The following is a 126,632-nucleotide window of genomic DNA, read 5'->3' on the forward strand; positions in this document are numbered from 1 at the left end:
GGGTTACAGTAGCGCTGAACACTGCGGAAGTCCTCCACACTGCTGGCTGTGTGGCGCTGACACAAATTCCAGCTCACGCACGGGAGAGCGAGCGGTCGCTCCCGAGCAGCTGCTGCAGCCTCCCAGTCCCAACGATCCAGACAAATGCCACATGTGAGTGAATCGCGGGCTGACCAGCGGAGAAATGCTCGTCCCGTGTGAACAGCCCGGCTGCGTGCTTGGAAACGGCGCTGCGCTGCCTCGCAGCCTCGCTGCCTCCGGTGTAAACCCGGAAGTAACGAGTGTGGGGGGACGGGGGGTGGGGTGGGCCAAGACCATGTAGGGAGACTTCCAGTTCCTTGTTACGACACAATACCCAGGAAGCGCAATCGAGTCGCTCAAGCATGACGTTTCTGACTTAGAGGAACTATAACAAAACGCGCGAGTGCTTTTTCCCCAGAGTTTTTGGGTTGGTAGACATGCCAGATACCCACATTAACCTGTAGAAGCACTAACAAAGTGGAATTTGCATGCTATGTCCCCTTTAAGACCAAATTGCAAATGTTTTACGTGTGTCTTTAAATTAGGTTTAACTTTACATTTAGCTGCAGGAGACAACTGAATCACAGAGCAGGCCTACTTCAGCAAGGAATAAAGTAGGTTATATTTCCATCATCAAAATATATCATCGGCTACTCTTTAAAATGTTTGTCTTTCACAGGATTCGTCTGTCCATATATAAAAGGCATCTTCTCCTTGGTATTGAAGGTTGGAAACTTGATCTTGAATGCATAAAACTGAAGATTAAAAAACAGAATTTGGAGATACAGATGTTGGAGAGAGATGAAAGGGATTTCATCCAACAGAGGTGATACAAATTAGATGTTAATTAATTGAAATAGGTATTTTTGTAGAAGTCCCTCAATGGTCTCCCATTCACCGGTTCCTGCAGGGCTGGGTCAATGTCCTCCCATTGCTCCTCCGCTAGCATCATGGGCAGTTTCTCACACCTTAGTGTGGCAATGTTGTGCAAGACTGCACATGCAGCAATTATGTCACAGGCCCTGTCAGGATTTACCCTGAGGCCTTTTAGGCACTGGAATATCGACTTGAGTTGTCCAAAGGCCATTTCCATACATGCCCTAGTTTTGGTGTGGGTATGATTTGAAGGCCCTTTCCGCATCTGTTCCAGTATCTGTATATGGTGTCAGCAAATAAGACATTCAGGGATAGCCTCTATTGCCAATCAGTATTCAATTTAACTCCCCTGCAGAATAAGATAAGATAAGAAGTCCTTTATTAGTCCCGCAATGGGGAAATTTGCAAGTTACAGCAGCAGAAGACAGTGTAGACATTCACATAATGATTATGGGTCAGGTAGATTTAAAGGGGACATAGCATGCAAATTCCACTTTGTTAGTGCTTCTACAGGTTAATGTGGGTATCTGGCATGTCTACCAACCCAAAAACTCTGGGGAAAAAACACTCGCGCGTTTTGTTATAGTTCCTCTAAGTCAGAAACGTCATGCTTGAGCGACTCGATTGCGCTTCCTGGGTATTGTGTCGTAACAAGGAACTGGAAGTCTCCTACATGGTCTTGGCCCCCCCCGTCCCCCACACTCGTTACTTCCGGGTTTACACGGGGCAGCGAGGCTGCGAGGCAGCGCAGCGCCGTTCCCAAGCAGCGCGGCCGGGCTGTTCCACGGGACGAGCATTTCTCCGCTGGTCAGCCCGCGATTCACTCACATGTGGCATTTGTCTGGATCGTTGGGACTGGGAGGCTGCAGCAGCTGCTCGGGAGCGACCCCTCGCTCTCCGTGCGTGAGCTGGAATTTGTGTCAGCGCCACACAGCGCACAGCAGTGTGGAGGACTTCCGCAGTGTTCAGCGCTACTGTAACCCCGACCCCGACATTCAACGAGTACAACAACAAGCGGAGAAAGCAGAATCGCGGGCTGACCTTATATATACAGTCTATGGGGCTGACCAGCGCGGAGAAATGCTCGCGTGTGAACAGCCAGGCGGCTGCGCGCTGGAGAACGCGGCTGCGCTGCCTCGCAGCGGTCTCCCCACTGCCAGCTGTGTGGAAGACTTCGCAGTGTTCAGCTCTACTGTGCGCCGGGTACAGTAGTTACGCCGGTTACAGTAGTGCCGCGGGTACAGTAGTTACGCGGGGTACACCGGACGGAAGTGCCGCTGCGAGGCAGCGCAGCGCCGTTCTCAAGCGCGCAGCCGCCTGGCTGTTCACACGGGACGTGCATTTCTCCGCTGGTCAGCCCCATAGACTGTATATATAAGGTCAGCCCGCGATTCTGCTTTCTCCGCTTGTTGTTCCCGTTGAATGTCGGGTTCGGGGTAAATGATGGTCTTCATAGCCCCCCACCCTCCCACCCCTCTCTTTCTCTCTCTGTCTGTCTGCTTGCTTTTTGGTGGATGGGCAGAGGGGGACATTTAATTATGTGATTGGGAAAATTAAAACTCCAGGACAACAGAAGGGGAATACAAAGTATGGGATGCATATTTGATAATTTATATCATATAAAATATGTAATTTATATCGTTTAAAATCATGGGGGAGAGGGGGAGGGGAGCTGGCTCATTAGCATTTAAAGGAACAGGCACTCAAAACAGGTCACTCTGTGGAGGGCTGTTTTATACAGGGTAAAAAGGGTGCTGTTTGAAATGATCCTTGTGGTATTTTGACCAAAGTATGTTACAGACATTTCATTAAGACCCCAAGGAATCATATCAACTTGTGGTAAAATGGGCATGCTATGTCCCCTTTAAAGTTGCAGTGTGTAGAACTTAGTGACATAAAGTGGTGAAGTTGCATGTTGCAGATGAATACCCCTCACCTCATCCTCCCCTTCCAAACATGAAAGAGAACCTGTAGTAACCTTCAGTTTTCTTAAAAACTCAAAGGATGTTTAGTTTGTCCAGTCTGGGCTACTACAAGAAACATGGCGGCCTCCATAGAGAGGACCCCCCCTGTAAATATAAAGTATTTCAATATAAAGGGCCCATTCTAGGGTAAATAAAACAACAATTTGTATAGTTTAGATGAAACATACTCGCGAAAAAATCCCTAGGATTATTTTATATTAAATTTCTGTCAATAGATCCCTTTCACCTTAATCTTACACACTGGACCTTTAAGACCTCTGTACTGCCCTTGCAGCGAGTACTCTTGGGCAAAGCTAGATAGCCAAATGACATCCAAAATCCTCAAACAAGGCTTGACTTTTCTTGCATTTTACTGGGTTTGATTTTGTGTTGTAAAACTGAAACATTACAGAGAAAAGAACATAGGTAAGTATAAAAACATTACCATATCCGCATAGAAGGTAAGTATTATACACATACTGTCACTACATAAGTGTACAATTCCTAAAAAAATATAAACGGCTCTGTACTGTATAAAAACACAGCTTGACTACCAAAAACAGCTGAGTCAGTCAATTATCAAACAGAGCTAGTTACTGCGCTAACTGCTAAAAGAGCAATACTACTAACCAGCCCAATCGAAAAGTTTCTAACATGACATTGCTAACACATACTTACAGACAAATAGTTTCCAAGGCAGAAGCGTATCAGAAAATACCACAGCAACACCATGAATTCAGCACTGTATGTCTTGTCTGTCTGAGCTTAACTGGAGAAATACGGAGCTATCTGAGGAGACAGAGACGAAGGAACGGCGAAGATGCAGACAGCCTAGGATAGATCGGTATGAGAGATCACTCTGATGCTATTTCCAAGAACTAACAAGAGTACAGAGCACTCACTCTGATACTGTTTTCATGCACTAACAGAGAACAGAGCACACACTTTTAACTAACTTATTAGCTTAACTTTGACATAGTCAGTAGTCAGCACAACCTCAATTCCGATGTATTAACATTAAGATTGTCACAAAAGTGTCCCTGAAATGCTTTTCCAGAACCTCCCCCCCGCAATACTCAATCCTTCCCAAGACAAACTAAAGAAATATAGAAAATCCCCAAGGATGGTAACAACATTCTCTTACCTTGTGCAAACCTCTAGGACAGTGATGAAGCTCAAAATATCGGAGCATCGTGCACAAAACCCAGCCATTTTGCCACAATGTTCAAGATGAGGCATCTCTCATTGCAGATCATCAATCATTCAATCAAATTTTATTTGTATAGCCCATATTCACAAATCACAATTTGTCTCATAGGGCTTTAACAAGGTGTGACATCCTCTGCCCTTAACCCTCAACAAGAGTAAGGAAAAACTACTAGAAAACCTTTTAACAGGGTAAAGAGAAGGTAGAAACCTCAGAGAGAGCCACATGTGAGGGATCCCTCTCCCAGGACGGACAGAAGTGCAATAGATGTCAAGTGTAAAGGAGAACACCAGCAAGATAAGGGTATTTGCAGCATTGATTAGAATAAACACTTAAGCATAACTGAAGGTCAATGAATTGATGGATTATTGTCAGTAATGGTCGAGTATCTGAGGAGAAATATTGTATATCAAGCAGTCTTGTTGTAATCATAGTCCATGGTCAGCAGCCACCACGATCAGGATCCACCATCAAGATCGGATGCCACCAAAGTCCACAGTCATTGTCCACTGCCGCCATCAGGATCCACCATCAGCTGCCACCTTGATCGTGGTCCACCACCATTATCAGATGCCAACACGATACAGAATCCGCCATTATTATCACGATCAGCCAGCACGATACAGAATCCGCCATACAGGATCCACCATTACGAGTCACGATCTCTGATACGCGATCCACAGATCATAATCCACGATGTGGCCGCAGCCGCGCCCTGGACCTACGGACGATAAGGAAAAGGGACTCCGGGGAAGAAGTCAAGTCAGTAACATGTATTGATGAGATATTAATTTCTTTGATGTGATGAGGGAGAAGAGGAAGGAGAAGCTGAGAAGAGAAGCTCCGTGTGTCATGTGTCCCCCGACCTTCTAGACCTATAGCAGCATAACTAAGAGCAGGTCTAAGACAAGCCTGGACCAGCTCTAACTATAAGCTTTATCGTAAAGGAAGGTTTTAAGCCTACTCTTAAACGTACAGATGGTGTCTGCCTCCCGAACTGAAAGTGGGAGATGATTCCACAGGAGAGGAGCTTGATAGCTGAAAGCTCTGGCTCCTACTCTACTTTTAGAGACTTTAGGGACGACAAGTAAGCCTGAATTCTGGGAGCGCAGTGCTCTAGTGGGTTGATAAGGTACTATCAGCTCTTTGAGGTATATTGGTGCCATATTATTAAGGGCCTTGAAGGTGAGGAGGAGAATTTTAAATTCTATTCTAGATTTAACCGGAAGCCAGTGTAGTGAAGCTAATATAGGACAAATGTGGTCTCTTTTCTTGGTTCTTGTCAGGACACGTGCTGCAGCATTTTGGACAAGCTGCAGAGTCTTTAACGACTTACTGCTGGAGCCTGATAATAAGGAATTACAATAATCAAGTCTGGATGTAACAAAGGCTTGGACTAGTTTTTCTGCATCTTTTTGAGAAAGGACATGTCGGATTTTTGAGATATTAGGCAAATGGAAGAAGGCGGTCCTAGAAATTAGTTTTAAGTGAGAATTTATGTCCTTGAGACATGCTTGGAGTTTAGTTAATTGAATTGGAATCGATCTGAAAAATATGATTTAAACCAGTTTAGGGCGGTTCCTTTAATGCTAATTAACTGTTCTAGTCTCTGTAATAAAATGTGATGGTCTAAGATCTAACAGAACGAGGACGGACACAAATCCCTGATCTGAAGCTATTAGGTCATTAGTGACTCTTGCCAAGGCTGTCTCCGTGCTGTGATGAGCTCTAAACCCCGACTGAAAGTCTTCATATACATTACTTTCCTGGAGAAACTCACACAGCTGATTGGCTACAACTTTTTCAAGGATTTTAGACAGGAAGGGGAGGTTGGATATCGGTCTGTAGTTGGCTAAAACCTCCGGGTCTAGGGTGGGTTTTTTGAGAAGGGATTTGATTACAGCTATTTTAAAGGACTGTGGTACATATCCTGATGATAAATTAGGGGCAGAATTTCTTCAAGTAATTTTGTAGGGATGGGATCTAAGATACAAGTTGTTGGTTTAGAACATGAGATTATTTTGGTCAGCTGATCAAGGGTGATCAGAGAGAAGCTGTCTAAATAATTGGTAAGATTCTCAGCCGTTTCTGAGATTTCTGTTCTTGATAGGGTGTTAGTGCCAATTGAGGGCAGGAGATGTTTGATTTGATTTCTAATAGTTATTATCATTAAAGAAGGTCATAAAGATATTGCTATTTAGGGATCGAGGAATACTGGGTTCGGTGGAGGTGTGACTGTCAGCCTGGCTACAGTGCTGAAGAGAAACCTGGGGTTGTTTTTAAGTTTCTTTTATTTCTTCTTTCTTCTATTCATTTGGAATAGTAGGCAGCTCTTGCTTTGTGGAGGGCCTTCTTATATGCTTTAACACTATTTTTCCAGGCTAGGAGATATTCAACATGGTTACTGGAGCGCCACTTCCCTTCTAGTTTTCTTGACGCTTGTTTTAATTCATGTGTCTTGGAATTATACCACGGAGCTAATTTACTATGTTTCACACATTTCTTTTTTAGAGGCGCTATTGAGTCTAATGTTAATTGTAATGACTTTACAGAGCTATCGACAAGATGGTCAATCTCAGTGGAGCTAGGGTTTTTAAAGAAGTTGTTATATCGACAGATAATACGGGTTTAAATGTAATTGGAATTATTTCCTTAAATTTAGCTACAGCACTATCAGGTAGGCATCTAGAAAATGAGTTTTTTTATTAGTGGCATATATTCTGATAATGAAAATTCGAAGGTTATTAAATTATGGTCTGATAGAATTGGTTAAAAGTGTTTAGCACTGGAGCTCTGCTTCCTGGTTCCAACTGTGGGTTGTCATTTTATAGACTGAGTAATATTCCTAGATATGAGAGCTGCTCCCTCCGTGTGGGATGAACGCCGTCTCTCCTAACAAGACCAGGTTTCCTCCAAAAAGTTTGCCAATTGTCTACAAAGCCCTCACCGTTTACAGGACACCACCTCGACAGCCAGCGGTTAAAAGACAACATGCGGCTAAACATGTCATCACCTGTTGTGTTAGGGAGAGGGCCAGAGAAAATTACTGTGTCCGACATCGTTTTTGCAGAAGCACACACCGACTCCACATTAACTTTAGTGACCTCCGACATACGAAGCCGGGAGTCGTTACTGCCGACGTGAATTACGATCTTACTGTATTTACGTTTAGCTTTAGCAGGCAGCTTCAGTTTGGATTCGATGTCGCCGGCTCTGGCCCCTGGAATACAATTGACTATGGTCGCTGGTGTCGCTAACCTCACGTTTCTCAGAACCGAGTCACCAATGACCAGAGTTTGCTTCTCAACGGGTGCGTCGCTGAGTGGAGAAAATCTATTTGAAACGTGAGCTGGTTGGTCTTTAATCGTGGGCTTTTTAAAGATAGCTCTATGCCCCCTCCGGACAGTCACCCAGCCGCCCTGGGCTCCTGGCTGCTTGGGAGAAGTCGAGGGAGTGCTAGCTGGGGCTAAGCTAGGTGGCTCCGCGGCGGCTAGCGGGGGCTGGCTAACTACAGCTAACGGAGGTTCTAAGCTGCGGAGCCGAGCTTCTAAGTCGCTAAGCCTCGCCTCCATCGCTACCAATACACTACATTTGTTACATGTACCACTACTGTTAAAGGAGGCAGAGGAGTAAGTGAACATTAGACACTCGGAGCAGGAGAGAGCAGGGGAGCAAGAGGGAGAGAGAGATGCCATCGCTTCTATATTAGACTACGAGGGTGAGCTCAAACAGAAGAATCCGGTGACACGCAGATGGAAAGACACAGAATCGCTAAAGCACCAAAGAGTAGGGGTTGGTATGTGTGGATGTTTAACTATAGACCGGCAATTTAGCCGTATTAATATAGATAAATAGCTGTGTTAGCAGAGGAGCTAGTTCAGAGAGAACAGCCACCACCAGCGGCAGGAAATGACGCAATTCGCTTACCGTAGTACGTACGTCCGTCTGACAGCATAGAAAGTAAATATCAATGATGCGACTCACTTAATTTGATAGAGGGTACAGTTAAAAAAGCTCAGCATAACTAAGAAGCGTTGGTGCAGTCATTCTAAATGTCAAATCCAGGTCATGATTATGTGAATACTTGTTTCACATTCTAGAATAATTTGAACTTTAGGTCTGATATTGTGTAAGATTGTTTGGCAGCTAGCCTACCCTTTAGTGCTCTAATATATTTGTTAGGAAGTGAAATTATTTTTTTTCCTGCTCTGACTGTATGAACATTTGTCCACAATACATACCTGTACATTTATGCTGTGGCAAGATTTTCGGTTTAAATAGTCTGCCTCCACAAGTCCAGCTGGGGTCTCAATACGCACATGCTTGCAGTCTTTGGCACCAAGGACATTAGGGAAGTCTGAACGAGAGAATTAAGTTAATGTACAGACATGTTTTAGAATACTGTACATTTATGTGAACAGCACCTACCTGCAATGGAATAAAATGCCTCCTTGATCATTTATGTATGCAGATGGCCTGGGAAAACTATGAAGATATTTAAAAACCTCCTCAGTGCAAGGTAAACTCTCCTCATTTCCCTTCATACCGTTGCCTTTGAGAGATGTTTAGCATCTCCTACACCATACACAAATGTACCAAAAACGGAGAACTATGCAGACTGACTGCACCGTTGTTAAGGCTTGACTTCGGCAATCCTCCTCATGGGAGGTTCCAGTAGACTACATAAGTAGGCTATGCTGGGTCTACTGAATCTTTACCTCTCCCACAGGTACTCCTTAGCAAAGCCCAGCGGATTGGTCCAGTCTCTGAAAACCCTCAGGGCCGGTGGTGTAAATGCCCCTTGCAGGATCTGAGCACCTTCTTCCACAGGATCATCAACGAATAGACATGCCATGATGTGGATCACACTGATTCTTCTGGGGTTCTATCTGCTTTTCAGATGCACTGCTTATGTAGCGCACTGTGTTCATTGATCGTTTAACTTTTAAAGTATTTATTTTTAATTGTGCAGTATGTGGAACTAACTTAAAACCATGCTTGATCAGGTCCTGAAGAAGTTACTCTGCTCAGGGGGACATTTTAAACTATTGTCTTTTAAACAACATAGGCTGAAACTTTTGACAATTTGGAAGCAAAGAAACTAGGCCCTTTAAACTGTGATGGATAGTTTGGGTCATTATCTTATTCTTTTCTTAATAAAATAACTGACTGACCAGTTGGTTTGTTTGGAATCTTTCTGATTGTGTTTCTACTCCTCGAATTTTACAATCAAAAATGAAACCCAATTTAGCTGCAGGTTTTCTGTGATCTTGAATCTATGTTTAATGTAAAACTTCTTCTGTACATGGACCAAACATTTTTCACTGGTTTTCATTCCAGACTGAACATACATCAAAAATAATCAGTGTCAGAGAAAAGAAGAAAAAAACTGGTTTAATTTCATTTGTTTATCCTTAACCCTTTACACGCTTTTTCTCTGATACATGCCTCTTACAAAACAACCGACATATAGATTTACAAAAAAAGCATAGCACTGAGATAATCTTTAATAACTACAGTACTGGAACTGTACAGTTATGTTGACATCTTTTGGCAGCAGTGTTGCCTGCACTGGTGGACTTAATGTGGACACCTTGCTCAAACTCTGAGGCAACATGGCAACATGTAGAGCTGTCAGATTTTCATCAGGTGAACTTTAAAGATGGCTGTGTGCTCCAGTGTTTTCTTGAAAAGTGTGCCTTTGTCAGGGATGGAAGAGCATAAAGGTATTACAACGTAGCTCCATAGCATCTGGAAATAACATGTCAATAACAATAAAGATACAAGGATCAAGAATCAGAGCCATAATCAATGGTATAGCAATATTATTATATTATTATTATCGATAGTGTCAAAAACTACATTTATGTTTTGATCTTATTGAAAAAAAGAGCCGAATATTTATATTTATACACTGGCAGTTCTGTAGTCTTTTATTGTTCTGGTTTTCTGACTAAATATGTACCCTAAATACTTACAATGATTATTTTACAACCATTGGCCCAGCCCACTGATAATAATTTTTTTATTTTTATTTTGTCTAGAATAAAATGCTCGCTGTGATGAAAGAGGAATGGTTAAAGTGTAAAGCGAGATAGGGAGGGAGCAGAGGATGGATATGAGGTCAGCCTCCCAGTCCCAGACAGGGTGTCAGGGTTTCCCTGACTTCATGTAAGAAACAGAATGAATGGAAATCCTCTTCCGGTCGAGGGTCTCCAACCTCACACTGAAAGGGTGTACACAGTGTCGTCCACGCCGAGTTACAGGGAGCATTTATTACCCCATGTTCCTGGGACATCTCATTTTGTGTCATTGTTTTTTTTCTTCTCCCCTGTCAACCCCTACATAAGCAGCAGCTGTCCCAGCACCATCCTGAACTGCTGCGTATACCCAGCCAGCTCCCTCACCCTCTCAGTCATGTCTCTGGCTGCTCCAGGGGAAGGATACTGAAGTGCCGCTGTCTTCGTACTGATCACAATGTCTTTGAGTTTCTCGCAGAGGATGTTGCTACTCTGGGCCACTCGTGACCTAACCTCAGGAGAATTGGCCTGACGTGACAGTGTGTCACCGATGAACACCAACTTGTGTGCACTAAGGATGACAAACTTGCTGTGTGCCACAAAAATCTTGGGCGGCTGGTTGGAGTTGACAGCGGTGAAGAAGGCGTCAATGGCATTGGTCACCGTGGTTACATTCTGCTCACACTGCTCCTGGTAGAACAGGAGGAGCTGCTGGTCGCCGTGGCAGAGCTTGGAGGAAGAGAGGCCTCCAGGGCCATTCTGGGCTAGCTGGTCGGCCAGAGGGTGGTGGGGGGGCGGGACCCAACCCGTCATGTCATTGTTGATAGGCCGGCTGACTTCCTGCTCTAACCGTTCAAACTGTTTAATCTGGAGGAAGAGGAGGGGACAGTGAATAATAAAGAGTAATATTATTAGATCTATAATAATTAGCCAGTTGGTCAATTGTTCGAAAAAAATCAACAATTTTGATAATATGCAATGTCTAAATATTGAAGATAATTTTTGATTTTCTGATTCAGCTTCTGAAATGCCAAGACTAGATGCCTATCTCTGTTCTGTATGTTTCTAAACTGAATCACTGAGTCTGGGAACATTTGATGTGCATCCTCAACTAAATTGGACATTTTATAGTGATATTTGATTAATCAAAAACAATGGGCCTCATTCACCAACTGCTATTGAGAAGAAATTTCTTCTTAAAACCTACTTACGCAGTTTCACCGAGATTTTGACACTTACCAATGTTTTCTTATCTGGGATTTGTTTTTATGTAAGAACAGAATCTCTGCACACTCAAGAGCAAACTTGACTCGCCCATGCTTGTGCAAAATAATCTTCAATTATAAAGGTGTATGGTGGGATTTAAATTACCATATAATTTTATTTTTTATAATGTATTGCTTGTATGTGGCTTAAAGTTTAGAATACATTTTCAAGACTAAAACGCATCATGCATAATTTTTATTAATTTCTTTTTTGTCTAAAGATTTTAACCACATGGACATGTGAGCACTAAATTACAAAAAAAGTCTCCCATCTTTAGCTGTGACACACTGGCGTTTTCATATTAAATGTGTCACATGTTACATGGTTTTAAAGATACAGCTTTTACTTCAAATGTGCCGTTCAATTTTAACCCTTGAAAAACTGAGAAGACAAAAACATGACCCACAAGATGCAACCGCACCAGACAGCGCCCAGGTCGGTGTCCAGATCAGAAAGCGGCTCAGGTCCCATTTTTCTGTCTTTCAGAACCTAAGAGAAAACTAACCGACCGAGACATGAGCCCGTAAGGGATTCAGTTTTTTGTGTCCGAACCTGACCCAATCCTGAAGTTTGTTTTTCCCTGTCCCTTACACAGATGGTAAGTGCTTGTATTCCCAGATTACAGACATGAGCAGTGTATAAAAAATAAGCCCAGCCAGTGACTGACCTGAACCCAAACCGAATATCATTGACATTTTTTGTCAGAAACCCTGCTCTGTACCAGGTTGGGGTTGGTGCTCAACTGAGGGTTACCTTGCAGCACTGTGTTTCCAATGATACGCTGTTCCAGCTCAGATAACTCTGTCAAGCCTGCCCCCCTCCCTTTCCCTTTTCCCTTACCCCTCTCCCTTTAGTGTTTACAAATATTTTGACTTCAGAATTGAGATCAAACAACTTTTTACATAATCAACTGTGGGACTTTTCCCGATTCACCTTTAACTGAACGTGTAACTGCATCCCATATATTGTTATTTTGTATCCTCTGCTTAAACTGCTAAATATAACATCTTGTTTTACAGTTTCAGTTTAGTGTACTTCCTGTCTTTAGATTTTTGTTTAGGCATTCTTGACATCTTAAATTTTCTTTTCAGTTTCTGTGATTTCTGTTTGCGCACATGGCCCTGTGGTCTCATGCCCTTTCAAGATAAGATAATCTTGTTTTTTACAGTGCGAGAGTCAAGGGTCTCTCTTTGAAATTTCTTCTGCAACAGAGTGACTAGTTCTGGTCACTCTCCAACATCTCTTTGGAAACCTACAGCTGTTAACCATACTCTGTTTCCACACGTGCTGCCCGCAATGTAGCTTTTGTGGACAACTTTAATCTCTTTTGGAAACATTCAGCATTCTACTGTCTTGAACCCTCCTTCACCCTGACTACCCGTTGCATATCGACACCCACCCACCTCTCCCCACTTGCACACGGATCTTGCTCTCCCTTGTAGTTAAGACAACTTCCCCAAAAACAGTATCCAGAGTGCATAATTTACATTATCATGATATCAGAAACCTTGCTTAATGTTGAGGACTTTGGCTCGTTGACAGAAACCTCACTATGCAGTTTCTCATCTTTTTTAACAGGCCTAGATGATCTGGTAGAGGGGAGGACTTTCAGTTGTTTGTAATAACTTCAAGTGTTCTCTACTTGGGTGACTTTTCATCCTTTGGAACTTTGGATGACATTATTAGAGGGTATCTTAAAACACTGTGCATTTTGATCAACAGATTGAAATCTGTCAGGCTTTCTTGATCAGCTCTCTGAACTCCTTTCTATTGTAATGCCTGAACTATTGATTATTGATTGCTTGACATTTAAAGAGTTTTAGTTGCTTTTATCAGTTGATTATGATTATGTTTATTATGTTTTATAAACCCCTATTCGGTGAACTGTTATAGTTATGGTTGTGTCTTTGGAAGTTTCTTTCATCTTCACACAGGATCTCTGGAGCTCAGTCAGAATGATTATCAGGTTCTTGGTCTCCTCTGTTTCTGAGGTGCTTCTCTCTTGATTGCTCAGTTTGGCAGCCAACTATAGGAAGAATCCTGATTGTTACAGACTTCTTCCTTTGTTTCTAACCTTCCCCTGATCTGTGCTTTGACACAGTCCTGTCTCTGAGCCCAGCAGGCAGCTCATTCCACCTCAAGACTTAGTGTTTGTTCTGATTTGCAGCTGTATGACAGATGTGTCTTTCTACATTATATACATTCAATATGTGAATTTACCAAAGATGAACTCCATCTATAGTGTATAAACACCCTAAAGATGATCAAGAGAAATAGGAGACAACTGACCAAAACCTTATAAAGTATCTGAATACTACTGTCAATGTGATATTACAATTTTTCACTTTTAAGAAATGTAAATTCTTAAATGATGTTTCCCCCTGTACATATGGTTGAATAGCCCCTGGCTTCATTATTTCCCTTAAATGTTAAACCAACCAACCAATTCACTTTCAAATAAATAGTACTAACTATGTATGTCAAGACTGGTAGCTTTTTGTCTTTTTCAGGTATAGTTTTGGCCTCATAACAAATTCATAACATCATCATATTCACCTGTTATTTTATTGTGGACTTTGTTTGTCTCTGAGTGGCCAAGTAACAATTAAAGCAGCTTCTATGTTTACTCGCTCACACACATACCTGTTGCTGTTCCAGTTGTGTCTTGTTGTGGCGGATGATGTTGCCTTTCTCCAGCAGCTGTCTTTGGTTTTTCTCAAACTCTTCCTTTCCCTAACACATCAACACACAGACACACAGCAGTTACACCACTTGTGCTGGTTAATTTGAAACAAATCTTTGTGGATCAATAGGTGTGTCATGAATATATTGCCTCTGTCTCCCTCAAATGGTGTTAAGTGGAACTGCAAAATCAGTCACTGGTACTATCTCCTCACGAAGCACACGCATAGACTTTGTAAAAAACGTTGTTACTCTTCACAGGCATATGTACTCATTCATCATGATAGGTGTGTTAGGGAGAGTGAGTTTGTCCCTCACAGAGACAATTTGTAAAAAGCATGACTATATGAGTATATCTCTGTTATTCGGGCAGACATGAAGATGTTACAACATCATGCATAATGTTAAATTTGTCAACAAAACTATGACTTAACTCACTTTCATACTGCAATGGCAATGCTTGGACCACACTGCCTGTGTGAGTAGAGTGCATCAGGCGCGTGAGCCACACTGCTCTTCTATAGAATTGTACCGCACACGGTTCACAGCAAAAATTATCTTTCACCATACTTTTAATGTCTATCTGTCAAATATGTCACAAACATAAATAGTTTGCGATACTTTCTGCACCTGTTTCAAAGCACTCTTGCCTTGCTGTTGACCAAATACGTTTAACCCGCAGCTTTTAAAACAAAAACTATTTTTGATCAATAACTACAATTACAGCACTGCGGTTCTATGCCTATGCTAACCAGTGCAGGTTCCGTGTACATAGTAATACTAATAAGACCACCAAATTCTAATCAGGTCATCCATGAGTCAAAGTGAATTTAGCTGTATATGAAATTCCTTACCTTTGACCTTTGGCTACCAAAAATGAAATCAGTTAATCCTTGAGTCAGAGTGAATGTTTGTACCAAACGTGAAGACATTCCCTAAAGGCGTTCCTGAAATATCACATTCATGAGAATGGGACGGACGGACAACCCAAAAACATAATGCCTCTTGAAACGACAGACGAATGGACAAATTATATAACTACTGTGTTAATGCGTGTGTAGGTGTGAGTGCTTAAAAATTCTAATTACCAATAGAAAACTAAAATCTCATTAATGAGAATTAGGAAAGAAAGCTATATTTTTTATTCGGATGTGATCGCAACTTAATCAATATCAGTTATCAATATTCTCATAAATACTTTCTTTATTCCATACAAAGTTTAGCAACCTGTCTCATATAACCACCATCTGTAGATATGGGTTCACAGGCACAGTTTGTGTCAGACTTCCTCACATTTGCAGAGTATCATGTAACAGAGATGCTGACACACTGCTAAACTATGAGTTTCATGATGCAATAAATGGTTTTAATCCTGACGGAAATTACATGGTCAATGGTAATAGGTAGTAACAATAAACTTTTATCATAATGGAAACCACAGCAACACAGTTACAAATTCACTGTGTCAGTCATTGTCCTCATATGTTGCTGTGTGTGTGAATGTGTGTACCTGTAGATGCACATAGTCGTAATCCTCCATCCAGCCTTCTTCTGTGGTCTCATATGGCCTGTTCACACCTTCCTCTTCCTCTCCAGCTGTAAACTTTGGTGGTGAGGGGAGGGGTCTTGACTGTATGTTCATCTTCTCCCCTCCCTGATAGCTCCCATTACCTGATCCTGTCGTGTGACTGCTGATCTCCCCTGGGATTGGAGGAAGTGGCAGCTGCTGCTGCTGCCGGTTGGTCCGTTTGAAGAGAAGAGAAGCATTACCGTGGAGAAAGGAGGCAAGCTGCTTGGCATCATCTGGGATCCCCCGTGCTGTCATGATTATTCGATCTAAATCATCCCCTCCCGGTGGTGGTGCTGTGAGTGCCATGTGTGACCAGGAAATAGCGTCTAAGCTCTGACTGTGTTGAACCAAACTCTGGAAGACCTCCTCCATCTTCCCCACCTGACGGCCCAGTTTAGACTGCAGAGAGCGGTCTGTGGCCTGGGAGGCATTTGCCACAGCCCCCCTGGCAAATTCTAGGAAGTCTCGGACAGTGGCACGCACCCGGTCTGCGGCCTGATGAATGGCTGAAAGGTTCCCTTCCAGGAGAGCAGGGCTTCTCCAGTTACCTGTGATGAATGACATCATGAGGGAAACACTGGACTCAACGGCTTGCTGCAGGCGAGACAGACGCTCCATGGCCTGCTCCAGGTCCAAGATGAGGGGTTTCCCTGAAATGCAGCCAGGAGCAGGAAGTGAGGAGGAAGATGAGGTGTCATGGACAGAGACGATGTCTAAGGATGAAGCAGAGTGATTGCTCCGTGTACTTCCAGTACTCGAGGCAGACAGCCGCTTGAAGGACATGTTAAGCTCCTCACTGGTAGACTGGGCATCACGCACAACCTGGAAAACAGATACCAGGCAGGATGCACAGAAGCTTAGCGAGCAGTTTCTCCCAATTTCCTGCCTTTGAGCTAAGGTAGCAGTGTATATTTAATCAACAAAAGCTAGGATGTAAAATATGAAGACAAAACCTGAATAAAAACGATTACAAACTTCATAAACAAATAGAAACCAAACTACAATATGGAAGAACGGATAAATTAACATAACATTTTAAATCATTCAAAGTCCCCCTGCAAATTAAAAGCTTAAAAATCCAAGATGAACCCTGACAGTAGAGCATTGAGTAATTTCAGTAAATCTAAGGGAGTACAGTAACAGAGACTAAGGCTCAGAGGAGACTGTTGTAAAATCAAAAACAGGTTAACGGTACCTTTTTTGCTAACATCTCTCCTGAAATGTGGGCCTGCCCCTTTATCTCTACCTACCTGTGGTGGGACATCGTAGACATAGTGATCTCCCCTCTCTCCTCCTCTTTCCTCTCTTTCCCTGGGGAAGTCGTAGACATCCTGGGTGGGGTGACCTCCAGTCCGCAGGCTGGCTGGGATGTCATAGATCTCCTGGGGGGCCTGGCTCACCCCGCTCCTATCTCTGTGATAATGCTTTTCAGTCAGAATGGGGGGCGGGACATCATACACGTCCTCTGGAATGGGTGGCTCTTTGTCATTGTCATTCAGGTTTTTGTGCAGGTACTGGCTAGGAGGGACGGGGACTTGGGGTTTGAGTTTGGCAAAGTGGGGAGGAACATCGTAGGTTTCCTCTCTGATTGGCTGGGCATCAGGGACATCTTTACTGACAGATGGGGGGAAGTCATAGACCTAAAGAGAAAGTGGGAGAGAAATATTCTGCATTACATTAAGTTTTTGATTTACTTTACAGCACAGTCACTCACTTGTTTTTTAAGATGAATGGTTTTAGTTGCTAGGACTTCACAGACAGATCTACCCGCATCTCATCATGTCTGGAATAAATTCAGGCTATTGATCACTGACAACTGTGTATTTGCTTGTATTTAAATCTGATCAGTTGTAATCACAATATTTGAATAATTCTGTTATACAGTTTGTATTCATATAATGAAATATGGTACGCATGAGTTGATTCGAAAACATTATTTTCACTATCTATATTTATACATATATATAAAATTGTATTACATCAGAAGCCAATTTATGCTGCTGATAATATGCTTCTAGTAATATGCTGCCAAATGAGGTCGTAGATCACCTTAGTTTGCTGAGTCAGCAACACAACTGTATTTTTATAAATAGTTAGTATAATCCAATATGTGTTGTTACAAGGGCAAATTTTGGCATCTTTTAAAACTGAACACTTGTGATTTGTTAATATGGGCTATAAATAAAATTTGATTTGATTTGCTGTGTTTTTCTAGTCACAGTATCATCACAATTACTAAAAAAATGCATCAGAAAAATACATAAATTAATACTACTACTACTACTTAACCTACAACTGCTAATACCATTACTACTAATAATAAGAAGAATAATGATTTTGACATTGATTTATATGGTGCCTCTCAAGGTCCACACGGCTGCTTTACAGAGCTAACAGAGAAAATGTGTGAAAATTGTGCTTTATGACTCTCACTTGTCTGATGCTTACATTGATGTGAAATGAAAGGTTTGTACTGATTCCACTGACCTGAATACAAACATATATTTTGTGTTGAGAGCTGATTAGCAAATGTTGGCATGCTAATCAAGGTGGTGACAATAAACCTACTAATCTCACCACAGAGCTGCTAGCACTGCTGTAGACTGATCTAACCTGATTTTTGTGATGGTATTCTTAGATAATTTGTTCCTGTTGGAAGAGCAGCACCTTGCATGTGCTGTATGAGACAATTCAGCCAGTTCGTATTGAATGTAGGCTGTGTTAACCAAGCAGTGAAACATGGGAGTTGTTAGGTTGCGTTTTAAACAATGATCTTTCATGATGTGGTTTTCTAGGATAACTTGTACCTTATATGCATCTTCAAGAAAAAAAATTCTGCATTTTGACACTGTTCTTTCTTAGGTTAGAGGTAAATGCAGGACGTTTTCATTCTATCCCTGAAATTCTGACATGTTGCAGTTTTCCAGTATATACTGTACAGGATACCACATCATAATGGGTACATTATGCCATATTTAAACAAATAAAACTTAAATGCAAGCAATGGTAACAAGATTGCCATACTCCATATCTGTGACATACATACATTCAGAAAAACTTTCCAGTGCAAAGACTTACTGTCTGCTGTGTGTTCTTTTCTGTACTTGCTAGGGTGTCATATATTTCTTGACCACCAGAGGTCCCCTTAACCACCATGGGAGGAGTGTCATACACCTAACACAAAGGACAAGACAGACATTAATAACATGTTGTTATATACACAAATCATTGCAACAGGCAGCAATTCCATAAAGCCCTAGATTTAAGTGTTCAGCATTACACCTGACTACAGTTTAGATAACAGACAAGATGAGAGAGATAAATGACTCAGTGTAGCTGCCTGTGCCAGATGTGGTAATTATTTCAAACATCATCAGACATCATCGACCACCCAGCTGATGACCTCCAATGTGGCCATTTGGAACTGAAGTGATAGGGGGTTAGGGTTACACAAGCGTAATGAGAAATTAAAAACTCACAAGGGTTTTTGTAGAGGTATTAATGGAATGAGTGTATGGTGTGGAACAATCCTACCACTATTAACCCTTACATGCCTTCACAGTATGGTCTGGGTAAATTTTGAATTCCCTTATAATTGGTCTCTATAACAAATTTTGAACTACAGAATCCATTAAGAATGTATAAATAGCCTATCTGACATTAATAAATGGATTATTAATCCTTAATTAATGTTTCAGAGCGCAAGAAGAGTGTATTTTTTAGGTTTTAAAGCATCTACTATTACACAATATCATGTGCTGCTTTACAGTGTGAGGACCAACTGATATAATTGTTTTTCGAAATAAATGTCTCCCTTTCTGCCGGCTCCTCTCTCTGTGTCATCTTCATCAGAGGGGCTGAAATCAGAGTTTTCCTCCATGTTGACTTCCTGCTCTGACACATCCTCCTCCAAATCACTATCTGCTTCCTCACGTTGGAAGATTAGATCAAGGGCCCCTTACACAGTATGTCTATAGCTGCCATAATCTCAGTCACTGAAATGGCAGCTCACTTACCTTTATAATCTTATGACGCCACAACCCCTCTTTTGATCTATGTATTGATCTCAGTTAGCTCAGAATAAATGGATTCTAATTTGTTTATTTTTAGATTATTTTGTTAGATTGCTTATGCTTGCAGGTGCAGATCTTGTGTCTGTGTCAAGGCACCCTCTGACCTCTGTATAACATCTGTTCCTCATGCGCAACATATATAATCACTCCTATGCTGTTTTACTCTTTCACTGTTTCGAGATTCCCCCGTGACCCTTCAAAGACCAGCAGGTGCCTGTCTCTGTGGGAACCTGGGCAAATATGGTGGGAACACAGACAGTTTTCGTGACAGTGTCAAGGTCCCCCTTCAACTCTGTTACCACTCTTCCATAAAAAATACACACAGATGGCATTCAAGATTCCCCTAAACCACCATTTTCCTTGATTTGACCCACACTGGTGGCTCTAAATCCATTTCAATAGATACGGGTCAAATTTGATCTGGAACAGCCTCAGTGTACAAAAACTTGTAGCACCTGTACGAAAGAATGTATGTCACTTTAGGAAAAGTCATACAATTTCAGGCTAAAAGAATACCATTCAGGGTATTTTTACTGCTGTCAAATGTCAAAATGGGTCAAATTTGACCCGAACAGTATGTAAAGGTTCAGCAATCTTAGTTATTGTTAAACAAATTCAGTTTGACCATTTAGCAGATGCAGATGGAAAGAGTTTTACTTCTAACACATACTACAGTTTTTCCTTTTCCACACTCCAGTCAGAGCTTATATTCCAGTGAAAAAAAAATCAGCTGTCACTCTCTCCACAGACCTCAAGTGAGTGTGATGCACAATGTTCACAAATAGCTCAATGTGCCACAAAGCTGAGCTGTGATTTTATTGAGTGTGTGTGATTACTTGTTATGGTCAGAACCATCTACCATGCGCCATCTTCCACACAGCAGTCATTTTGATGAAGTGTCATGTGTTGTGGTGTGTTCATTCTTCACCTCTCAGATTGCTGACTTAAAAAAATGCATTGTCATCTTGTTTTCTTCATACTTCCATTCTGTGCGCCTACTTCTTTTACCCTTCCTCCTGCTGCAGCTCTAGCTCTCAAATTGCGATAGCCGTAATTGAGTGACCTTTCTCGGGCTTGTCAGCATCAAAACTTCCATCCAGGGTGAGGTTGAATATTATATCAGATATTCATTTTGTACAGATATAGTATTGAGTTGTGTACTTTAATGGAAAATAATTCAATGCTCTGATATGACCCACTGCTGATAAATCTGTATACAGAACACAATCACACATTTATACATTTTGACCAAAACATCAGACCTCCACATCAAATCAAGATCACCAACACTGCTGCAGCTCCTTTATTGCTACTAATTATAACCAATACCATGATTGCATATGTTACACTCAAACATATGCGTTCCAGCCTTAAAAGTCAAATTGTCATTGTCAAAATGCTATGGAACATAACACATAACATAGTTTTTATCCAAACAGAGTACACAAGGGAAATAAAAATAACAAATATAGGCACAATGTATAACTTACACACATATATTTGAAATTGTGTATAGTGGGAATTCTTGAGTGATATCGTATATGTTGCAGAATGACTCACTGCATCACTTTACTTTTTTTGCTTTTTTGTGGAGGTGTAAGACTTGGTAAATGGTTTGTATTTATATAGCACTTTTCTAGTCTTGATGACCACTCAAAGCACTTTACAGTACAGTTTTGCCATTCACCCATTCACACACATTCATACATACAGTGCATCTATGGGCAGCACTTTTTTCTATGAGGGGCCATTCAGGGTTTAGTATCTTGCCCAAGGACACTTCCGCATGCAGATGGGGACAGGATCGGGCCGCCGACCTTCTTGTTGAAGGACGACCGCTCTAGCCCTAGACATGATCCATGAAAGAGCCCATTGCATTTTGGAGCAGATACAGATACATGTGCAGATTGAGGAATTTTGTTTCCCTTTTTTTTTTTTACATGACAGGATAGGGCGTTAACCTTGGCAGAGGAATACACTCTGAGTGGCCTTCCAGTTACTAATGTTGCAATGCCACAAACCATTTAAATGTACGGAATGTATGTTAATATAAGTTGGCTATGGTGGGGAGTGATGTTTTTAATGTTTTACACTCAGTGTCGATAAAAACCTAATTTGGGGTTTAAAAGATAAGAATTAGAAAAATATGCTGGTTTACACAACAAAGTCAACATGAATCCATTATTACTGTGCAAGCCAATCAAACTAAATCATACTTGTGTAATGTCATAGAATAGATCTATCTAGCCGTATCTATTGTGTAGTTGGATGGACACACTCTCTCCTTGTCACACATACATACACACTGACCTGTGTGTTGGACTGCTGGCGGGTGGGTGGCACATCATATATGTCCTGCTGGATGGAAGGCGAATGTCTGGGTGGGACGTCATACTCGTCCTGGTCTGGTTTCACAGTGTCATATACATACACCTGTCCAACCCGAGTAGGAACTACCACCTGGACACAGGAACACAAGCAAGAGTCAAAACAAGAGTCACACAAGATATACACTGATCAGACACAACATACACACATTAAGTTTGTATTTATGTTGTGGTTTAATCATGTATTTTTGACTAAGTCAAGTCGAGAGGCCATGGAAAATTACTTTAATAACTAAATTAACTGTTTGGTGATATAACTGACAGTTCAGAATGTAGTACAGTATATACAACCATCAGTCACAACATTAAGACCAGTAAAGTCTTTAATATTGTGTCAGCTTTCAGTCACACTACAAACATCAGTCTAATGAAAAGATAATCAAGATAAAGGGCCTGATCTACTAAGATCCCAAATAAAGAGTGCTAAATTGCGGGTGCATTATAACAGATTGCACGTTTGGTTGGTGGGAGTTTTGCGGGTGATCTTCTAAAAATAATTGTGCAAATGATAACAGCAAACAACAACAAACATGGTAAAGGCAGTAGTATCTAATGAGTGTTTTGCGTGTGTTACTGGTTTCCGCCATGGAGCGTTAAGGAGAGCAGAGTGACTGCAAGCGCAAAGCGAAATTTAATGCCATGGAATTGGAATTGAATTTGCACGCAATCCTCAGTGTGTACCGTTAGTAGATCAGCTGGCATGTATTTTTGCGGGGGAAATCAAGTTTGCACACGTTTTTACACACACAAACATTTAGTAGATCAGGCCCAAAGTGCCTTGCTTATATCATAAAGTGCCTTCATCTAAAACAGTCAATGGGCCTTTGAAGGTCGTAATACACCACAAACAGTCCCTTTATCAGACTGAAGTAAAATTAATAAATAAATCGATAAATAAATAAAAGGTATCTTCATCTTTGAATGAGAATTAATTGATTCTCCACAGTAGATGAATAGAGAGCAAAGGTTGTCCAGGCTCATGAAAACACAGACACACACATAGAGGCAATAAAAACAAAGCAGAGATCCTTTCATAGTTGTCGTGGGAACAAGGCTGCCCCATTGTGTGCCTGTTTAAACTCTGTATTATATGGTTGGAGTGTAGAGTCAACTGGCAAGCCTATGAAACCACTACAGCTGTGCTATACAACATATACATAACAAAAGTACCCATCACAGCAGGATCTTTTAGTATCCTCCGATCATTCTAATTTTCTCTCCCTTATTTGTGACTGCTACAACATTTCCACGTAAATTAAATATTACCAGCAACAACTGCAGACAAAAGCCTCCACTTACCACTGGAATATTGTATCTAGTTGCAGATTAGTGTTCATTTTGTCAGCGATTTTTTATTAATCCTGAGATTAAAAGTCCATGTTAGTTTTAGTCATAGTTACAGCCATATACATTGCAAGGTCATATAATTATATTGGTCTGGTTACTTCAGGTCCCTGCTTGTTACTAAGGGTGACCAAGCTTTTCCGATCAGAGCCCTTACATCAGTGGTCACCAACCTTTCTGTGCCCAACATCACTTTTTAATTCCGAACGTAAACTGAGATCTACCTCCCTGATATCTTCCAAAAAACCCACTTAGGAGGGTCATATTTATTATTTTAGCAATTTCTGTTAAAGGATTAATGTACAAGCATAAATATACAAAAAGAAAGGCAGTTATGCAACTTCATCTATTCAATGCACAATATTCACATTAATATCAATTTATATTTACAGCATTTGTTCAATGCACAATATTTACCTTCTCAGTTCAACAATATGTTCTGCAATGGAGCTGCTGGTGCAGCAAATATGTTTTTACATAGGCTTTGCATTAATATGGACATAAACAGGACTATTTCCTTGTATAAAAGAAGTCCTGTGTACTCAAATAAATACCAGTATTATACAGTATGAAGCCATGCATTTTCTGCTACTGCAAATATTTCACAATAAAACCCCTTTTTTTAAACAAAAGAAGGTATTCGGTCAACAGAAACGCTGGAGTGCTTTTATTTTGAAACACATGCAGAAAGATTTGTAACCATTTATGTTTATGAAATAAATTGATAAGATAAACATTAAAACTCAGGTGATTGTGTTTATTCTGCTATTAACCAAAAGGTTTATCTGTCTGTCACAAACGAATTTCCAACACTTTCCGTACTGTGATTATTATAATGATGATGATTATTATTATTGGATTATTGGTGGCTCGTAGATTGTGATCATGGACATCACGATGGCTAATCAGATATCGTGATGGTGGGCTGTGGATTGTAATCGTGGTGGCAGCTGATCGTGTATAGTGGTGGTAGATCGTGATCATGGTGGCAGCTGATTGTGGCTCGTTATGGTGGATTGTGGATCCTGATCATGGATAGTGGTGATGGATCGTTATTGTGGATAGTGTTGGTGGATTGTGGATCATGATCGCGGTGGCGGCTGATATTGGAATATGATTACAAGACTGCTTGATATACAGTATACCTACTCAGATATTCTACCATAACTCTACTCACATACAGTATTCTGCCATAAATTTTCATTGCTGCTCCCTCATCTCTATCAAACATTTACACACCTTTCCATAATGCTAAAAACTGTTTCTTCTAATCACTGTTGTAAATAGTGTAATTTTGTTGATGAGTTCAGCTACACGCGGCATATATTGCACTTCTCCCTGTCCTGGGAGAGGGATCCTTCACATGTGGCACTCTGAGGTTTTTACGTTTTTTCCCCCCTCTTAATTGGGGCTGTTGTTTTGGTAGTTTTTCCATACTTTTGTTGAGGGTTAAGGACAGGGGATGTCACGCCTTTCTAAGCCCTTTGAGACAAATTGTGATTTGCGAATATGGGCTGTAAAAATACAATTTGATTGATTGATTGATTACAGAACCATTTTAGTTGAGTTTTAGTCCAGACCAAGAATGAACATCTTGGTCAAACTTCAGTTTAAACTTTTTTCAAACAAGATTTCATCCAACTGATGCATTATAAAATTAAATCATTATCAAATGAACTATTACTCTCGTAACATGAGTCAATCAGAGTGACCAGAAAAAAAGAAAAGTCTCCACAATAAAAAAAATGCTAAGTGCTTAAAATAAAACCAGGCAAGGAACAAAACTTTATATATAAATATGATTTTTTATCTAAATGTTTAAATCCAAACAGTTCATCTGAATCAGACCAAATACCACAGATCTTTCTGTCTGTATTTGTGAGTCAAATCCTTGATTCATTTCACTCATCTCCAAGCCTGATGAATAGAAGCTCTCTGTTAATATTTGCTCAGCTCCCAGCTGTCAGAGGTATGCTGTGTATGTGACAGAGACAGATGATAGAACCATCTATCTGACAACCTGTCTGTACTACTGTGTCTGCTGCTCACTCTCGTTCTGCTTTCAACTCTCCAACTTCATAGCACATCCCATGGCATATATTTTTTACGGAATTATATTGTTGTGGCTTCAAGAGGAATAATTTCACCACCAGTTTAACAAAATCCTTGAAAGCTGAGGATGTATTTTTTTTTTTATCTCTATCATGGTTTCTCTCTGATTCTCAGTCTGTCACACACACACACTCACTCACTCACTCACTCACTTACTCGCTCATGTAAACTCCCCTTTGCTCATAGTCAGAAAGCTTTCAACAATATTGACAACCCTTAGCTAAGTGCCAGATGGGTCCCACAGACCGCCACACACACAGTGCCCAGCCCTCTGTCCAGTTGATAATTTATATTATTGATCACCTCTCCGTGTGCACACTGGAGAATAAACACACATCATTCATTATTTGTATTATCACCACTGTTAACTGATAATGCTTTTTAATACAAGCACAAGTGCTTCATGTGTGCACTGTGTCTCTTTGTATATGACCAGTTAAAGAGCTGCTTTGACTTTGGTCACACTGTAGAACCAAACATGTTAACAGCACTGACTGTAAAGCTCCCACTCTATAACAGCATCGGTGATAATTTACTGTAGCTAGGGCTGGGCGATAAAACACAAGTGTTTGAGTACAAAAATAACTTTGGGAGTTTGAGGGGTAACAGTGTAGCTGATTAGTGACCTATCTTAAAACGTAATAATACAGAAAAAAACATAAAATTACTCCATACTGCTTGTGTGGTGTCATCAAAGTCTCCGCAAGCCCCGAAATTCATTTTCGACTTGAAATGAGGTAATTTGCACCATGTTTTAAGCTTAAAAGTGCAACAGAAGTGGCTAAGCCAGCGGAAGTTAGCATTTCCGACGGTCACTGAATGAACCTCGTCGGAAGATATCAGCAGACATTTAGGCTAAAAACACTATGTAAATAATGCCGTTTCGAGTCGAATATGAATGTCGGGGCTTCCAGACACTTTGATGACACCACAGGAGCAGTATGGAGACATGTTATGGTTTTTATGTTGTTTAATTACGTCTGAAGAAGGACTCACTATTGACTTCAATTGTATTGGATTCTGCTCAAAAAACGTTGACCCCCTGAGACTCCAGAAGTGTTTTGTGGACTCAAACACTTCATTCACCCCCCCATCGGCATAGGGGTGAGCAGATAAGCAGTGAATTTTCATTTTTAGATTAACTATCCCTTTAAAGTGCCTGGAACGATTCGGAGTCTTGATCCGAAATCATTGATTAATAACTATTTTACAATATAGGACTAGATGGTGAATATCCCATGTGGTTATCAGTTTGTGTGTGAAGAAGGGCAGAGACAAGCGGGGACACACACACGAACGCACGCACACACACACACAGTGAAACCCACTCCTGCAGACATGTTCTTCCCGCAGATTAACTTTAACTTCATTGTTGTAGAAGAAGTGACCTCCCGTTTATCCAGGAACATTGATATGAATTCAGCAGGTTTTTTGTAAAGATCAGTTCTAAGTGTGTGATGATTAGAAAACATCTGAGGAGCATAGTCAAGTGTTGACCAGCGAAAAGGAACTGATTTAAGATAAGACAAAACTTTATAGATCCACACACCAGAAAAATGCAGCTGTTACAGCAGCAGGCACCTCCGAATGAGGTAGACAAGAGCATAAATAAATATAATAAATATAAAAAAGCAATAGAATAAAAAATGTAAATTAAAATTAAATTTAAAAAAGTGTGTCCGTTATATACACCTTTTCACTTTAGTGGTTTGTATGAAATGTTATAAGTAAAGTGCAGTGGCACAGGATGATTGTACAAGCAAGTAAAATGTGTTTTGTGCATTAAAAAAAAAAATTATATCGCAAATAAACATAATAAGGAAACAAAATGTAAAAGTCCAAACACTGATATCGAGATTGCAGATGATGAGAACATGGATGAGGCTAAGGTCAATGACGGCTTTCACTGTACCCACCTTCACAGTCAGGTGTCATACTCCCTGAACCTAAAGGAGAGCGCCTGCCCTCACCACCTGAGGAGGAGGTAGGCGTATGCCTATAAACAGATAACAAAAAATTATAGCTACTAAAAGCAGCAATGGGTCGTAGCCGGGCATTTTGAGGAAGTATAGGAGGAAGATGAAAAAAAGAGCAGGAAGAGGAAAATGAGCTTTTCATGATACATTTTAGATTAATAGACTTAAGCAGAGTTATTGTGCTTCAACCAGGATTTGAGCTCCCAACCTTGGACAATGAAGTCAAGTCGTGATTTTGATGATCTTGATGAGCTACCTGCCAGGTGACCCAACTTCTCTCACGATGTCACTTGACAATATGACTTAAGGCAGTCTGCAGGGCTGCTGACTATTGCTACTGTAAAAAATAATAATAATAGTAATCTAGATACAATTTTGATCATTTCTGTACTTCATCTAGACAGTATAGAGATGCCTGTAATTGATTTTCACAAAGTTTGATTGATCCATGAGTGAGAAACTGGTGTTTAAAGATTATGCATTTCCATGGATTGCAATAGGTGACATGATGATAGAGTTCAAAACATTAAAAAAAATGCTGTTATTGAGATACATTTCTGAAATTGTTCACATTACATCTACACATACACACACAAACACTAGAATCAAAACTATTCTGGTAAAAGTTTAAAACCAGAAAGTCATTCTCCCCCACTTAGCACAGGACCTGTCCAACACCCCACACAGCCCTGAAATCATCCATGTTATTAGTCAGTCTAAAGAACGCATGCTCAACTCTCACAACCTCTCAAACCATTTTATTTTTGCGACTTTTCAAAATTGCCAATTTTGCAGTTGCAAAAATAAAGTTCATTAAGACCAGAGTTTGTCTTTTATTTTGTGTATATTTTGGTCCAAATACCAAGAAGGGAATAGAAAAAACCTCTCCCAAACCCCCCACCCACTCCTGCAGTAGCTTAAAAAGATCAGGACACCACTAAATGATCTAAAGTTTCTGGAAGGGAACAGAAAGGACAACCCTCCTCAGAGCTCAGGTCCAGGTGAGCTCTGTATCTGTTTGTAGCTATTGCTCCATTTATAATCCTCCATTGGATGTCAGCCATCCGTTTCTCAACAGGAGGCTTATACAAGACCCGTCAGCTGCCATTATGGGAAGAGTCCAAGCCAAAACCCTCAGTCCATCTCGACTCCCTGACTCCTGTAAGAGAGCGGTGGTTCAGTACCTTCACACAGCTAGAGTAGAGCTGCTTCCCTTCACAGGAGCTGAATGTTCCCAGTGCTGGAGTCTTTAGGGATAACAGTAGGTTGCTCTCCTCTCTCCACTCCCCCTCAGCAGGACTCACACTCAGGGAAGGGAAGATGTATTCTTGTTCTTCACTTCACTGGTCAGCCAGACCTCGGCTCTCAGCGAGGTCATACCTCTGTCTCCCTACATCAGTTTCCCAGGATGACTGGATGTGTTCTCTGCACTCCACTGACCTACCAAACATGCCTCTTTTCCCCCCAGTTAACCATGGCTGAAGCAGCCTTCTCATATAAGGGCAGAATGCCCTCTAACTCTTGAATGTCCCCCTGACCCTGGACAAGGACATTTACATCATCAGCATAAGCTGATACTACCCCAGGGGTCTGTGAGCCAGTTAAGGCAGACACAGGCCCCTCAGCAGGTTCCTGAACAGGAGAGGTTCTATGGGGCAGCCCTGCCTGATCCCTCTTTTAACTGATACAGGACTGCTGAGCCCTCCCCCCACCTTCACAACACAACATGCATCACTGTACAACAACTTCAACCAGGACAGAAAGTGCTCCCCGACACCAAAAGCCTGCAGTGTGGAAAACAGAAAAGAGTGACCAACACGATCAAACGCCTTCTCCTGATCAATGGAAATGATGCCAACATTGTTATTGTACAGTTTACATACATCAAAAACGTCTCTCATTAAAAACAAATTGTCCAGCATGGATCTGTCAGGGACTCAGTATGACTGATCAGCACCAATAAATAATTCAATAAAAACTTTCAGTCTATTAGCTAAAACCTTAGATAGTATTTTTTAGTCTGTACATAAAAGAGCCACAGGTCTTAGATCCCCCTTTTTAGGCAGCAGGGAGATTACAGCGTGTCTACAGTAGGCTGGAAGAGTCCCTTTTCCAAAAGACTCCCTAAACACATCGAGCAGGTCATGTCCCAAAATACTCCAGAAAAGTTTGAAGAAGTCTGCAGGTAATCTGGAGCCTTGCCATGTATGAGACTGCAGTGGTCAGCTCCTACAGAGAGATGTCAGAGCTCAGGGTGTTTCGTTCAGCTGTATTTAGTTGTGGAGGATCTCAGAGAAGCTCGGCGTCAGATTCCACGTCATAACCATCTGCCTTGAACAGGTCGGTGTAGGAAGCCACTGCATGCCTCCTCATCTCGGCCGGTTCAGAGGTCAGACGGAGACACACCATCTGCTTACTATGAGCCACGGACCTCTCCAGGTTAAGGAAAAGGTGGTTGGTGCTTCTATGTCTCTTAGCTTTGTAAAGCGGGCTTGGACCGGAGCTCTTTTAGCTTTCTCCTAGAGAAAGGAGTTCAGCTGTTGCCTTTAAAAGAGCATCTGTTCAGGGTTGGAAGACACACTCTGCAGCTCTCTGATCTCTGCCTCTAACTGCTCCATTGCTCTTCTAAGGTTTGAAGTGGAGTATGATGTGTAGTGCTGGCAGAACACCCTGATTTGGCCCTTCCCTACCTCCCACCACTGACTCAGTGAAGGAAAACACGCTTTCCTGGATCACCAGTTAGGCCAAAAGAAATTAAATGGGAAAAAGTTCAACATTAAAATGCCAGAAAGACCCAGGTTTTCTAGTGGGAGATAAAACCAACTCTACTAAAACTAAATGATGGTCTCTAAAACCAGCAGCAGTAACCCTGCCAACTGTTATTTTAACCCAGTTGTATTGTTTTGTTGAAGGATGCTTCATCCTCCACACATCCACAAAATATCTCTCCTTTAACATCTGAGACAGAAAAGATGATGACAGAGGATGGAGCTCCTGTCCTGTCCGGTCTAAAGTGACGTCAGTGCAACAGTTCCAGTTTAATATCAGGGAAGTAATCAGTCACTTCCACTGACCTGCCAAAAGAATCATTGAAGAAATCAAAATATAGCCTCAAAATTATATCACGATATTTCAAGGAAATTTGCGATAACAATATGTATGATGATATAGAAAAAAGATACTGAACAACATTTTATCTGTGATTGCAGCTTGCAGGCAGCAGCATTTATTAGTGCAAACAAAATGAAGATGATAATTTTCCATCCTTCTTTTCCTTCTTGCGACTTTAGCACCAGGGGTTTGGTTGACCTGTTAGCAGCCAAGTCCTGTGTGATGACCTTTTTAGGTCCCGAGCACCGTGCAAGGACCTATTGTTTTTGCTAGAATTCTTCTACTTCTTCTGACAAAAGAAATTACTTTTTGGGGGCCTTAACATACTTGAAAACCCACCAAATTTCGCAGGCGCATCAGGTATGGTGAAAATGTACGTATTTTAATGTGCTCAGGAACATATGACTCAATAGCGCTCCCTATAATTTTCAATGAGGGTCTTTTTATTCACTTATTTTCACCTACAGTAATGAAAATTGGCACACGTGTATCATGCCCAGACCCGCAAAAAATCGTCTTGACACTCTTTAACACACCCAACAGGAAGTGGGCCATTTTGGATTGAATATGAATTTTTGCTGTTTTCACACGTGCTACAAATTCGTACTTCTCCTAGAGATTTCATGCGATCGATTTCACATATGGTCTATATGTTAGAGACTTAAACAATAAGTGCTTATAACTTCCATGTATATTGTTCAATCCGCCTCAAACCACATATGTACAACAAAGGTCCTGCCCTGAACAGATTCATATGATAATATTTGATCATAGTCATAGCGCCCCATACCTGTAACAGTAAATATCATGTTTTACATTTTGGTGTCCTGCAGCTAGCCTGTTCACCTCAATCATGTGAAATTTGGTCAGAAGAGTCCGAAGGAGTTGATGAAGCCATAGAACCAAACTTGGGAGTTTTCGGGAGTTTTCAACAGTTTTCGTCCTGTGCATGGCGGCGAATCTCGATGTCTCTCGCCAAGAACCTTCAAGTAGCTGTTACTTCCATGTTTTCGCTCCATTCACTGTCAAACTTCATTTTTGTGATACTTTGACATATTACACCTACATTTTTCATTTGATCCACATCAAAATTGATCAGGGAAGCCTTGAGAAGCTGGTGATGCCATATTGTGACACTTAAGCCTTTGCATTGAACCGCAATGGCGTGCATTTCGATGGAACGCTAAAAAACAGGAAGTGGCTGTAACGTCACTGCACATGCTCCAATCTGCCAACAAATGGACATGTACAGTGAGAGTCACTATGTGAACACAAGGACAATATTTGGCGGCTGAGGCAGAATGGCTCAATAGCTCCACCTAGTGAAAACTGGAAGTAGTCCCCCTGGTTCATGTATCATTTGAATGACATGAATTTTTCCCAGCCGACTCCAGACATCGTAGCTGAATCGTGAGACGTGATCAGCGAGCATTCCCTGACGCCATCGATGGACACGGGGGCATGCTCTGACATCCTTCCCGTCGGGTCCTGAGCAAACGCCTCTTCGTGGACGATATGATATGGCACAGCCCTAATCAGAATAATATTCATCTTCAATGTCCATTTCACTCACCTGACTGCTGTCTAGCCCAGCCTGTACCAGCTCTATGTGCAGCCCAGTACCAGACTGCAGCCCCTGCTCCATGTCAGCAACCTTCACCTGTCCTGCTGTACCAACTTTAACCTGCTCTCTGCTCACATTTTCACCACCACTTTTCTTCTCCGCCCTTAATAGAGATTCAGTCTCCAATGCCTCTTGCTTCTATTTTTCCTCTTGCAACACTCGGCCGCACCTCGGCCGCGGGATCAGCCACAGTTGCCTCCCCCGCAGCGGCAGACAACGCAGCAGCGGTACTGGCTGGCCGCCCCCACGCAGGCGTGGCAGCTTTTCAGACTCCGCAGATCCTCCCAGAGAAGTTGCATGTGTCCGAGTGAGATGCTCCGCAGTTTCTACGGACTTTATCCGCCGACCTTCTGAATAATGTCCGTAGAAATCCAGGAGAAATCCAGGAGAAATCAATGTGAGAACACAGCAGGGGAGCCGTACACAAAATCACGTGAACTACAAAACAAAGTTAAAATGACACTTCCTGGCTCTGCCAGCTGACCCCGGCTGCTCCACCTCTCGCCTGAATAATGCGGAGTATTTGTTGCTGTTGTGGACACGTCTGTGCAGAAAACCTTCCGCTGTGTTAGGCATGTGTGAAAGCGAGATTAAGGGTAAACTCTGGACCAAATTCTCTAGGTTTTACCCAGAGACCATGTCTGAAAACGGCTGAAGTATCAGAAAACAGGGGTGGTAATGTAGTTGCTAACCAATGAGTAGGGTATTGTTTCTTTTCTGTCAAGAGTACAGTTTGTGTTGTTTCATCAGAACATATAAAGTCTGCCTGGGAGGCATATCTTGGTGTGGAGTTGACAGATGAGATGAAGGGAGGGGATGGAGAGGATCCATTTGGTCTCAATTAATGCCAGGTTGCAGTTGATTCTATTTAAAGTCATGCATAGATTACATTATTCTAAAGAATTTTTTTCATATAATGTATCCTAATGTATCTGATATTTATGACTACTCTGTACTCTGTCCCCTTCTCGCATGATATTTTTAAATGGTATTCTAAAATGTATGATCTACAGATTGAACCTGAAACACTGGTTGCCCTGAATGGCTGCTCTGTAGTTTCTCTTGTACTGCCATATACTGTACAGTAGACCCTTATTTTTGGTATGCTAGTTGCAAAGAGAATAATACTCAGTGAATAGAAAGCCACCAGTTCTCCTTGTTTCTCCAGATGGTTAATTGAACTAGTTTCAGGGTTACATCTTGAGAGGCTTCAGTGCAACACGCAAGGTTTTCAGATTAAAAGGCACCTTAACATCCCTGAAACCCATTCTACAGTTTGTGGGCATTATATATGTATATGTTTGGTGTATGAGGTATACTTTTTTATTTTTATTGAACCTTGTTTGTTTTGTTTCTGTGCTGAGGTAATTTATATTCATAATGTGTATGAAATATGTAACAGGCATATTTTACCCAGTGTGTGGTGACAGGGTCTGGCTGACTTCTTCTCACACTAATTCTTTTGAAGAATAGTTTTTTAACTGGGTGTGGAAAAGAGAGACAGACAAAAAGGAAGATATTATAGTTTTTTACTGTTTAATGTTGTATATCTGTACCTGGTATGCTGTACCTTTTATTTTTATTTTCTTGTTTTGCTTTGGAGCAAGTGGAATTCAGCAGGGGGGAGTGAAACAGAGTCTGAATGGTATGTGATTCCACTTGCTAAAATTCATATAACATGATGCAAGGTTATCACTGAGGAATTGTTGGCTTAAGGGTGCCCCTCTCAGAAGAAGGTAGTACAACTGTTGGTGGTTCGAAAGCATTGCCAGTCTGTAAGTGACGAGCCCGAGGTGAGTTGCTGAGTGCAGAACTGTGTACAAATATTGTGTATTATGGCACTATGTCGACGATATCAACACATATGCCTTGTGACTCATGAGTTATGGGTTGGTTGTTTTACTTTTAAAGTAATACAATGTTCAAATAGTGACTTAATGCATTCCCTGCCATAGCTTGCTAGCCTCCGTGCTAACAACGTGCTGTTCTTTTGTTGCATGCTGTGTCTAAAACGTTTTTCGTTAAAAACAGTGTTTGAAACACACTAATAATGGTGTGCCATTGTAAACAGGAAGCAGATTCTCTGATCTACAGTTGGTTGCTTAGTTGCAGAAAATACTACGAATGTTGAACAGCAATGTAATAAAGAGCAGTTATATCTTGTTGATGAGGTGGGACTATTACTGACTGTAAAGGGTTAGCAACACTTGAAAGTCACGGCTGATAGCTGATAGCTGATAACCTTAACCCTCACACACATTTGTACTTCTATCGTAGTGAGGACACTCATTGGCATAATGCTTTCCCAAGACCCTAACCCTAACCTTAACCATATACACTAAATACCTTACCCTAACCTGAACCTAATTCTAACCCTAACGCTAAAACCAAGTCTTAACCCTCAAACAGCCCTTTGAAACAGTGAGGACCGGTCAAAATGTGCTCTCTTTCCAAAAATGTCCTCACTCTGTAGGGTCTATGCTTAAAATGGTCCCCACAAAGGTAAAAGTACAGGAAAACACACACATTTTGGAAGGGCACCACAACCATCCTTATTTATCTTTGACATCCATTGAACATATGTAAAAATCTTAATTCAGTCAGCACCACTTTCATAAAAAAAATATTTTCAATAATTGCGATAAGTTTCATTGGGCAGCATGGTTCTCTTCTGGGACATCCCTGCCCTTCCACGTATATACGTGGAAAGCCTGAGGTAAGGACAGCACACCTCTCAACCCTTTCCTGTGCATACATGGAACGTCTGAGGCAGGGAGGGCAACAGCATATGACCCCCCAAGTTAACATGCCAGACAAACCTCCCTGGCTTTTCGTGCTTTCTGGAAGTTCCAGCAGGAGAAGTAAGGAGGCATGACATGGAATAAGGCAAAAACCTACGCCAATAGATATGAGGTTACAGATGAAATTAATAGAGAAAGATCATACACTGTTGGCTGAGTTTTCAGCAGCTGGACTTGTGTTTCTTTTATTATTCTTCTTCTTCTCCTTTGTTCGGTTTATTGGCAGGTCGCAACCCACGTCAAGGGTTAGGGTCTACTTTACACTCGTAGTCTTTTAAGTACTGGGGGCTTTTCCTCTCTCTGTTGGGATAGCGTGTACTATGACTATCTCCTCCCTCACCTGTCTCGGTGTGTGTAGTTTCAGTGTGGGCTTCCTGTGTCCCTTTTAAACTTCGGTCTGTTACCTTATCTTTTGCCATGGGGATACAAATATCTTCCCATGAAGATCGTCATCGCTGGGGCGCTAGTGAGATGAGTGCAGTGTAGACGTGTTTTCTCGAGGCTCACACAGTTCTACTGATATAATCGCCTCTTTAATGCTAGACTCTACGTTTTTGCTCTAAGAATCTTCGCCGTCAGTTTATCTTTTCCTCCACCGAAAACGGACGTTAAAATGTCACTTAAAACTGCACGAGCCGGAAAAGGAGCTCGCCAGCTAGCCGAAGCTACCGCTAGCCGTGACCTCGCTAGCAAGAAACCCACAGACATGTCACTGCTCGAGGAGGATGAGCTCCCACCTATCTGGCAAAAACTGTCAAACAAGCTCCTGCAGTCCTTTAACGAACGGTTCGACCAGTTCAAACAGAGTTTTCAGAGTCTTTTCTCTGCCCAGCAAGTGCTCACGGAGAGGCTGTCCGCCACCGAGAATCAAGCCACAGACCACGAGCAGCGCAATCACGCCGTGGAAACTTCAGTCACTGAGTTACAGCGGGAAAACAAAAAACTAAGGGCCAAGCTGTGTGATTTAGAAGGGAGGCCCAGGCGCCAAAACATAAAGATTGTTGGCATCCCAGAAGGTGAAGAGAAAGGGAGGCCAACCGAGTCTCCAATTTGATTCCCAAGTTGCTGGGGGACGACAACTTCACTAAGCCAGTAGTCATCGACAGGGCGCACCGCACACAACAACCCAGACCATCAGAAGGCTCTCGACCCCGCACGATAATAGCACGGGTGCACCTCGCACAGGAAAAGGAAAAGATTCTACGGCTCGGGAGGCAGCAGTCAATGGAATACGAAGGAAACCGAATCTTGATTTTTCCCGACTATACAGCGGAGGTGATGGAGCAACGGCGGGGCTTCCGTGCAGTACAGTGCTGAGAGAGAAGGCGATCTGGCACTTGCTGCGGTTCCCGGCCAAACTCCACGTTCATCATCATGGGCAAGTGAAGGTATTTAACGACCCGGCTGAAGCGAAGAACTTCATTGAGCAAAAAATTCTCCCTGCTTTTTCAGCCGGTGGTCCCAGATGTGGATGAGGGTAACTCTGCTTCATTTGGGGAAGCATTGGGTGGGGGTTTTGTTCATGTACTTGTTAACTGTTAATTCAATTTTTTGTTTGTTGATGCTGCCTGCCAGGCTGAATGCTAAGTTTGTGTTTGCTTATAACGTAATTATTATTTTGTTGGCCGATGCTCAATCTCGTGTTTTTAAGTTATCATAAATGAGTAATATGATTTTCCGTTTTCAGTCATCCATAATTGATCCAAATGGCAGGTTTTTAATCCTAACTGGATATATAAATGTACTCCCCGTTACACTGGTAAATGTCTACGGGCCAAATACAGATGACCCTGCCTTCTTTCGTAAATTGTTCAATTTAATTCCTGATAATGACTTGATCCATATAATGATCGGAGGTGACTTTAATTGTTATCTTGACCCATATCTGGACAGACTATCCTCAGCTCCTCCCCCCAGTATTGTGGCTGTTAAAACTCTCAATAATTTGATGATGTCAAAGAAGGTGGTGGATATTTGGCGACTGAAACATCCATCTGATCGTGATTATTCTTTTTATTCTAATGTACACAAGTCCTATACAGGGATCGACTATTTTCTAGTCGACTCTAGACTGATCTCCAATATTGACAATGTCAAATATCACAATATAATAATATCAGACCATAGTCCGGTTGAGTTGAACCTCCGAATGTCCCTCCCCAGACAAGCCTATACCTGGCGTTTCAATCCCCTCTTACTCCAAGACCAAGCATTTCAAAAATACATAACAACGAATATTTCACAGTTTCTTGAGATCAATGACAACGGGGAGGTGAGTGACTCAACATTGTGGGAAACACTTCAAGCTTATATTAGAGGCCACATTATTTCTTATGAAGCTACATTGAAAAGGGCTAGGAGAAATAGATTGGAGGAGATTGATGGAGAATTGCTGGTTGCTGAACAGGTTTATAAAAGCTCTTTGCTCCAATCAGATTATAGTAATATTCTTAAATTGAAATATGAATTCAATTCCATTCTGGGGGAACAGATTGGTAAAACACTTCTCAAACTTAAACAGAGACACTTTGAGTTTGGCGACAAACTACAAAAGTTATTGGCAAGACAATTAAAGGGAGAACAAGCGAAACGAGCCATCTATAAAATTAAATCCAAATCTGGCCTGATGCTTACTGACTTGAAAGATATCAACAATCGATTTCAGGAGTTTTACTCAGATATTTACACGTCCAAATCGACAGCTACACAGGAAGACTTAAATCGTTTCTTCGAACCGCTTCAACTCCCACAATTGGATGCCGCCTTCAGGGGAAATTTGGACTTGGATTTCTCGTCATCTGAGGTACAGGAGGCAATAAAAGCATTCCCTTCTGGAAAGGCGGCCGGACCGGACGGGTTTGGGCCAGAGTTCTACAAGGCTTTTTAAAATGCTCTCACACCTATATTAATGAGAATGATTTGCGATACTTTTAAAAACAAGAGGCTCCCAGCCTCCTTGAGCGAAGCAAACATATGTGTCCTATTAAAAAAAGATAAAGATGAAACGGATCCTGGCAATTACAGGCCCATTGACCTGCTAAATTGTGATTTGAAAATAATAACAAAAGTATTAGCAAAAACGCTCGGCCACCATATAGCAAGCATAATCCACCCAGACCAAACAGGTTTTGTTCCAGAAGTACCTGTCTGGAACAAAACCTGTAATGTAATGTCCGCAAAATTTTAAATGTTATGTACGCTGTTCATGACAAAGAGGATAACCCTGCTATACTATCTTTAGATGCGCACTTTTGACATGATAGAGTGGCCCTATTTGATTGAGACTCTCAAAAAGTTTGGATTTGGGGATACATTAATAGAATGGGTCAAAATATTATATAATCATCCAAAATCCTTCATCCTTACAAATGGGGACAGATCCAAACCGTTCCCTTTGCAATGTGGTGTTCGCCAAGGGGACCCATTGTCCCCCTTGCTATTTAACATAGCGCTGGAGCCCCTGGCGATTGGAATTAGAGGACATCAAGACATTAAAGGTATCAAACTGGGAGGTATTGAGACCCGTGTGACCCTGTATGCTGATAACCTTCTCGTCTGTCTTGGCGACCCAGCATCCTCCATTCCCATCCTTCTTGAATATATAAACTCCTTCGGGAGTATTTCTGGTTATACCGTAAATTGGAAAAAGAGCGAATTTATGCCTTTGGTAGATAAATTCACTAACGACTTTTTGGAAAAACTGCCTTTCCTTGTAGTGAAAGATCGTTTCACGTATCTTGGCCTTAAGCTCACGAGAGATCCAAAACATCTTTTGAAATGTAACTTTACAGAATCAATAGAAAAACTCAAAGAAAATATTGAGTCCTGGAGAATATTGCCCCTACCCATGATAGGACGGGTAAACGCAGTCAAAATGGTAAGCTTACCTAGGTTTCTATATCTTTTTCAGAACCTGCCCATATATTTAAATGCATCCTTTTTTAAGAAGCTCGATTCTATCATAGTTTCTTTCATATGGGGTTACAAATCACACAGGATATCCAAGTTTCACTTACATAAGCCCACTAAAAAGGGTGGTCTCGGTTTGCCAATTCTGGAACACTACTATTGGGCAGCTAACTCCAGAGCTCTTACTTACTGGAATTGCAGCAGTGCAGAGAAGGACCCTTTGTGACTACAACTTGAGGCCTCTGCTAAAAATTAAAAAATTCCTCACTTCCTGCACTTTTGTTTTCCAGCCCTACCCTCATAGACAGGTCAATCCGACAGAACTTTACCCTAAAGAATTCTTTGCGAATATTAAACCAGATAAAGATTGCCCGCCGGGCCCCCAGTGTCTCTATACATGCACCAATTTGCCAAAACCACACATTCAAGCCTGGACAACTAGATGGGGTTTTTGCAGTTTGGAGAAAGAGGGGAATCAGAACTTTCCTAGATTTGTATATTGATGGCCAATTCGCTTCATTTAGTCAACTAAGAACTAAGTTTAATCTTCCAAACTCACATCTTTTTAGATATCTTCAAGCCAGGCACTATGTTCAGGAAAAGTGTCAAGACTTTAAGTCCCCCACCACCACTCACCCTCTCCTTGAAATTCTCTTGCTCCCTCCTGACTCCAAGCATCTAGTATCAAAATTTGTAGAATGTCTGGCTGATCAGGTTTCTTCTGACCTCATTAGGGAGGCCTGGGCTAGGGACCTGAATTCAGATATATCAGCTGAGCTCTGGGAAGTGGCAATGACTCGGATTAATTCTTCACGACATTCAGCCAAACCACGATCTGGCCATCCTTGGATGCTGTGCAGAGACTCTTAAACTTCCTTATGATACACAAACTGCTCTACACCTAGGGATGGTGGTCGCTAAGAAACTTATTCTTCTGACTTGGAAGTCTACTTCTCCACCCTGCTTTACATACTGGCTCAAGGAGATGTTGTCTGTTATACAAATGGAAAAACGGCGTCTCCACAAAGGCAACACACAGAAAAGATTTGAGAGAACATGGGGACCTGCTTTGGCACAGTCCAATATATCTTTAAGTCCACAGCAACTCTGACCTACCTGGCTACATCAGTTGATATAGTATATTACTCTGTTCACTTGTTCATGTTACTTGGCCCTATCTCCGAGATAAGGCTATTGTGAGAACATTCCTGAAAGACCATATATGTAATTGAGTAATCTGTCTGGCAGCTTTATTTTATTTTTTGTTGTTTGTTTGTTTGTTTTTTGCTATGTTTTTTTTAAATTTTTTAAATTTGTATTATGTCCTGTCAACACTTTCTTATATACCTGAAAATTGTAAATAAAGTATAAAAAATAAATTAAAAAAAGATCGTCATCGCTTGTCTGCAGATCTGTCTGCAGATCTGTCTTAGTCTGTCGATCGACTACACCTTTGTTTGGATTATAGACTAGATATGATGTTTTTGTCATACCCACAAAAATCCCCTTTTCACACTGTGAGTCTAACTTTCCAATATCTTCATCTTTGACAGATCATGTTTTGTCTTTGTCAGAATGTAATATGGAGTCCTACACGTCTATTATAGCATCTGTTGTGTATGACAGCAGCAGTCATTACAGCATGTGTCCACAATTGCTTTGGTAAGTTGCTCTCCAGTAACATGCATCTTGCCATATTAAAACATGTTCTCCAGTTCCTCTCAGCTGTCCCATTTTGATGGGCTGAGTAAGGTGCTGAGGTTTCATGTCTTATCACATTCTTACTGAGTAGCGACTGAAAGTCTGTTGCTGTAAACTCTGTGCCATTGTCTGATCTGATACGTTTGATTTTTCCATAAGGTGCCATATCAGCAATGAACTTCTCTGTGGCTTTGGTAGTATCACTCTTTGCCTTCAAGAAATACACAAACACTGCACCTGAATAGTCATCAGTAAATGCTAATGTGTATCTGAATCCGTTTTTTGCCTCTGGCTCAATAGGGCCAGCTAAATCAGTGTGCACAAGCTCAAGTGCTGCTTTTGCTCTTTCATCCGGTTCTCTGTTTCTACTCTGAACAAATTTCCCTTGCGTACAGATTTCACATTTCAGGTTAGACTTATCAATCTTGCCCTTGATTTTCATTCCCTCTGTTACCTTCTCAAGTTGTGACACATCATCATAGTTGCAGTGACCAAGTATTTCGTGCCAGGTATAAACATCATAACACCCATAACATACATCATCAGTTACATCGTCTTCAGTGTTTAGATAGTAAAGTCTATCGTACTCTTTAATGGCGAATTTTGTACCGTTCTTGTGTATGAGTTGGTTACATCCTTGGCGAAAGTTCACTTCAGCTCTGTTGGCTGTGGTTGCTTTGACAGAGAAAATGTCTTGTGGAGCGCCCCCTTCAGCATTGTAGTCACACGATGACCCTCCGTGTCCTTCAGGTAGATCTCTGCCTCACCTTTCTTCAAAGTGACACCGCTTGTTCTTGTTCCGTCAGCTAACTCCACAAAGGGGTATTTCGGCTGGAAAGTCTCATCAAACTTCTTAAACTTGTCAATATCCATGATTATGTGTGATGTTGCTCCAGTGTCTACCATCAGTCCTTTTGAGTAACACGGTGTAGGCCTCTTCTTTTTATCACCATCATCGCTGCCTTTGTCTTCCTCACTGGACTCATCCAAGATGGCCGCTTTCAGTCCGAGCAGTCGCATGTGGCCCAAAAACTTTGTCTCCCAAAGCTTGTAATTCTTTTTTATCTCTGTCGAAACATAATCGGTTCCATCGCTACCATCTCCACAATGTGAACTGACAAATGTTCTGACCTTCTCCTGTTCACAGAAACTTTTAAGTCTGGTATATTGAAACCAAAACCTGTTCTTCCTTAGTATGATGTTTGGATCCATCTGTATATACTGGAATGCATGTTTCGTATTATGTATGCAATCTATCTTCCACCAAAACTGCTATATTGCCACAATCTTTAGGTCCTTGCACTTTTTCCAGAAAGTAGAAATCAGTAGACACTGAGGGGAACAGCCAAGGTGGTGTTACACTGCTCCATGCAAAACACTCCCTCTTTACCCCTTCATTCTCTCAACATGAAATAAGTACCTTTGTTGTTGGATGTCTATCTTCAGACTGCCCCTGAAGATTTGCCCAGTAATTCATCATCAACTGTTTCTGCCTAAGATGCAAAGGCATTGCATTTCACCCACCACAACTTGAAGAGCCTACACAGGAGTTCATTTGAAAGCACGACAGCAGTCTCAAAGCTTGAGCTTGCACAACCTCCCACTTGTTTAACAATGTTTTAGGCGCTGAACCATAAGCGATAAAACCGTAGTCTAGAACAGATCTAACGAGTGTACATAAATCATTATCATTGATGACCTGCTCACTCCCCATTCTAACCCTGTAAGACATCTCATCACATTAATAATTTTTTTACATTTGGAGAGTACCTTGTGTATATGTTCATTTCATGTTGGTTGAGCGTCAAACCACACACCCCAAAACCTGAAGACTTTCTCTTGCTCTATTTATTGTCCATACATACTGCATACTATATATTAGCATATCAACACTTCTCTTTCTAGTGAACAGAAACGCTTTAGTTTTTTCCACTGAGAACTTGAAGCTTGAATTGAGATTTAGAATAGCCCTTAATAATATGGCACAATCATACCTAAAAGAGCTCAGCTTCAGTTTCAAGTTTTATTTGTCATGGATCAACAGTACAATGAAAGTTGTTGGACGAGAAGAAACGGGTCAGCTCAGCAGTACAATAATTAAATTAAAATAAAAGCAAGGTAGAAAGAGCTTATTATAAAAAAAGTTAAATACAAAACATATATACATTTAAATGTGCAGTGTGACATATGTTGCAAATGTGATAACAACTTTACTGTATGGAGTGTGTGTGAATAAGTTATTGCACGTGTATGTATAGTTATTGTTTTACAGTTATTTCACAATTTTCCAGAGGTGAGTGAGATTAAAAAACAAAAGTGCAAACAGGAAGGTAAGTAGATGTGCAGTGTTGTCATGAGTTGACTACAAGTTTTGAAACCCGATGGCCTGGTGGTAGAAACTGTTCTCAAGTCTGGTGGTGTGTGCAGCCCTGCTCCTGTATCATCTGCCACATGGTAACAGAGTGAACAGTCAGAATTCAGGCTTACTTGTCATCCCTAAAGTAGAGTAGGAGCAAGAGCTCCTCTCCTGTGGAATCATCTTCCAGTTTCAGTTCGGGAGGCAGACTCCCTCTCTACGTTTAACCCTTAGGCTTATGGACATTTTTGGCCATTTCAGTTTTCTTTTTTTTAAATTTTGGTTAATGCATATGGCTTGAAATTTTCCAAAGGTGAGTATTTTTTGTGGAATTAAAAAATGTCAACCTCTTTTTCTATGATATGTCTTTTTTTCACTGTGTAAAAGAAATAATACCTTTTAGCACCGTCGAGGCAAAATAAAAAATGGCTTTTTTTTTATCTCTCTGTTATTAGACCATTAAATAATAAGTTTTTATAATTTAACATCATATTGACCCACTTTCCCATATTTGGCATATAGGTAAAATACATACTATTTCCTGTCTCCTGTAGTGGCACTATTTCTGCATAATGAAACCTAATGTTTGCAACGGAAATAATGTGTGTGTGTTAAAATAGACTGAAGGTAGTGGTATGAGTAAAAAAAAAAAAGTGTTTGTGTGTTTGTGAAACATTTTGCAATTATTACACCTCCTTGCTCCCTGTCTTTCTCCCTCTATGTCTCTCTCACCTGCACAGAGCATCACCAATTCAACCACTCACACACACAAAAATGGGAGGGCCTTCACATGCATGTGCATATAGTAAACCACACCTCATATATTTGAGTATATTTTTTAATATGATTTACAGCATGCTGAGCTTTGTAGGTGTGTGTGTGTGTGTGTGCGGTGGAGTTTATGTTTGTGTGAGGGGTGTGTGTATGTGCATGTGTGTGTCAGTTTGTGTGTACATTTGTGTGTGTGCAGTTATGACAGTATCCAGAGGTAGACAAATCAGAGAAATAATATTGTGTAATGTTATAATTGCTCACTCCCTGTCTCTCTCCCTCTGTCTCTCTCACAAACATCCACACATCATCACCAATCACACCACTCACACACACAAACATGACGTGCACGTCTACATGAACACTCAATACAATATAACAACTGAAACCTAAATTTTGCTGTGAATTCCTGTATATGGGTTACAGCATGCTAAGCTTTCAGTGTATGTGCACGTGTAAGTGTGTGTGTGTGTATCTGTGCATGTGTGTGTGTTTGTGTGTTGCTAATCATTGACTTACCCAAGGCTGTGATGATCTCAAAAATATAGATAATAAATGAATAGTTGGTATTTTTGAATAGAACTGAAGTTGGGGAAAAATAAGTAATTACATGTAAAAAAACAGTATATATTATTTTTATGCAGTTTGGGGCGTAATGGGAGGAATTTTTCTTTTTACTACTACACAAAAAATAACAATGCAAAAACATGTGAAGGCTTATCAGTGACATATGCCAGTCTCTGTTAACCCTCCAAAAATAATCTCATTATGATGTAGTATATGGAAAATATTTCATTTCTTGTGCGTTTTTTTCCATAAAAAATGTGCAATAACATTTTTAAAACTGGCAGTATTTTAAGTGTTAAAATACTGAAAATGTATGAATATTTGATATTTATGACCCCGACTGAAGTTCCTTAAAAAAATGTTGTCATTAAAAGTGAAAAATAATCTTAATATATACATTTTTATAGGAATCTTTTTTTAAATGCAGCCCTAAGGATTAAGAGCAGGCTTTAAACCTTCCATTTTGACAAGCTTATAGTTTGAGCTGGTTCAGGTCTGTCTTGGACCAGCTCTTAGCTACGCCGCTATAGGCCTAGATTGTCGGCCATTGTAACATGTATTAAGGTCTCATTAATACATGTTACTGACTTGACTTCTTCCCAAGAGACCTTGTGCTTTATTGTTTACAGATCCAGGATCGCTGCTGCGGCCACCTCGTGGATTGTGATGGTGGATCGTAGATTATGATCGTGGCCCATAGATCATGGCAGTGGATGACGAATCAGAGATCATGATATCGGATGGTGGATGGTGGATGGTGGATGGTGGATCATGGATTGTTATCATAGTGGCAGCTGATCGTGGATCGTGATGGTGGATAGTGGAGATGCATCGTGACCGTAGAGGTGGATCATGATTGTTAATTGTGGATCGTGGTGGTGGATTATGGTCGTGGTGCCAGTTGATCATGGATTATAATTACACCAAGACTGCTTGATATACAATATGCCTACTCACATATCAGAATCGGGTTTATTGCCAAGTAGGCTTAAACATACATAGAATTTGCTGTGGTGTGTTTGTGTAATTATAAAGCCTACTGCCAGAGGGAAGTGGCTTAAAGAGTCCATGTCCAGGGTTGGAGGGGTGGGCCAAAGTGTCCTTGGCTGTAGCAGCAGCGTACCATACGGTAATGCATGAGATGAGGATAGACTCAATGATGGCAGTGGAGATTTTCACCATCATTGGCTTTGGCAGGTTGGACTTTTTCAGCTGCTGCAGGAAATACATCCTCTGCTCGGCTTTTTTGTTGAGGCCGATTTTCAGCTCCCACTTCAGGTCCTGGGTAATGAAACTGCCCAGAAAATGGAATGACTCCACGGTGTCCACTGGAGAGTCACACAGGGTGATGGGGGTGGGCCGGATTTGTCTCTTCCTGAAGTCCACAGTCATCTCCACTGTTTTGAGAGCACTGAACTCCAAGTTGTTGTCACTGCACCAGATAACCAGGTGGTCAATCTCCCACCTGTTAGCAGACACTTTCCCGCCAGAGATGAGTCCAATGAGGGTGGTGTCGTCCACGAACTTCGGGAGTTTGACGGACTGGTGACTGGAGGTGCAGCTGTTCGTGTACAGGAAGAAGAGCAGAGGAGAAAGAATGCAGCCTTGGAGGGATCCGGTGCTGATGGTCCAGGGGTCAGAGACATGTTTCCCCAGCTTCACGCGCTGCATACAATCAGACAGGAAGTCTGTGATCCACCTGCAGATGGAGTCAGGCATGCTGAGCTGTGAGAGCTTGTCCTAGAGCAGAGCAGGGATTATGGTGTTGAATGCAGAGGGGGAAGGGGGCACTGTGGTGGGTAGGTGTGGAGAGTCACAGACCCCTGCTGAGCTGGTGTTGGTGATGCTTTTGGATAGGGGCTGGTTGTCGTGGAGGATGGTGTCAGGTTTGTCCCATTGTCTTTCAAAACCACAGTAGAACTCGTTCAGCTGGTTGACCAGGCGCAGGCCGTTAATGGAGTGGGGGGCTGTAGTTGTTAATCTGTAAATTTGGCAGTGAACCAGGGTTTGTTGTTGTTCGACAATTACTGGGAATACCTCCTCCGTTTCAATTATCATTACTGCTCCCTTCATCTCTATCCAACATTTTCTTATGTATAAATACTTCAAACATTGACACACTTTTCAATTATGCTGAAAACTGTTTATTCTAATCAATGTTATAAATATTTTAGTTTTATTGATGTGTTCAGCTACATCTATTGCACTTCTGTCCATCCTGGGAGAGTGATCCCTCATATGTGGCTCTCTCTGAGGTTTCTACATTCTTCCCCTGGTTAATAAGTTTTTTTTTGGTAGTTTACTCTTGTTGAAGGTTAAGGACAGGGGATGTCGCACCTTGTTAAGCCATATGACTAATGACTAATTGTGATTTGTGAATATGGGCAATACAAATAAAATTTGATTGATTGATTAATTGATAATGTCTGAAATATATTTTCTCAGATTGACACCCCCTTCCATTATCTCACCAAACACAGTAATGAAACTGCACAGCTAAACATGTCGTAACTTCTGACACACCACTTCACAAGCAGATTAAGGGTTTGACATCATTGTTCGTGTTATGATCATTAGGTTGACACTATAGTACCCAGGTTGTATAATCCAGTATAATTCTTTTTACCTTACAGTATGAACATTTTGAGGAAATAAACTAAAAAAATTGATTTGAATTCTTTGACCAACATCAGAATAGGGGCTTGAGCTGAAATGGTCTGTATTACTTTGTCAGGATGGCAATGAATTCCCTAACTCAAAAAGGTTTTTCAACCAAGAAGAATGACTGACCTCGGGAGACGTATTGGCATTACATCATAGAATATCTTACATGGTAACAAGTGTACATTTTGGTCCAAAGTTTGGTGAAAGGCTGCAGGACAACATACCAAAAGATCACCAAAACAAATTATTTTCATAAAAAATCTCTACTGACTTTATCATTAAGTAGTCATTGCATTTCAGCTCCTACATATCAACTTATTATTAAGCAGTTAGAGACAGAGAGAGGAACATGAGAGGAGAAGAGTTTATGTGATAAGATGCAAAGTAGCAGCTGGACCTAACATCATCACACACGCATAACCAAACCCAACCCCCCCCCCACACACACGCACAAAGCCTGTCACCTGCAGTGAAGTGCTTACTCACCCAGTGATAAGATCAGAACTGTATTATTGACAATTTTATTATTTCACTGGTCCTCCTCTGCAGACACACGCACGAACACACACAAACACACATACGCACACAGCCTACAATCTATCTGAGTCCTCTGTCCTGTCCATCTCTGTCTCTCCATTGTCCTCTCCAGTCATTTCTTTCTCTTATAATGAACTGTTCAGCAAGTTGTTGCAGACACCGTGGTGTGCAGTGTGAAGACAAGATCTGCTCTGAGATTCTGTTACAAGGGCATCATTTTGTTTGTTATATTTTGGAATTACCCCTTATATTCAGTTCTTTCTGACTACCAATGATAATATAAATTTCTGAGTGGCTGGTGAATGCCATATGGTAAATGGTCAGTATTTATAGTGTTTTTCTTGATGATCACTCAAAGCACTTTAAAGTACAGTTTTGCCATTCACCCATTCACACACACATTCATACAGTGCATCTATAGGCAGCACTTTTCTCCATTTTTACTTCATTTTGTTTCTTCCCTTCTTCCTGCGTCTACCTATGACTTACCTTCCCCGGTGGCTTGTTGCTGCTCTCCCAGTTCTCCCAGGATGATGGCACCTGGTACAAATCCTGCCCTGCTCCTGTACTGCCAGTCAGGGCTGCTCCCTGGCCGGGCCCTGGGCCAAGAGAAGGGGGCACCTGGTAGATGTCCTTTGCAGGCCGCTGGTACTGTCTCTGCGCTAAAGCTGGTGCCTTACTGGGGGGTCCTGGCATGGCCAGTGGACTGGGTCCACCTGGGCCAGAGGGGACCTGGTAAAGACCATGGGAACTTGGGGATGGTTTTGGGCTGTGAGAGGGGGGCATCATATAGACAGAGTCAAGGTTGGGCTGTGAAGGACTGGGAGTGCAGTAGGTTGGGTGCATGGACGTGTACTGAGCTGAGAGAAGGGGCTTGTTGGCAAACCCGGAGGATGTAGCAATGGCAGCAGAAGAAGGAGCAAGGGTTTGTTTGGTGTAAGCACTCTGAGGGGGGAGGGGTCGCTGCACAAGGGAGGTGGAACAGGCGGCTGGATCTGGTGTGGAAGGCTTGGACTGTTGCTGCTGCTTGCTGTCATACATGCCGACCAGTATCTTGAGACGGTTGCCGGGGACGATGCCTTGGCGACCGTGGAGGGAGCAGAGCCACCAGCCATCCAGTCCCTGTGTGTCACGCTCCAACACAGTCATAATGTCTCCCTTGCGGAAGGACAGCTCATCCGGTGATTCAGCCACATTGTCATACAACGCCTTTGCCAACACATTCTGTAGATAGAGTAAAGATGGAAATATAAATATATTTTATATACATGGTCTATAATCCAATGTACTGTTATCACAATCACAAAGAAAGGAGATCACATTACTCCTGTCATAGCTTCTCTGCATTGGCTGCCTGTAAAATTCAGAAAGGAATTAAAAATCTAATTTAAACACATTCCCTGATTTTTAGATATCATGTTTAAGACAAACATACAAATGTGCTTTTTGAGGTCGCACTGACCTTGACCTTTGACCATGTACCACCAAATTCTATTCAGGTCGTCCTTGAGTCTAATAGAGTATTTCTGCCATATGTAATGAAATTCCCTTTGGGCATTCCTGACATTTCCTCAAGCTGATTTTAAAATGTCATGTTGAAGAAAAACAATCATAATTTGCGAGGCCACCGGGACCTTGACCTTTAATATTGGGCTACCAAAATCAAATCAGTTAATCCTTCAGTCCAAGTTAATGTTTGTGACAGATTTGAAAGGATATTTTCAATGATCTCTTCAACTAAGGTCAAGTAGTACTTCCTGATTAATATTCTTCAAAAGGTTTTCAGAATATGTCTTTCCTAACAGAATTGACAGACTTATCAAAAGATGACAAAGAGAGAGATAGTGGCTCTGATTTCTATAACTTGTGTTATTGATTAGTCTTTCCTCTGCTATTGTTATGTTAAATCTTGTGAACATACTTCATTTAAATTTTTTCTCATATCTTTGTGTTCCACCCCAACATAATGGGTAGACCATTAAAGAAAGCATAATCTATTAATCGACAATCTATTGATCAATAGTTGTTGGAACATTGTTGTGTTTCAAATTTTTTCACACAGTTGAAATTATATTTGTGCTTATTATTAAAATTGTACAAATGTAAATGTCTCAATTAGATCAATTGCAGACCTAGAGGCATTCCACAATTATATTGTGATGTAAGCAAGCAAGTGCTATGCCTTTAGTCACCTGCTTTATAAGGCAGGAGTATGCTTGCTGCTACAACTTCCACCGAAACAGACCAACGTTAAAAACTGCAAAAGGTAAAGAAATATATTTATATGCCGCTTTTCTAGTCTTGATGATTACTCAAAGTGCTTCACAGTACAGCTTTGCCATCCACCTATTCAGCACTTTCTCTCTCACACATCACTCATACACAGCCCTCAGGGGCAATTTGGGGGATCATTATCTTGCCCAAGGACACTTTGGCACATGGAATGGGAGTTCGGGATCGTACGAAGCGTCATCAAGTCTGCATGTCTGAAAAAAGCTTTAGTCATGGAGTCCCACAAGGTTCTCTACTTGGCCCAGTACTTTTGACTTTATACATGCTTTACGCAACATTATAAAAAAGCAGAAGGGCTGCACGATATTAGGAAAACATGCGATATGCGATAACGTTTAAGAGAGAGACGCACACATACACACACACAGAGCAGCGCTGTGTGTGTGTGTGTGCGCTGTTACTTCCCTCTGGTTCTGGAATCATAAATAAGCTTCATAATTCTTTTATATAATCAACCGCTCATATTGATGTATCTGTACAGGTGTAACAGGCCATAGTATACCCCCAGTCCGGACTATACCTGGGGTTAAAGGGGCCTAGGCTAGATTATACCCCGGGTATATTATGGCCTAGGCCAATTTATACTCCGGGGTATAAATTGGCCTAGGCCAATTCATACCCCTCAGGCCAGATTATACCCCCATGATATCAGTAGTGTTGAGTGATATACACAAGAATTACTTAATTTTTCAACATTTTATTGGGGGTTCAGCTTTGTCAGGTAAATTAAGTGAGAAAGCTAACTGACTTAAATCTTAAAACTCTAAAACATAGACTTTTATTACTTCAACCAGAAAAACAGAAAAAATATTAGACTTCCACAAAGATCAAAGATTACTACGTCCTAAAACTTCAACTTCTAAGACTAGCAAGTCCTCGCTACAATATACATGTTCAAAGTTAAACACTGATAACAACATCAAAACATCCACAAAGATCAAAGATTACTACAACACTTCTCAGTAGTGTTACCCCTCTGGGCACTGCCTGGAGGGGTATAGTCTGACCTAGGCTATTTTACACCCCCGGGTATAGTTTGGCCTAGGACAGTTTATCCCCTGGGGTATACTCTGGCCTGTATGGCCTAGGCTATTTTACACCCCCGGGTATAGTTTGGCCTAGGACAGTTTATCCCCGGGGTATGCTCTGGCCTGGGCCAAACTATACCCGGGTTTAATCTGGGCGGGGGTTAATTTGGCCTGTTACACCTGTACAAACATGATCACTAGAAGTTTCCACAGTAGAATTTAGTTGGAGCGAGATTTGATGTAGACGTGTCGCTCCATCAAATCTCAAATTCTCTGTTTTCTCTTCTTGTTCTTTTCTTCCGACAATGATTCATTGACGGAAAAACCCTGTCAATGATCTGATTGTCTTTCATTTGTCATCTAGGGCAGCAAGGCTCCATCTGATCTGCCAAATATATTGACATGCCGTAAATGTGTGGCGCATGGATCATCATTTATCGCAGATTTTGCAGTCTTTTGCGATACGTCTATCGCACAAATTGATATCGCGATGAAGTTAGATTTTCAATATATCATGCAGCCCTATAAAGCACCACATACATTTCCATTATTATGCTGATGACATCTAGCTGTACTTGTTAATGAAGACTGATGAATCTAATCAGTTACTTAAACTTCAGTAATGCCTCCAGGACATTCGGACCTGGATGACCCATTCACTTTTTACCTCTAAATTCAGACAAAACTGAAGTCATGGCCCTAGGTAGACCAGCCAGGAGGGAGTTGCAATAGTCTAGGCATCTAGATATTGTAAGGGGTACAATACTGTAAGAGATTTGTATCTCGTTCCTCGTTGTCCCAGTGGGATTGCAAAATTGCCACTACAATTTGGGGGCTTGTCCAGGATGTCTAACTCATACCTTCTTCCGACCACTTTCGGTATAAATTCTGTGTGCAGTCGGTTAAGGGATTTTAATCGCCCAAGAGCCAAGTTGTCTACCTCTCCTGAGGGCAGGTCGTAATCGACTCCCAGGGTGAGTAGAGGCGACTTGTGAGATCGTGGGGTGGAGAGAGTTTGATACGGCATCTCATTTTTTTAAGGAGGATACATTATTGAAGACCACGGGAGAGACGTCTAAGGTAAAGAGTGACATTACGTAGGGGGGACGACCCATTGATAAAGGAAATAATGAATAATATCAATGATTGTCAGGTCTGAGAGATATCTGTGTTTGCTGGTAAGTGAGAGACTTCAAATGAATATCAAAATGGGAAAAATTAATAGCAAACCTTTGACTGACAAGTCTGATCTAATGGGATGTGCAAAAGCGATGTGTGAGAAACATGGTGATGACTCCTGTAAACAGCTTCCGTCGTGGATAGAGAAGTTTTGATTTCCTGAGAATGGTGGTCTTAGTATAAATCAAATACAATTAATTTGGAAAATATGAGAAAATGAAGGGTAAGACCAAAATAAATTGGATAGCATTTATGATGTGGAGAAGTGAATCAGAAAAAAAGAAAGAAAAAGAAACAGACAGCAAAGTAGCGATCAGGGGTGCAAGAGGGAGGGGAGGGAAACTCATCAATATCCTCAGCTCTCACATTCACAGAAAGAACTGGATCTCTTTCCTGCCTCAGCCGCACATCAGAGTCATCTGAACTAACAGCCTGCTAACTCATACGGGGACATCCAAGGACTGTCAGCCGCAACAGAACATACCACATCAGGCGCAGCGCTCCACCCCCATATCACTAGAATATGGGAGAGGCCGCTGCAACCCTCGCCGCACAAGATAGACTCGGGTCGGACAGTCCCATATCCACAAGAAAAAGAGCATGAGACATCCACAATCTTCCAATGATTGAGGTGCCTAATCCAAGAACAGACAGTAGCTATGTCTGCAGAGCCTGGACACCAGAGAAGATGTGCTTAATTTCCAGTGAACTGCCAGACATAGCCACACAAGCAGGGGCTGCAGTTGTTGAAGTACGGGCCCAAATTGTAACAGCAGTACAGGCCGAATTTGAGAGAAACCATGAGTTACTTGCTTCACAGCATGAAACTGAAATGGGGCAGAGTACAAGGAGACTGGCCAGAGACAGACATGCGCTATGACTGGAGTACAGATGCTGTGGATCGCGAACATGTGGAGAGACTCTCTGAAAGGATTAAAAATACTTTCCCAGCCACCATGAGATGGGGAGCAATAAAAGAGTGTAAACAACAGCCTGGTGAAGCGGTGGCTGAGAATCTGATCAGATTGATAAAAGTCTTCAAAGAAAACAGTGGAATGGTGTCACCAGCAGACCCTGACCACTGGGCAAGAAACTGCAGAGATTCATGCAATACAGGTCCGCGGGACAACAGATGCTGGAATTGTGGAGATCCTGACCACTGTGCGAGGGACTGTAACAGAACAAGGATGAAAAGGGGATCCACTGGACCACCAGGCGGTGTAACTATCACTTATCCCAGAGGCTACACAGAGAATAAGGCATGAGTAGCGGCAGAGGTGGAGGAGACTCCAGATTCAGGTTACGCACCCCAGGCACCACACACACACGTACACACGGGTACAAAGAAGTGCTTAACATGACAAAAATAAGTGGATCTGAAGTTTTACCTGAATCAAATCTACAGGTAGCAGGCAAAAATATCACATTTCTGGTTGATTCTGGTGCCACTTTTTCGGTTAAATAAAACAAAGTGAATTTCCAAGTCCTCCAAAATTGAGTGGTAGATATATTGACACTGTTAGGGCATCAGGCACCACAATACCAGAATCATATACCACAATACTGTCTGTACCCACAACAGATAGGGATCTAAAAAAATTAAATAGAACATTCTTTCCTTTTGCCTGGTAAATTTGTTAGCAAGAGACCTAATGTATGCTTTAGGCTTGATTTTGCATTGTACAGAGGAATGCGTTAAAGTCACCAGATCAGATATCCCAGGTCAATACAACTAGAACATGGTAAGCCACTGTACATATACCAATGGGACCTGTTACCCTCAGGGCCCAGGTCCATAAACTCAGATCTGCTTGAAATAGCGCACACACACATGACGTCGAAGCAAATGTTCATGCAAGCATCTGATTTTAAATGCACAGCCACAATTAGTGAAGGACCAGACACAGAGTTTAAAAAAAATAATAATCTGGTTCCAGGAAGATAAAGAAAGCGATTTTATAACTAGTGATTGGGTGTATTACAATAATGAAAAGTTCACATTGACTGTTGTGTTGACCCCCGCAGTAGCCAAATTCTTTAATGTACATACAGTAACTCATCACCAAATGTGTCTCTAGCTAAAACAAATGATGTACAGTGAAAAATTTGGCACACTGGGTCACTGTGTTTACAAGATTGGACATGGGGGAATAGGGGAGAAGGAATTCAATATACCCCCCGAATGCAAACATACCGATGCCCATTTCAGAGCACTTCAGAGAAGAACTGGGCAGCTAGCACAAACTGCTAAATTTAAACAAAAGGGTTAAGGAAATTTTTCTCAGGTAATCATTGACTCATCAGAGTTACAAGAAGTGCAACAAAAGCTATGGACTAAAGATAAGTATGATGTGGGATTAGTTAAAGGGACTGAACCTCTCCATGTGACACCTAGAAGCACATACCGCCCATGTCGAGCACAATACCCACTCAAACAAGGGGCAGTAGCAGGGATAACACCAGTATTTAAAAGCCTGTTAAAAACCGGAGTCATCGTTCACCAGTACTCACCAGTAAGAACACCTATTTTTCCAATTAAAAAAAATAAGGCCAAAAATTCAACCAGCAGAGTTGAGGTTCGTGCAGGATTTGCAGGCTGTCAATGCAGCAGTTCATGCACGACCACCCATAGTGCCCAATCCACACAACATACTTTCACAAGTTCCACCAGAAAGCACGTGGTTCTCAGTGGTTGATTTGGCTAGTCCAGACTCTCAGTATTGGTTTGCTTTCACATCCCAGGGCAAATCATATACATTCACATGTATGCCCCAAGGTTTTGTATAATCCCCTGCAGTCTTGAGGACTTGCAGTTACCAGCTGGAAGCACTGTATGTTGATGATTTGATGAGTTCACCAACAAAACAGGCCTGTAAATTTGACACAGTAGCAATGCTAAAATATCTTGCAGACCAGGGGCACAAGGCCAGCCTGGCTAAGCTGCAATTTGTCCAGAAAATTGTAACTTTCCTAGGTCATGAAACCTCTAGCAGCGGTAAAACATTGAGCTCAAAACAAGTGGAAGCCATCCAGAAAAGGCGATAATCACCTCACTACATTGTAGGATATCAAGAGGTCACATTGTTAGTGCCACACTCTGTATCTTCTATTCTGCTAGAGCAAAAACAGCTCATTTGTCTCCAGCACGCTGGCTGAGATACAATAATATTATTTTATCTCTGCCTAATATCCAAGTCAAACACTGTAAAGCACTAAATCCTGCTACTTTACTCCTCACCATAGATGATGGTGAGCCACAATCTATTAACTAGTAATATTTGTCTGTAAGTGTGAAGCTCACACAAAAGGTAATGATTCTGTTTCAACAGGTAATGCTCAAGCAGATACAGCAGCAAAGGAAGAGGCTCAACAAACCAACATACTGCAAATGTCACAATTGATTGACACCCCTCTTGCCTCTCTCACAGGTTTAGCAGAAGCACAGAGCCATGCTGACAAAAAGGAGAAAGCAGCCTGGAAAAGGGCTGGATGTTAATAATGTATGGCAATCTGAGGACCAACGTCCCTATCTGCCCTAATGGTGGGCGTGCGAGCGAGCGTATTGCGCCAGGAAACAGACTGAAAAATGATTTTAAACGATATAAATGACATATTTGATATGATATAAATGATCAAATATGCATCCCATACTTTGTATTCCCCTTCTGTTGTCCTGGAGTTTTAATTTTCCCAATTTTCCCAATCACATAATTAAATGTCCCCCTCTGCCCATCCACTACAGCCACACAAGCAGTCATATAGATAAAAAGAGAGAGGGGGCTAAAGGCTTGCTTGGAGAATACGTCATTTACCCCCGACACCCGACATTGAACGGGTTACATACAACAACAAGCGGAGAATCGCGGGCTGACCGGCGCGGAGAAATGCGGGTCCAGTATGCACATGCGCAACAGGTACTACATACAAACAGCAGAGACAATGTCGGCAGCGTCGGCTGTGTGGGATTTCTTCACTGTCTCAGAGAAAGATCGCCGTTTAGCAATTTGCAAGACATGTTCAGCCGACATTTCAAGAGGGGGTAATACCACCAAGGATTTCAACATGGCATCTAAAGTTACACTTGTCACTTTTTCTGTTTTTCATATTATTCAAGTAATAAACAAATATCGGTATCGCTATCGGCTAGATTGTTGTTTTAAATATCGGTACCGGTATCGGCCAAGAATTTCCATATCGGTGCATCCCTAGTGATAATGGAACTCTTTAAAGGGGACATAGCATGCAAATTCCACTTTGTTAGTGCTTCTACAGGTTAATGTGGGTATCTGGCATGTCTACCAACCCAAAAACTCTGGGGAAAAAACACTTGCGCGTTTTGTTATAGTTCCTCTAAGTCAGAAACGTCATGCTTAAGCGACTCGATTGCGCTTCCTGGGTTTTGTGTCGTAACAAGGAACTGGAAGTCTCCCTACATGGTCTTGGCCCCCGCCCCCACACTCGTTACTTCCGGGTTTACACCGGAGGCTGCGAGGCAGCGCAGCGCCGTTCCCAAGCACGCAGCCGCCGGGCTGTTCACACAGGACGAGCATTTCTCCGCTGGTCAGCCCGCGATTCACTCACATGTGGCATTTGTCTGGATCGTTGGGACCGGGAGGCTGCAGCAGCTGCTCGGGAGCGACCGCCGCTCTCCCGTGCGTGAGCTGGAATTAGGTCAGCGCCACACAGCCAGCAGTGTGGAGGACTTCCGCAGTGTTCAGCGCTACTGTAACCCCGAACCCTGACATTCAACGGGTACAACAACAAGCGGAGAAAGCAGAATCGCGGGCTGACCTTATATATACAGTCTATGGGGCTGACCAGCGGAGAAATGCTCGTCCCGTGTGAACAGCCCGGCTGCGTGCTTGAGAACGGGCGCTGCGCTGCTCGCAGCGCTTCCACACTGCCAGCTGTGTGGACTTCCGCAGTGTTCAGCTCTACTGTAACCCGGGTTACAGTAGTTACGCGGGTTACAGTAGAGCTGGGTACACTGACGGAAGTCTGCCACAACAGCGCGCGCCATTCTCTGCGCGCAGCCGCCTGGCTGTTCACACGGGACGAAAGAGCATTTCCGCGCTGGTCAGCCCCATAGACTGTATATATAAGGTCAGCCCGCGATTCTGCTTTCTCCGCTTGTTGGTGTACCCGTTGAATGTCGGGGTTCGGGGTAAATGATGGTCTTCATAGCCCCCCACCCCTCTCTTTCTCTCTCTGTCTGTCTGCTTGTGTGCTTGTAGTGGATGGGCAGAGGGGACATTTAATTATGTGATTGGGAAAATTAAAACTCCAGGACAACAGAAGGGAATACAAAGTATGGGATGCATATTTGATAATTTATATCATATAAAATATGTAATTTATATCGTTTAAAATCATGGGGGGAGAGGGGGAGGGGGGAGCTGGCTCATTAGCATTTAAAGGAACAGGCACTCAAAACAGGTCACTCTGTGGAGGGCTGTTTTATACAGGGTAAAAAGGGTGCTGTTTGAAATGATCCTTGTGGTATTTTGACCAAAGTATGTTACAGACATTTCATTAAGACCCCAAGGAACCATATCAACTTGTGGTAAAATGGGCATGCTATGTCCCCTTTAAGTAAATAATGCAATTAATCAACTTTCAACATTTTTAGGTATAAATCTGAAACAGCATTGTACCCATCGTCCACAGAGTGGTGGAGCAGTTGAAAGAGAAAATGGAACAATTAAAAACAAAATGCTGTGATGAGAAAAGACTCACATGGATAAAAGCACTACCACTAGCCTTTTACACACAGGTGAAAGCAGCACTCACGCAGCCAGAAGAGGGCCAGTTTCACAACCTGAAACCAGGAGACTGGGTGCTGATAAAGGACCTGAAGAGGAAGCACTGGAGAAAACCCAGATAGATAGGACCCCATCAAGTGCTTCTCACCACACCTACGGCAGTTAAGGTGAAAGGAAGAACCAGCTGGACACACGCCAGCCATTACAGAAAGGTGCCGCCACTTGAGACGGAGGCCCAGGGAGAGAGTCCTGCTCCACTCACAGACGAGGAAGAGAAGCAGACGAAAGAAGCCTGTTCTCACTGAGGTTTAAAAACCCACCAAGAACCAACAGATGCTGCAGACCAAGGAAGAGACAGAAGAAAGAAGTCGGAAGGAAGTTCAGAAGGGCAACAGATAAGAACATTTAATTAACACAGTGACTTATAACATTAAAATATCAATGCCTGACAACAGACCCCAGCACCCCTTTAGGGGAACAGGTTGTGGTATTGGAGGAACATGTTGCCTTACAATATTAGTCCTTGTAATTGTGGTCCCAATTGTATTTTGTCTTGAAAAAAAACAAAACAGTGCCAATGTCAGTACAATTACACTGCTTCACTTGCAACTCAGGAAAAGTTCTAGATCTAATGTTGATGAAAAACCAATGTCTTTTCTATGCAAACGTAACACTTGTGATAGAGATAACTGTAGTTTGGCCATCAACCCCATGGTTTATCCTAGTCACCCAAACAAAGTGTATTGGTCATGGATAAACAACAAACATCATCAAATTAAAACATGCAGAACAGAAGACTGCACCCTGCTCGTAAATAGATCACAACACAGCTAGATGTCTGTAACAATCTGTAATCTGGTGTCAGAAAGACAAGAAACAACCTACATGCCATATAGACGGAGATTGGCCACTAGGGCACCAGTCACAATTTTATAAAAACATAACAAAGTCCACACCTCCTGCAAATAAACAATACAAGCGAGTGAGACGATACATAATCGATGAAGGCAATTTAGCCATCACTATGATACAGGAATGGGCTACTGCCCATAACATTACTGATTGCTGGATCTGCCAACATTTACCTGCATCATCACACACACCTATTGTGGCAGTAGGCATTAGCCTATACCATTATCAGTAGCAGACATTAAAGTATTTTGAGTTGCAAACTTAACAGAGACTTTCCCAGACTATTATATTCCTGGGCCAACCCATCATAGCCGACCCGACAGTGAAATGGACATAATTTATTTTAACTTATCAGAATTTAACAGAGCATAAAGACCAAGTGATTTAAAAACTGCAGTACTGTGGAACATATCCAAGTTCTAGACTATTGTGCATGCACATCCGCCGTCATGGCCACTGGTTCTCAATAGAACACCAAGTAACGTACTTGTGAGATTTGGTCCTTGCAACTGATCATTTAAATACATTCAGTAGAAGACCAACAATTCATGTAAGTAGTTACAGGACTGCAGCCAAAATATTTCTCTTTTTTCCCCACGGACACATGTAAAGCGGCCTTGGGTCTCTTGAAAGGCGCTATATAAATTCAAGCTATTATTATTGTTTCTGGTTTCTTGTTGGGAGGTTTTTTCAGGGAAGTCATGGTTATATCGTTGAATCAAGAGATCATTTAAGTTTACTACTGATATACGGTTACTGAAGATGTGGCTGAGAATACTTCCTTCAGGGCTGTCTTTGTTCAATATTCCATCAACAACCCATCCAAGTTAGGTTTCAACTGCTTAAGGCCCATTTCCTTTGCTGTTGATCACTTTCCAGGACTCCATCAAATTTGGAGCATCATTTCCGATAAAAATATGGACTAATTTCACTTCTTTCAGGTAGTCCCATTTGCTTATAGCCTCATGTGTAGGAATTTCATCTTGGATGTACAACGATGAAAGTTTCATGAAGTAATTTACATCAATACTTTAGATTTCAAGACCGTATATCATGTCGATATTGGTGACTTTCTCTTGATCTAAGGTTCTCAACTAGATTCTTGTCTTTCTTCCCCTTGCATGCAATAGTTTCCTGAGATCTTCGGTACAAAAGCTTGCAGTGCTTCCTGGGTCCAGGAAGATGTAGGTTTGCACACAGATGTCACTGATTGACAGCTTTACTTGGAAAGGAATGATGGAAAGTGTCTGGTTGTCACCTGACCAAGTTGGCTTGTCCAAAGACACAAATGCACTGCTCACAGTGTTTACATTGTCTTTCTTAGTAACTTCCGTTTGCTTCTTCACAATATGCAATAGTGTGGGATGATTCAACATGCATATTGTACAGCTTAAGCGTTTTCTACAATTTTGATGACCTTTATTCACACATCCAAAACAAATACCATTTGCCTTGAATAAGTATCAAGCTGCTCACAAGCATCAGTATTGTGATGCCATTTGCAGAATAGACAACCTTTTTCACCAGGTGGTTCTGTGTTTCCATGGCTCTGATACCTTGAGCTTGATTCCTGTGTTATCGTCATAAAACTGCTTTCCTGGGATTTAAGATGTCTAAATCTATCGCTGATTTTGATGCTTACATTTCTGTCCTTCCTTGGTGCAGCATTGTTTATGTCTCCAAACAATGGGTCACAGGCGATATTTGCTTGACTTTCCACAAATCCACAAATTGCTTAAACTTGGCTCTTTTTCTTGCATGTTCGTAATAATCATAAGCAACAATGCGCCATCTTTCTATTAGCTTGTATGGCAGTTTTGCAATGACCGTCTTCATGTGTGTTGGGCTGTTCATGTCTTGCACCATATCAACATCAGTCATCGCATTACAACAGCTTCATAAGAACAACGAATTATCCCTTTCTCTCCTCTGCTTTGAGTACACTCCAATTCAGGGCTTTCTCTTGATAAGCTGAAGTGATCAATACCTCATTTCAGAATGCCTTTTGCAATAGTTTTTTCACTTCTTTAAATCCCCTTTTGGGTTCCATATAAATGCAACTTCTGACAAGCACATACGGTCGTCCACACAAACTGCTCCAGGAAAAGCAATCTATCACAATCATTCTCAGTTTTGCTTCCAATGCAGTTTACAATGTACGCATGAAGGACAAGTAATGCAGTGGATTTCCATGAAAAACTGGAATTTCTCTTGTTGGAAGAAGTGAGTCTTTGTTCTTTAATTAGCATTTCAGTCATTTCATTTTGTCCTTTGTCCGTTTTCAGCATGTCTGAATTTTGATCATCCTTGTTAGGACCTTTTTTGAGAGGAGGCTGCACATACACTTTGGGAATGATGGGGGCAGTTGAAATATTTAGAAGTCCCTCATCATCATCATCATTGTCATCATCATGAACATGCCTTTGTGTTGAGTCATATCCTTGAACATACTTTTGAAAATCATCTCTCTCTTCTTGCTTGAGCAATTTCAATTTCCAAAGCTAAAGCCTCTTTTTTAGCTTGAAATTCAGCTTTCAACGTAGCTTCTTCCTTGTCAAGTTGATGCCCTTTTCGCTTCTGCTCGTCTCAGGGCGGATACAACTGAGGAGGCTTTACTACTGGAACTGCTTGTTCTCTTAACACTCTTCTCTTAACTATTTTTCACAATGTCCTGAAATTCTTTTAACTTTCCAACCATAGGTAAATACCACTCATTGTGATCAGAACCCCTTTTTTCATCTGGAAGAAATCTTTGAATATAACTCTGTAGTTCAGAAAGGTCCTTTAATAAATCACAGAGAACATCATAAGCCCGTTCAACCATGTCAACATAGATATAATCCAGCATTAATGACTCAATATTATTTCTCTTTATTGTAAATTGTTTCAATTTAGCCTTTCGTACATTCCTTTGCTAATCAAGTTTTGAATCAATAGCCTTCTCTGTTAATTGATCTCTCTTTTAGGTGTACTGTCTTCACGCATACTTATCTCCTCTGTTCCGTTGTGTTGAGACACTATTTAAGGCAATAGGCACTTGAAATTGGACCATCTTTGCTCACAGGTCCCGTTGCACAGATGAGGTTGATGAATGTTTGCATGTAGTGTAAATGCGTTTATATGAGGTGGCCTTACTTCTAGTTCAAATCAAAGGTAGCTTAACGTTTAGTAAGTAAATTGGGTAAGTTCAAAATAACAAAATAACAAACGGTAATTAAAGACAATCAACAAACTTAGCATTGGCTGTTGAATAAAGTCACGGTTTCATAACTGTAAGAATTATAAAAACAGCGATATCCAACTATGGTGTTTGTGTGTGCTGTGCACTTGTTTGTGTGTCCGAGCCACTTAACTGAACCATTATTTGAGAAGAGGGAACTGACCTATTAGCCTTATTTCCACCAACACTGGCCAAAAAACTCCATCAGAGGAGTTCACAGCAACGAATCCTTGTTTACCTTTAGTTAATATATTGCTTGTTGAGTGTCTTTTTCCTTCTATAGTAAAGACAATCGTGAAACCACAATATTTCCGCTGACAATAATCGTGGCACCAAAATTTCATATTGTGACAATATTGCACACCTGGTTGCACACCTGGTTACAATAACCTCTTGCCGGCTGTGTGTTACATCATTGGCTGCTTGTGCTGCTATCATTGTTAACATAATTACATCGATACATTTCACACTTATTATTTTCATTATAACAACCAGTCGGACAGAGCTAATAAAATAAATAAAATAATACACAACAAACTTTTTACACAACTGTTCCTGCCCCCCGTCTCTATCTTCTTTCCATTCTTTTCCACCCACCTCTCCTGTCTTCCCCATTTGTATTCGCTTACCCCAAGCAGTCGAGGCAGATGGCCACCCACCTACACAACGCTGAATCACTCGACATTTTCCAAAAACTCCTCAAGCACCACCTCTTCAATAAGGCCTTTGGCCTCTATTAATGCTCCACCCTGCTGCTAAATTCTATCCTGTTCAGTATTTGTCTTATTTCTTTTTACTTTTCTCTACTGTTTTGTCCTCACAAACATATGTAAAGCGTCCTTGGGGTCCCATGAAAGGCGCTATATAAATATAAGCCATTATTATTATTATTATTACAGTCGTCAAAACGCTTGCTGATGAAAAATCTCTTTCTCTATAATTTTTAAGGTGTCGACCTTAACATGAGCTTAGTGGCTTGAGAATGCATGTAATGATTTAGAGCTAAACAGAAAAAATCAAGGGAATTGAATTGTCTTGCAAAGTTAAATAAATATAAAAAGGAAAAAAATCATTGTTCCCTTGGACCAAATCAGCCAATCTGTCAAAGATCATTAGCATATAGCATTAACAGTCCATGCTGCCCTGTTTAATAACATGTAAATTACAGCTTTACACTGGGTATATTCAAATAATGTGGTGATGCCTTAGATTATCAAGACTAAAATATAAAATTATTATTTATTAGATGTTTTAGTTTGTAATTTTTTTAGGTCATTGTTTCCAGCAGCTTCAGTTTGTCAGTAGAAGAGAACTGAGAGAGGGAGACACAGCAACATGTCCACTGAGGAGAAAGTAATGTGAACAGCTGGTAGAGTGAGCTCACTACAGATGGGTTACTCATCTGTGTGTGTGTGTGTGTCTTAATGTTCTTTGTGTCTTGCCTCCTATTTGTTCCATGAGTACAAATGCCTGCCACAAACGTTTTGTTCATGTTTGAGTTTGTGTGTCTATCTACTCACCACATTGCAGGAAGTTAAAAAAGGCACCTAACATCACTCCCTGTGTCTCTTTCTCCATTTTTTCTATCCAATCTGCCATTTCAGCAGCAGTCACAATTCATCTCCTCTTTATTCTCTCTTGTGGTTTGTCTGCTCTGTCCACCCCTGAGCTCCCCTGCAGAAAGTCAAACAGCTCTTCCAGGCCTTAAGTTCTCTTTGCAGCCTGAGGTGAATTAGATTGAGTACGCTTTCATCAGGGTGAGTTTGACCTATTTGGGGTGGGACTAGCAGAGGTGAAGTAATGTGAGTCAGGAAGAACTGTGTTGAACATTCAGGCTTGTTCTCTGCCAATCACTGAAAATCGAGGCCACATTTCTTAGATCAAATGTAATAACAGGGCACTGTACTTGTGCCAGTAGGATATCATTAGATCTGTGTGGTTAGTAAAATTTACCAGGACAATACTGGCTCTCGATTAGAAGAGCTTAAACTCCACAATTTAATAAAAAACAGACTGACAAATGTGAGGGAGCCATCCTCACTGATGTTTTTCAAGATCGTCACTGTAATACTACTATAATAATCGTGGCTGAATCGCAGGCTGTGTGGCTGCTCCAAATTGCCTTTCGTCAGCCGCTCTGCAGCCAATGTGGCGCGATACACGCAAAAGTGGAAAAAAAAAATCTCCAGGTGACAAAGCAGTGTCATACACATATAAGACACCGTCGAAGATGTTAAGAGAGTTTTTCGTTATAACAGCTGATATTGTTGTCAATGTGTTGTAAACACCATGGTCACGTCCCCTAACAAAAACTCATTGTATAGCATCATCAACTCCATTAGGCTATTTTACACGTATCGAGTTAACAGGCTAGCCGCAGGACACAAAAATGTAAAATGTGACATTTCCTTTTACAGCAAGGGGGCGCTATGACTATTGTTGAATCATATAGATGTGTTTAGGGCTGGACCTTTACCGTACATGTGAAGATTGAGGCAGATTAGACAATATACATGGACATGACAAGAACTTCCTAAATGTAAAACATTTCCTGTTACAGCTAGGGGGCGCTATGACCATTATTGAATATCATCATTTGGTTCTGTTCAGGGTGGCACCTTTGTCGTACATGTGAAGTTTGAGGCAGATTTGACATATACATGGACTTTACTGTTTTTTTCCGCCACGTCGCGGACACGCCTCGACAAAACGTCACAGAAAATACAACTTTTAATCAAAAAGTCCCTGACATGACATATACCAAATGTGAAGTTAATTGGATGAAATTTGTAGGAGGAGTAGGATTTGTGACGTGTGAAAACACAAAAATCAAGCCAAATTTGCATGTTGAATCCAAAATGGCAGACTTCCTGTTAGAGTTAGAAACTCAGAAAATATAACTTTTAATCAGCAGCTACTCAGGCTCTAATAATCAGAGTGATCCCAATAGGGTCCTTGCAGCGGTTGCTGCTTGGGCCCTGCCGTCCTAACAAAGCTATAAAGTCGTCTTTCAAAGTGCTGGGTAAACTCCGGACCAAACTCTCCGGAATTTACCCACAGGTCATGATGGTGCATGCAAGAGAATATGGTAGTCTTTGTGTAAGAGTATACTGTTGTGTGTGTGTGTGAGATTATGATGCTGTGGGTGAGACCAAGTACAAATTATTTCTCATAGGGCCTCTAATAATTATGACTCCTTGTCACAAGGTAAATAGCTTTTTTTTTTACGAGCTGTAAGCATGTCTGCTCTGTCCCTCATATATGTGTTCTGTTTAGCTATGCAACAGCACCCCCTTGGGGCATTTCAGGTACATAACCATTGCCAGGGTTCAAGGTGTGAATTTCCCCGTAAGTAGTTCAGGGTTAGTTTATTTGTGTTATTTACAGACGTCAGCTCTATACATAAGCTGTGTTTATTCTTCTGTGGGCTAACGCATCGTCTGTAAGTATTGTTGTTTTCAAATTGTGTCCTTACAACCAGTAGGTTATCTTCCCATACATTATTACGTTTACAGCGGCAGTTTTGCCGAGTGGCTACGCTAAGCTAACGTGTATCCCCGTGTCTTTAAAGGTACGAGCCGCCGTGTAATGTTTATTATTGAAGTAGCTCTGTGAGCCAGATTGTAATTTGTCATGTCTTTATTGGTTTTACAGTTTCACCATTTCATTAAACTTCGTGAAAGCTGACATCTCTGCCGTGGAGTTTTTTGAGAGCGTGAAGCTGGTTGGATAGGTAGCGTCGGAGCTAGCGAGACCTTCACAATTTCAATCAAAGCTTTTTAATTTGTTTGAGAAAAATACAGCACGAAAAACATTTTGTGTGCCAAAAAATAAGTGGCTCACCAAGATCCCCATCCTCAGGTTGTGTTACCTCACAAAGGTAGCAGTAATAATGTGTGCTTGTAACCTAAGGTAACTTTAAGGTTATACAGCTAATTATCGCCATTTCAGTTTTTTTTTAAATGGTTAATTCTCTGTTTATTAACTTAGTTTGACTCCTGAAATCAGATATTCTTCCTATATATTATTTGTTAAATTCTTGACTAGTTGCACAATTCTTAATATTACAAAATATCAGGGTCTGATATTACATGTGGGGCCATTTTAAAGAATAATGGCATAAAAAACTCATTCATAATTGTAATTAGAACATAGATTCATAAAGATGATAGAAAACATTCGGAAAAGTTCTGGTTGAGCTAACATGATGAATTAAAGACGTGAATCCAGGAGCTGCAGGTTCTCTGACTCTTAATAAACATTTGTGTGTATCGCTGTAAAGTCCGGGTGTGTTATTGCTGAAGCAAGCCCAGGCTTGTAGTCTAACTTACTACAGCATTCCTTAGCTTCCACGCAGCAAACAAACAACTCTCCCACCACTTCACATTCCAGAGGTGTCACAACACACACACACTTAGATTCTTGCATTTCATCACAAAGATGAGCAACCAACTCATAAAATGAGTGATCCCATTTTCTGTCATTTTGTTGTTTTTTTTGCCTCTACCCTCCACTGTTCTTATTATCTCTCTCTGTCCCACCCTCTACTTCTTCCCTGCCTCTCCTTCTCCTTCTCCTTCAGTCTGTCCTTCCCTTCCCCCTCCTTCTTTTCCTGTTTTGGCTTGTAAGACTGTTCTTGAGAAATAGTTGTGAGTGCACAGCTGCTTTATACAACAGCGGAATTCAATTCAATTTTATTTGCATAGCACCAAATCACAACATACATACTTGTATATCCCAACATATTTTACATAGTGAGGTCAAGATCTTAGAAAATTACCAAGAAACCCAACAGTTATGAAAATTAGCCAACACTTAGGCAAGGGATCCTGCACCTAGGGGAACATCTATAGTAGGGTACTGACATTCAACATCTAAAGGCCCAGAGTAGGTGGAGGCCAAATATTAGTCATCTATCTAATAGTAATTAGACTAATTATAGTCTAATGATGCTCTGTGGGTGCAGTTTTAAAACTATAATACAGTTCTGAGTTAATCCATGGGAATTTTGAATTCATCATTTTGGACATAGAAGGAGTATACTAATAAAATATGGATACACCATATACCTTACCAAAATCATATTGTTTGGTATTTTTAGGCTGAATAGATAGATGTATTTTATTGATCCCAATTTGGGAAATAATTGTGTCACAGCAGCATGACAAGGGCATTATACATAGAGCAAAGAACAAAAGACTAATTACAAAAAACGACAAAAGAGACAAGCTTGCAAAATTGTTCTGGGAGCTGAGCTTTTTAAACCTTTTTAGCCTGCTGGTGCTGAGAAATAAAACTATTTCTTGGTTTTACAAACAGCCCAACCATTATGTGCCCTGCTAAATACAGGTTAAGGCTCCTGCTTTAGCAAGTAATGATCCCAGCTGAAGAATTCCTGCCCTCAAGCTATGAGTAACAGCAGGAACAACAGCAGGGATTGTGTAGCCCTAAGCACAGGGTAGACTCAAGCAAGCGTAGCTTGAGAGTTGCTTAATGTGTTGACAGACAACCCTGGTAGTTGGCTGGTTCCTCTCTTTCTCTCTGAGGGAGTGGAACATTCACAGTTCATATAATTGTGTTGGAATATATACATTTTTAAGTGCTTCAAGATCCAATCATCACTAAGGCGTGAGTCAGCAAGAGAGCCAACAAGATACAAATTGAATGGACACATTTATTCAATCATTATGTAAGGTTTATGGATTGATTTATAATATCAGCTCATACATTGAGAAACACATTCCGCCTAAAAGCTAGAGATAGTAATCCTGTAAAAGCTAGCAAGAAAAGAAAACACTTTGAAAATATGCAACTGATACATCCCACCCCTTCCCATCGGCCCTCTCAGCAAAGCTACGTCCCCAAAACACGTGGGCACTGTCCACTTTTCCATGATTCGCTCACTAATTTCTAACTATCATCTCTGCTTTAGCTGTGTATGTCTAGAGTTCATGTTTATTATCAACCCTACCTTAAAAAGTAGCCATTAGCTGGAAAAACATCCTTTAATTCATAATTCACTCTTCTGTCTGTTGGAATGATGTATTTACAAAGAAACATTAGACAGCCTGCTAAGAAATATAGCTATCTTAGCTAAATTTTTACAGTGTAGCCTATGAAATGAGCTGGACCTCTGCTTATTTCCAATGGAATTAGTCAAAACACAAACCGATTGTGTTAATTCACTTTTGCTTTATGTCAAAATACCTACAACCTACTACACCCATACACAGGTTCATTTCATTTGCAGTCAGCCACACCCTAACATCACAGTTTGTTATATTAATCATTTGTTTCTTTGTCTTTGAGTTACCGTGGTTGTTGGGGGAAGTCCCTTCCTGGTGGAAAAAGGCGTGGCTGAGGACTGAGGACTCCTTAATCCTGGAGCCAGCTCATCAGGCTGAACCATGTGCTGCTATATCAGGGGGGTGTGCTTTACCCCTTCTTTGTTATTTGGTTTGGCCAAACCTCTATATATGTGGCCTCATGTCTCATCGCCGGTGGTCAGTTTGTTAAGTTACCATGGTCTTCAGTTGTTACATTGAGTATAGTTATCTTTTGTTGACCTCTTTTATAGGCCTAGTTATTACATTTTTGGTTTATAATGTTTTGCATTTCTTTGGGTAAATAAAAACCTAGGTTTTTCATGTACGACTCCTGTTTCCTTATTGCCTCACTGCATGGTCTCTTACACACAGCTAGAAGTTACATAACCATAAAGAACTATAAAGTGTGCACTGTGGTGGTTAAACCAACACATCTCTAGTCAACTACTACTGCTGAAATTTGATTCATATACATTTTACACTGGTGACTCAAGTCAATTTACAACAACCTGTTCAACTAAACCCATCTCATCTGACGTTATTTTGGCCATATTTCTATTTTTCAAGGATCTATAAAAAGGGGATTTCCCTAATTACTAATCAATAGATAGGTAGATGCACCCATTATCATTCTGCATTAGGGGAAAACACTCTGGCTTGTTTTTTAATTGAAATCCAAACACATTCATGTTGGGCAGCGCCTGCACCAAAAACAGTAAAAGATGTATTTCTAATGGCACACATCCACATCCTCATCAAAACAGCAGCAAAAAAGCTGAAGCTCACAGTATGTTGAAGCAGAAGGGGAGGAGAATGCTGCCGGAGAAACAGCCAATAGTAGGCTTATACCCACAGCCTATCCTCAGTGAGAAATGATGTTAAACAATTCAAGCAAACTCAAATTTATACTGAGTTATGCATCGAAATAGAAGATGAAAGCAGTGGGATGCTCTCTGCACTGACACGTTCACAACAGCAACAATGCTCTGCATTATCCAGGCGAGAGATGGGGCAGCCGGATGCAGCAGGCAGAGACAGGAAGTGAACGAAGTGGACTTAATAGTTTCAGTTTATAATTTGATATTGACTTGTAGTGTTTGGACTGTAGACACACACATGAACAAGAGAAAAATAAGTCAGTGAGATTTGTTGCTGTGACCTGACCAGGCCACACTGTTGTTGAAATTTTGCAGCACCCATGATAATTTTGATAGATAATTCTGCACACAGCACAGTCAAACTTTCTAGGGAAGCACCCTGACATGTTTATGAGTGAAGAAGATGTTCTGTGAGATGACAGTAGTGAAGAATGTTGATTTGCATGGGACCTTTATCATTATGTGAATTCCATGACAAGTGTGGTGTGAGTCCGTCCACAACAGGACTAAGCCTTGTCTCTTTGCACTAGTCCAACCCTCAAGGTGGCTCACTTGCTGCTTTCAGACATGCACTGACACTGACATTTCAGGAGAATATCTGAATGAGCCCATGTGAGAATACAGCAATATTGTCCTGAGAATTAAGTGGGTTTGTTGAGGGTGTGTTGATGATGTTTCTAATACATAACAGATGCAAAACTAAATACAAAACAAAAGAATACAAATACTACTGTTGTTCAAATGTGAAAGACAAAGTCGTGATGACATCCCAACCCAATTGTCTGGACATTATTCAGTGTTTACTTACAACGTATTGCACAATCCATCCCCTGGTGCTTATAGTATATTTTATATATAATTATTTTCCCTATTTTTAGATTTTCTATATTTATACTTGAACAAATACACCACAGCAAATTCTTTGTATGTGTAAACCTGCAATAAAACCGGATTCCGATGTTGCTCAAATCGTCAATCATCAACTGTTCTTGGTCTCCCCCTGCCCTCTCTCTTCTCTCCTGTCTTTTCAACCCACCTCTCCTCTCTTCCCCTTGTCTCCACTCACCCCAGCCGCACACTGAGTCTGGTTCTGTTCGAGGTTTCTTCCAGTTTTCCAGGGAGTTTTTTCTCCACAGTCGCCATAGCGCTTGCTCATTGTGGGAACTGTTTGGTCTCTTACTATGTAAAGGGCCTTAAGATCATTTATGTTATGATTTGGCTCTATACAAAAGAAACTGAATTGAATATATGGATATTGCAGTTCCTTAAGAGGGGCATTTTATGAAAAATCACTTTTCAGTGGTTTTGAATATCATTTGTGCCTCTTCCCTGGCTACCAGTGCAAATATTTTAATATCACTGCAGCTTATTAATTGATTCACTGCCAATATAAAAAACATATTTGAATCAGTAAGCCATTCAGATCAGGGAATTCATTGAATTAGATCGCTCCTCTCTCTGAATCTGCACCCATAAATTCAAAAGTATGCCAACTTTCACCTTTTTTTTTACAAGCTGAACTGTAGAAATATATGGAAGCTAACACTCAAAATAGTTGGTTACATAGGCGGCTGTGGCTAAGGGGTCGAGCGGTCCTCCTCCAACCAGAAGGTCGGCGGTTCGATCCCAGTCTTCCCCATCTGCATGCCAAAGTGTCCTTGGGCAAGATGTTGAACCCCGAATTGCCCCTCATAGAACAACAAAGTGCTGCTAATAGATGCACTGTATGAATGTGTGTGTGAATGGGTGAATGTAAAACTGTACTGTAAAGCGCTTTGAGTGGTCATCAGAACTAGAAAAGCTCTATATAAATACAAACCATTTACATAGACGAGCGTAGATTTTTACTTTAGTTTAGAAAAAATCTGAGGGTGTGTGCAGAGATTTGGGAGGGCCTTTCTCCACTCTGGTCTGGTGGCAAGGTGTCTCCACCAGTAGCAGGAGAGCCTTGTGACCTGGCTGAAGAGCGGACAAAGTTACTCTTAAATTTCTGCTGTAACTACCTCAGCCATACGTAGCAGGAACCTTGGCCTAGAATCCCGCTGCCTATATTCATCATCGGCAGCCCTGCACAGCATGCAAACAGCAGCCGCCCTCCAGTAAACTTATACAAACACAGCTTGCTCAGCTTCTACCCCACAAAATGTTCAGAGCTCCACTCACACACCTACACACAAGTGAAATCACTCGATCTAATCTTCTCTACCTCCCCGCCACACAACAATGTTCACTACACGCAGTTCCTTGCTCGCTTTTTCTTTCTCTTTCAAACACACACACACACACAGTGACTATTAGAGATGCAGTAATCCGCTTTTTTTCATTTTCAATCCAATTCCGATACCTGGATTAAGTTGGTTGTATTGTACGATGCGACACATCCTCCACCCCCCAGAATAATGGCTTTACACACATTACAAGTTGCCGTCTTTGATGTCTGTGTTTCAAGTGTGAAATATCTCCAAACAAACGACATGTTGAGTTAGCTAACCTCTTTCTCAGTTGCAGCCCGTCTTATTACGTTATGGCTCCGGTCCAGCTCCGCCTATATAACACTTGTGGAAGACATAAAATATGAGGACCAATGAATATTTTTGAAAGAACTTTGTAATTAACTAATGAATTTGTGCCCAAACATTTTGGGTATGGCCATAAAATGGCATTATTACATATTCATAAAGACGACTATAAAATCTGGATCCGAACGTTCGAGGAAGCCGGTCCCATGTCCGATAATTGACTTGTGTAAGGATCGGAACCCGATAACAATATTAGACCGAACCCATCTCTAGTGACCATCTGTCACAGAAATAAATAATAAAGTTTTACCGTTTTACGCAGGTGTAAGGGAATCTACAGAGCTCCCCAAGGAATCATAGGGAATTATTTTTAAGGATTTAGTTTTACCTCACAATTTGTTTTGTGCTCTCTCTCAATACGTGTTTCAAAATAGTTTTGTGCTACCTCACAATACTTTAGTGTTATCTCGCACTAGTTTACTGTTCCCATCATGTAACATTGTCATTTCACTTCAACAAGTGTCAAGTCACCTGAATCAATGCAATTATCCTGAGTAGATCCGACCGCGTCTTGCAGTTGACCATACTGCATTCTTCTGGAGAGACATCTTTATCTAATAATTAAATTTTTATAAGCTTACTTACTTACAAGTTTCTATACTTCATGCCCAGTTCAAAGTAAAATTCATGATAATTCTACAGTGGGGTTGCTCTGGGAGAAGATGAGCGTAAATCGGCTACATATTAAGAGTGTGGATACTTGACCTGATTTTAACATTGCACATGTCTTTAATCATGGAAAACAAGTAATAACCATTATCACAGGGACAGATTAACACAAACTCAGTCCAATTGTTGTTGAGTGTCAGAGCCTTGATGCTAAAAAGACAAATTTTCCACTAAAAGTAAAAAATTTACTTTACATGAGAGTAAGCTGACACAACATGGTGGTGTTATTTAGTCAGTGTTAAGCTCTGACACAGCCATCTCTGAGTTCCACAAGAGTTTAATGTTGTTTTATAGGCACACTAATTACGGGCATGTAATTACTCGTATACACAGCAATCTGCTCCACAGTATTTCACTGTCTGCCACATTCCTGACTGTGTAGTTACCCCAAACACACACACACACACATTGTGGTATAACATGTGCAGTGAGCCAACACTGATGCAGAGGCCTTTCACACAATAGCAGGGAAGGACTGTTTCTGCCGGTTTCTTTGTCTTTCTATCATTACTCCTCTTCTTCCATCCATTATTTTCTCCCCTTTCTCACAGAAAAAATGTTTCTCTTCCAAATGTGTCCCCCCTCCACCCCTCTATGACTTACTAAATCACTTTCATACTCTTCCGGCCTCTATTTCTGCTTGTCTTCTAATGTAGCATTTTTCTCTCTCAGCCAACCGATCACCTCCCTCTGTCCCCTGGCCATAAAACCTACATTTCTTTCCACTTTCCTCTGAGTCAGCACAAAGACAGACCAAGGCACTGCCTCCCTCTTTCTTTCTTTCCTTCCGTCTTCGCTCCCTCCTCCCATAGCCATAACCTTTTTAATTCTCCCTCCATACTCCAATGAGGCATGTGTTTGTATGCTGGACAGCAACAAGCAGAGAGCAGACCCACACCCGAACAGTTAACTGTGATGAGGGCTAAGGCAATCTGCTGTGTGTTCTCATCTGTACTGCAGCGATTCAGATACCAAAGTTTAAGAGAAAACATGCACTGTATATCATATGGATTCAGTAAGGAAAGCTCTCAAGAGGATTACAGGCAGCAAGTGAAAAACTTTAACTCAATTTGTATGTGTTTCAGAATACCAAACAAGGAAGGTAACATTTTTGCTTCACGTATTCAAATGTTACTTTTTATATTCAATGGCCTCAAAGTCTTCTTTTTCATTGCACATTCCATGAGAGGGCAGTGAGGTCTCCTCAACCGGTGTGAACTGACCTTAAACCTTTAGCCCCGAACACACACACACACACACACAAAAAACACACAAAAACACACACACACACACACACACACACACACAAATTCCTACAAAGGTAGGAATCCATAGAGGATAATGTTAACTCGTTTCCCTCTCCTCCCCCCTTCACGTTTTCCTTTTCTTCATTCTCACCCCACTACTCAATTTGTGCATAGCTGGGTATAGCAGGTCCTGCTTTAACTCTCTCTCTCTCTCTCTCACAAACACACACGCACACAAATTGAACCCCAGAGGATGAACGAGTAGACAAACACCAAAAGAGCCACAGAATTAAAAAAGAAAAAGTGCCAAAGGCAGTGTTTTGTACATGCACACACTGAAATCTCTCTCTCACACACACACACACACACACTCACCAGATAGTTCATTTTGTCCCTTCTGCAGCGAGACGGCTGTGTTTACTCCAAGAAAGGGCTGTTTCTCAGCCCCTGTGACACACTTTTCCGACTAGATTCCGACTGGTGCTTAGAGTAGATCCCAAAAAAGTCCCCTCTTCCACCCTCCAGCCTTCCTTCCTATATCCTCCTGTCCTCCCTCCTTTTTCTTCTGTGTCTCTTCTATTGTCTCGTTCAGTCTTGTTTTTTGTAGTGAAGCAGATCAAAGCACATTATGCCTCCCCGTGATCTCACACAGCAAGAATGAGACTGCCACTTGGCCCATTTACTTCAGCCCTGCTCTTCCCTTCTTTCTCACTGGGTGTCTTTATCCCCCTCCCTCTCTCTTTGCAGCGGAAATGAGGGAGGAGTTTGTAACCTAACACATCACTTCCTTTGGATCCTGATAGTCCCCATATCCAGTCTAGCCATTGGCCTTAGGAGCTCATGCAAATAAGCTTTGCCCTTCCAGTGGGACCGCCCCCACCCCCTCCATCTCTCTCTGAGTCCCCCTGGCTGTGAGAGGCTGTCAGTGCGTCAGGATGCTGTAAGGACACACTCACACAGTGTACCACACATGATTATAAAGCATTATTACCTTTCTCACTGCATTTAAACTCAGATTGGTGTTTCTTTGTTACACTGCCTGTAGACATTGTAACTCATCTTGAAGCTACAGTCTTGGTTTGGTTCGGTGTTTGGAGCATGCCAGCGCTTCATCATCATCATATAATAACTTCTATAGGTTTATTAACATGGTCCCTTTTGTTTAAAGGGGACATAGCATGCAAATTCCACTTTGTTAGTGCTTCTACACGTTAATGTGGGTATCTGGCATGTCTACCAACCCAAAAACTCTGGGAAAAAAACACTCAAGCGTTTTGTTATGGTTCCTCTAAGTCAGAAACGTCATGCTTGAGTGACTCGAATGAGCTTCCTGGGTTTTGTGTCGTAACAAGGCACTGGAAGTCTCCCTACATGGTCTTGGCCCACCCCCCGTCCCCCCACACTCGTTACGCCGGGTTTACACCGGACGCAGCGAGGCTGCGCAGCGCCGTTCCCAAGCGCGCAGCCGCCTGGCTGTTCACACGGGACAAGCATTTCTCCGCGCTGGTCAGCCCGCGATTCACTCACATGTGGCATTTGTCTGGATCGTTGGGACTGGGAGGCTGCAGCAGTTGCTCGGGCGCGACCGCTCGCTCTCCCATGCGTGAGCTGGAATTTGTGTCAACGCCACACAGCCAGCAGTGTGGAGGACTTCCGCAGTGTTCAGCACTACTGTAACACACAGAGCCCCCCCACTCATTACGCCGATTTTACACCGGACGTGGAAGCGCAGCTGCGAGGCAGCGCAGCGCCGTTCTCCAGCACGCAGCCGCCTGGCTGTTCACACGGGACGTGCATTTCTCCGCTGGTCAGCCCCATAGACTGTATATATAAGGTCAGCCCGCGATTCTGCTTTCTCCGCTTGTTGTTGTACCCGTTGAATGTCGGGGTTCGGGGGTAAATGATGGTCTTCATAGCCCCCCCCCCACCCCTCTCTGTCTCTCTCTGTCTGTCTGCTTGTGTGCTTGTAGTGGATGGGCAGAGGGGGACATTTAATTATGTGATTGGGAAAATTAAAACTCCAGGACAACAGAAGGGGAATACAAAGTATGGGATGCATATTTGATAATTTATATCATATAAAATATGTAATTTATATCGTTTAAAATCATGGGGGGAGAGGGGGGAGGGGGGAGCTGGCTCATTAGCATTTAAAGGAACAGGCACTCAAAACAGGTCACTCTGTGGAGGGCTGTTTTATACAGGGTAAAAAGGGTGCTGTTTGAAATGATCCTTGTGGTATTTTGACCAAAGTATGTTACAGACATTTCATTAAGACCCCAAGGAACCATATCAACTTGTGGTAAAATGGGCATGCTATGTCCCCTTTAATGTATCAATTGTAAATCCATAGGAATTTAGGAACGGTGTCAGTTACACCATGTTTTCAGCCGAAATGTCCGCTGTGATCCATGCACGAACGCGGCTCCGGAGGCGGATCACAGAGTGTTATGTGCAATGCATGAGCAATATTTTTGTTGAGTGCAATTGGGATTATGTGCAATGTTGTGATCTGATGTTGTTTCTGTCTGTTTGTTGTTCTAATTAGATTATTGTTTTTACTGTAACTGTGGAGGCATTTATCTGTGCAGCGCGAGTCCAAGATACATTTCCATACAGCAATATAAAATATATCGTATCGTACTGACACAATACTACTAACACTATTTCTTCTATATCTTCATAGAAGATCTGCAGCTCCTTGTTTCATCAGCCCCCGTTTCGCTCTCTCACACGCTTGCGCTGACACACACACAAACACACAAACAATGTCATCAGACACATCTTCAAACTCAGACTAGGTTGAAAAAAGATCACTCTGCCTTCACGCACACATGGATACATGATTATTTGCATATGGAGCAGGTAAGTCAGATCCAAACACAAGTGGTCACAAGACATACATTCAGGCCAGATGTTAATACCAGGTCTGAACAGGGCCACACACAGGCCATGAAGAGGCTGTGCACAGCAGGGCTGCACCTATCGAATATTTCTTTATCGATTAATCTAGCAATTATTTTTTCGATTAATCGATTAATCTAACGATTATTTTTTATTACTCGATTAATATAGTTGTTGAAGTAGCCTAGTAGTTGTATCAATGTCTGTATGAAGTCAAATACTGACAAATAAAATAAAGTAAGTATAATTCAATAGTATTTCAACAATGTTTATTGTTAATTTTCACACTGAACTGAAATGTACTCTAATAATAAAATATTCTTTTCTCATTTCAACTAAAATGAAAAAATAATGGGCATTAGAAAAAGGCATCTTAAAATAAAGTGCTTAATTTTAGAAAAATAACAAAAAAGATTTAGTTTGAGTTTTCCCATTTCTTCTTTTTTCTTAATACATAACTACATTTCACATATAAACAATCTCAACAAACATGAACAACTAAACAGCTTTAAATGTCCTCTTTGTTCCCACTTTCTCTGGTTAAGTGAAGTGAACTCTACTGTGTGCTTCCAGGATTTACTACTGTAAAGACGGAAAAAGCTGCGGAGGTTAAAATAGGACTACCGTAAATGCGAAAAAAAGTGTGCATGATTAAATAGAAACGGACCGTCAAAATCGAATTATAGCATCTGGGTCCGTATAGAGCGGCCATTGGGTCTGATCCGGAACCCGGTCCGACTGATGGTGACGTATGCTTGAAGATCATGGGCGATTTTTTTCGCTTCAGCTTGCTCTTCAGTCCATGCTTTTACTGTGCGCAGCCACCTTCCATACGACGCGTCACTAACTAAATGGTCTGTATTTATATAGCACTTTTCTAGTCTTGATTACCACTCAAAGCGTTTTACAGTACAGTTTTTGCCATTCACCCATTCACACACACATTCATACAATGCATCTATGGGCAGAACTTTTTCTATGAGGGGCAATTCGGAGTTCAGTATTTTGCCCAAGCTCACTTCAGCATGCGGAATGGGGAAGACTGTGATCAAACCACCGACCTATTGGTTAGAGAACGACCCGCTCTCCTGAACCACAGCTGCCCCACTAACTAACAAGTGTTTGTTGCCAATGTGTGTGTGTGTCTGTGTGTTTGAAAAATCGGACAATGGGGTTGTGACCATGTCCAGAGTTTACCTTTCACATATGAAGCAGCAGCAGACGCGTTCACAACAGAAAATCCTATGCAGCATTCACACACCAATGTGTTCCTACTTTGGCCGTCCATATGAGACAGTGTTTTTCCAGTGTTCATCAAGATGATGAAAAGACATGGCTTATTTTCTGTACCCTTGGTGTTCCAATTAATAAATGTGCACAGATGATCTGCGACAGGAAGATTGGAAAAACTACACAACATAAAGACTTCTGTCCAGTAACATATATATATAGTCTAAATGACCCAAAGGTTATCACACAGAACAACACACTAGTAGACATTGATTATGGCTGTGTCATGAAGCAACTACCAAACCCAATGAGAACAGAATGAGCCATCACTAACCAATTAGTCCAATGTATAATTAATATTTAAACAGAAAAATCAACTAAGAGAAGAAAAAGTGATGGGTGGGAACATTATTCTAAGTTGGTTTTGGAATAGAAGTGGGCCCCGACCAGGCCAAAAGACGCTCCACCAGCATTGTCTGCCTCTCCACCAGCGTTGTCCACCTCTCTGCTTGCCTCTGGAGAGCCTCCAGCCGCCGTCTGCTCTCCGCTGCCTGCTCCCAGAACATGGCTACGTACTCCTCCACCACTCGTGCCAGCGTGATCTCCGCCTGCAGGTCCACGTCTCTGGCTGCGTGGAGCCCCATGTTGGGCGCCACTGTGGCATACGTCAATGCCACCAGGGTCTCACCACAACAACCAGAGATGAACCAGTTGCTTATCAATCAATCAATCAAATTTTATTTGTATAGCCCATATTCACAAATCACAATTTGTCTCATAGGGCTTTAACAGGGTGTGACATCCTCTGCCCTTAACCCTCAACAAGAGTAAGGAAAAACTACTAAAAACCAACCATTTTCAGCATCCTACTTATCCTCAACTGCTCCGGCCACAGCCTACCAACTCCACTCTGATCACCATCAGTCTGCTTTTCTTCTGGTCTCGACTGCCTGCCCCACCCCACTCCAGCTTTTACATTACATTACATTTAGCTGACGCTTTTATCCAAAGCGACTTCCAAACGCATTGCATTCAACATCTATGAGGGGCCATTCATGGTTCAGCATCTTGCCCAAGGACACTTCGGCATCGGCTAGGTTTCGAGCCGCCGACCTTCGGTTGAAGGACGACCACTTTAGTCAATCTTCACCTCAGCCATAAACATTTCTACTACCATCTATCTACTGTGTTTGTGTTCTGCACTTTGGGTCTGCCAGAAGAAACCGATAGGGTAGAGGGGAAGGAGGAAGGTGCACTGCATTCATCAAGGAAAATAAGGCATTCAGAGTTGTCAGAAAGGGGAAAGAGGAATAATATATTGTAGCAGGAATATGGACAAATGAACATCATAAATTACTATAACCCCAGAAAGCTAGAAATCAACAAACTCAAACAGATACAAGGACAGACTAGGAATCATATCTTTTGGTGTGGGGATTTAAAATCACATAGCACATTGTGGGGTTGGAGACTGACAGACACAAATGGGGAGATAATAGAAACACTATTTGATGATTGTAATTTGGTATGTATTAATGATGGGAGAGGGAGAAGGAGAAGGATAGATGAACACACTTCAGCACTAGATTTGACACTGCACATACAATTTCTGGAGTTGAATAATCTGGAGTTAGAGAAAAAGGTGTGAAAGGGTTACATGTTAAGAGTATATTTCCTAATTTCGACTACAGCTTGTGTTCAGGGATACTCTTTGGCGGTGTAATAGTTCCGTGTTCATTCACTGGGTGTTGACCAGAGTGACTCAACACTTCTCCAGTTGTTGATTCATTTTTTGTTTTGTTCCCGCACCTCGCAGTCTTCATTTTGTCTTCGTTGTGAGGCAGGTAAAACTACCACTTTATTTCTCAAACTATACCTTTATGTAACACGATGAGGGATTTTCTGTCAGTGTAATATATTTGAATTTGTATATTTTTGATTGGACGAACTTGCTAGCCAGCTAGCTGCTGAAGCCAACGTTCATGCTTACCCCAAACTTGTTGAACGCATTGAATATAACTCGATGGCTTCTCGCATTTTACTCCATGATTTCGTACATGAAATTAAAGTTATACTCGTTATTATGTCTCTTTCTGTGTGTATTGTAAGTTAGCTAACGTTAGCTCACAGTGTTTGTAGTTCTATCAACATACACTAGTGTTGCCAACCGCCCAGTAAAATACGGAATCATTCCGTAATTGGACACCAAAAGACTTTGTTCTGTATTTTCACACGGGCGATTTGTGTAACATAGATGTGGGAAATCCTCCTGCTCTGTTCTCTCTCAGCCTGTCTCTCATGTCGTGTTTCACTTCACAAGAGGAGGGAGAGGTTGCAGAGTGCGTAGGGAGCAAATTTCTACTCTGCCCACCCAATTGGCCAATTTTATTCTGTCCCATTTGAAACTGCCAGTCACTTTTATTTCATTCGCCCATGAGAATTTCCTGATTTCTAAATTGCTGGTTGGACGCAGGGCTGAGTTTAAGCATTCTAGTGAGTTGTGTGGCATCCATATGTCGCATCTCTTCTCTCCTCTCCTAGAACGAGGTGGAGTGATCTCTCACACACTCACACACACACTCAGGTGGGGAAATAAGTTTGGTTTTTGGTGCTGCCTTCAGGTGCTGTTGAAAAACAAAACACTACACAGGGGACAACCAAGCAAAAGTCTCCAGGTGTTCACAGTTTCACAAAGCAAACTGGGCTGTTGAACTGTTTTTTAACATATTTTTAATGAATGACACCTGTATCATAAAAAAAAATCCTCAGTGTTGTGTTTAACGGCAGCATCGTGCGTTCACAGCGTCCTTACTGGAACACATCACCTGCATGTGTCTTTCCGCATAGGCGTAAAAAAGTTCGGTGGCACTAGTGTGTGTGGCAGGCTGCAGGCCTATTTTAATATTTTCAATTCTAATTCAAATGTCAGGCTGTATGCTCCATGACCAACAGCAGTCGACAGACATACTTCTAATGTCCCCTCGTTTCTTGGACACTAAGGGACTGATAAGTAACAAGTTTGAATTTGAAAACATTTGTGAAAAGTACTTGATTTACATTAAGTGATTGTTATGGTAGTCCCCCCCCCCTTTTTTATTAGATTTTGCAAGACTTGTTGATGTCTGGAGCAGAAAATGCTGGGATGGAATGGAACACCTTCTTTAAAGACAAGGTCATCCGAGAGGCCAGGCTTCTCAGAGAGAGGATTTAAGGTTGTTTTTTTTGTTAATGTATTTCTGCAGACCTAACACTCTGACCCACACGCCAGCATAGTAGGTTGCGCTAATGCACCTTAAACATAGGTGCCACCCGGCATTAAACAAAAATAAGAAGATAAGAAGAAGAAGAAGGTTGGGGAGCGGAGAGGAGAGGAGCGGAAGAGGGACGGAGACGAGACGGGGAGCGGAACAAGGCTGTTAGAGAGTCACGGGCAGAAGACATTGGCAGATAGACCAGAGACGCAGAGAGAGACGCCAGCTGAAAACTAAGAAAAGGAACGTGAACGGACATATTTTGTTATCTGGCGTGTGTGTGTGTGAGTGTATGTGTATTCCCACTATAGCAAGCCGTTGTGGACAAAATACGTAATTTGTGAATCACGTCATGTTAAAAAAACGGGTCTGGTTTGACAATATCAGGTAAAAACAAGAAATTAAGTAGTCTAACAGCAAACTGTACTGTAAAGCTCTTTGAGTGGTCATCAAGACTAGAAAAGCGCTATATAAATACAGACCATTTTCCATTTTTGGATGGGTTTATATTGATTTTTGAGACTTCTTAACCCTTACTTCCTGTTCATATTTCATGCCTTCACATTATTAACAGAATTGCCTCATAATAAGTGTCTATTCCAAATTTAGAACTACAGATTTATTTAAAATGTATAAATAGCCTATCTGACATTACTTAATGGATTATTTATCCTAAATTAATGTTTGAGAGCAGGGAGAGTTTATTTTTGAGGTTTTACACCAAATCACACACCACACAATATCATGTCCTGTTTTACCTAAGACATGAAAACATAACAGCCATAACAATTTGATTGGATTGTTTTGAAAGTGAGAATGGCAAGAACATTCTGGAATTGTTGGGATTCATTATTATATTATAACCATGTATAAAAATGTGTAACCATTATAACCGTTAAAACAGAGTCACTCAAATAACATTTTCTGCTGTCACCCTGCCTGTAACTTGATGCGGAAGTGAGGACAAACTGATAGCATTGTTTTTCGACATAAATGTCTTCATCAGAGGTGCTGTAATCAGAGTTTTCCTCCATGTTGTCTTCCTCCTCCCCCTAATCACTATCTGCTTCCTCATCTTGGAAGATCAGATGAAGGGCCTCTTACACAGTATGTCTATAGCTGCCATTAACTCAGTAACTGAAATGGCAGCTCACTTACCTTTATAATCTTATGACACCACAACCCCTGTTTTGATCTATGTATTGATCTCAGTTAGCTCATAATAAGTATCTTCTAATTTGGTTATTTTTTGATTATTTTTGATAGATTGCTTATGCTTGCAGGTGCAGATCTTGTGTCTGTGTCAAGGCACCCTCTGACCTCTATAACATCTGTTCCTTATGTGCACCCTATATACAGGTGCATCTCAATAAATTAGAATATCATGGAAAAGTTTTTTTATTTCGATAATTAAATTCAAAAAGTGAAACTCGTATATTATATAGATTCATTACACACAGAGTGAAATATTTCAAGCATTTATTTCTTTTAATTTGGTTGATTATGGCTTACAGCTAATGAAAATCCAAAATTCAGTATCTCAGAAAATTTGAATATTGTGAAAAAGTTCAATTTTGTAGATTCACGATGTCCCACTCTAATCAGCTAATTAACTCAAAACACCTGCAAAGGTTTCCTGAGCCTTTAAATGGCCTCTAAGTCTGGTTCAGTAGGACACACAATCATGGGGAAGACTGCTGACTTGACAGTTGTCCAGAACACAGTCACTGACCCCCTCCACAAGGAGGGTAAGCCACAAAAGGTAATTGCTAAAGACGCTGGCTGTTCACAGAGTGATGTATCCAAGCATATTCATAGAAAGTTGAGTGGAAGGAAAAAGTGTGGTAGAAAAAGGTGCACAAGCAACAGGGATAACCACAGCCTTGAGAGCATTGTGAAGCAACGGCCATTCAAGAATTTGGGAGAGATTCACAAGGAGGAGACTAAGGCTGGAGTCAGTGCATCCAGAGCCACCACGCACAGCTGTATCCAGGAAATTGGCTACAACTGTCGCATTCCTCGTGTCAAGCCACTCCTGAAACAGAGACAACGTCAGAAGCGTCTTACCTGGGCTAAGGAGAAAAAGGACTGGACTATTGCTCAGTGGTCCAAAGTCCTCTTTTCAGATGAAAGTAAATTTTGCATTTCATTTGGAAATCAAGGTCCCAGAGTCTGGAGGAAGAGTGGAGAGGCACAGAATCCAAGTTGCTTGAAGTCCAGTGTGAAATTTCCACAGTCAGTGATGATTTGGGGAGCCATGTCATCTGCTGGGTCCACTGTGTTTTATCAAGTCCAAAGTCAACGCAGCCGTCTACCAGGACATTTTAGAGCACTTCATGCTTCCTTTCGCTGACATCAGCCAATCACATGGCAGCAACTCAATGTATTTAGGCATCTAGACGTGGTGAAGACGACTTGCTGAAGTTCAAACCGAGCATCAGAATGGGGAAGAAAGGGGATTTAAGTGACTTTGAACGTGGCATGGTTGTTGATGCCAGACGGGCTGGTGGTTCGAGATTATAGAAAGGCAACAGTAAATCAAATAACCACTCGTTACAACCAAGGTTTGCAGAATACCATCTCTGAACGCATAACACGTCGAACCTTGAAGCAGATGGGCTACAGCAGCAGAAGACCACACCGGGTGCCACTCCTGTCAGCTAAGAACAGGAAACTGAGGCTACAATTCGCAAAGGCTCACCAAAATTGGACAATAGAAGATTGGAAAAACATTGCTTGGTCTGATGAGTCTCGATTTCAGCTGCGACATTCAGATGGTAGGGTCAGAATTTGGTGTAAACAACATGAAAGCATGGATCCATCCTGCCTTGTATCAACAGTTCAGCTGGTGGTGGTGGTGTAATGGTGTGGGGGATATTTTCTTGGCACACTTTGGGCCCCTTAGTACCAATTGAGCATCGTTTAAACGCCACGCCTTGTTGAATCTATGCTACGAAGAATTAAGGCAGTTCTGAAGGCAAAAGGGGGTCCAACCCGGTACTAGCAAGGTGTACCTAATAAAGTGGCCAGGTTTTCATTAGCTGTAAGCCATAATCATCAAAATTAAAAGAAATTAATTTCACTCTGTGTGTAATGAATCTATATAATATATGAGTTTCACTTTTTGAATTGAATTATCGAAATAAATGAACTTTTCCATGATATTGTAATTTATTGAGATGCAACTGTAATCACTCCTATGCTGTTTTAGTCTTTCACTGTTTCGAAATTCCCCCATGACCCTTCAAAGACCAGCAGGTGCCTGTCTCTGTGGGAACCTGGGCAAATGTGGTGGAAACACAGACAGTTCTCATCCCAGTGTGAAGGTCCCCCTTGATGTCTGTCACCACTCTTCCATAAAAAATACACACATAGCATGTACAGTTTCACAGTTTCAAGATTCCCTAAAACCACCATTTTCCTTGATTTGACCCACACTGGTGGATCTAAAATCCATTTCAATATATACGGGTCAAATCTGACCCGAAACAGCCTCAATGTACAAAAACTTTTAGCACATGTACAAAAGAATATAAAAATATTTTTTCATTTTTGTAAATTTTGGTTCACTTTAGGAAGAGCCATCAACTTTCAAACAAAAAGAATGACATTTAGGGTATTTTTACTGCTGTCAAATCAAATGTCAAAACGGGTCAAATTTGACCCGAACAGCATGTAAGGGTTAAACACATTTTATCTGAGACATCTTATTTTAAAGTATCACATTTCTATTTTACATTTGTCAGTTTTAATACCTTAATAAATTATTTTAAAGCTCTCCTGGTGTTTAGTTTTTTAACAGTGGTAATTCTGCTGGTATCAAAAATAATCTTACACTTTGTGTGACAAAGGTGTCATAATTCTGCCCTGACCCCAAATGTGTTTCACCTGTGTTCAATCAATCCTGCCTCCATTGTGTAAATAAGTCTCTGTGCTTCCCTTTGTCTTTGTCAGTTCGTCGTCTTTCGCTCTTCATCGTCTTTACCTGGTACATTTTGTTTCCTATCTTATTCTTGTTCACCCTGTTGTCACACCACCTCTCTCCTAGATTTTCTCTTAGTTTAGATTATTTTTATTTTTCTGTTTTTGGACTTGGTTTTCTTACCCTGCTTTTCTGCAAGACCCTTTGTTTGAATTAAAATACTTTTTTGTTTTGTTACCTGAACCTTGGTGCTGCATTTTGGGTCCACCTGCACACCTCACTCTGACAAAAGGGATAAAGTTGAAGTGAAATGATGAAAGGAGGAAAGAGAGCAGACAACACTCAAGATGGATCAAATCAGCTCTGTGTATTAAAGCTCCATTGTTTTACAAAAATGTTTGAAAACAAAATAAATAGCTGTACACTGCTGTTGAAAGTGTATTCATAACACCTAAAATGCTAGATTTAGAGTAAGTAAACAGACTTTACAAGCTTTACAGAGACACTTGATTAAAGCCTTGTTTCGACCACTGGAACGTTCCCCAGGAACTGGGAATTTTAGCTCCATATACATATAAATTTAGTTCTGGTAAATCATTTTCCCTGCTCAGGGTCTAGTACGAAAGTAGAGTAATCTTTGGGGTGGGGTATGCAGCATTACTGCCTGCTTGCCTTTTATTTCAGCCGGTCAGTTTCTGCATGAGCTTTTAAAGTCTTTGCTTACTTTAAATCTAGCATTTTAGGTGTTATGAATACACTTTTCAACAGCAGTGTAGAGCAATTTTTTGTTTTTAAACATGTTTGTAAAACAATGGAACTCTAATACACAGAGCTGATTTGATCCATGTTGATCAAATCAGTTGTGGTACATAAATCATGAATAGCCCAACAGAGGTAATGTGTGTCTGCTGCTGTGATGTAGATGGAAAATAGTGTGATATCAAAAATTGGCCCCAGGTAAGAAATACGTATTTCAGGCCTTATTTTTGCCTATGTCCCATTACAACACCTTCTCTATTCACTGCATTTCTGCTCCTTTTAAATTAACTTTTATTATTCATTTCTTGTTCACAATTTGTCAGTAACATGTATGGCGAATGACTGATATTTTTCTAGTTAAAGCTTGGCTTATATCATATGTAGGATGTCCAACTATGACCATATACCCTTAGGCCCTCTTCTCTAATGTTTGAGGAACATTCGGTACATTGTGTGTGATGCAGAGCAACACTTGTCCAACAACCCAACAGAGCATTCCACACACCTACGCACATACACTTTACCCTCCATGACCTGGGCACTGTCCTCTCTGACCACCACACTCGACAACTACAGCCTCTGTCTCAATGACCTACACACAGCAAGAGCAGAAAGCAGTCATTGATGATTAAGAGATTTAGGTTAATGTGGATCTGAATATGATAATGGTCTCTGCTGGGGAAGTGGCTTCATGAACACTGTCTCTGTGTCTTCAGTCACAACTGCCACAAGTGTCTATTATCTTCAACGACTCTTGTTGGTCCCTTTGTAGTCACTGCTGGAAAACAGACAGCCAAGAAGTTATCATGTCTGGCAGGCAGTCCTTTAACCAAAATTTTTAACCTGGCTCAGCTCTTGCTAAAATACAGTCTGATGTCCCCTGACAACAAACTGACCAATCAAATTTACATTCCTGGTGGATCGGTATGGTTACTCTGCTGTTTACCTTAACTCTAACCACAGCGTACAGACCACCGATCTCCAGAAGAAAACCAGCAATCAGGAAAGTAACAGTGTGGTCTGAGGAGGCCACACCAATGCTGCAAGACTGTTTTGACACCACAGATTGGGATTTGTTCGCACAAGGAGCAGACCTTGAGGAATATGCCAGGTCAGTCCTTGAAATTATAACCTTCTGCACAGAAAATGTGGTATCACAAAAAGCAATGAAGGTGTTTCCCAACCAAAAACCATGGATTAACAGCACTGTGAGGACACTACTCAAGGAGAGGGATGCAGCTTTCAGGTCAAATGACAAACAGGCCTACAGCGAAGCACGGGCGAAACTCATGAGGGGCATCAGGGATACTAAACCCAGACACAAACAGCGGATTGAGGAACAATTCGACAATAACAACCTTCGTAGCATGTGAAAAGGCATCACTCTCACATTAGGAGCATCATCCTACCAGACCTGGATAAACACCAACTTGTCTATTGGGCAAACAGAGGATGCCATCACAACTGCTCTCCACATCGCCCTGACACACTTAGAGGAACCAAACAGTTATGTGAGAATGCTATTTGTGAACTTTAGCTCAGCATGTAACATTGTCATCCCCACAGACTGGACAACAAACTTGACACCCTGGGCCTTGGTTCCTCTTGAGGTGAACCATCTGGCTGAGTGGTGCAGGGACAACAACCTGGTCTTTAACACCTCTAAGACAAAAGAGATGATAATACATACATGGAGAAGTAGTGGAAAGTGTAATGACATTTAATTCCTGGGAGTCAATGTGTAAAGACAACTGACATGGATCTCCAACACCTCACAGCTGGTCAAAAAGTCCCACCAAAGACTGTTTTCCCTCAGGAAGCTGAGGCAGGCCCAGCATCCACAGAAAGTAATGGCCAAAGAGAGAGTTTCACTCGTGTTCACACTAGAGTGTTCACAATCGCTAATATGGTTTCTGAGAGAAAGGGAGAGTAGTTTTTGGAGTCATGTTTCTAATAAGGCGAACCGTCTTTTTACCAACTATAATCTACAGCTGCAATATGGGACTGCAGTGTGAATATATATATATATATATATATATAAATCAGTAATTAAGAATACCATTCTGATCCTGGCCTGTTTTGATGTAACAGATGAGTTTATGTCACAGTGACATCATAACAGGCCAGGATCAGAATGGTGTTCTTAACTACTGACTAAAATTCAGAAGGAGTTATCTGTATAGTTAGTGATAAATCATGGCTGAAAGACAAACACTGTTCTCACATCTAATATTCCTATAAATGTAGACCTATATCTTATGGTACTGTATCCTTATTGTATCTGTATTTCTACTGTGTATAACAGAGGTCACTAACAGGCGGTCCGCGGTCCGAGTCCGGACCCAGAAGCCGTCCCGTACGGACCCGGACCTACAGCCAAAACAGAAGGCGCTTCTATTTGTAGTCTTTACGGTAGTGGTTTAGAGGATGAGGAAACGCACAGACCAATTGCATGCGAGTTAAGCCATCCCACGTGATACTACTCAGCCAATCAAGTCTGTGCATTCCAGGCGGTAAACATTGCGACTCTACAGTGCAGACAGATGAGAGTTAGAGGCAAGTTACACATGAAAAGACGGTAGAAAGAAAAAGAAAGATAGCGATACAGGTAGAGAAAACAAAAGGAGAGATACAGAGGAGTGAGCCGGAGAAAGTTGAGAAACAGAGGAGTGAGACGGAGAAAGTTGAGAAACAGAGGAGTGAGCCGGAGAAAGGGAGAGAAACAGAGGAGTGAGACGGAGAAAGGGAGAGAAACAGAGGAGTGAGACGGAGAAAGGGAGAGAAACAGAGGAGTGAGCCGGAGAAAGGGAGAGAAACAGACGAACAAAGTGGGGGAGTGGGATATAAGAGGGGAAGAAAGTGATTCTAAAACTGTTCAATTGTTAAGATGTGTTGAGATTTATTATCTGTAAAATTGGTTGAGACTTTTGAGTCAAGATGTGAAACAGAAAAAGGGAAATTCAAGCTTTTGCTCCCTTTATTTTATTTTTCTGAAGTTAAGCCCTTTATTTGAACATGCACAATTTTCACATTTTATTTATTTTCTCTTGTTTTGAAATGCAGCCCTACTTTTATTTAGTTAATGAGAGAACATTATACATATCTGCAATCATACATATATGTTCAGTTCTATGTTACGTGACAATAAATATTGTCAAAGTTTTTGAATCGTACTGAATTGATTTGATTTGACAGTCAGGTACATGCAGATGTTGATACAACTACTAGGCTACTTAAATATATATCACACTAAATAGTTAGACATTATGATCTTCTGGACCTTTGCTTCAAGAAATTTTCTCCAACTGGACCTCTTTAAATTTTAGTTGAATACCCCTGGTGTATAAGATAAGATGATCTTCCTTTCTTCTATCGTTTCTCTTCATTTTAATTCTCCAACAATTCTACTCATTTCATTTATTTTCTTAAAAAGCCTCCTGTGAACAGGTGTGGCAAATTAGCATATTGCTACAAACACTACATGCAGTGCGTCTGGTGCCTGTGCAATATTGTATGTGACAGCTCCAATTCTATAGTAATGTCCACGTCAAATAAAATAAACAAACTAAACTATTATGGCCATTATAACACATATATACACTCTAAAAAGTGATTCAGGGGACCTATTAGCGCCACTTAATTAAATGCATGGCTGCAAAACAAAAATTCTAGTTTATTGATTTAAATAAACTCTCCAAGTTGCATACATTATTTTGTTGAGTTATGATGAAATAATATTGTTGATAATTACATCAACTTAATATTGTTTGTAATTCCAGATCAAATTTCTGCATTTATTGATTTGAAATGAAATTTAAGTTGTGGTAACTTCATAAAATTGGCCGGACAACTTCATTTTTCTCCAACTTAGTTTAGGATTTTAAGTCCCCTAAACATGCCTGGGCGGGGACTTCCGGTTTGCAATGGACTAGAGAAGACACATGGCAAACCATGCTCACGGACCTATCGCAATTTACCCACTGAATATCTCGAAAACTCAACATTTATCAGTGACAAGGATAAATGTGTGGGAGAAGAAACACCAGGAGCCAAAAGAGAGAAGAAGAAATGCCAACACAAACATAAAAGCGCTTTGAAGGAGAAAGCTAATAGCATCGTGGCAGATCAAGCTAGCACTCAAAGCCAGAGCAGCCCCGGATTGAGCATGAACTCCGAGGACATTATTAGGGCGATACAGGAGCTAAACATGCCTCGACGGATTCAAACAGTTGAGACTGAAAAAATAAGATGAGAACATTCAAGGCAAGTATCATTTCATTTACAAGTAAAGTCTAAAAAAGCAATGTATTTGGGCATTTGTATTAATTGTATTGGATTGATAATGTTGGACAAAAAGAGTGCGAACCTCTTATGTGAAGTGACAAAAAGAGGAAAATCCCAAGTGGTTACAAAGAAAATGGCCACAACGTTCTCTCTTTGTAGGCAAGAAATCATTTATAAGGCCCCTGCAATCAAATACTTTATGGAGCGATGCCCTGCATTATTTGATGCAACTCAGGTAAGTTTTTTTGTAATATAAGTCTATGCATTTTGAATTTAAAACAGTGATATTGTTTGTTTGTTAGACATTTTACTACATTTTTGTTTGATTTTCTGATATCTTCAGGTAGCCATTGGTTTTTAATGGAAATCAGTCTGAAGTTACTTAAACATGCTGCAACTGTTGTGCATTCAAAGAGAGCAAAGAGAGAAACAAATTAATGAAAGAATGTAAAAATACTTCAACCAATAAAAATGTAACTTTTTAAGTTATACTATTAAAGGTATATTTCTAGTCTATTACAACTTGGGTTGAAGTCCATTTTTTTAAAGGGATAGTTCTGCGAAAAATTTAAATTCCGTCATTATCTACTCACCACTTTGCTGATGGAGGGGTGGGTGAAGTGTTTGAGTCCACAAAACATTTTAGTTTCAGGGGTAAACAGTGTTGGAGCCAAATCAAATCAAAACATTTTAGATGTAAAAAAAACATAAAATGCCTCCATACAGCTCCTGTGGTGTCATCCAAGTGTCTGCAAGCCCCGACATTCATATACGGCCTAAAACGGCATAATTTACACCGTGTTTTTTGCCTAAATGTCCTGTGATATCCTCCTCTGGAGCCGCGTTAACATTCACATGCACACACACTGCACACAAGCTCTCGTCCAAGAGACTCCAAAAGTGTTTTGTGGACTCTAACACTTCACCACCCCTCCATCAGCAAAGTGTTGAGAAGATAATGACTGAATTTAAATTTTTTGCAGAACTACCCCTTTAAGTGGGCAAATTTGGTCATATTTGGTTATTGATGCAATCTATTTAGGCCATTTGAATTATTGGGTATGTGTGTTTGTAAAAGGTTTAAAATAGAATAAATAATGTCTCTATTGATCAACTGAAATCACTAAGAGTGACAGTGTAAAAAGTCTGCAGTAATCATCCAGTTCATTAGATACGTTAGCATGTTCATCTTGAACATGCTAACATATCTTTTCATTTGCTTTCCAGTACACCGAAGAGTTTGAGGCAAGCCTTGATAGGCATGTGATGAAATTTGCCATCATCGATGATCAGCAGTTAACCCCTGGATCTCACCACAAGACAGCAACCATCGTGGTTGAGGGAACCAAAGGAACTTAATCTATATTCTTTGTGTCTCAGAAACTGTTCCTTGATCTCGATGGACTGAAACCAGTGCCAAAGTGCCAAATCTCAAAACACTATTTTGATATGTTGAGTGGACTTTTACATATGTTCAGAGTTTTGAACATAACTGCAGGTGAAAATAAAAAAAAGTTAATTGCAAAACAATTTTGTTGTGAATTAATAGATTTCTTCAAAGCTACAAGAACAAATACTGTTAAAAAGCTAAAAACTACTGAAGAAAATCTAATTGGAGCAAATAGAATTTTTAAATGGTTGTCAACTTAAAAACTTGTGTTCATAATTATTAAAATTAAGAGAAAAAGACTTAAAAAATCCTTTCAATAATTTGGAAAAAGTAGTTGGAACAACTTAATTTGAAGCAGTATTCAACTTAAATGTTTGTGTTCATTGTAACAATTCTTAACTAAGTAGAAATTAAAAATACCTTTCATTGCAGAGGAAAAGCTAATTGACCTAACTCAATGTTGGTTGTTGGTTGAAGGTAATTTCTGAATAAGTTACCGTGACTCAAAAAGATCAACGCAAACTGTTGCGTTAATTTTCTTTGTTGAGACAAGGTATTAGTTTTTAGCGTGTATTAGCTCGATTAATGAGCCTTACTTGGATATTAGTTCACACATGTATTAATACTGATATATTTAGCAAAGATGCCCACCTGCAATTAGCACACCCTCGTCTTTAGCTTCGGTGGTTTTCTTACACTGATTCGTTATAAAATGTCATTCATATTTTAATCATCTGGGGTCTAATTTATAACCGTTGCATATGCACAAAACGGGGCCTGAAAAGTACTTAGGCCATTTCTCACGCAAACGTTGGGTTTTATAAAACCAAACATGACGTGGTCTGACCCATGCGTACGAACGTTTTGGAGACGGGAAAGTGGCGATGCAGACGTGAGGTGGTGAACTGAAGACAGATTATTGATCCACTTCCTCATTTACATTAAAACCAACAGCTTTAGTTGTGCTCGTGCGACATATCTGTTCCACACGAACCTTTTCATTGAAAAATATTTATAACAACTTACAACAAATTACGTTCAGATTCCATTTAACAGCGGAGTTACAGAGCCGAGTCAATCACAGTTTTTAATGTTATCTTCTAACACTGTGCGTGTATCATCAAATCACTGCAGTGAACGTGACTGTGCCATCAGGCGCACTGGAGATCACTGACAAGAAATGAAGAAACTTTCCAAATAATATCCCAGAGTGGAGGTGAGGATCCACTGATGTGAGGGAATCGGTCTGGATGCTCTAAATAAATAAATACTGCCGTGACACTGGTGCGTGATTCTGCGTGTTGGATGCACGCGAATGGAAGGACGAGGAGGAAGCGAGGGTTCAGCGATGTCTGATCAGCTGATATAGATTCTATAGTTCTGTGATCTGTGATCATTGTGCTGAACTGAGTCCAGTATCACACAGATCAACCGACGGAACCGAATCATCCCAGTACAAACACGAGCATATAATAATAGTTCTGTTAAATTCTATAGATTGGGGACAACCCAGCTGTCTCTGAATTTAATAATCCTGCAGTTTTGGATGATTAAATACAAACAGACAATACAACAAGTTCCCTCAAATTCTGAGAGGGTGTTTTTTTTTTTTGCCTCCACCTTTGAATTTTTTTATTTTTTATTTCAGGCTCCGTTCTTTCTATCGTACTCACTCTCACACATTGTATTATCCACAGCAGCAGCAGAGTATCAGTGTATTTTCTTTATTTGTGACATCACTGCTGTCCCTTCACCTCCACCTCACTAACAAGCACCTCAATGTCAGTGTCAGAAAGTTTCGCTTCCTCTTCTCATCACTTGATGCCGTGACTCTGTCAGGACTCACGGTGGAAACCCATTGGTCAGCAGCATAATTTAATATTCATGACGTGCTTTGCATTGACCATTTATGTTTGAAAGTGGGCGTGTGGAGGGCGGACTTGAAGGCAGATCCAAGTACGAACGTTTCCAGGTGGACTGTGATTTATAAAGTGAACATTGCGTTCAGGTGTGCGTGCGCACGGTTTTATAAATCGGAATTTTCTTTTGCGTACGCCATTTCCGGCTTTTGTGCGCACGTACACTTTTAGTAGGAATCCCACGCACTGTTTTATAAATGAGACCCCTGGTGTTTCTAAATAAGTACATATTACCTGGGCTCTCCTACTTTGTTGTCAGTTCAAGTACACTCAACAAAAATATAAACCCAACACTTATTTTCACTCTCATATTTCATGAGTTAAAATCAAAGATCTAAGTTTTCTTCTGTGCACATTAAAGGAATATTTCTCTCAAATTTTGTTCACAAATTTATTAAAGTCTGAATTAGTTAGCACTTCATCTTTGCTGAAATCATCCATTGCATCCACCTGGAAGGCAAGGGATTATCTTGGCAAAGGTGAAGTGCTCTTTAACACGGATTTGAAATAATTTTAGTTTAAAATTTGAGAGAAACAAGCCGTTTTGTTTTTATGATCTACAATATATTAATTCATAGTGTCAACATACATAAGTTTAAGGAAGCCTCACCTTCATTTCATATATAATTTGATATCTGGCCTTTACCCCACTTTTTCACACACATACACACTTGTACTGCTATCTTAGTAAGGACACTCATAGGCATAATGCATTTGCCAGCCCCTTACCCTAACCTTAACCAGCACAACAAAATATCCAACCCTAACCTTACCCAAACCTTAACCTAATTATAACCCTAGCCCCAAAGTCTTAACCCTCAAACAACCCTTTGAAAAAGAGATGACCGGCCAAAATGTCCTCACTTTCCAAAAATGTCCTCATTGCGTAAGGTCTATGCTCAAAATGGTACACCCAAACACACACAGGAGTTACTATGGCAACCAAGTCTGAAGGACCACTGAGTCAGTCCAGACTGCTCTAGATCTGCTGAGATATATAAGGACAAACAAATGCACACACACTTGCAGTTTCACAGCACACACGTCTTCACACAAAACACAGGTTGAGCACATGCTTTTACCTGCATGTCCAGACAAACACACACAAATGGTACAATATATGCAACCAGGTAGGAACTAACAAAGCACACACACTTTTCATGTTTCCAACACTGACACTCTGGTTCATTTGAAATATATTCAGCTGACATGATGGACAAGACACAGGTTTACTGTAACATATATTCACTGCATTTATCAACATTACACTGACTGTTTATTGGGACACCATGACTTGAATTAGCTACATTTAACACAAGAATACATAAGGATTTATACCAGCAATAAATATATCAGCAACCGTCCCCTGGACAGTCTCCTTCAAAATTATCGAAATTAAATATGGGCATGAAAACTGTACAAATGTACAAAATGACAGATAAACTCAGCATACACAGATACACCTGTTTAATGATGCCATTATCTAATCAGAAAAGCATTTGGCAGCAGTGAAGAGTATAAAATCATGCAGATACAGACAGGAATCACCAGTTAATGTTCACATCAGACAGAATGGCAACATGTGATCTCAGTGACTTTGACTGTGATATTATGTTTGTGTATTTGTGAAACTGTTGACCAGACGTTTTTACTCCCAGTTTCCAAACGCCAAAAACAGAAAACTCCAGTGAGCAGTAGTTCTGTGTTGATGAGAGAAGTCAGAGGAGAATAGTCGCAATGGTTGGAACTGACTGAAAGTCAACAGTTACTCATATAACCACTCTTACAACTGTGGTGAGCAAAGCTTTTCAGATTGATCATCTCATCCAATCTTGAGGTGGATGATTTAACGGCAGAGATCAATGGTAAATGGTCTGTATTTATATATTTGTACAGCCCTTTTCTAGTCTTGATGACCATTCAAAGTGCTTTACAGTACAGTTTATTTCCATTTACAGAATCTGAGGCTGCATGACACAGACTCACCAACCCAGGTCAGATAAAGACTGAAAAACGTAGCCTGGTCTGATGAATGTGGATTTGTGCTGAGGCTGCAGATGGTAGAGCCAGAGTCTGGAGTCAACAGCATGAATACATGGAGTCAACATGCCTTTTGTCAACAGTCCAGGCTGCTGTTGGTAGTGTGATCGTGAGAGGAATGTTTTCTTGTCACACTTTGGGCCTTTAATTCCAATCAGTCATGGTTTGAATGTCACAGTCTATCTGAAAGCTCATCACGTTTTCATCCCAGCCCATAAAGCCTAGCTACAGCACTGTGCTGAAAGTCTAACTTCAGTTCATACACAGATCCATGTATATCATCATATTGAAGAGGGAAAGCATGAGGACAGATCAGTCCCTCAAAGTTCTTCAGAGGCTCTAGTGTGTTTTATAGGCCACCAGAAGTAGAGTAGGCTAATTAGCATTCAGCCTTAATATAGACCAGCAACACACCCTGCATGCTGTTGGAATATCAGAATTTTCAGACAACACAATAGAAAAGATCAGCTCTGCATAAGTTTGGGAACTACATTCTTGGTGCCTGTCAGCTTCACAAAAATTGCACAAGAATCAAGCTGCAAAGGTGACCTTTTGCCCTCACTGGAGCCTGATTGATGATGTGTCAACATATTTAGATTAGTAGGTTACAGATAGATTTTCAAAACATAAGGATTCATACACACAGGCCTGAGCTGTTAAGGCTATACATACTACTCAATAGTCAATCACAATAGTCTATTTAACATTTATGTTTCCTCACAAACACTTCAAATGATTTCAATGCCAACACCAAGTCAAAGATGCAACAGTGTTTTCTTTACCATTACCTTGATTATTGTGAGTCTTTGTTATGTTTTGCTGTAATTTCTGTTCATTTTTCTTTCCTTTCCTCTGTTTTCTGTGTCAAAATCTGGTCTATGGGGGCATTACATAGTTAACCCAGTTGTCCCAGCGTGACAAAAATAATTCCACTCTATGGTTTATGTATGCTGTTATGGTCTCCATTTTGTAAATGTCCATTGTAATGTCCATCCATGCATTTAAAGTCAGGTTCTCCTGTGATAACCATTTCCTTGTAAGAGTCCTCTTTTCCAGCGACCAACAATATATTTAATAAATATGTCTTTTTTCGGTCATTCTTCAGGTAGGAGTCCAAAATATATGGTCTTACTGTCCAAGAGCACGCGACATCTGAAAATATCTTGTAAGGCGTTATGTTTTTGTGGCAGTAGACCATGCCACAGGGCTCTCACCACAGCACCGGGAGACAAACCATTCAGGTTGTAGCATCTTTATTCAGAGACCAGGTGCAAACATAAACTTAAAACTCAACATAAAGAGGCCAACAATTTCTGCTGGCGTGTTAGCGTTGTAGCTCAGCACTAGTGTCTCTCCTGTGCGTGTCTCTGAGTCTCTCCGAGTGTTCTCCTGTGAGGCAGCTCAGTCGCTGCCTTTTAAATGTGAGGATCAATCAGCTAACAGCTCTCACCTGTGCTGATTGATCCTCTGTGGTGCAGGTGAAGGTGCTCTCCCAGCCCCCACACCTCCACAGTATTATTCTCCAAAAATCTTTAATGACAGGGCAATCCCAGAAAACATGGTAATGGTTGGTATTTAAGTTTCCACAGCTCTTACAGCAAACTGGGGAGTTACCGTCATAATATGATATCTGAAAGGGCATTATAAAGTACCTTATAAAGCTTTTCCAGCCAAGCTCCCTCCAGTTTTGTGAACTGGTACACTTCCATTGGTATATCCACACTGTTCTCCATTTTTCCTCGGATATGATTATCCTTCCTTCCTTCTCCCATTTTGTTTTAATATACAAAGTTGAGTGTTTTTTAAGATTGGATAACCCTTTATATAAGTATGAGATGATTCTACTAACAGTATTAATAGTTACATGCTTTACTGAACAATCCTATTAAACCTCTGCTTGGCTCTGTTACATTCTTCACCTTTCTGTTAACAAAGTGTTGCAACTGCAGGTTTCGAAAGAAGTCTTGTTTTTTTAACGAGAACTTTTAAAAACATTTTAAAACTGAACAGTGTTCACTCCTTCCTTAAGTTACAAAGTACCCTAAATCTAATATTTAATTTATTTGGCGTAAATTCCATGTCATCTGCAACATGGACAGCAACAAGGATAGCAACATCTTGCTTTAAATTATATTCTGTTATAATTGTTTTCTATATTTTAAGAGTAAATTTAGGTAAATTTAGGCTTTTTGAGAATGGAGAGTATCCTATCCTCCATGTTTTTCCATTGGGCATCATATGAGGGGTTGCACCCGCATATTATATGTCTCAGTTGTGCTGCTAAATAATAATCTTTAAGGGACGGTAGGCCCCATCCCCCCTTTTCCTTTGCTAATTGTAAGGTCTTAAGAAGGGTTCTAGGCCTTTTACCCTGCCATATTTACCTTGATAATATTTTGTCCCATTCGTTAAGTTGTTTTTGGTCAACATCTACCGGCAGTGTCTGAAATATATATAGCAATCTTGGCAAGATGTTCATTTTTATAGATTCAATTCTTGAGCTGTGACTTAAGTTCCATCTCGCTATGTCCTTCCTAATTTTTGTATTAGTAGGTGAATAGTTGCATTTCAGTAGTTCTGCAAGATCTTTTGGGATTATGATGCCCAGATATTTGAAATTCTAAGGGGGTTCATGCCAAGGGGTTCCTATTTTTAAATTCCTCTGGTGGACTATAGTTGTATGAAAGCAGTTGTGTTTTTCCTATGTTAAATTTGTATCCTGCTAGTTGACCATATTGCTCAAATGATTGCATCAAGTTAGGTAGAGAGTTAGTTGGTTGCCCTAGAAAGATCAAAATGTCAATTGCGTAACAATCCAATTTGTGTTCTGTCCCTTGAACAGTAATTCCCTTTATTTATAATTTTGTCTTATATATTGAGCTAATGGTTCCAAATAGTAACGGTGACCACAAACAGCCCCTGAGATACCCTTTCTAGAGAGATGCTATTTGATAGATGTCCATTTACTTTAATTCTAGCCACGGGCTTATTGTATAGTGCCGTACTGTATAGTTTTGATAATTATTTAATGTAAACCAAATCTACAAAGAACTTGGTAGAGAAAGTCCTAGTTTACCAAATCGCTATCGCTTTAATTTCAGTTTTGGTAGGAACTCTTCTAACCATTTGGCCATGATGGAAGTAAATAATCTATATAGTCCACATTAAGAACAGATATTGGTCTAAATGACTCACATTCCATTTTGTCTTTGCCTTTTAGTATTGCAGGGATTATGGTCTTCTTCCAGCTGGGAGGTGTCTGTGCCTTTTTTAGACCCCAATTGAATGTAGGGAGTATAATAGGTGTTAACTAATCTTTAAATTCTTTAAACCATTCTGCCGTATAACCATCTGATCCTGGTGATTTACTTAACTTGAGCCTACTAACTAAGCCTTTCTACTATCTTCTTTTTCAGTTTCCATGCCAATACTTTCATAGATTTTAATCCACTTTCATAGTGTCTCTGTTTAAGGAACATAAAGTTGTTCTTGATTTCCTGTATGGCTAAATTGTTAAATTCATTCCTAGTATTCCTGATTTCAATGTATCCTGTGCCAATGTCTGCTTGTATTTTCTCTCTAATTCTTTTAATTTATTTTGTAGGTCCTCAAATTTGTTATTCCTTAACTTTTTCTTATGCAAAGTTATAGCTATAATTTCCCCTCTTAATACAGCCTTCAAAACGTCCCACAAAATGGGAGGGGAGACCTCTCCGTTATCAATAAGCAGTAATTAAATCTCACTTAGCTCACTTAAATCTATTGTACCAATACCACGTGTATATTTTATCTATATTTTTTCCAAATGTTAGAACATTTTCTATTCTCGAGAATGGAGAGCCTTCTATTAGGCGAAAGGTCTCTCCATATATCAATTAGACAACCTCTTCAAAAAGTGTGTTGACTTCCTTTTGTAGAGCCTAGTATCACTTGTTTTCCTATTAGATGAATCAAGCTCAAGATGTAAATGTATATCTAAGTCCCCCCCACAAATCAGCAGACTTTCCTTTCCGTAACCAAGATTTTGATAATTTTCCAGAAGAAACTGATGTCACTTCCAGGGGGCAGTGGTGTATAAACTTGAAAGCCATACTTGAGTAAAAGTACAGATATCTTACCTGAAAGTGACTCCGGTAAAAGTTAAAGTCACCCGTAAGAAAATTTTAAGTAGCTAATATTACATGTACTTAAGTATCAAAGTAACAAATTAAAAATGCAAAGTGCTTTTTATAGTAGGCCTATACAGACACAAAACAACCAAAGAATGTTCTCTTCAGGCTTTATTTCAACTGACTGAAAAATTATAACAAAAATATACATATACTGTATAATTTTACAAATTTTGTACCCCAGATGCTGTGTCACAAATAGCAATGGACTAGTGCATCTGAACTTCTAGGGACAACAAAGAATCACACAACAGAATAAACAAGTGCCTCTTGTGTCTGCCTAAGAACACTAATAGACCAGAGAATAACCACAAAAAAATTTAACATGGACCTTTCACTTTCTAATCAGTAGCAGGAATGATACACAATGCCCCTTATGATAACTCAGCAAAAGGAAACAAGTTCTAGGCACACAAAATAGGATAGTTTTCCTCTTTTGTTAACAACCTGCACAGTGCTAGTACAGAGAAGAAAAAAATCACTGGACACAGTCTAGCTTTGCTGCAGGCCAAATTTCAGACAGAATAATAAAGACTGCACTGAACCGAGCTCCTGCATGAGCACCTGGATAATTCTAAAGGGAATAAATGGAATGGGAACGTGCTCGCGTTGATTAAGTCCCTGCCCTTTGTACACACATCGCTACTACCCATTGGATGGTTTAGTGAGGTCCTCGGATCGGCCCTGCCAGAGTTGGTCACGGCCCTGGCGGAGCGCCGAGAAGACGATCAATCTTGACTATCTAGAGGAAGTAAAAGTCGTAACAAGGTTTCTGAAGGTGAACCTGCGGAGGGATAATTACCGGTACAGCCTGCTCGACCCCGGTCAACCAAGGCAGCCCGACCAACCTCCGGATGCTTAGGCTCTCGTGCTGCCCCCCTGACTGCAAACACGCTGCCGGGCCTGCGCATCTCCCGAAGCAGGGGGCACGCGAGTGAGCGAGAGAGAGGTGCGCCGCGCGTAAAAGCTTGCGTTGCTCCAACCGCCGCCGCTCAAGTAACGAGCCAGTTTTGAGAAAATAAGGAGTAGAAAGTACAGAAATTTGTGTTCAAATGTAGCTAGTAAAAGTAAAACGTCGTCAGGAAAATAAATACTCAAGTAAAGTACAGATATGTGAAAAATCTACTTAAGTACAGTAACGAGGTATTTGTACTTCGTTACTTCCCACCACTGCCAGGGGTTGAGATAAGAGTAGCAACTCCTCTCCTTTGTCCAGACTTATAGGAGAAGAAGAAGAGTTTAGTTTTTCATGTTCTTAATCACTTAGGTTTCCTGTAAATATACTATATGGGCTTGTTCAACTGCCCATTTACATTAAAGAAGAGAATTTTTACATTGCCACTAACCATTTGTACTTAAAAGTTTGTATGTTTTTGAAATAAGAAAATAAGACATAATAGATCTAATCTCAGAAAAAAGAAGAATAGAACATTTAGAAAAACATAAATGTGATTCCAAGGTAGGGGTCTCTCATAGATGACCCTGATGAGCTAGAGAAAATATCTAGCTGTGGATGAAAGCCTCTCTTACCTGTAGAGGGCCCCCACTGCAGCATCCCAAAAGAAAAAAATATTTCAAATAGCTTACTTACGTAACCTCCTCTGTTTGTATTCTCATTTAGAGAGGGGAAGGGGATGGATGTAACAAATAAAAATAATAACAGTAATAATAAAGCATCCTCCGTTTTAAGTTATGTCCCGCTCAATAGCATATTGAATATATCAAGAGCTTAAAGCTGGGGACTGTCTCCTGAAAGCCTGTACTTTCTCCCTGATACCCTTCTGTCACATCCTGTCTGTCCCCTGCTGTCTGGAGTGTCTCACCATCTCCCAGGCATAGTGAGACAGTTGTTCAACCATACTCTCTTTTGGTGTGACCACTTTGACAGGCAGTCCTCTGTGCTTCGGTAGTCACTTCTTTCACCGTCTGGTAAAGCCGTTTCTCTTCATCATAGAATACAAGTAGCTTTGCGGGGAACAGAGTCTGGAAGCGTATCTTGTTCTGAAACATGCCTCAGAGTATTCTTTTCGCTTCTGCAGAACTGCCGGGTGTAGTCTTGGTCAAAGTATATTAATCTTCCGTTCCAAAAGACGTGTTTCTTACCCTAGGCCTTGCGTAGAATATAATTTTTCATTTCGTAGCAGAGGAATCTGACTACTATTCACCACGGGTTGTCTCCCCGTAGAATACATTTCCTAGCCCCTTACCCTAACCTTAACCATCCAAACGAAATACCTTAACCTAACCATTACCCTACCCCCAACCCTAACCTAAACCTAATACCAAGTTTTAACCCTCAAACAATCTATTGAAAAATTGAGTAAAGCAGACACTACTAGACATTACTAGTAGATAGTAAAGGGACACACACACACACACACACACACACACACACACACACACACACACACACACACACACACACACACACACACACACACACACACACACACACACACACACACACACACACACACACACACACACACACAGAGAGAGAGTCTGGCTTGCATCCCACTTTCCTCTCTGTCTGGCCAAAGGAATGCTCCACTTCCTGTGTGTTGTGATCAGTGCACATTGACTGCTTCCCAGCAGTCAATGTGATCTAAGCAGCCTAATAAGTAAATAGTCCTCTCTGGTAGCAGATTCAACAGCCACTGAAACCACATCACTATTTTCCCACTCAAATTTTCATTCCGCGATAAAGCCATATTCACACAATCTTGCTTTTCTGTGGACATTTTTCAAGGGTGCTTTTCTGTGAACACTGGCATATTAGTGCTTTGGTGCCAAATTTACATATATGAAAGGTGAAAGATGAAAGGTGCCAATCATTGGAATGACATCACAGTTAACACAGTCTGTGCCCTAATTTGTTATTGTATGTACGTACAGCACTTTAAATCTCCTACGTTCATGGACTCATAGCAGGGAATCAGTTCAATGCAAGATGTCATCACCCCTTTTTACCAGTTTATATTCCAATCCGGCAGTTAAATTATCATTAAACAGCATCTCTATAGTTTCTCCTCCCTGTACAGACCGCAGACAGCGTATTACATTCACCCTGATATCAGTAAGTCATGCATATAACTGGTGGTGGTTTACTATATTATCTTCTAACTGGCTCTGGTTGTGCTCGTAAAATAAGCTAACTTTCCTATTTTCAAAATGCACTTTTTTTAGATCTTCGCTTTTGGTCATTTTCCAAACTCCACACCCCATGGTCTTCGGACCTCATACGGTATTCGAGACGTATGCATTGTGCACTGTATTTCTGTTCGGTCTTAGGACCATAATTTCTGTTCTTCATGCTGACTTTAATTTCTGTTCGGTCGTCTGACCTTATAATTTCTTTTGGCATTTTATATAATGACAAATCACCGTTTATTTAAGTTTGGTCCTTTGCTGACCTTTTATTTCTTTCTACATCATACATCCCTCATTCAACGTGCACTATATAACTCATGGCTCTGGTTGCGCAAGTAACATAAGCAACTTTTCCAATTTCAAATTGCACTTTCTAGTAATAGTATAATGAGGAAACGAAGAATATGTGCTTGACAATGACAACTAGTCAACACTTCGCTCAACTTCCGTTGGTGACCCTTCACACTAAAAGTCCCAAACAGATACACTGCTTATGACAGGAAAAACACATTCAATGACCCACCTTTCACAATAAGGCAACTAAATAAAATAGTTTACATAAATTATTTTTAAACAGCCAAACGTTACACTATAAAAATGAACTGGATATAGTTGATGATAATAATTCATATTTTAGTTCATTAGCTATATTATTACATTCACATGTTTCTATATGTAACCCAGGTTTCAAATAATTTTAAAGTAATCTAAAAATAATATAATAATTTCCGATGCTCAACTATAAATACTTAAAGGGGACATAGCATGCCCATTTTACCACAAGTTGATATGGTTCCTTGGGGTCTTAATGAAATGTCTGTAACATACTTTGGTCAAAATACCACAAGGATCATTTCAAACAGCACCCTTTTTACCCTGTATAAAACAGCCCTCCACAGAGTGACCTGTTTTGAGTGCCTGTTCCTTTAAATGCTAATGAGCCAGCTCCCCCCTCTCCCCCCATGATTTTAAACGATATAAATTACATATTTTATATGATATAAATTATCAAATATGCATCCCATACTTTGTATTCCCCTTCTATTGTCCTGGAGTTTTAATTTTCCCAATCACATAATTAAATGTCCCCCTCTGCCCATCCACTACAAGCACACAAGCAGACAGACAGAGAGAGAAAGAGAGGTGGGGGGGGGGGCTATGAAGACCATCATTTACCCCCCCGACATTCAACGGGTACACCAACAAGCGGAGAAAGCAGAATCGCAGGCTGAGGGGGGGGGTGGGCCAAGACCATGTAGGGAGACTTCCAGTACCTTGTTGCGACACAAAACCCAGGAAGCTCAATCGAGTCGCTCAAGCATGACGTTTCTGACTTAGAGGAACCATAACAAAACGCGCGAGTGTTTTTTCCCCAGAGTTTTTGGGTTGGTAGACATGCCAGATACCCACATTAACCTGTAGAAGCACTAACAAAGTGGAATTTGCATGCTATGTCCCCTTTAAGACCTCAAGCAGTTTATCTCGATATTCTCGATATTGAATCACATATCGTCTAAAGTGACATTGTGTCACCTGTAACTCACCCAATGAGAGGGGTGATGTTGCCGCGTAGCTGGCTCCGATGCTCTCTCGGCGTATTTTTAAAAAGATGCTCGAGGCTTGGATAAATATCGTCCATGTTTAGTTTCTAAATGGCGGTGCACTTTACATGGTCCCAGGGTCTTGTTAGCTAGCATCTCAGCGCACAGCACACACGACAGGTACTCACTTGAGTCCTTTCTGCGAGTCCTCTTTTTAGTTTTGAATGATTCAGTTTGACTTTCTGATTCCCCTTCGTCATTAGCAGCTTTCCTCTGCTCCATCTTGCTCGACCCAGCACACAACAAAGTTCTCCCTCACCTATGATTCCCCCGCTAATGATGCGTTCAAGTGTTAATGTGACGGTCAGCAAAAAAAATGACACCTGCTATATAGGTCAGATAAAATGAGAACGTGGAATTTAAATCTCATGTCTTTTTTTCATTACCTGTGATGATTACTTTTTTTTTTAATCAATCATACATTTTTTGTGGTAATCAACGCTTACTTACAAATCTGAAACTTTTTTATCTATTTATTTTCTGATGACCTCTCACGGCCCACCTGCAGTGGCTTCACGGCCCACCAGGGGGCCACGGCCCACACTTTGGTAATGACTGCTATAGATGATTCCCGCTAGCATAATGTGTTTTAAGTTTAACCTGTGAGCGTTGCCTCCGTTAGCTTCATGCTAACAGCAATACAATACCCCCATAAGGAAATCACTTATTTAGTGATGATGTTGGTGTGTATGTTTTACATGCATTTATTCTGTAAGGCTTGTCCCTAATAGCCCTGGACATATTTGTTTGCATTTCGGTTGAATGTTTTGGTCTTTGTTAATGGTTAATTTATTTGATAAATTAACATTTTAGCCTTAGCCAAATGTTTGTATGTTATATCTATAATCCTTACTTTTCTTTATGAGATTTTGAATTATTTGAACTGAACAAACTCAAATTATTTGTTTTTCCTCATGACCTTTTAAAGGTCAGGTTTTTTCCCCACCCTTTGTCAGATGTTGCGGGACCCAAACACTGACAGCGATGGCGAGCTACCAAAAATGGACTAATATGAACTCAACCTCCCTGCCACTACCAGTGGTAGGAACGTAAACTCTTTTGTTTTCCTTTTACATTCCAACGTGGAATATCCTTGGACCAACTGAAATTATATTAATGAACTGAAATTATATGAATGAACTGAAAATATATGACTGAACTGAAAATAGAAATGAACTGAGAAATATTTATTTTTGTTGAAAGTTTGTATTACTGATTTTTTTGGCTTAAGTGCAAATACAAATTCTATTTAAAACCTACCTGTGTCTCCTGTGTCTTGGCATTCATACATTGGGCTCCCACCGAACCTAGTAGTCCGTAATCCGCCTAAACCCAATTGGTTACATATATTTCTATATTTTTTTTATATTCCACTCAAGTATTTGATGTAACTTAATACTTGCTGATGTCTTCTTGACTCTTGCTGTAATACTACAAATTTACCCATTGTGGGACTAATAAAATATTTCTTCTTAACTACATATTGCCTGTCATGTGTCTTTTTCCTTGTATAGTATCAATAATCGTGAAAACCGTGAAACCATGATATTTCCGCTGACAATAAATGTGGTGCCAAACTTTCATATCGTGACATCCCTCCTACACACATATCAGTTATTATGACATTAAAACTTCTCTTCATCTTAGAATTGACAATTGCTACTGGTGGAACAGGAGTTGGACCCAAACGCACGATTCTGGTTGTATAATAAAATTAAGCATGGTACTGGTACAGAATGTCTCTGGCATGGACGTCGTGTTTGGCGCGGCTTGGTGTGCCGCATAGTGTGGCAGAGCTCAGCAGCGAGACAGCAGGGCGAGCCCTTTTGCTTCAGCAGGAAAATGGCAGACAGGATTCAGGAAGGATGGACAGTGTATTTTCTCTAAGTCAACATTCTGTCAACACAGACACATACACCCTCGTTTTATGTCTTCCCCTCTCACACAGTTCATTGTTATGCATGTGCAGGACACACACACACACACATCTTAATAATGTGCGATGCTCTTACTGAGCAGTCAGCAAAAATGTCCTCGTTAAAGCTTCACTCAGCAGAAACTCTGATATCGCCTCCACTTAACCGCTGCTCAAAGCAGCTCAACTAGAAGCTTTTGGCAACACATTTCTCACCACACTCTCACCAAGTCCACGATAGAGATTATCCTTCACAGTATGTGTTATTTCATATTGTAATATCAATGTATGCCATAAATGTGACAAATTTAATGTACGATCAATAGACAGCTGGCTAGTGGGGGGTACAGTGGATGTTGTCAATGCTGTAGGTCGCCATAGTCAAAATATCCGAAAGGGAATGTTGTTTTTTTGTTGTCAGCCCTTAAACATCACGGATTAAAAAAAAAAAAACACATGGCCAAAAAAACATATTAAAGTCCTCAGTGATCTCTTGAAGTCATTGGAGTCACTGATTATAAAATAAGCCACAATGACCAAATGGAGCTAGAGATATTAAATTACTTTTTCCATTTTTCAATTACACTTTTTTCAGTGCCAGTATTTCAATGGCAATGTTTTATTTGACCATTTACGTTTTGTTGCCAAGACCAACTTTTATTTTCAATTCCAATATTTACTGTCACTGTTCTAGACCCCAATATTAGCATAAGATAATTTTCACTGCCTTAGCTTAGTTATTAAATGGCAGGTGGCCGGCTTGGGCATTTACTGTGGTATGGCAGGTAATTTACTTGCTGCCTGTCCCTCTCTGCCAAAAGAGTGGACTCATCAGATGTGAGAGAGAATCTGATGAGCCACACCTTTTCGACTACTTCACTCTATCATTCCCGGATACAATTTGAAGCCAGCCTAGTTTTCCATGGGATCACCATTCCCCTCCTCGCTCTTGCTCAATAAAACTTTTTTATATCCAAGGTGTAGTCGATGTGATGAGATGTGTCTTTAGTCTGCGGCAGAGGATGTGTAGACTTTCTGTTGTCCTGATGTCAATGGGTAGCTCGTTCCACCATTTAGGAGCCAGGACAGCAAACTGTCGTGTTTTTCATTGAGTGGCTAACTCGCAGTGAGGGAGGAGCAAGCCGATTGGCAGATGCAGAGCGGAGTGGGCATGCTGGGGTGTAAGGTTTGACCATGTCCTGGATGTAGACTGGACCCTATCCGCTCACAGCACGGTACAGAAGTACTAACGTCTTGAAACGGACGCGGGCAGCCACTGGTAACCAGTGAAGGGAGATGAGGAGCAGAGTAGTGTGAGTGAACTTAGGTAGGTTAAAGACCAGTCGAGCTGCTGCATTCTGGATGAGCTGCAGAGGTCGGATAGCACTAGCAGGTAGACCAGCCAGGAGGGAGTTTCAGTATTCTAGGTGTGAGATGACCAGAGCCTGGACCAGAACCTGCGCTGCCTTCTGAGTGAGAAGGGGACGTATTCTCCTGATTTTGTGCAGCTCCACGCAAGGTTAAGGCCCCAGATGGTACGTTGTTGACCCAAGTCACCCACCAGACTGACCAGTTTGATCTTATTCTGTCGGACAATCACCGTGAATAGATCAAATTAGTGGTCATTCCCTCACCTCATGCCCCTAGAGTGCTTGGTCAACCCTGGCTTAAAATGTACAACCCCCATATTGACTGGTCCACCTGTTCTGTTGGGGTACCTTTTTTCATTCTCACTGCCTGTAGTCCACTCAAGCGCCCTCTCAGAGGGCTCCAGTTCCCACAACTGTGCCTCCAGACCTCACTCTCGTTCCCCCAGAGTATCAGGACTTTGCTGAACGTTTTTGCATAGTTAAAGCTCAATCTCTGCCTCCAAACCGGCCGTATGATTGCTCGACAACGCGCACAGAAGGATGCCAAGCCCTTTAAAAACTAGTCAGTCCATGGCCTGAGCAGAGGGGGATCTTTGTATGTGTTGTTCTGTGAAGCAGTCCAGGCCTTTAGGATGTCAGGAGATGACACTGACAGGAGGAAACGTGACAAGGGTGATTGGGATGGGTCTTCTCTGCTATTGATCCCTGTGGACTGTGGTTGTCAACCCAGGCCAGCATTGATGCAGAGCTCATGCATCAAGTAAATGAGGGAGCCCAAATGGATGCAGCAGGTAAAAGTTGCCTCTTCCTTCAGCTGCAAGGTCTGTGTGTTAATGCCAGGTTTAGAAAATCAGAGCACATTCTGCCACAATGACAACGTTAACAGCAGCCTTGCATCTGCATCTCAAAAGGTGGAAACACCTTGTCACAAGGCAGCCAGCATGCATTTCTAAAGATGAGAGCCATCCAGAGAAGTATATATATAAGTCCTCTACAACTGTGCTATCTTTATAATCAAACAGCTGTTCATGAGCTGCTGGAGTTGTGCCATCATGTGACCATTCAACTCTAGCAAAAATTCCAGCCCTTTTAAATTACTAGTGAATTCTCGTGAAGACCTCGAAGCCTGTTCAAAAACTTAGTTAAAAATAACCTTTTCAGACATGAACTGAACTCCAGAAAATCTAACATTATCTGTATGTGAGGACACAAATGTCAGAGTGACCACCCTCTGACTTTTACCAGAGTTTCTCCAGCCAGCCCCCTTATAATAACTCCGGAGAATATATGAATAAGCCAATGTGAGAACACAGCCGAAAAGATAAAAGCCCTCTCTATCACTGAATCCTTCTCCATGATAATCTGACTCGTACAGACATGCGTCCAACTCCTGGGTCAATGACATGACATGGATATTGTCATGTCCGAGTGCATTACTTTCCTTTTCATCATCTATTCTTGACATCCATTGTTTTATTTTATAAAACCTATTTAGTTAGACACAATTTCAGTACAATAATATTCTTTAAATCTTGGGCTTTTAATTTTTGGTGGTGCAACTGCAAGGAATGTCACTATATGAAATAATAATGTTATTCAAAGCTCTCAGATCATCCATTACGTATAAAAAATGTTTACTAGTACTACTAAGTAAATTATGCTATAAATAACCAGTTCATGTAGTTATCATATCGTCCGCTTGCCCCTTACTCTGAATTTTTATCTGAATTCTCTGAATTTCTATTTGAGCTAGTTATTAGAACAGATAAAGTCAGCATTGTAGGTGATTTCAACATTCATGTAGATGTTGCCAATGAGAGCCTTAGCCCAGCATGTAACTCATTAATAGACTCAAATGGTTTGTATGTGTATGTGAATAAACCCACTCACTGTTTAAATCACACTATTGATCTTGTTCTGACATAGGGCATAGACATTGAAAATCTTTTATATTTCCCCAAAACCCTATTCTGTCTGACCATTTTTTAAAATTACATTTGAATTTACAATTATTGACTACACTGATTCTGGACAGGAATTCAATTTGTAAACAAATCTAAGGAAATAATTCCTTCACATCCATGTGTCATTACAATACAGGAAAGTTGTCAAAACTTCCCTCCCACACTAGTTGATAACTTTGTTAATTGTACAGCAGCATCATTAAAAACAACCCTTGACACTGTCTGCCCTGCTGAAAAAAAAGAAAGTAAATCAGAGGAGATTAGCTCCATGGTATAATTCTCAAACACGTGTTTTAAAACAGACGGAAGCTGGAGAGGAGGTGGCGTTTCACTAGCCAAGATGATTTTCACCTAACCTGGAAAGAAAGCCTGATAAATTACAACAAAGCACTGTACAAATAAATGTCATAACCTCCTATTCATTATTAATAGAAAAAAATAAGAACAACCCCAGGTTCCTCTTCAGCACTGTCATAGCTCTACTGATCCATCTATTCCTCTAACTCTGAGAAGCAATGATTTCATGAGCTTCTTAACAAAATTATAACCTTCAGGGGATCAATTTAGGGATACACGATATATATCGGCCCGATATATTTTCGGCCCGATAATAGGAATAGTATATTATTATTTATTTATCGGAATCGGAAATTATAGCCTATTAAATGTCCGATAAACACAGCACGCCAACGTAAGCGACGTAAGTTTTACCACAGACATATGGACCTCAGATGTCAGACCAGTGAGTTTGCTTAGTTAGACAGCATAGTGGCTGGATGATGATTTCAATACGAAACGGACATTGTTGCTTGCACTCGCATACAGCAGTCAGTTCTATAAGAGCCTCCAGTTTTTTAATGAAAGATGCACTTTATATTTTGTTTCAGCTAATTGTGTATAATAATTGACATTGTTCAGAGATATTGTCAGTGCATTTCATTTATTTAGAATTTCTATGCAAAACATTTGTTAAGATTTATGTTACATGAAGGCCAAAGTATAGAGAAACCTTCTTTACTCTCATGCACTAAAAGTACAAAAGCGATTCTCAAACTTTTTCCTTTTCTTTATTGAGCATAATATTCCATGTGCTTTTGTCAGTTTTTAAATCAGGCTTTCAATTCTATAATAGCCTTTATTTTTGAATGCACATTATTTATCTGAATTACTATTTGAATACATTGACATGTCTTATTTGAGACTTATTTGTATAGCAACATACACTACCTCAAGGCACTTTACATTGTCAGTCAAGACTAGGGATGTCAAGATATGACATTTTGATGCCACGATTATTGTCAAAGGAAATATCACGGTTTCACGTTTTTTTTACGATTATCAATACTATAGAAGGAAAAAGACACAAAACAAGCTAATAATATAGCTACTGAACTAAAATATGTATTATTATCATCAACTATATCCAGTCAGTGTAATGTTTGGCCATTTTCATTGCCTTATTGTGGAAGGTTGGTCCGGGAATTTGTGTTTCCTGTCATCATAAGCAGTGTATCTGTTTGGGACTTCTAATGTGAAGGGTCACAGACGGAAGTTGTTCTGTTTTGGGAGCGAAGTTTTGAATAGTTGTGAAAAAGTAAAAGGGCATTCTTCGGCCAGCATTGGTGGAAATAAGCCTCTCACTTCAGTTCCCTCTTCTTAACTAATGTTTCAGTGGCTTGCAGACACAAATTATGTTACTCGCGAAAGGCAGGCCACCATAGTTAGATTTTGTAGTTTTTCAAATTCCTACGGTTATGAAACCAGGACGTTATGAAACAGTGGTTACAGTAAAACTGGTTAATCAAGACATCTCTAGTCAAGACCTTGCAATATTATATAGAAACCCAACAGTTCCCAGAGCAAGCAAACACTTTTTATGTACTGAGTGTGATCTAATGTCAAATGTCCTGTTTTTGATAAATGTACTACTTTCAATCTAAAAAGTTTGTTTTCCTCCAAAAAAATTGTAAAACTTAAAAGAGACGTCACATTTTTTGTCAGTTGTCAAGAGGCACAACTGATAGGTCAAAGTGAACAAATGGTGGATAAATATAATGTTAATAGTTATTGTAATGATTGAATTAGTTTTTGTAATTGTGTAATTATTTTTCCATCTATAAAATGTTATGCCAACTATTAATGGTTTAAGGCAGACATGTCAAACTCAAGGCCCGCTGGCCACTTCCGGCCCATGGTACAATTATATCCAACTCGCGATAAAATATCATACGTCTATCTTAACTGGCCCGCATCGTGAACGATGAACTGAACGGATCAGTTTTCATATGATGAACGTGAACGTGAGTGACGTTCACTCCAGCGAGAATGAATGTCACTCACGTTCAAGTTCATTTTTTAAATCATCATCGTATCAGGCCATTATGTGAAATAACAGACTGGGATGTGTTTAAAGCTGCAGCAACACTCAAGGATTCTTCCATCAACATACAGGTATATGCTGAATGTGTGACTGGGTACATTAGCACCTGTGTTGATAACATTGTGCCCACCTTACAAGTCAGGAAGTTTCCAAACCATAAGCCCTGGATGAACAGTCAGGTACGTCAGATGCTGCGTGCTCGGCCTCTTTCATTTCGATCAGGGAACAAGATGGAGTACAAAAAAGCAAAGTACAGACTGAGAAAAACCATCAAAGAGGCTAAAAAGCAGCACAGGGAGAAACTGGACGGCTTCTACTCTACTGCTGAGGCCAGGCGGATGTGGCTGGGTCTGCATCAGCTCATCGGCCATTGTGGAGAGGACGAGCAGCTTCAAATTCCTGGGCATCTATATCAGTGATGACCTCACCTGGACACTAAACACCCCCCAGCTGGTCAAGAAAGCACAACAGCGGCTGTACTTCCTGAGGAGGCAGAGGAAATTCGGCATGTCACCAAAGATCCTCAGCAACTTCTACAGCTGCATCAATGAGAGCATCTTGACCAGCTGCATCACCGTGTGGTATAGGAGCACCACTGCAGTGTACCGCAAGCGCCTGGAGAGCGTGGTAAAGACCGCTGAAAGGATCACAAGGACATCACAACCCTCTCTGCAGGACATCTACCACCGCAGAGTCAAGAGAAGAGCCTGCTCCATTGTAAAGGACTCCACAACACAGACTGTTCACACCTCTGCCCCCTGGTAGAAGGTACAGAAGTGTGAATTGCAGGATGTCCAGACTGAGGAACAGCTTCTATCCAACTGCCACCAGACTCTTAAATACTCACTGGCCCTGACACCAACCTGGACTATACCTCAACACACAGATCCTTCACTCTATCCCACACACGCACACGCACACGCACACAATGTTTTGCACAGTCTCAACAAGACAATGTTCTACTGTCAATTCCACTGCATTACTGTCTATTGCACAGATTTTCCATTGCACAGATTTATTTAACACAGTCAGGACTCAGTGTTAAAGTGACATAAACATTAATGAACTGGCAGCCAAGAAAATATGCCAAACATCTGGCTCTGGCACATGCACACAAAAGACGAATGTAGCCTACCTAAATATGTTTTCTTTTTGCACTTTATCCAATATCCTGTCTATCCTGTTTAATAAATGTTGACCCTGTTTGGCCCTCGACGTAGTCACAGTATTTAATTTTGGCCCTCTCTGTGATTGAGTTTGACACCCCTGGTTTAAGGTGATGCATAACTTTTTCTGCATTTCCTACACACCTGCGATTAATAAACTTTATAGGGGTGTGCAATATGACGATATATATAACCTCTATTGTTTCATGTCATGGACAATTGTTTATTTCCTTGTGACATAAATCACATTCTTAATGGTAATATATTACGTACTTTGCATGGCGCTTTGTGTTTTTTCACATGGTGCAGATGTAGGCAGGAAATTTGCATGATAGCAACACAAACTACCATGGAGCAGGGTGAGCGTGACACAGAACATTGGAAGGTCTCTGACCTGCCGAGACAAAATGAGGAGCTCAAGAGGGGATACTTCTCTCCCATGGAAGTGGTCTGGGTATTAAAAGTCTGGCATGGACCAGAAAACTACTTTGCAAATAATGCTGCAGAACAGTCCCCGCACAACAGGCTCAAACACCACAAACCTCTTTTGCCATCCATGTAAAAATCCTGTCAAATACAGAGTCTACAGCTGAGACTCAAAACTATCAACAACCCCCATAAATTAGGTAGGGTAGCTAGCTAAATCACTAAATTGTTATTAAATAAATATTTTACATTAGTTAATATAATAATTATTAATATTTATAATTATAAATAAAACTTTTTATAACGGTGTAAGAGAGCTGCCCAAAAATTATAATTTGCCCACCTGTTTTTTTTTACCACTACAGCCCTGAATAGGTCATAAAACACAGCCCTGTACTGACATTTACCGACACCATGTTTCAAAAAAGCATTAAAAGCTTGCAGAACAAAAACTGCAGGAGCAAATATGCAGTTTCTTGTGAATGTATAGTGAAATCACAATTGAAAAACTGTGATGGACATCACCATGTGTATATATCTTGTAGAGTTGTCAAAAAAATTGAAACTCAGATACTAATACAACATTTTTCTATCGGATTAGATACTCATTTTCAACAGCATCGACACCAACAGTGCATCTTCGCCTCCTCCGTGACACAAAACTTCACACAGCACCGCTGCAGACAGGCAGGCACACAGCACCTCCCCTCACTAGTAGCTGAACACATGAACGCTAGTTGACTTTCACAACACTGAGTTGCCTTGTATCGCCACCATAAAGCTAACTTAACATGGCAAGTGTTGCTGTTTTTGTCGAAAATGAAAAAGTAACTGTGCCGTTTGTAAGCATTTTTCATACGAGGCAAACAACCAGGGAAAGGCAAATTATGTCATTAATGTCATCAAGCACGTTAATGTGGGAGCAGTTACAGTCCTGCCCGTCTCTTACGTTTATAGACAGTGTTAATTTAACAGGATAACCAACTTGTTTGTTTCTCTTAAAGTCCCAGATTGAAGCTGAGAAAAGTCAACTATTAACTAGACAGAAACAGTGATGTTGATTTTATTGTTTGTATTGTTATAATCTATATTTTTAAACAAAATTTCCCCTTTGGTATAGAAAATGTTATCGACTATCGAGTATCTTTCTGGGTATCGGTATCGAGTTTGAAATTCTAGTATCGTGACAACCCTAATAGCTTAACAGTTATAGCACAACAGTAAACTGCAAAACTAGATGTGGAGCTCTGACAATGAAATTAAATACAATATTATCATTATCCTTATTGTGTGTATCTGTGAAAATTACCAGATGTGATTAACAATGCCAATGTTGTGTATTCCTATTAATAGAATTTAGACAAAGAATGCAAAGCCCATGTCCATTTGTCCACGCACACCAGCTGGAAATGTGTTGACAGGCCAGGCCTGAGAATAGCTTGTACTACAGACCCCGTATGTGGCCATACCGCTTCGTGAATGAGCACACCTGCACAGTTATAGCTGCTTTCAACCATTTTAGTCAATGGGTTCCTAAATAAATTTCGACGTATTTCTGACACACACGACTAGCTGTTAATTCCAGTATTATGTATATTATACAAATGTTGACGCCACTCACTGGCTAGCTATTTTTGTGAGAGCACTACTGAAAGTTGGCATTTTAGTAATAGTGGTGCTGCTTGGAGGAGAATTGGATGTGTTTGGTTTTTTTTAACTTACCGGCACAGACATTCTGCTGATGCCGTCACTGTCCCCGTATACTGGTATGAATGCGCACGGTGGTCTCCTTCAGAGATGCTACGAGCTTATCTTATGGGCTCCAGAGTCACTCCTTCATCATCCACACTGTCCACGACATGCTGGGCTCTACAGGAAAGAAGAAGTGCTCGGCGTTCCGTTCAGTTTGGAGTGTGAGCGTTTGAAAATGTATCTGCGGTAAAAGCGCTAGCGGCAGCAGCGTTGGCGCCTGACTGTTCAGCAGGGCCGACTCTCTCTACTCCGCCCTCTCCTCTGTCACGGGTTAAACCTCTCTCTCTTCGGAAACGCTTCGATAAAAAGCCAGTAAACGAAGAAGCGGTTGTCCGAGAGGTCAACTGACTTCCACTGTAACGTTGACAGGTTCATACCGCGCACGGGATAATCGCTCCACCTGTGCCGCTGTCTGCTGACGCGAGAAACATCCTCCTGCAGCGCTGGAGAGCCCCCTCCCCCGTTTCAGACGTACGCATGCCCGAGTCATAGAACCACCGTTTTAGACCTTTTTTTCCCAACTTCCTCCTCATTCTTTTTTTTTTTAATGCTTTATTGAAAAAACATTAACGTATTAACGGGTGAAGACAAGGGCTCAAAACAAATGTGTGCAAACAATGACACATATGAGTACATAAATAAATAAGAGAAAAAATAAAGAAAAACAGAAGACGGTAGATTTGATTCATAAGACATTATGAAAATTAAATATATCTTTCATTCCTCTTTAAAGAGATCAGTTTACACGTTGACAGTTTTATTACTTTTTTGTGTTTATAAGTTTATACGTTTTTTTGTCATTTTGACCTTGTGACTTATTCAGATATGTTTTCCATGTTAGAACAACATATTATAACTTTCTGTAATCCTTCTGATGTTTTCAAACCAAACCAGAAGAAAGAATTGAGATATCATACTGTCACTTTGTAATCTGAGACACTTGTACTTGGCATTCAAAAAATCCTAAATAACCTTACTTTTAACCTTGCCAAGCTCAATATTACCAATTTTTTTTAAAGCATTGTGAAAAAATTACGAAGAAAATGAATAACAAAATCTATATTTTTCTAAATTCATATTAACATGTAAAATTTCTTTCATAAATAACCCCAGTCTAAATAAAGAAACTATAATATTAGTTTAAAACCTTCTATTAAGGTGTCTCAAGGGCTAAACTTTAGTCAGGACTCAGCTAAACAAAAACCAAAAATATAAGGCAAATTAATAGACTTTCCATAATTATGCTAAAGGTTACTGGGACTTATTGAGATAAACAATTGGAGCTGGAACAAAGCTTTTCCTGTAGCACTTTGTTCTACACCTACACCTTCACCTTGCCTCACTAGACAAGGTGTTCATGTCACTAGACAGGTGAAGGTGTAGGTGTAGCACTTTGTTCTACACCTACACCTTCACCTTGCCTCACTAGACAAGGGATGGGCACAATAAAATAAAGTCATCATGGTTTTTCCATTGTGGAAGTAGGACAGCTTCCTTAGGCAAAACAATTCTGGTGCCACTTCCTGCACACAGTTTTACAATTTGCACAAGCTGTTTTCATCTGGTCATTTATTCCTTTGAGCTTTTCTTTAATAACCACGATATCAACTGTATTGGTATTTATTTTTTGCTCAAGGGAAATAAATCTGCTCGACAACTCCTGCATGGCTTTCAGTATGTCCGCATTAGACACTCTCCTCTTGGTCGCTTGACCAGACTTTTTGGGATGAGGACTCACCACACACATACAACCCCAAATCAGAAAACGTTGGGACGGTATGTTACATTTAAAATTGTATGTGAAAACAGTGATTTGTAAATGATCTTTGACCTGTATTACAATGAAAACAATACAAAAGTGCATCATTTGATGTTGAACCTCATGAATTGTATTTTTTTTTTTAAATAAACACTTGTTTCAATTTTGATTCTTGCAACATATTTCCAAAAAGTTGCGACTCAAGACACCAAGTGATGAAGCGTTTCAGGTGTCATTTTGTCCCATTCTTCCTGCAGTATGGTGTCTGCTGTTGCATTTTGCATTTCAAAATGCGCCACACATTCTCTACTGGGGACAAGTGGGGACTTCATGCAGGCCAGTCCAACCCCCCCACCCTCTTCTTCCGCAGCCATGCCTTTGTAATGTGTGCACAATGGTTTTGCCTTGTCTTGCTGCAATATGCATGGATGTCCCTGGAAAAGATGTCGTCTTGAAGGCAGCATATGCTGCTCCAAAATCTTTTTGTACTTTTCGGCATTAATGGTGCTATCACAGAAGTGTAAGTTACCTTAGGTACACAACCCCATATAATGACCCTGGCTTTTAGACTTGTTGCATGGTCTGTATGGTTCATTAAATCTTTGGTCCAGAGCACACCGCGTTCATTTCTTCTAAAAAAAGACGTGAAATACTGACTCGTCTGACCACAATACACGTTTCCACTGTGTTATGGTCCATCCCAGATGCCTTCAAGCCCAGAGAAGTCGACAGCGTTTCTGGACTCGGTTAACATAAGGCTTCCTTTAGGCATAGTAAAGTTTTAACTGGCATTAACCCACTCACTGTTTCAATCACACTCACTTGTTGTGACATATGGCATAGAAACTGAAAATGTAATAATATTTCCCCAAAACACTATTCTGTCCGACCATTTTTTAATTACAATTGAATTTACAATTATTGACTACACTGATTCTGGACAGAAATTATATTATAGTTTGTATAGTATAGTTGGCATACGGTGAACAAATTTAAAGAATTGCTTGACATTAACCTCACAGCCATGTGTCATTTCAAATTGCAATGACACATGGCTGTGGACTCCACAATCATGATCCGCTGCCGCCATCAGGATCCACCATCTGCTGCCACCTCGATCGTGGTCCACCACCATTATCAGATGACAACACGATAACAACACGATCGCATGCTGTATGATTGTCTGACCCTCCTTGCAGATAAGTCATGGCTTCTTTGATGTCAGCTTCTGACCAGGGTCGGAAAACCATCATCGGACCATCTGGTCCGGCCACCTCAAGCATTGACAGGGTTGGTGTGGCTGTGCCAGCGTAACAGGTGGATGTAGGTTGATCTGCAGTCTGTGCTTTGGCTTTGTGGCGGGTTACAGGAGGTCTGCTGCTGCCGCCTGCTGTGTCGTTCATGGAGTCTGGTTGATAGGCGCTTGCTGTTGGAATGTAGGGTGGAGGTGAACCGGTGGTGAACCGGCTGGGGCTGAAGCCACTTCAGGTCTCTTTCAGATATTTTTTCTCTTCCAACCTTATTACTTGCCTCTGACTAAATTCTGAAATAAAGATGTCTGAGAATAATAGTCTTTTAAGTATACTTTATTCCTTGCAAGGAAGTTCAGACAATCATACAGCAAGCGAAGAGCATTCTGCAGAGTCCAAATAAACACAATATATGCAGGGATTTTTTTTTTCTTTGCTACAGAAATTTGTATAGATAATAACCTATTGTTACCTCTATAATTTCATGAACCATGGGGTCGGATGGTGTATCGTATTTAAAGTAGTCAAGTTCCTCCTTATCATCCAGGTTTTCCAAACAGTCAGGATTAGACTGCGCATGTTCACAGCAGTTATCTGTTGGTTTCTCTCCGGGAGTAAGGAATGTCGGACTTCTTTTCCCCAACTCTGCACCCAAGTCATCCACCCAGGAGCTGACGTCTCTGTTATGAAGGTAATTTGTGAAGCATTCAGTTATGTCCATTTCTGGTGACACGTCACACCGCGCATTAGGTCGCACACCTGTACAAATATATGCTGCATATTACAATGGGGGCAAAACTGTTGTATCACCACAGGTTTGGTTAAACCATGACAGGTTTATTTTCACTATCATCCTCATCAAAAATCATTTTTTGAGGTTTTGGTGTAAATCTTGTGCCATCGGAATAAAGCATCAATGCGTGAGAATACATCCAGTGTTCTCTTCCATTCACTCCACTGAACTAAAAATCGTGTGGTTAACCATGTTTCCCATTCTGCGGATGTGAAAGGTTAGAGTTTGTCTTCATCAGGAATACCCTTCCAAGAGTTGTGAATGACAGTGTTGTCCAGACACTGTCTAAAAAATCATAGACCTTCAGCATCATAGACCTCTAAGTCCGTTTCTACACGATAGGTCTCTCCAGACATCCAATTGTGATGTATACTCACCGTTTTAGTTACTCAGCTCTTTACAAATTGTGTTTCTGAAATGAGCACAGTCTTTTGCAAAAAAACAGATATGAGGTTTGACTCCTGGTACAAACATTTCATTAGCCAATATTGTGTCGAGGTAGCCAGAAATCCTGGAGTCTTTTAATTGTATGCATTGTTTTGGAGTCAAAAAATGTTGGTCTCATCTCTCTCTCACACACACACCCGCGCACACACGTTTGTACAGTTATCTTAGTGAGGACACTCATTAGCATAATGCATTCCCTAGGCCTTTACCCAAACCATCCAAACTAAATGCCTAACCCTAACCCTAAAACCAAGTCTTAACCCCCATCAGTCCGTTAAAGGGGGGTCACAAAGTGAGGACCGACCAAAATGTCCTCACTCCGTAGGTTGTAGACTCAAACTGGTCCTCACAAAGATAGCTGTACAAGAGCACACACAAAAACAAACACACACACTTTCAGATTCCCCCCCTTGGGAAACACAACACCCTTAGACCCAATCCCATTTCACCCCTTGGCCCTACCCCTTCACTTTGCACGTTCATGTGTAGGGTGTCCCAATACCTGTTGGGACAGAGGTGTAGGGCTCTATACCCCTCCAAACTGGCAAGCTGGGAGAGAGACCCACAAATGTAGTTTCTCCATTAATAAGGATTTAAAAATTACGATAATGATTGTAATATCTTAGTTTAATATATTAAACGATATTAAACGTTAATTAGTTTAATATCATTTCAATGTATCACTTTTTTTCACAACAACCTTAAACAAAAAGATTGTGACAAGACATCCTTTAACCCCTCCTTTGTACTCTCATACACATTCCCATGTCACTCTCTCAAACCCTCACACACACTTAATATTTTATAACATCAAACACCTTCAGATTTTCTCCTTACATCCTGCACGTATTGTCCCCTTCCCCCTATGATTCATCTGACCCCCCTTACATGTTGCCCCCCCCACACACACACATGTATTGTTTTATAACGGTTATACCCTCACCTGTTAGGACACACATAGACACACACCACTACACACCATGCCCTGTCATGCACAAACACATATAGGGCTGGGTATTGCCTACAACCTCATGATACAATACGTATCACGATACAGAGGCCAAGATACGGTACTTATCACGATACACGTTGCTTTTGAATAATGACCATGTCCTGCACAGAATTTACTACAACAGCTGTTCTTTATTATTCCATATAACAACAAAGGCAAAGCCTTAAGGATCGCACTACTCAAAACACTTAAAATTCTGGCCAACAAAGATCTTAAAAGTAAAATAAAATAATTAGCTTTCTAATCCCAGAGTTATTGATAAATGCAAATAAAATATTCCTTAACTTTTAAACTTAAAATAGCCATAATATTCTGGTTTCACTTGACTTATGTGCACTTATATTTGCTGTAAGAATGTCCACAGAATATATCTGTTCTTTTATAAAGACAAAATTATAATTAAAAAAAAAAAGCGATGCACAGAAAGGATCTGTCGCTCACGTATCTCTTCCCAAGATCCCCGGATACGGTGTTTTTAATGTCCCTCGTAAGTGCAGAGTCTGTTGCTTGGACATGAGCGCAGTTGCACCGCTGGGCATGCAGCGGTGCTGTAACAGGCAGCTTAGGGGTCTTTTCTTCTGTCATTACGAGTGTTGCAACTTTTCGCGGCTTCAGGGCTTTAGCCACATCTTCAGCACAGGCCAGGTCCGCTTCAGTTAAGGTCCACAACTCCTTGGCATTCTTCCGGCACCTCAGTGGAGAGTAACGCCGGGTTCACACAGGACGCGGAAGCGCAGCCGCCTGGCGGTTCACACAGGACGCACATTTCTCCGCGCCGGTCATCCTGCGATTCCTCTCCGTGATGGAAAACGCACTGCACTTAGGAGACCCGTTGACCCAGTAGTAAAACAGCATATACTTACTTGTGGCTCCAACATTAACTGCAACGGCGTCCCAACACTTTTTTGGCATGTTCTGAGGATCATACAACTCCCTGTACTTCTCCACTTCAATTATCAACTTTATGTCATCCATCTTCAAGAATTTCTCCACTGTTTGCTCCGTGCAATGTCGGGTGTCGGGGGTAAATGAGGTGGTCACAAGTGACTACGCAACCCTATCGCCAGGGTTGCGTAGTCACTTGTGGGGAGATTAAGTAGCTTCTACTTTTCATTCAGGACATGGCTTGCAATTGTGCTTTTCCTAAAAAAAGCCACGATGCTGCGAGTTCTTCCCAGTTGACGGGAAACAGTGGCCGTCTTGAGTGCACGTTGAGAGGCCAAATTCAGACTGCCGGCAAAGCATTTCACGTGCAATAACTCCTTCCTTCCTTGTTTGTTTTGAATTGAGACGTGTGCTGTTTTTCCCTATGCTGCCACCTATTGGCATTATTGTGCACTGCACCATAGGTGATGTTTCGTTTTCAAGACTGCCGTCACAGCATTTGATGCCATATCGATACAGTAACATCTGCATCGATGCATGCATCAGCAAGGAGGACGTCACGATATATTGCCATATCGATTTTTTGAGCACAGCCCTAATAGACACCCATATTATAAAATACACAGACTACTACACACCACCTGACATGTACGCGTGCATACACATATACAGTACATGCAAATAGGTGTCTCTTATATTCTTCTCATTTCATCCACTGCCCCTGTCTGGCTTGAGATCTTGCTGCCTCTTCTTGATTCCGGATTTCCAGGACTACTTATTTTCGCCGGTCTGCAGGAGTAGCCTTGTTCCACAGAGGTATACTCTAACCTAGGCCCTAACCTCCTCTTCCCTTCTGAACGTGGACCACAATGTCAGCATGCTGGAGTGCTGCTTTTGGCTTTGAGTTGCTTCTTTTGGTGTCCATTTCCATCCTGTTGTCAATGATGGTCCAACAGCCCATATAGATTTGTCTCTGGACTCTGAAAGGGTCATCACCATCCACTTCTGGTGCATTTAAATTCCTCTACTAGACTTGAGATAGGCAGCTCCAGGATGCTGTGTCCATACAGGCCAATGTTGCTTAGACATCTTGGGAATCCTAACCACTTTCTCACATAGGAGTTGATCATTCTCTCCATGTGCTCAACTCTTGTGAGGGGAATGTTGACTACGGTAAGTGGTAACAGGCCAAATTAGGCACCAGAGCTTTAGCTTGCCAGGAAGCATGGACTGGTCGATGTTCTAAAGGTCGTTGCTGACCTCCTGCTACAGTTAATGGACCTACTCGCTGCTAACAACAATTTTTTAATAAACCAATACAGTCTCAAAGAAATCTTAAGACTCAATCCACAAGCACAACTTCTAAAACTGGTTCACATGAAAAATGGCAGCATCCTCATCTTTCCCAAGGTCATCCCCTCCCACAACACACTCTTCTCACAATTGCTCAAAGACGCAATAGAGCACAATTCACTTGCAGACTAGCACACAAACAAGGCTCCTTATCTGAAACCCCTGGTCATCAAAAGACTGGTCATCAAAAGCATCCACACCAACATCACATAGAATAAGGTTAAAGAGGAATTGGAAAAACAAGGCATCAATATCGCCATAATACACCACATCATAAGCAGAATCACCCAGCAACCAACAACATTCATCAAGATCCACCTCACCAACATAGATCAGTCTGTCAGCCTTCTTCACAAAGGCTTCAACATGAACCTCATCCAGTACAGAATGGAGAAGGCTCAGCCACAATCCACCATCAAACAGGGTTTTGAATGTCAACAGTATGATCACATATCCACCAACTGCACCAACCCAGTTTTCTGTCTCAGATGCAGAGAAAATCCCTACCCGAAAACCTGCACAAAAGAAAAAAGAGAAGGCAAATGTGAGAAACTGTGCTGGCTAACAATCTGCCACCTCTAAATCCTGCCCTGTCTACCTGGTATCTCTCACACAATACACACACAGGACACAGGGCTTCAGCTTACGACCTTTCTTTATTTCTTTGGTCCCGCTCCTACTGCATTTAAAGGAGAGCGTGATAAGCCACCTCATTGCAGCTGTGCCAATCAGCACTACTCCTGTTGAGCCAGCTAGGCACTGCCCCTCTCCTACAGCTGAGTGCCCGAACCAAGCCCACCCCAACAACTCCATTATAAAAAACTTTTATCAAACAACTCATGAATCTATATCCCCAAATACAGCATCTGACAGGACATGGAGGAGGAGGAGCAATTCTCATGAAAAAATATTGAATACATTAAAATTGATTACGGTATCTCAGAACAACTGAGAAGAAACAAATATGTCACAACCAAAATGAAAATCTACTCACATCACTCCATCACAGTCACCAGTGTTTATTGTCCCCTGAAACAAAACCCTCAGTACTCACTCCCCCATATTGGGTAGCAAACTCGAGCGGCATAGCACTGCCAACAGATCCTAAACAACACAAGGAAGACACCCCTATCAGAACCAGACTCAATGAGGGCGGCCATCTGTCTCAACCAGTTAGGGTGAGCGGAGAGAAATGGGGAAGAGAGGAGAGGTGGGTGGAAAAGAGGGCAAAGTAGACAGAGATAGGGGGGAGGATGAGGATAGGGAGAGAGCGTAGAGAGAGACCAGGAACAGTTGTGTAACCATCATGTTTCAGCTCTGAGAGACTAGTTGTTGTAATGAAAACAATTGGAGTGATATTTATAGATTTAAAGATGTTATTAATGATGATAGCAACAGATATAATTATATTTATATAATAAATAAAGAGAGCGCAGTCCTAGGAACAGCTAGGATACTGCGCAGAACCCCCAATCTCCCAGGCCTCTGGTAGAGGACCCAAGCTTATATATATATACATATTATAATTTCCATAGCACACTTTGAAACATTGATATGTTTTACAACATTTCAATTCATATATGATTTTTGATGATATATAGGATATATGTTTTGGCTTTGAGTAATAAATAAAAGAAGATTATTATATCAATCCATGTGAATGTGTACAAATAAATTGTAATTGTCTTTTGGCCTCAGCCCCCTCCATAGTGCGAGGAATGTCTCTGCACCAGCTGTGTATCACAGGCTGTTTAACATGTTTTATTTTCTTCGTAAAACAATGTCTACACTGGGGCCCATATGTGTGTTCTAGGTTTCAGAAAGTAAATATTTACTTAATTGGTACTGGTTCTAATTGAATCATTGATCTTTTCAAGAACCCACATCCTGAGACCTCTTGCCGCTCGTACACCTGAGCCACCACACACTAAGATGTTTCATAAGTCTTATCTTAAGTATTATTGTGCCCCAAAAGTGTCCTTTATTATACAGTCTATAAGAAGAATAAAAAGTGTAATGTAAAGTGTTGGGACATCCTGCTGGTCCTTCTGTTGTTTCCCCACCTACAGTCAGACCAGCCCCTCGTACACCTGAGCCACCACACAGTAAGATGTTTCCATAACGGTTTTCTTAAACGTATGATATGTAATATTTCTACATTAAAAAGTGTAAAAATTACAACACCTACAGGTATGATAGTTTGTTGATTTGTATATCTACATTATCTCAAATGTTTCCAACAAAGCTCCAACAAAATTTAAATCAAGTAACCATAACTTTCGAGTTTGATATGTGAGGAAGGAAGTCGTTGAACATAACTAAACATAATGTAAATAGAATGTTAACTTACTTGAGAAAACTTCTACTTGATTTTGTTGTTTTACAACAAAGACAAAAACACTACTTCATACTGTCAAACCATTTCTTCTCTTCTCTTCTTCTTCTGTTTTTGTTTGATTCAAAGACCCCTACAGCAGAAGAAGTTACATATTGTGCATTTAGGTTTTACTGTGCCCCATATTCTTTAATAAGGTGAATAAAATGTTATTACATTCAAACCAGCCTCTCGTACATCTGAGCCACCACACAGTAAGATGTTTTCATAACTTCTCTGAAGATGTTACTCTTCCCCCAAAATGTCTAAACTACTACATGGTTTTGTTTTTTCATCCTTTCATCCTCCTTGTGCTGTTGTGCCCCTACCGACTCAAGCACCAGATCAGGATATAAAAAGTTGGACCTGTTCTTCTCATAAGAAAGTCTGGATAAAGACAGAGCTTCAACCTCTGTGACTGTGGCCTGGGTTGTAATGCATACTCAAGTCAGGAAAAGGTTGAGAAGTTCTCGACATATGTGTTCCACATACAGACAGACAAATTCTTGAATTATTAGAATAATATCTTTAAATAGATAAATTGTCATTTTCTCCAACTCTCCTCCAACCTTTCCCTGTCTTTCCACCCCCCTTGTCTCTCTGTCTGTTTGTGTGTGTGTGGCTGTGGCTTCCTGCTCCTGAGCTCTGGCAGCTGGCACACCAGACGCTCATCACCTAATCAGCTTCTGCAGTACTTCAACCCTGGCTTTCCTCCCAGTCTTCGCCAGATCTTTCCGTCCCACCTGTGGTACCTATGTCTGATTATCGTGGCATATTACTGTGCTTTTTTGGTTGCATGTAATGTTCCGTTTGCCCTGTGTTCAGAGCCATCCCTGCCTGCCAGCTCCTTAGGGCTACCACCTGCTAGCCTGCTTACCATCAGCCACCTTACTACACCCCTCTCCCGTCTGCTGAGCCACTGGACCCTTCACTGCCACTCCACCACTGTTCTGCCTGCCCACCGTGAATCTCACTACTATTCTCAGTTAGTCAACAAACAGTTGAACTGCCTTTCTGAGTCTATCCTTATTATATATTCCGTATTATTGCATACTTATACTAATATTACATACTATATTTCCTCTGCATGATCTTCTAACCAACAGAATGATGTATAAATATTTCAGAGTGAAATGATGTTGAGTTTAACCTGTCTGCCATTTGAAACTAATTAAAAAGTTCAGTATCATTGACAGGGAAAGTACAATTCAGCACCAAGTACAGTGGACAAAAAATACTGTAAGTAGAGCTGCACGATATTAGGAAAACATGCGATATGCAATAAAGTTGTTGAATATCGTGATGACGATTTAACTTGCGATAAATAAACATAAACAGTCCCTGGCTAAGGATGCAGGGACCACGGATAGCTCCACAGCTGGGAGAAGGCGCACAGCCCGGGCGCAGCACCACCAACTCCGGGGCAGACTCCAGGGAGCAATGCACAGCTCCACTGAGTCCACCTATAGTGTTAATTTAGTCTTTTCATACATGTGTGGACTGTGAAAAGTTATTTATTTACAGTTTTTAGGGCTC

The 126,632-nt window shown here is 40.9% G+C and overlaps 1 protein-coding gene and 1 long non-coding RNA gene across 5 annotated transcripts; one reads left to right on the top strand and one right to left on the bottom strand.

Moving 5' to 3' along the window:
- The first annotated feature begins 7,141 nt into the window (after positions 1 to 7,141).
- Positions 7,142 to 9,260, top strand: LOC124851882. 2 transcript variants are annotated; one of them, XR_007032718.1, is made up of 3 exons: positions 7,142 to 7,864; positions 8,540 to 8,587; positions 8,798 to 9,260. It is a non-coding gene; the product is annotated as an uncharacterized LOC124851882 (long non-coding RNA). The 2 variants fall into 2 exon arrangements; XR_007032719.1 differs by having other exon boundaries at positions 7,142 to 7,786.
- Positions 9,261 to 9,442: 182 nt separating this feature from the next.
- Positions 9,443 to 115,703, bottom strand: bcar1 (BCAR1 scaffold protein, Cas family member). 3 transcript variants are annotated; one of them, XM_035157692.1, is made up of 8 exons: positions 115,194 to 115,703; positions 48,029 to 48,763; positions 21,990 to 22,139; positions 18,685 to 18,780; positions 16,857 to 17,246; positions 15,547 to 16,428; positions 13,998 to 14,087; positions 9,443 to 10,955 (listed from the first exon to the last, which is right to left on the bottom strand). In XM_035157692.1, exons 1-8 carry the CDS (start codon positions 115,203 to 115,205, stop codon positions 10,410 to 10,412), a joined length of 2,901 nt encoding a protein of 966 aa, XP_035013583.1. In that variant the 5' UTR covers positions 115,206 to 115,703; the 3' UTR covers positions 9,443 to 10,409. The 3 variants fall into 3 exon arrangements, with proteins under 3 accessions (XP_035013583.1, XP_035013584.1, XP_035013585.1); XM_035157693.1 differs by lacking the exon at positions 115,194 to 115,703 and adding an exon at positions 74,007 to 74,387; XM_035157694.1 differs by lacking the exon at positions 48,029 to 48,763.
- Between the last annotated feature and the right edge of the window lie 10,929 nt (positions 115,704 to 126,632).

Source organism: Hippoglossus stenolepis, chromosome 5 (assembly GCF_022539355.2).
Source record: "Hippoglossus stenolepis isolate QCI-W04-F060 chromosome 5, HSTE1.2, whole genome shotgun sequence".
Lineage (NCBI taxonomy): Eukaryota > Metazoa > Chordata > Actinopteri > Pleuronectiformes > Pleuronectidae > Hippoglossus > Hippoglossus stenolepis.

What these genes read in the sequence shown, in the direction of transcription:
- bcar1 (XM_035157692.1), bottom strand. An exon ending in GCCAGCAGTCCAACACACAG is followed by an intron (nt 18,781 to 21,989) that starts GTCAGTGTGTAT and finishes CCTTTGTGTTAG; the next exon opens with GTGTATGACACTCCTCCCAT. An exon ending in ACGACTATGTGCATCTACAG is followed by an intron (nt 14,088 to 15,546) that starts GTACACACATTC and finishes TTGATGTGTTAG; the next exon opens with GGAAAGGAAGAGTTTGAGAA.